Source organism: Onychostoma macrolepis, chromosome 14, assembly GCF_012432095.1.
Source record: "Onychostoma macrolepis isolate SWU-2019 chromosome 14, ASM1243209v1, whole genome shotgun sequence".
In the NCBI taxonomy this organism is placed as follows: domain Eukaryota; kingdom Metazoa; phylum Chordata; class Actinopteri; order Cypriniformes; family Cyprinidae; genus Onychostoma; species Onychostoma macrolepis.
The window spans coordinates 15,493,677-15,609,357 of record NC_081168.1 but is presented as its reverse complement, the minus strand read 5'-3'; the positions used below and the strand labels follow the sequence as shown (position 1 = coordinate 15,609,357).

The window sequence follows — 115,681 nt, the reverse complement described above, 5'->3', positions numbered from 1 at the left end:
GTAAGTTCATTCAACTCAGAGTATGTTCCTGGTTAAGACTCAAGACATTCTCAACAGAGCGACGAATCGACGAGTCACTATGGAAACGGACGCTAAGAATAAGCGCGCCATACTGCTTCTTTCTTCTTCTTCTGTTCAAAGGTCATGTTGGCCTTATGCTTAGTGCATATCGCCACCTAATTGATGGTTTTGCAATCATTTTAATTTTTTTCCCGTTTAATCTTTAATCCTTGAGAATAAGAATTATATTGTTTGATGCTAATTATATATTAAGTCATATCAGATATGTATTTTTATTATAGAAATACATTATAGAAAATGCCGATCCATGTATGAGATGATAATATAAAATGTAATATATACATATATATATATATAGGCTAATATAATAAATTAAGCATTACCTTGCCATAATAGTGTTTTATAATTTATACAGATAACTGTTATATATGCCAATAAAATATAATAACCATATTAGAGCAATATATAGGCAAACCTTATTTATTACTTATATTAGCGCTTTATCATTAAAATAGCATATATATATATATATATATATATATATATATATATATATAGTAGGCTATATACATAACTGTATTGTAATAATATATAATATTGTGTGCTATCTGTCATGCTCTGATAGCGCTGAAGTGAACTAACCCTGGAACATAACCTGCTCCGGAGCAGGTTATCTTCAGAGAGCAAGTTGCTATGGTTACTTACATACCCTGAAAGTAACTGCCGATTTTGGAACTGAAAGCTGAGGTTATCCGCTCACTTATTCTCAAACATACCCAGGTATGTCACATAACCTGCTTTCTGGAATACACCCCTGGACAGTAAGATTAATTTATTTCAATCTCATTTCCTTATCTTTGGCCAGTGCTATATTTGTAAAGTGGTGGTGGCAAGTCCAACAGCCAAAGATGATGTCACAGATTATAATTGCACAGTATGATAACTGTTATCTTTCGTTAATGTCTACCTTCATTATGTAGTTGACTCTTGTCTTAATGGATGTGAGTGCGGTGTCAATTTAGTTTGATCCCATTCACATTCAAGCGCCTCACCATTATTTTGATTCTTTAGGGATTATTGTTCCCTAAAGAGAATAATCCAAATTATATTTTGTGGTGATCAGCATGCCTTAACCATTAATGAGCAATTCATTTGATCCATTAGAGATATTTAACACAATGTCTCTGATGTTGTTGTTCAATTGCTATGCTTCCCACGGCTTTGCTGTCACAAGACTTTAGTCCAGCAAATGGTAACAAAGGTCCCACTGAGCTGATGTAAGCTCAGCTATGCAGAAACCTTTCGATTGTCTTGTGTAAATGGTAATCTTGCACCATGGAACAACAGAATGAATTTAACAAGTAACATCTTAAGATATGCTGGTGTAGTATAATCACGTTAAGAAATACACAAACACCTAGTATATGATGTCAAATATTTAATGGCACAAAAATAGCAACATGGCCGTTTATTTTCAGATTAATTTGATCAAATATTCAGCTTGCTCTTTTTTATCATATGTTATTAAAGTGCTTGAAGTGTTAATAGGAAACCAGCAGAAAGAGAAATGTGTGATATCAAAATTATTCAAATGAAATCCTTTGTGCAGAGATTTGTCAGTAGCAAAATGCACCACTGTTATCAAACAACAGAACAGATGGGATTTTGTTTGGTTGCTGACAATCTCTTATGTTCTGTTTAGGAATATTTCCATTTGTGCTCATAAAACTAAGCCTGTCTAATCAATACATTAAATGTTTTAGTTATTTCCATTAAATGCAATAAACGTTTTACAGACTTTAAATATCAAAGGTCTTCACAACTGTGCTTTCACTTTTTCATATCCCAGTCTTTACTGGTTCTGGTCCTGTTTCTGTTTGTCTTTCGGGCCAAATATAGCTGTGGCAGCAGCAAGAACTCCAAAGGTTACTGCTGCAAAAAGACCAACTCCAACACCGATCTCCACCGCTTTCCGCACCTATGACAATGGACAGAAAGCATTATATTAATTCACTGTATTTCTATCCTATCACTGTTTCCCAAATCAATATTAAATAGTTTACCAAAAAAAAAACAGCGCCGTAATACTGTGATTTTCACAGTTTTGGAAAAATGACAAAGCACTATTCACTACTTCATGCTATTTTATCTGTGATGTTCAAACTGTACCTGGCGGGACTGTGGTGTTCCGTATCTCAGCTCTGTAACAAAGTGCTCACAGTTCCCTCTAAAGACACAATATGGAAGTTCTTGTCCCAAAAGACTGTGTGCTTCCCATAGAATCTCGCTAACAGGGCGTGGCTCATATTTCTCATCTAGAAGATTGTTGATACAGTATTTATCATTGCCAACTACTTCATAAAGTTCTTCTTTCTTCACTGTGGCTTTATCACATAATACAGACATCATACTGTAGGCCCCAGCTTGAGCATGTTCAGCTGTAGAGAAAGAAAAGGAAAACCAAAGTCTGTAAAGCACTTGACCTTTACATGTCATATGAGATTTGAATGGAATGTTTCGGGTTGAATGCAAGTTAAGCTCAATAGACATAATTTGAGGCATGTGAAATACTCACAGGGAGGGGCCAGGTGAATCACATAACCTTCACCAACATACATAGCCCAGTGCTGATATGAGCCTCGGAAGATTTCAATAAGGTCTCCAGGCTCCGGCTTTTGATCATGCTAGGGCACAATATCAGATGTCATATTTTCTTAAAGATTTATTTAGATTGACAATAATATATCATACTGTTTGACTCAAATAACAGATGCTATTGCACTTGTGAATAGAAAAGAAAAAGAAAGCGAAAGTGTGCTTGCTAGAGGTTTTGTTACTTTGCCTAAACGTAAATGTGCAAATATGCTCTTGACATCTAGCTCTTTCTGTTAGCTATGAAAACAAAATCCTGTCTTATACACTATTAAACACTCTCTGTAGCTTGTAATAAAATTCCTCCATAGCAGGCCTTGAGCAATAAGCATACATAATTACCTAACTGTGCAACAGTATCAAACACAGCGATTTCATCAATAACAACAACACTAAAACGATCTATTCGCCATTTACTGTTACATTTCAGTTCGTTTCAGATTATTAAAATGCATTTACCTTTGTCGGTGCCATGGCAACCTCAAAACACCGTTCCTCTTGTTTTTACTCTTATCCTACGAGAGACACATAAACGACATTGTGATCAGGACACAAATTAATCTTTACCGTCACATTATGCATGTCATTTATTTAACTACACAATTACTTTTACATGGCAACAAATATGCGGCATATTCTGAAGATTACATTAATCATATGTCTATGTAAGTGAATATAATAGGTTGTCGCATCGAGGGAAAAACATCAGGAAGAGTCGACAAGTAGACGTCATGCAAAACAAACAAGTACTTATCGTAAGCGAGATAAGTAAGTAACCCTGAGGTATAACGAAAGAATCATACTTACAAATAACGATGTTTGTCTCGGTGAGCTACAGTCCGTGTATGTTATTAGTGCCTGAAGCAAAAATAACATCATAGACCAAACCAGCTGATGCGACTGTTGATGTCGACCAATCAGCGTGCAGTTATTCGGCGCCGTTAGAGATCATTGGTGAACGCCCTTAAAGCGATCTTGCTGTTCTAATTCATATAAACAATTTCACTTTTGTTTTATCAGTGCCATCAGGAAAAATTCCTTTGTGCTTTTCAGGAGACTTATAAGAGTCGGAGTACATTTAGGTGTACACTTTTCCATTGTTGGACAAACAGTTACAGCAGGCCAGTGTCACTGACTTTATAAACTTTAACTTAGGATTTAGAAATATGCAGTGGGTAATTTTGGGACTCACTCCATTTATTTTATGCAGTGTTGTCAAGGACGATGCTGAGCACCGATATTATGATAATAATAACTCTCCTACACTTCAGAGGGCGGTAAGTGTATTGTAAAGTTCCCAGTAGCTATGTGTAGGTGTCTATGTAGTGAGGTGTCTCACTTCACATTTCTACATTTGCAGTATTTATTCTGTATGTAAATACAATATTATGCATGGAATATATAGGCCTACACACAAACGATGTGGTGAGCAATCATACAGGTTACCAACAGCTATGAAACTGCTTCAGTTTAAAGTCCTGAGGGAAGTCCTGTTTGTTATCTGTCTTGTTAAACTGTTTTCTGTAAAAAGGAACTCGTGGTGCTCTTTTTATTGTCATTATGGTGGTTTGTTCATTCTGATTCTCGGCTTATGTATTTATAGGCATGATACAGTCTGCAGATGTAGACCACAAGTTCAGTCCAAATTAATAAAGGTTTAAAAATAATTTGGTCAAGTTTTGATTGTATTAGACAAGTTATAAAAGTTTTTGAAAGGTCATTAGAAATGTATTATTTCAAAAATAAAAATAAAAAAATCTGCAGACTACAGACTCATTGCTCTGTTGTTGTTGAGTTACCAAATGCACCAGCAAATATTACTGACTGAAATAATCAAAGGCCTCCACAATTGTACTTTTAGTTCTTCGTTTCCCACTGTTCACTGCTTCTCGTCTTTGAACCGAAAATGGCTACAGCAGCACCAAGAACTGCAACGCCAACCACTATTAAGACCAACTGCTGTTTCCACATTTCGCACCCATGTGAATAAACATAAAGTATCTATATATTAACTGACTGTGTGTAAAGGTGATGATTTTGTGACCTTAATCCTAATAATAAATTAATGTAAAATATTTCACCATAATACAGCCCTGTAATGCTGTGATTTTAAAATTTAAGACATTTATGAGTACATTATAATTTATTAACATTCAGTTACAGTACTTGAGTGAATTGTCTCAATATGCCAAACAGCTTTAGCTGCATGGTGGGACTGTAGTTTTCTGTCTATATAACAAAGTGCTCACAGTTCCTTGTAAGCTTATATTTTTCATCCATGAGGTGGATTACATGGCAATCAATCATTGCCAACTACTTCATAAAGTTCTTCTTTCTTCATTGTGGCTTTTTTCGTGTATTACTGACATCATACTGTTGGCCCTAGCTTGAGCATGTTCAGCTGTAGAGAATGAGTCACTTAAAAACCAATACATTTGATGTGGTCTGAAAAAGAAAGAAGAGCATATGACATTTGAACAACACCAGGGTGAGTAAATTATGACTTAATTGTCATTTTAGGTTAACTATCAGTAGACATCATTTGAGGCATATAAATAACTCACAAGGTTGTGCCAGGTGTATTACATAACCTTCACCACCATAAATAGTCCAGTGTTGATAACAGCCTGTGAAGATTTCATTGAGGTCTTCTCCTACATATTACACAATACCAGGCCAATATTTTGTAACATTTTTAAAGAGCCATATTAAAATTAACTGTGGTCTGATTACAAGTATTTTAAAATGTAATATATCCCTCCGTCCCCCCCCCCAGTTCTTCATTCGGCAAGCTAGCCTGTGTGTGGATACTTATACATCACGTGCCCCACTCTCCCCCTACTAAGAACGGATAAAAGAAAGAGAAAGTGAAAGTATGCTTACTTGTGGTTTTGTAACACACTAAGACATGCCCTTCTTGTAAAGAGGTATCTAGCTCTTTCTGTTGGCTTAGAAAACACAATTTTGTCTTATACAGCAATAAATGGCTTATTAAATCACTGCACTTAAAATAACAAAGTAGAAATCTTATTGTGGTTATTTGGTGGTATGCTGCTACAAATGTTTAGTCAAATTTTGTTCATGCATCAACATAAAACAGACTAAAAGAACGATCAATCAATAATAATTTTATTCTGGTGCTCACAAACAACTTTTCACAAAATAAAGAAAAATACATAGTTACCGAAAAAGGTGTAGGCCGAAGCCTTGCTTATTATGCCTACCCTTTATACATAGTTAACTGAATGGGCGACACTTTTCACTAAGTTAAATAATACAAAATAAACAATATTACAAAAACATTTCCCAAAATGTTCATACATAATTCAAAACAAACATAACAAAAATAGAGTTATATAATTATTTATCACCTTATCTTTATACATTTTCTTAAATTTGCAAAGTGAATTACATACCGTACTTTTAAATCCTTATCACATTTATTCCATAAATTTACCCCTTTGACAGACAAACACCTACTTTTTACATTAATTCTTGCCCTTACTTTTGTGCCAATTGCACGCTCCCTCAAAACTTGCGATATCTGTGGCTTTGTGCTGTGTGATAAAACTGCACATTTTAGAGTGGCCTTTTATTGTGGCCAGCCTAAGGCACACCTGTGCAATAATCATGCTGTCTAATCAGCATCTTTATATGCCACACCTGTGAGGTGGATGGAGTATCTCAGCAAAGGAGAAGTGCTCACTAACACAGATTTAGACAGATTTGTGAGCAATATTTCAGAGAAATAGGCCTTTTGTGTACATAGAAAAAGTCTTAGATCTTTGAGTTCAGCTCATGAAAAATGGGGGCAAAAATAAAAGTGTTGCGTTTATAATTTTGTTCAGTGTATGAGCGCACAATACAAAATATGTAAAGTTGTTTCATTCAAAATATGTTTTATTCTTTTTAATATTGCAATGGATTTGGACATCTTTGTTTTTACATGATTTATATGTGATTTACAACATAATTTATGATCAGTTATAACACCCCAAAATTTATTTTGCGTACACTCTTTCTATTTCCTCATTATTAATCATTAATTTCACTTTATTGTTACTTTGTCGATTACTAAATATTATAAACTTTGTTTTACTTAAATTCAGTGAAAGTCTGTTATCATCAAATCATTTTTTGAAAACCATCAGTTTGATTTCCACTGTATTCAGAAGCTGTTCCAAATTTTTTCCGGAACAATATAAATTTGTATCATCAGTGAACAAAACCATTTTTAATACTTTAGACACTTTACAAATATAATTTATATACAGTACAAACAACTTGCGGAACACCACAAGTAACTTTCATAAAATCTGATTTAACATTATGTATTTGTACAAATTGATATCATCGAGGTAACTTTTTATCCAAGCGAAAGCTTTTCCTCTTATACCATGTCTCTCCAGTTTCATCATTAATAATCCATAATCAATAGTGTCAAAAGCTTTTTTTAAATCTAGGAACACCCCCACAGTATATTCATTATTATCCATTGAAGAAGAAAGCTCTTCTACCAGTTCCATCACAGCCATTGAGGTTGACCTGTTTGTTCTAAAACCATACTGATGATCACTCAATAATTTGTGTTTATCTATAAAATGATCAAGTCTGCGATAATTACAAGCCTGTAGACTTTGGGTTAAAGTATCATCCTATGTTAAGTGTGAACAGTCAACATGGGCTTGGTCAATAGGGGGCCAGTGGGGTGGGCATTTTTTCAAGTCCACTGGACACCTGGACTGAAGCAACATAAAATTCCTCATATTTTTATCTTTAACCATATGCCCTGTCCAAAATACCCACACTTGACCTCTTTACAACTTTTACAACGTATTTCCTGTATTTTGTTCAAGTGAGCATGAAGACCACATGTAGAACTTTTTATTACCTGTTGCTGGGACACACTTATAATGTTGTAAAAATGCAAGAGTTTACAGAGCTTTATTTTATTTTCAATACTTTCCATTGTGAAATAAACTTCTAAATGTCTGTTCAGTAGTCCCTATTACAGATGAGATGACACAATTTAATTTGTGGTGCTTCTGAGTGATAAAAAGCCATTGCAAATGTTGTACAAAATAAAAAACACTTTGTTTTACTACCAAATTATATATCAAATTATTATTAATATTTAACTTACATTGGAAAGGTTTCCATGACCTCTCACAATTTATTTCCAGAACATGATGCATGAGGGGATACACTAAGCCTCGAATACCCCTCTGGAATTAGTGTGCGTTAAGGACACTGCACTTTGGTGTGTTTAAGACCTGGGACAGTCTTGCACACTTACTTCCTGCCACGTGCACGCGCTCTCAAGTGGCCAAGACCACAAGTGTGGGTAATTGGACAGAGCAATAGCCATTTTCAGCTTCAGATTAGGGGGATTGAAATACGTGAAGGATACACCTGATGCAAAACACACTACTATAGATCCTTCAAATTAAGATGTTCTTCGAAGGAGCTTGATGACAGTCTAGATATGCAGCCTTAGGATGCGTCCTTCCAGTGCTGGTTCATGATGCCACTATATTCAGCTTTCTATATTTTGCTTATAATACAGAGTTATAAATACTCATTGCTTTATTGTTGAGTTACCTTACACCACAATAGATTTTACATTCTATAATCTCTCCATTTGTACTCATAAAACTATAAGGCTGACAATTTTTACATTTAAATGAAATGGTTTGTTTTAATGATTTAAAGTTAATAAAGAGCACCAAACAATTTACTGGCTTTAAATAATCCAGTACTTTTAGTTCTTTATTTTTCACTGTTCATTGTGTCTGCTTCTCTTTGTCTTTTGAACCAAAAAATTTTGAAATAGCATAAACAACGAATCCAAAGCCAATCCCTGCACCAGCAGTTGCAGCCAAAGTCTTTACTGCGTCTCGTACCTATTAGAATAAACAGAAATTATCTATATTAATTCACTGTGTGAAAAATTGTTGCTTTTGCGACATTAGTCTATAATAAATCAATATAAAATATCTGACCATAAAACATACAAATCCAATGATTTGCAAATTTGAGACATTTAGGAGTAATTCAGTTACAGTACTTGTGTGAATAATCTCAATATTCCAGGTCATGCCAAACAGCTGTACCTGTCGAGACTGTGGTTTTCCGTATCTCAGCTCTGTAACAAAGTGCTCACAGTTCCCTGTAAGCACACTATATGGAAGTTCTTTTCCCAAAAATCTATGTGCATCCTGTAGAATCTCTCGAACAGGATGTGGCTCATATTCCTCATCTAGAAGGTTGTTGATACGATAATCATTATTGCCAACTACTTCATAAAGTTCTTCTTTCTTCACTGTGGCTTTATCATGTAGTACTGACATCATACTGTAGGCCCCAGCTTGAGCATGTTCAGCTGTAGAGAAAGAAAAGAAAAAGCAAAAGCAATCATGAGACTTGAATGGAATGTTTCGGGTTGAATGCAAGTTAAGCTCAATAGACATAATTTGAGGCATGTGAAATACTCACAGGGAGGGGCCAGGTGAATCACATAACCTTCACCAACATACATAGCCCAGTGCTGATATGAGCCTCGGAAGATTTAAATAAGGTCTCCAGGCTCCGGCTTTTTCTCGTACTATGAGACAATATCAGGCGTAATATTTTAAATGAATAAATAAGAAATACAGAGTCATAATCTGTCAAAAGTGTAGGCTAATATTAGCCTATATTGTTTAACTGAAAGCCTATAACGGGACATAAAACGCTTAACGTGAAAAACGCTTACCCAGATAGCAAAATTTGTCTGGCCCACCTCTGGGCCACAACCTTGCTTCACTTCTGGCCCAGTTCTGGCTGGGTCCCCGGCCCAAAACTGGCACACACACTGAAAACCGACTCAAACAATTTCCTCTGGCCCAGATGTGGCCCACAACCTGTAAAATGACTCTTATTTATTGACGTGGCCCAGATCTGGCCCGCATACTGTAGAGTGACTTCTATTATTTTATGTGGCCCAGGTCTGGCCCAGACACTTTAAGCCAGATCTGGCTGAGATTCGGTTGGTCCCCGGGCCGAATGTGGCCCAGAAACTGCTAAATGTAATTCAGCAGTGAAACACAAATACAACCATTTAAAAACATTAAAAAGGCTTTAATTATAAAATTACCAAATACTTTAAATATACATGAACAAATGCACTACAGTATAAACATTCACACTTTTTAAACCACAAAGTAACAAGTAAATTATATTTACTGCATATATATATATATATATATATATATAAAAATGAAGAGTTCATTTGCAGAAACAGATAACTTCGTTTTAACAATTTTAAAAATCATGTTTTTCATTGTGCATTCCAATTAATCTCAATCAAACTGCATTCAGGTTATTTTGATTAGGTAAAGAATAACTAATAAATACTAGCTAACTAACAATAAAACAAAAACATGATAACAAAAACAAAATTTTATCCGTTATCCGTTTTGCAAATAAACTTCATATATAAAACATTGTGTGTCATAATTCAGTTCAGTTCTTATCAAATGGTGTCAGTGCAGTCAAGTCAATAATATTGCTGAATATTAGGTGTCTTCAACCAAGCAAGACAAAAGGCAACAGTGACAAGGAACCCAAACCCAAACAAGACCCGGCTCAGTCAGGAAACAGTCTCGTCTGGCCAAACGAATGAACGTGGTGTGATTATTCCAGGCTGCATCACAAGTCAGATTGTGGATTGATATCATTCAGAATATTTCGTCCAACTTCTTCTGCATGAGGAAACATCACGCCAGCAGGTGAAGCTGGTAAAAGGGTCTGTGCAGAGGGCTTGTCTGGTTCTCGTAGTCTTTGCTGAGGATCTGTGCTGGGGCCATCAGTGAGGTCTTCACAGGGATCTGTCATCTAGCTGACATGGTCTCCGCTGACAGTCAGGGATGTGTTGTGGTCGTTCCTGGTGCAGGTCCACCGTCTGGTCTGGATACCGACTGGATCAGCTGATTATTGTAACCTAGGGATAAGGGTGAGACAGTATATAAGCAACTAATATAAGCAATGATGTCATTCTTCTTACAAATTAACATGTACATTAGATATTATAGGAAGTGTTGCTGCTTACCCTAATTGGTGCAGCATAAAAATCCTTTAAGAGATTTGAATTATAGAAATGTGATAGTGTGTCATGTGTATGGAAGGTTAAAGAGATGGTCTTTTAAACTCACAGAGTGTGTCTGCCTCCTGAAGTCCTCACTTTTGATCAGCTGGAAGCCACCTCTTCATAGTCCCCTTGACCTCCATTTCAGCAGCATTAGCTTGAAAGTTTTTTCCAAATTGCAGCCTTGAAATATGTACAAATATATATTGTAAGGTAATTATTTAATCTTAAGCATTACAGCTTTTACAATCATTAGGACCAGAGCCAGAATTCGCACCTTATATGTTTGATGAATGTTCATGCAGCAGCTCAGAATTTCTGTAAAAATAAAATAAATAAATGTCAGATTACATATATATAGTGTTCAGATTAAACTTTTAAATTTGTTTGCTCATAATAATCCCCACCACAGTAAAATAAGTATGATTTTAATCACATCACACGGCATATCTATGCTTCAAAAGTTTTCATTCACTCTAAAACTGAACCTGCTGAAGTGCAGCAGACAGATTAGGCCTCCATTCAAGAACAAAAGATGATGCACTTACATTTTACGGCTTTCTCTTACGTATCTATAGTGTTTTCTCTGTCAGAGCTGCCCACACGGCAGTGTTACCACAAAATAAATATTATTATTAAATTCAGATTGCACATATTGAATTATCTTAGCAGGTGTAATGCTACTATAGCGTGCTCAGTTTGACTTACAAACAAATGACTCATTTGAATGGTTCAGTGAATCGAATCAGACAGAGTCACTCGTATAGATGTTTATGGCTCCAGCAGCGCGGTCCGACTCCTTTGATTCAATAGCAATCACTCGTTGAAAAAGATGAATCGAATGAATTCTAGCAAACAAAATAGAATTTAACTCATTAAAATTTAATTACCTTACATTATCGTGCACTGGATACAGCTCATCGGTTTTCATATTAAAAATTACATATTGTTTTCCTAAAGAGACCGCGCCTGACAGTTAGGCCTAACGTTACTCATCAACACTCAATATATCCGGACCGAATGATTTTTCTGACGCTATTATCATCGCAAACCTAACAGAAACCATCTAAAAACTATACTCCTCCTGGCATTTAAACATCAAACAACACTAGATTGATCATTAAATAACTTAATTTACCTTTTTGCAGCTGAAGTATTCCTCTTGAGACCTGTGCCCGCCGAAATCTCCTCAGGATTAACCGCCAAATCTCTCTCTCAGGCGGATCTTCATTCTAGCAGCGGCCGCCGGAGACAAAACCAGCTCGGGCCGAAGGTAGAGACACACAACTACACCGAGTGTGGACCTGCCGCACGATACAACAGCTTTCAGCCGAGATCGCCCAGAGATGTCAGCCAGAAGTGTTTTGTAGAGTCGGCGCTCTGGCCCATTATCTTCTCACCGACGTCGTGACTGAGCCGACAGTGCCGCATTTCAGCCAGAATCGCCCTTGTCAAACCTCACTTGTAATAAACACTAACTACTGTCAAAAGAACGAGCCCTTATCCCACAGATAAAGTGAATAAATTCACGTTAAGCGCTTTCTCCCCATAGAAGTCCATTGAGAACGGGTTGACGTACCTTAACAACGACCGGGGGAAACCAAATTTCTGTCAAATTTTACTTATAATAAACACTTTCTGCTGTCAAAAGAACGAGCTCTTATTCAGCGTCTAAATGGAATAATTTAATGTTAAGCGTTCTCCACCATAGAAGTCCATTATAAGGAAACAGCTTGATATTATTCACTTTATACGATGAATAAGAGTTCTTTTTTGACAGCAGAAAGTGTTTATTATAAGTAAAATTTGCCAGAAATGTGGTTTTCCCCGGTCATTGTTAAGGTACGTTAAACAGTTTCCTTATAATGGACTTCTATGGGGAGAAAACGCTTAACGTGAAATTATTAACTTTATCTGTGGAATAAGGGCTCGTTCTTATGACAGTAGTTAGTGTTTATTACAAGTAAGGTTTGACAGAAATTTGGGTTTCCCTGGTCGATGTTTAGGTACGTTAAACCACGTTAAGCGTTTTTCACGTTAAGCACGTTAAGCGTTTTAGAATGTCCCCCTATAACGCAATACCATTGAAGGCTGTAAAAATCCCTCTTTTACCGTAATAAAACTGCTTTGCGACAGACCTCGAGCAATAAACGTACAGTGCAATAGTACCAATCAGTCAGTTTAGCCTATCAACAGCACAAGAACTCTTTGTAACATGAGCTTTCCCTTACGAAAATTAACCATGGTTTTATTGTAGTAAAAGTGAAGTAGCCTAATCGTTTTTTTTTTTTTTTTTTTGTAGTAAAACCATGGTTAATTTTCTTCCCGTTTGTTTGAGGTAATTAAAATATTTACCTTAGCCATGGCGACCTCAAACTTTCACTTTAATCCTGTTAGAAACACAAAACAAAGCATTTTTGTAGGACAATTTAAATCTCTACGTCAAAGGAACACATTTTCTAAATTACATAGGCTAAATCATATTTTATGTAGCCTACATTAATGTAAAGGCTATCGTAAATATTCATTTTTGAAACATCGGAAATAGCAAATCGAAACTTCGGTCTTCCTAAAACAAACTAACAAAGTTTGCGCTCTACGATCCATGCTTTGAACAAAGTATTCACAAATTACGAAACTTACACTGTAGTTTTTAACTAATTAAGGTATTACTTACAAGTACGTAGCCTATGTGAAAGTGATGCTATGTTTCTGAAGGGAAATCATAAATAGTGCTACTCGACCAATCAGATACATTCAGTGCGGAGAGAGACGCCCTTAAAAGTGGTGTTGGTGTTCTTTTGAAACGATTTAAAATATATGTACACTTTTATTGACGTTCTATTTATATTATTTTCATCCAGAAGACTGCTTTTTGTACATTCAGGACAACCAGAGTGGACTTATGTGGCAACTTTTCCCATTCTGGACAAGCAGTTCTTATAAAAAGTTCACGCACGTGCTGGGAGCTGTGTCAGCGGGCCCTTCAATGTTATTGGCCTCATAAATAAGCAAATAAGAACTTCAACTTTTGAATTTAGAAATATCAGTGTGTGTGATCTAAAATTAACCAAGCATACAATATGAACAGCGCACGTGGAATAAATTAACCCGAGATTACATTTCCCAGAGTTTATTCCTGCGTTAACAATTTTAACTGTGAAAAGCACAAACGGGAGAAATAGTTTTCTTTCATCATAACATCGTCAAACACTCAGCCCATTTTGCACGGTTTTTTCCAAGGAAGATGTTGAGAGTGCGCTGACAATTTCTCCTAAACTACAGAGGGCGATAAGTGGAGCAAACTCGTAATTTTCCCTCTGACGAAGGAACACATGAGCGCTTCCGCTGTCTAGTGCACCGTTCGATTAAACGGTGTTGAAATTGGCAAAAGTTGCAAATACTGTACCTTTTCCCCTCACATTTTACCATTGTAGTAGTTGTTTTTTATGTAGATAAAATATTGTGCATGGAGTATTTGGCATAAGCACATAAACGATGTCTGCGATGTTCGAGGGGAATGCCTTGTCAGCCATGCAGACGTCTCACTGCCACACTCCTCTAAACAATTACAGGTGAGCAGTATTAGAATAACCATATATGTTACCAATAACTTCTAAAACATTGTATAAGTTTATTGAAGGAATTCCAGTTTGCATTAAACTGCGTTATTTGTATGAATGAATAAAATATTGTTCTCTATTTACTGCCATGAACGAAGGTGGTTTATTTAGTATGATTTATAAGAATGATACAGAGAGCAGGTGTTTGCCTAGTTTAGTCCAGGATGTTAGTAAAGGTATAAAAAAAATACACTACTGGAAGCAATCCCCATTGTAACCCATTGTATGTTCATTTTTGCATACAATATCATGAGTTGCCTTCTCTGTCAATGCATTTCTGTGTTATTTCAGGTTCAGTCAAATTTCCTCGTATAGTAAACGGCTTTACATTGCCAAAGCATTAATAGAAATGCAGGTTTTTTTAATATTTATAAATAAACCTTTTTACAGGTATTTCCCAGAATACAGTGTATGAACCACATTGACATTTTGTGACAGCATTCCTAAATTGTGGCATGGTGTCACACTGTATATGGGTTAGTTGGAATGGAAGCTAATATTAAATAGCCTATTAAAGATTTTTTCAGCAAAACTTAAAATTAATATGAGACAGTTATTTAATCAGCACAGTTCTAAAAGTTGTCAAGCCAATATTTTGGCTACAATTTATTAAAATGTTTCTTTCATAAATTATATGCACTTATAACATAAAAACTTGACTGTATAACTGTAACATATTTGTGACAGCTTATTTTGAAGTTATAAATAATCCACGTTGTTTCTCAATTAATGCACAGTCATAAAATTGCATGTTTTTAAAGTAGTACTAAATGAAGGATAGCATGTTATTCTGCTGTGACTGCTAGACATGTTATTTCTGAATATACTCAATATAGAAAAATCTTGTTTTATAGCAAAATGTATGCTACATTTCATTTCTATGCATTCCAACTGTCCTTTTTCTTTTTCATCAGTCCTCAAGAGCTGGCTTTAGAAATCAAGGCTTTCATCAGTGGCGTTGACCAGACGCAGGGACGTAAACTCAGCATTCGGGATCATGCCCGTTGCGCAGTGCGCCTCCTTCGAACTGTCCCAGCCTGCCGTGGAGCCGTCTTGGAGCACTTAAGGGGAGTGTATGATGAATATGTTGCAGCCTTTCTGCAAGACCTGGAGGCAGAGGGTGAAAATGGTGGTAACAGTACAAGTGGAGGAGGCAGCACCAGTGTATCCAATTTGGAGGATGTTATTAAAGAAGTCCATGCAGTCCTCTCTGAATTTATCAAGCTTAGTCCTAAAGCTTGGGCTCCTCTTGTGTCCACATGGGCCGTTGACCTTCTTGGTCAGCTTAGCAGCAAGCATGCAGGACGAAGAGCGGCTCCTCATTCGTCCAGCCTAAATGAGCTGCTGCAGCTTTGGATGTCGTGTGCAGCCACTCGCTCACTTATGGAGTGCTACTCTCAGTGTCTAGCGGCCATGTTGGCCTGGTGCCCCGATGCCTGTGTGGATGCCTTGCTGGACACCTCTGTCCAGCACTCACCTCATTTTGACTGGGTCGTCGCCCACATTGGTTCAGCTTTTCCTGGCACCATCATCAGCAGGGTGCTGGCTTGTGGCCTCAAAGACTTTTATGCGCACGGATATTCCTCTGCCGAGAAGATCAACCAACAGCAGCCAATAGACAAGAGCAGCAGAGTCCCCAAAATAGGCTCAGTGGTTGGTATCCTTGGGCACTTGGCCTCCAGACATTCTGATAGCATCAAGAAAGAGCTTCTCAGGATGTTTCAGGATAGTCTGTCTCCACCCCCTCAAAATGTACCTCCGCATTCATCCGGGGCAGGCGGGTGGGAGAACTCCCCTCATCTCCGTAGGGCCACTGTACCTTTTTTGCTTCAACTGGCTGCTCTTTCCCCCACTCTCCTGGGTGCCGTTTCTGCAGAACTGGTGGAGTTCCTCAGACCGCCTGTGCTAATTCAACTCCAGGCTCAGTTTCAGGCCTTGCCCCGGGAGGAGCTCGAGAATATGTTGGGTCTAGCGGTGCATCTCATAAGCCAAAGCCCTTCAGGTGGAGCAAGGGTGCTGAAGTTCCTTGCAGACACTGCCACACCATCTTCAGTGATCATATCAGGCCCTACACCCTCTCCCCATGATAGTATTCGAGAGGCCTGTGACCGCTTACTGCAAATGCTTCTGCTACATCTTCACAAGCTTGTGCACAACAGACCAGAGGGTGATGAACCCTTCCCACAGTCCTCTGCTGCCCCAGCAATGCCGCAAGTGATCCCATTTCTAGAGGAGCTCCAGGGACACATAGGTGATCTGTGCGCTGAAACCCTCCGGCTTGAGCGGAAGAGGCACCTCTGGTTGCATCAGCTCCTGTGTCTGCTATCCGTGTATGGTGGCCCGAGCGTGGCCACTGAAGCTTTGTGTCAGCTCTTCACCCAAGCCCGTAACCCAGAGGAGCTTGCTCTGGCCTCGCAATTGTACACCCCACTTTCCACTTCACTTTCCGGGTTGCTTCCATCAACAATAGCCCGCTGTGTTGCCCAGATCCACACTCAAACCCTTGACAACAAACAGTTGACTCAGCTCCTGAACAACCTGGCTACTGCGGTACAGAGTCAAGATGAGGATCGGAAAAATGGAGGGGCTGCAACGGGGAGTTCAGCTCAGTCATCGATGGCCGCGCAAGTTAGAGTTGCCATCTCCAACCACCTTCAGGATTTCTGCCCTTTGCTGCTTCATGGCGACACCATGGTTTCCAAGGCGGCTGTCCGTCTGCTTTCGTGTAGCCAGCTTCCCAGAGCTTGCTCTCCAGCTCATCTGTTGCTGATATGTAGAGCGGCGGTGTCACACTTCTTTGTGTGTTTACGACAGCAAGGGGAAAGCCTTAGGGTAGGGGAAGAGGAAGTGGGCTACTCCATGCGACTGTTGTCACGTCTTGCAGCCTACTCTCCCTTGACACTTAAAGCTGTGCTGCAACAACTGGTGGAGGGAGCCCTGCATAGAGGCAACCGAGATTTAATTGGAGGTCTGCAGGAGAACCCAGGTGATGACACCACACAGTCATCCAGCCTTGTTCCAGACCTAGGCGTCTCCCTCTTGGACAACAACTGCAAATTTGGCACCTCTGTTAACTTCTCAGGTAACGTGTGGTCCGTGTTTCATGCTGGAGTGATCGGAAAGGGTTTGAAACCTCCATACACCCCTTCACAACCTGACCCAGATAGAGTCAATCAGAATATGCAGACCTTGTTTGCGGTCATGGTTCAGTGCTGTAGTTCAGGTGGAGGAAGCCCTACTGGCAATGCAAGGAATGGTTCTGCTGGAGGTACCGCTAATGGCCGCTTCCCTGGAAGTGAACCTCTCATTTCTGATGAACTTCCCCCAATTAATGCTGAGGCTGCAAAGGTAATTGCTGTAACTCTGGTGGAGAATATTTGTCCAGATGTAGCAAATGGAGAACTGTCCTGGCCTCCAGAAGAACATGCGAAAACCACAGTTGAGCGAGATATACACATTCGTCGTTGCTTCGAAGGAAATCCTGTGCTGTTCCATCTTCTCCGTGTAGTTGCAGCTGGACGTCCAGCTCTGTGCTACTGCTCCGTCATTTTAAGGGGTCTGCTTTCCACCTTACTGGCTCACTGGGAAGCATCAAGGGAGCCATTAGTGTTGGACTCCCCCTGGCACCTTCAGACTTCCTGTTTGCTTGTATCATGTATGGGTGAAGGTCAGCTACTACCACCAGTGTTGAGTAACATCCATGAGGTTTTCCCTCACCTCTCACCCTTTGAAGTTAGGCTACTGTTGTTGGGTGTATGGGAGTACATGCGGGGGAACAGCCCAATGCCACAAAAGTTCACCTTCTGTGCTGACCAAGGACTTTTCTTTCGGGACTTTTCACGGGACGGTGATGTTGCACGCTATATTGCACCCATTCACAGTGTTCTGCATAAGAACATCGACCGCCTGGGACACCTTTGTTGGAGGTTTCAAATTTGACAACTGTCAAATTATGAGAAGTGGTGTTCTGAGGTCACCGACTTCTTGCATTCAGATATTTTTCTACATATTGTTAACTTGGGTGTGAAGTTGATATTTCTACATTTTAAGAGTTGTCAATTTCAAGAATAGTAACAGAAAACCAATTTAAAGCCTAATTGTGACAGTGTTAGGAACTGCTTTTCTGTTAATCATCACATCTGTTTTTGTATCTAACATTTATATTGTCAAGCTTTCTGTAGATTTTTTTAAGCACTGAAAACCAGGCAGTTTTAATGCCTACAGCAGAATGTAAGATATTTCAAAAAATTCTGTTTTTGCAATTCTGCACGAAATTGTCTCTGTTTTTGTTGGGTGGGAAACTGTAAAAATAAATATGCATTAAAATGCCTCTTATTCTGTTGTTTATTTTGCAGAAATAGCACAATAGTTCTCAAATTAAAAGGTAAAAGTTACATAAAACTGCATGGGATTAACCAATGGCATACAGATTTTATGCTGTTAGTGTAGGTCATGTCTAATTTTTATCATCAAATCAACATGAAACGAACCACAGCTGTGCTGAATGATCCCTGCCTATCTGTAATATAATGTAGTTTCATCACACAATTATCTCTTGTACACAAGCATACATGTCAGATGGGTTGGTTTCCATGGTAAGTGCGGTCTATAGGGATTTGGTTGTTACCCAATAGTGTTGCTGCAAACACACTAACCAACCACCCTCCGGGAGGCTGGGCTTAATGCTGTGTGTCCAAGATGGCGGTTATCTCCATTGAAAGGTAAAACAAAGACTTTAAGCTATCGTATAAGTTCGTCGTTTTGGCTTTTATAAAATGTCGTCTGTCTTTATTGAAAGATAACCGACGGGCAGCTCGTGTGAGAGTGGGGTTGTAAGTCTGCGGCAGGTGTTGACCGAGGAAGCAAATAACGTTAGTAAGGTTAGATGTGCGTGTCTGAGCCATCGCTGGCCTTCTGACGAGTCATCTTTAAATTCACAAGACATTGATGTCTTTATACAGCTTTATGTTTGATGTAAAATAGTACACACGGAGATCTTTTATATCGCATTGATTATTTGCGCATGCATTGTAGCCTTTTTCCATATCATGATTTTTCTTCTTTTTTTTTTTTTTTTTTTTGAAAAATGCAATCCGGTTGTCGAGATTGTAGTTGATCGATCGGTGTGCAATGCTAGATAAAATCTGAAGAGTTTACAGATTACTTTATCCAGCATACAGTTGAGACCAAAATTAACCGGTATTTTTTAATTAAGGGAAAGCTAAGCTTTATGAAGTGAACGAGTTTATACAATAATACATTCATTGAGAAAATACAGCTTTTTGAACTATACCTTTGTTTTTACATGCATCTAATGCCATCTCAGCTGCTTTTTGAATGGATGACACCAGATTGTGTCACGTTGCAAGGTGTTAAACTTTTTTTTTAAATATAAAAATAGCTCACTATGTAAATATAAAAAGCTGTTAAATCATGGAAGCTCTTATCCCCCTTTTTCTTAACATTTAAGTTCTCTTTAAAAAAAAAACTGACAAAAAGTGAACATGGTAAGAACCTAGTTCACTTTGCATACACAATCTGCCAGGTCATGTTAATGGACTTCGATCTCCTTTGGATTGTGGGTAATAGCTTTACTGTCCTATCTGTGTTTTTTTTTGTCTGTGGGTGTTCATTTCCCCGATCACACATCTAATTAGAGAGAAGAAGAAAATGATCCTCAAGGATGGCAAATAAGGAAGTGAACATAGCACTGACTCTATTATTACTCACACCCTGTATCACTCCACCAAGCCTATTTTAATTCAAATTTAATTTAATTCTTTTCCTCTTGTAATTTTTTTTTTTAGGATGGGGCTGCTGTCTGTGGTCTGTTTGTCTCTGTTTTTCAGCAGCGCCATTGCTGTGGACCGGGGAAACTTTAAAACCTGCGATCAGAGTGCTTTCTGCAAGTATGTCAGTTATGCTGTTAATCATTACATTATAGATGAACTCTGCAGTGTGCAGCTAGGATTGCATGTTAAGAATCCTGTGAGAGATGACAAAGTTATCCACCATATACAAAGTTAAACACCATATACTGTTTTGGTAGTTGAGAGAGATCTGCAAATGTGCCAGAGACTCAATGGTTTTTGTCTCTGTTTGTCCGTAGGCGTCAACGGGCGCTCAAGCCGAGTCAGTCCCCATACCGAGCTCTTCTGGAAACTTTGGAGCTCAGTGACTCCAGGCTGACCCTACAGCTCATCAATGACAACAACAAGGTCTGTTTCATGCTCTCCTTTTAGTGATCCCTCTGAAAAGAATATTTTTTTGAATCTCCTTGCTAAAAGATCTGTAGAATTTCTTGGTTTCAGTGGTTTATCTGGGCCAAATCAAAGAGGAAGTAGTTAGTCTGTCCTTGTCCTGGGATTATGTCCCTTCTCAAAGGCCAGGATTTTGGATGATCGCTCTACTACTGTTTGCAGGTGCACTTGCTGTTGGAGCTGTACAGACTGCAGGGGAATATGACGCGGGTGAAAATAAATGAGTTGAAACCTCTGAAGCCGCGCTTTGAGGTGCCAGACGTGCTCATAGCAGAGCCTCCTACTGAGCCGTGAGTGTCTCTCTGATCTGAGAGTGCACAATGACTTTCAGAGAACAGTCGAACACATGCATGATTTATTGTGTTCCTCCGAGTAACCTCGGCTCGATTCTGCTTCTTTTTTTTTACATCTGATTCCCCTGTCTCTCTTTGTTTCTCTCTCTGTATCTCTCTTTCTCCAGTCTCTCAGTGTTGTCCAAGGATGATAATGGCGTTGTGTTGTCTCTGGGAGCAGAGAGCCAGAGGTTGATTGTTAGTGCCCGTCCATTTAGGCTGGACATCATGGAGGGGCCAGAGGTGCTGCTATCCCTCAACTCTCGTGGCCTGCTGGCCTTTGAGCACCTGCGTCTTCGCAAGGACACGTGAGTACTGAGTTTTTCTCTCCTAAAATGGGCTTTATTTAGAAGCCGAGAAGAATACCTATACACTACTGATCAAAAGTTTGGGTCGGTAAGGTTTTTAATGTTTTTGCTCTTTTGTTTTTATGCTCACCAAGGCTGCATTTATTTAATTAAAAATAAAGAAAAATCAGTAATATTGTTAAATATTATTACAAGTTTTCTATTTTAATATAATTTAAAATGCAATTTAATCCTGTGATGGTTTCAGCAGCCATTCCTCCAGTCTTCAGTGTCACATGATCCTCAGAAACAAGTATTAATTTCTTATTGACCCAAAACATTTGAACGGTAGTGTTGTTGATAAAAATGCTATTACTACAAGGATGTGGTCTTCAACATGTGCTTGGGTTGAAATAATTCCCTGTCCTCTCCCATAAGCAGGACAAAGTATAGGATAGTTTGCTGCAGAGTAGAGGAGATTTTGTAAATGTCAGTGATGAATGCAAACCAGTTACTACTTAAACCTTACTATTGTTATTCTCTCTTTTGTGTATATGTTGGGTGTGTTATCAAAGGCAAGCACAACCAGATGGTGCTGAGGTTAAAGAGAGTGTAGATGGAGATCAACAGCAAGATGAAGGCGAGAAGGTCAGTAGCTGTTTTCGTGCATTTGTGGGTGTGCTCAGGTAAATAATACTACAACCTGATTCGGTGTCATTTTGCCACGTCTTCAGTTAAAACCAACATATCCGGTTGCTGTACCTGATCTGGTTTTGCAGCTTTATGTAGCAGTTATGTAACACTGATTTGTGTGAAAGTACTAACTGGAACTGAAACCAAGAATAAAACTAATTCTTTTCCCCACACAATAGGATGAGGATGGAGAAAGTGATAAAGAGGAAGATGGGTTGTGGGAAGAGACGTTTAAATCTCACACGGATACCAAACCGAATGGTATGTTTCTACGTCAGTTAAATTTCCATGAAATCACTTGACGAGTGCAGTTTTTAAATTGGTGTTCATGTGATTTCGATTGAAACAGAAAACATCTTGAAGGGTTTTTCTTTTTTTTAGTAGCCAATAAGCTTTAGTTTGAATTGCATCACAGTCATAAATAATGAGCATTTGATTGGACAAAAACCTGTGTAGTGCTATACGAGTTTTCAATATTTTTTGCTCTGATTTTCCAAAAGAGAAAGACTGCAAATTTCAAATGTGTACACTACTTTTATTGCTTTTAAAAGAATTATCTACACTAAAGAAGTATTCTACACTATTTGATCAAAAATACAGTAAAACAGTGTTGTGAACACAATTTAAAATAATTGTAATCTATTTTTAAATGTAATTTCTTATGATGGCAAAGCTGAATTTTCAGCTGCTATAATATTTTTGTGGAATCTGGGATAGGACTCTTTGATGAATAAAATATTAAAAAGAACAGTATTTATTTGTAATATAAATCTGTTCCAACATTATAAATGGCTTTGTCTCATTTGATCAATTTGATGCATCCTTTCAGCATAAGAGTATTGATTTCTTTAAAAAAACAAAAACAGTCCTACTGTCCCCAAACTTTCGAACAGTAGTGTATACACTTAATGTAGTTAACATTTTAGAGTACACTGTTGCATATTATAGCATATTGATGGCCTCAAGGCTGTCAGAGACGGACTTAAATTTGTATTACACAATATCACACAATAATGAAATGTTAATATTTCAATATTTTCATTAGGCCCCACATCAATAAGTTTAGACTTCTCCTTGCCTGGTGTAGAACATGTGTACGGTATTCCAGAGCATGCTGATGACCTAAAACTCAAAACTACAGAGTAAGTATACATTTTAATACACAGAAATCTAAATACACCTCCTATAAAACTGGTAAGCAAGGATTTTTTTTTTTTTTCTAGCGGTGGTGAACCATACAGGCTGTATAACCTAGATGTGTTTCAGTATGAGCTCTATAACCCTATGGCTTTATATGGATCCATACCTGTCATGCTGGCTCATAACACACAGAGGACCATGGGTATTTTCTGGCTTAATGCGGCTGAGACCTGGGTAGACATCAGTTCTAATACAGCGGGAAAGGTAAGAGGTCACTAGGGTTCTCTATGCTATAATCTCTTGTGTATTTTAAAACTCTAACTCATAACTTCATTGTTACTATTGTCTTTCCTTCAGACTGTCTTTGGTAAGATGCTAGACTTTGTTCAAGGCTCAAGTGAGAAGCCACAGACAGACGTCCGTTGGATCTCTGAGAGCGGTATCATTGATGTCTTCATCATGCTTGGGCCCAAACCATCAGATGTCTTCTCGCAATACGCCTCTCTCACAGGTAAATGCCACCTATGAGCTCTAAACTACACCAAACCATCTTCAGATTTGAGTCAGAAAATATTGAGGGGCTTTTTTTCACTTTCTAGGCACCCAGTCTTTCCCTCCTCTCGCCAGTCTGGGCTATCACCAGTGCCGCTGGAATTATAATGACCAGGATGATGTCAAGTCAGTGGACCAAGGCTTTGACCAACATGACATCCCTTATGATTTCATATGGCTTGATATTGAGCATGCAGATGGCAAGCGCTACTTCACCTGGGATCCCCACAAGTTCCCTCAGCCTAAAGAGATGCTTCAGGGCCTAATGGACAAGAGACGCAAGGTCAGCCACAGTTGTTGTAAAACTACAGTATAGTGTGATTTTTCTTCTAAACATTCCATAAACATTCTTTTGTGATGATCTTGTTTTGAGTAGATGGTGGCTATAGTAGACCCCCACATCAAGGTTGATAGTGACTACAAGATCCACAACGAGATTACTTCTAAAGACTTCTATGTTAAGAACAAAGATGGCAGGAATTATGAAGGCTGGTGCTGGCCAGGTGGGAAGTTTGTTTTTAAATGTAGTTGTGCTGCTTAATATTTTTGTGACATTCTTTGATGAATAGAAAGTATAAAAGAACAGCGTTTATTTGAAATAGAATTCTTCTTTACTCTCACTTTGGATCAATTTAATGCATCCTTGTTGAGTAAAAGTATTAATTTCTTTAAAAAAAAAAAAAACTGACCCAAAACTTTTGAACCATAGATTAAATAATTTCACTTAATAAAAAATAAAAATTTGATTGTGTTAAAATGCCAAATGTTACATGTATTGTAGTTTAAATGCATCTCTGGTCTTATCACAGGAAACTCTGGTTACCCAGATTTTACAAAACCAGAAATGCGGGCCTGGTGGGCCAGCATGTTCTCCTATGACCAGTATGAGGTAAGAACTTTGTTTCAGTTGTGTCATAGTGAGAGACTTAAACTAGGAGAAGGATCTGAAACTGTTATATCATAATGCTCTTGACCAAAAAGAGTGTTAACTTGACTGATTTCCTCCTTCTGTTATTCCAGTAATTGCAAATAAGTTATTGAAGCAGATGTTGTAGCTGTACCTCTGTTTTTCCCCACTTCTAGCCCAGGCAGGATGTGGTGATGCTTTTATGTCTTGTGCTGCATTTCCCTTCTACATATGACTGTTTCAAAAGAGTGTAAAGTGCTTGTACTCACAAAATCAGATTTCAAAAACAGGTTCAAAGTAAAATATGCACAAATGAAGTTACTCATCTTTACACTGGACTTTAGAAGGACATTGTGTTAATCATTGGTTTCCATTCCACTGTGAAATCTTAATGGTCCAGTGCCCTGCTCCGGATTTGCCGTGCGGCAGTTTTGCGTTCAGTGTGAACAGAATTTCTTTGTATTTGGAAACCTGGACACATCACATGTGGTTAGGACACAGTGAAAATGGCCAAACGAATCCTATTGTCATGTTGCTTTTCAGGGTTCGATGGAGAATCTCTTTACTTGGAATGACATGAACGAGCCGTCTGTGTTCAATGGGCCTGAGGTCACCATGCACAAAGATGCACTGCATGGAAAGTGGGAGCACAGAGACATCCACAATATCTATGGACTTTATGTGGTGAGGAACTGATGTATGGTAAAACGTGGAATATTTTATAACCAAGAGAAGGGACAAACATCAATAACATTGTTACTATTATTTTATGCTCTACCACCTTCATTAAATATTTTTTCCGAATTAAATATTATTCTCTTACTTTCCATGATTTCCTCTTTGTATTATTTTGCAGCAAATGGCCACTGCCGAAGGTCAGACTCAGCGATCTGGTGGAGTTGAAAGGCCTTTTGTTCTGACTAGAGCCGTTTTTGCTGGTTCTCAAAGATATGGTGAATTCATGTGGTTGTTTTTGCATATGGAAATTAAAGTTCAAGACTTTGTGATCATTTCATTATACATGTTGTGTGAAAGAAACATTTGGTTTTGTATGTTTTCATCAGGTGCTGTTTGGACTGGTGATAATGCTGCTGAGTGGGACCATCTCAAGATTTCTATTCCCATGTGTCTCAGTCTTGGGCTTGTGGGCGTCTCGTTTTGTGGAGGTCCGTAATTATCTGTGTGCTCGGGGGTAAAAACTATGCCCAAACAAACTTTTATTTCTTTGCTGATTTTGGGGGGAGATGTTTTTTAACATTTTAAAATAAGCGTTGTGGTTTTATTTGTAGCTGAATACACAATTTAATTAGAAAAAAATATGTAATAACAAACACACAAAGGACAGAGGTCTACTATATGAATGACATAGGAGTGCATTATCTGCCTATATTTTGTAATCATTTCTCTCTTTTCTTGCATACAGCTGATGTTGGTGGCTTTTTTAAGAATCCCAGCACTGAGCTTCTGGTCCGCTGGTATCAGACAGGTGCATATCAGCCATTCTTCCGCGCTCATGCTCATCTAGACACCACGCGCAGGGAACCCTGGCTCTTTGGCCCAGAGAACACGGCGCTCATCCGGGAGGTAATCCGCCAGCGTTATGCTCTTCTGCCATACTGGTACCAGCTGTTCTTCCAAGCACATAAGACCGGAATGCCTGTCATGAGGTGAGCGAGACCCTGTGAATGCTTGCTTATGATATTGTTCATTATTTCACGCAGACTAAATTGTTTGTATAGTCATAAGTACTGCTTCATTTTACATGAGTGCACTCTTTCTTTTCTGTTGTGTCTCAGGCCTCTTTGGGTTGATTATCCCAAGGACACAGCAACTTTCACCATTGATGATGAATTCCTAATTGGTGAGAGATTTAAAAAAAAAAACAATTTTCTAATATCAGTCAGTCTGTAATTTATAATGTATACTGTTTTTTTTGTTGTTGTTTAGGCAGCGATTTGTTGGTTCACCCAGTCACAGAGGAAGGGTCTCGTGGAGTCACAGCCTATCTGCCTGGAGCCGGAGAGGTGATACTGTTACTTAAATACTTTATGAAATCAAAATCTCTCTCTTTCAGGAAATGCTAGCTAGAATGAGTATATTTATCCCATTAATATTTTCTGCCACCAGCTTCGTCGTTCTATGACATAAACTAAAGCTTGAAAATGTTTTGTTTTCGTCCATGTCAAAAATGCACTTAATGTGAAAATGAACGCAAATGTTTTTAACATGTTGAATGTTTTATTAGATTAACTCATGCTTCATACTGTTTTCCTTTTTCCATATCCAGGTTTGGTATGATGTCCACACCTTTCAAAAACACAATGGTGCACAGAATCTCTACATCCCAGTCACTCTAAGCTCTGTAAGAGTCGCTCCTTGTTCAAGAAAATGGTTTTATATTTTGAGTTTTATTTATTTTAATTGTTATTTTTTTGAAGATCCCGGTGTTCCAGCGTGGTGGCTCTATCATCCCTCGGAAGGACAGAGTTCGAAGGTCTTCTGCCTGCATGGAAAATGACCCATACACCTTGTATGTGGCCCTTAGCCCTAAGGTAAAGAGCTAGTTCTTTCTGGTGACTAATAAAACAAATGGTTTAATTTAATTGAAAGAAAAAAAATACATTTATGAGAGTAATTTAACCTTTCTTCTCTCTCTCTCTTTCACACTTTTTAGAAATTTGCTGCAGGCGAGCTCTACATTGATGATGGCCATAGTTTTAACTATGATACAAAGAGAGAATTTATTCATCGGAGCCTCACTTTTGCCAACAATGCTCTCACCTCCAGGTATTTCTATTAATCTGTCCTTTACTTATCTGCTTCATTGTCCAGATGTTTTTGATTCAATTCTGAGCAAGCAGTTTTGACTCACTTCATACTTTCCTTCATCTCAGCAACCTGTGCCCAGACTGTAATTTCGTAACCTCATCATGGATTGAAAAAGTTCTCATTTTGGGCGCCAGCAAGCCAAGCAAGGTTCTTCTTAAAATGGATGGTAAGAAATTTATTCAGTTCTGCTGAACATTGTAATATCGGAAAATAATGTCTTGTATTACAATGGAAATGGCCTCAATGTCTGAGATTGTATGGCATGCTAATCTTCTCGTGATCTCTCAAACAGGCAAAGAAACCCCTGTGGACTTTGAGTTTGAAACTTCCATGTCAGTGCTAACCCTCCGTAAACCTGGGATGAATGCTGGGGCCGACTGGACCCTGTTGCTGCAGTAGCTCACTGGATCTCTATAGGGGCCCGGGGCCAGATGACACGAGACCTAAAAAATCACTTGAAAATTTCACTCTTAATTCATAAATACATCGAGCACTTACAAATTCAACAATTCAAAAGTAAACAAGTGGTGCAGTGGGTCAGAGATATTTCTCAGTGCCAAAAATAACTGGATCCGACTGGCAGGGTCAGACAGTAAATGCTTTCCATTTTAAATGTAGTAATGTCATTGAAAAGTCAAGCTTTTTTAATTTTGTGTAGTGAAAAGTAGTATTAAAGTCAGATTAACTGAATCATGCAGTGGATTTAAATCATTTCAGGGCAGCAGATAAAATTGTTCATTGTATTTGAACCCTAAGAACACAGTGAAAACCGTCACTACTGAAGTGAATTGGTCTTTAACAAATAGATTGGTTCCTTTTCAAAAACACAAGTTCACAAATCAATTCTGTTTGTCTTCCAAGTTTAAAAATGTTAAAGCAACAAAAATGTTAAAAAAATAATAAACAAAAAAATGGTTTAACTATGAGCACATCAGGGGTTTTAGAGTTCAGTTTTTAAAGTTCTTCACTGGAGACTACTAATAAGCTCTATTTGCTTATGGCCTAGTTAGTTGATTTGATGTGGGATCTTTGGTTTTGATTTTTTTTTACAGGGGAATAACCCACTAAATCTGTGAGTTTATTTTGTCTTATTGCTTCCATTTTTTTTCTAGAGCACTTGAATATGCTGTTTTTGGGATGGGTAGGGGGATTTATGTTTTGAGCCAGCAAAGCAGTCAGGCACTTATAGTAATTCCAGTCTGATCTACTGTGGTGGGGAAGATGATTTGTGAAGTTAATTTTGTTATCCACTATAAAATTGTTGATATCTTGACTGAAGTGAATGTCTCATGAAGGAGAGCTTTGTGTATATTCCCGTTTGACCATCTTACAGTACTGCTCTGATTTTCCACTTTGTTTCATTCCATTTTTGAGGGTGACCCTGAAATCTCTGAAAACGTGAGGCAAAGCGTAATGTCTACACTTCTGATTAATGAGTGTTTAAACGAGATGGAAATAAAATATTACTGTACATTCCCAACTGCATTTGTTTGTTTTGCCTCATCTCTATGGCAGCACATTCATGGAAAATATAAAAAGAACATTTTGATTTAAGCCATAACTACACAATTTTCTGATAGTTGCTTATTCCATTTAAAAGTACCAGCTTGAGATTAAAGGGTATTAAGCAATAGTACTGAAATAGTTTTTGAAATGTTTTACGTCAAAAGTGGCTCCAGACTGTTATTTTTTTTTAAATTATTATTATTAATACATATTTACAATGTGTCACTTCCGCTCATTTTGTAACTCTATTTAATTTTCTCTTCGAGATTTTATGGATCATACAGCAGCGGTATGATGATAACTTGCTGTCGACAATCTACTGCGACAGTAAAATTAAAAAGCAGGGGTCGCACTTTAAGTGCGTCATTTGTTGTGTGGTCAATAATGGCGGAGGAAGGCACTGAGGACCTGGGCAACAAGGGGGAACTCACAAACCCTTCAGGTTTCCCTTTAAAAGTTACCTAATAAAATACCGAGTTTTTAAGCTTGTGTGAATAATTTGTCGCATTCAGTTCTTAAACGCTTTATTCATAAGTTATTACACCAGCGCGTCTTCATAGCTAACGTAGCGATCTAAATAATTATTGATTCATTGATTCAAACTTGAGCATTTTTATCCCGTAAGAGTTGTTTGACACATTTATGTTAAATTTAATTAATAAATCACCTTTCGTCATCAGAATATGTAACACTTTTGTCCAGTAAGTAGCGAGACCAAAGCGAGATTCAGTTTTACTAACTTTAATATCATAAGTTGACACGGATAAACTATTCTTACTCCCTATATTCTACATCATAACATAATTCAGTACAGTGAATTAAACTGCAGTCTGTTTAATCAATACATCGCTTTCAGTGACAGAGCTTTATGACCCTGAGGTTGCAGACCTTCCCAAGACAGATGTTGAGGAGTCAGCAGAGAGTGGTGCTGATGGAGGAGACACTGGCGCCCCAACAGCGTCCTACACAGCGGAAGGAGAAGAGGAAGAAGAGGGAGAGGTGCCTGCAGACTTCCAGAGACTTTGGAAACTTACTAGCGATAATCCTCAAGATTTCAACAGCTGGACTGACCTCCTGCAGTATTGTGAACAAGAGGTGAATGTGTTGTAAACAGATTGCAGTGTTTCATTATTGGGAACATTAAAATGTTAGTTGGTTTTAAATTTTTCATTATTTATTGTAGGGCCACGTGAGGGCTTGCCGTCAAGCCCTAAATGCGTTTCTGCTGAGGTATCCTCTGTGTTACGGTTACTGGAAAAAGTTTGCGGATCTTGAGAGACGGGCCGGTCACGTCGATAAGGCTGAAGAGGTGAGAACATGCATAGATGAACATTTCAGTCAAATACAAAAAAAACCCAGGAACAATCCCAAGCCGTAAAATTACTTGGCATACTATGTTTCTGTAATTTTGTAATATTTAAAAATGATTTGTACATAATACGGCAGCAGAGATGTAAAGCTGTATTTGGTTTCTTTGACAGGTGTGTGAACAAGGTTTGAAGGCAATCCCTCTCAGTGTTGATCTCTGGATCCACTACATCAACCTGCTGCTGGGAACGCTCAACATGAACCTGCCTGAGTCAACACAGCGCATCCGCAGGTACCACTGACAAACAATGCAGCCTTTTTTTCCCCACTTGGCACTGATGCCAAGTTAACTTTGCAAGGGAACAGCAAGAATTTGATCAGTATGGTAATGGTTCGTTACACACACACACACACACACACACTATGAAGTCATCATCTTAGAGAGTGGAAGTACAGAATAAAGCAGGATTCTTTAATATCTCTTAAGCACACATAAGGTTACACATTTCACTCTTGCCATAACTTGATTAATAGTCAAACAAGAAATAATGTAATAATATAATTAATATCAATATGAAGGATCTGGCAGCTGAGCATCCACTCCTTCAGAATGAAGGTCTTGCGGGTTTGGAGCAACATTATCCCCTTTAAAGGGATAGTTCACCCAAACAGAAATTCTGTCATCATTTACTCACCCTCAAGTAGTTTCAAACCTTTATGAATTTCTTTGTTCTGCTGAACACAAAGGAAGATATTCTGAAGAATGTGGGAAACAGAGCAGTTCTGGGGCACCATTGACTTGCATAGTATTTTTTTTCCTAAACAACCTGGTTACAAACTTTCTTCAAAATATCTTCCTTTGTGTTCGGCAGAACAAAGACATTCATACAGGTTTGAAACTACTTGAGGGTGAGTAAATGATGACAGAATTTTCATTTTTGGGTGAACTATCCCTTTAACAATACAGTTATTCTCCTAAACAGTTCAAGCAAATAGGCCTATGCACAATTAAGTCTGCAATACACTGCACAGTTTTTATTTAGATTATTGCACCGATTAACAGGCTGTTCAAGTTGACACTAGTTGCGAAACTAGTTAGTAGTGCATTTGTCATGCATCTCCTGGAAATGAGGTGCATGTTTCTGCATTAGTTTGTTGTGTTCAGAACAACCTGAAAGTGTGGTAGTCTGTTATCCTCAGTCATTTAGTGTAAGATGTCCAGTTTTTCTCTGTAATCATTTACAAGTTGGCAAGTATATGATGCCTAGAGTTTTAAAATCTGTTCAGATTTGAAAAGTTGTGAGTGTATTCCAGACTTTCATTAAGACTTATCTAAAGGAAACTGCGATAATTTTTTTTATCCCTGTTGTGATATACAGTATCTCACAAAAGTGAGTACACCCCTCACATTTCAGCAACAATTTTAGTATATCTTCTCAAGGGACAATACTACTCAAATGAAACTTTGATATATTTTATAGTAGTCAGTGTGCAGCTTGTATAGAAGTACAAATTTACTGTCCTCTAAATATAACTCAACAAAATAACTGGCAACAAAAATGAGTACACCCTAAGTGAACGCCAAAACTGTGTCCTGCAGTTGTCATCTTGGCGGTGTGTTTGGGGTCGTTATTATGTTGGAAAACTGCCGTTCGGCCCAGTTTCTGAAGGGAGGGCATCATCTTCTGCTTCCGAATGTCTCGGTACATGTTGTAATCCATGTTTCCCTCAATGAACCGCAGCTCCCCACTGACAAGCTGACCTTCCGCTTCTGCAACCTCTAAAGCAATGCTGGCCGCACTCATGCGTCTGTTTTTTTGAAGCCAGCTTCTGCACCTGACGCACAGCACAAGGACTCAACTTCTTTGATCAACCCTTGTGAGGCCTGTTCCGAGTGGAACCAGTCTTGTAAAACCTCTATATGACCACTGTACTGTAACTCAGTTTCAGGGTGTTACCGAACTTCTTATAGCCTCTGCCATCTTTGTGGAGAGCAACAGTTCTAACTCTCAAATCCTCAGAGAGTTCTTTGCCATGAGGTGCCATCCAGTGGTCAGTATGAGAGAATTGTACTCAAAACACCAAATTTTAACTGCTGTAATACAAGATACACAAATTTGTATAGTCCTTTCAATCAGACAAAAACATGAACATGAGGAATAGGACATGTGGCTTTGCATGGTTAAACAACGTATAGCTGTTATCACTTAGGGTGTACTCACTTTTGTTGCTAGCTTTTTTGACAATAAAGGCTGTATGTTGAGTTATTTTCAGAGGACAGTAAATCTGTACTGCTAAACAAGTTGCACGTTGACTACTCTAAAATATATCCAAGTTTCATTTCTATAGTATTGACCCTTGAGAAGATATACTAAAATGGTAGGGTGGGGCTTTTGTCCATCTGGAATTGATCGGACAGGTAACAGGTAACATTCTGTAAAAAATAAGAGTGGTCAATTTTGATTTCATGGTAACTTTAAACATTATTCTTTACAGTAATAAGACATGTCAAGAAACAATGTAACTTGAAAAGTAAATGTCCTGTTCTCTCCTCAGTGTGTTTGAGGAGGCAGTTGCAGCCGCTGGCTGGGACTTCCATTCAGACAGGCTGTGGGATCTGTACGCCGAGTGGGAGAAGGAGCAGGGCAACCTGAATTTCATGACTGGCGTCTATGACCGAGTACTGAGGGTCCCCACACAGCTCTACAACACACATTATGAAAAGTACGCTATGCTCATAGATCATGTTATATGTGTTAACATAATTTGTTTCCTCACACAACTCCTCAGATTTGAGGCACATAATCCACATACCACACACACACGCATGGATTTGTGAGAATTTGTTATCATTTCTTCTCACGCTCATATTCTGTGATCTCTTTCCCCCTTTATATTTAGATGCAGCTGAATGCATCAACAAAAGCCTAATTGGTAAACTGTCAAACACCTGCAGTTAAACACTTCAAATTCAGATCACCAAAATATCACAAAAATTCTTTTGCTTTCAGAGTCCATAAAAATCATGATGACCCTTACATTGAACAAGGCTGATGTTCTCTGAATTTCTGTCTCTTCTCTCAGGCTGAAAACTCACCTAACCTCCCACCCGCCTCAGGACGTCCTGTCCCTTGAGGAGTACAGTAAGGTGAGGAATGAGTACAAACAGAGCCAGATTCAAGCCAAAAAAGAGAGACCTGATATCAGTGCTGAAGAAGAAGAGAGACCGCCTGGGGAGGAAGAGCCTGCAGACAATGGCAAGGACTCGGTAACTCACTTTTTCATCTGGAATAGAAGGTTTTCTTCAACTGATGTGATACTCTAGAGATTATCGTTTTAAGCTTTAACATGTTTTTATGCAGGAAGAAGCAGTGCAGAAGATGCAGGAGCTCCTAATGGTCAGCAGAGAGGAACTGTACCAACAAAATGAAGCAGAAGTCAGAAAGAGATGGAACTTTGAAGATGCTGTAAGTTTCTCAGAAAGATGCTTCATAGAGGTTGAGGAAACTGATGTTATCTATAAAAATAAATCGTGGATACATTTTATGGGAAAGAAATTAATACTTGTATTCGGCAACGATGTGTTAAATTGATCAAAAATGACAGTAAAGGCATTTACATTGTTACAAAAAATCTATTTTAAAAAATGTGGTTCTTTTGACCTTTCTATCAAATAGATGAATAGAATCCTGTAAAACAAACAAAAAAAAAATTCACTAAAATATTATCTACTCAAAATAAAACTGTTATTTTAAATTGTAATATTTTTAATCAAATAAAGAGACTTTCAAAAATATCTAAAAATATTGCTGACCCAAACTTGAACTGTTTATGGGTTGTGTATGAAGTTTTTCTGTCAATTTACCTTCCCAGATTAAAAGGCCTTATTTCCATGTGAAGCCTCTGGATAGAGCCCAGCTGAAAGCCTGGCAGAGCTATCTGGACTGGGAGATTGCAGAAGCTGAAACAGCAGCAGTGGATGCTGAAGGGACGGCTGTGGAAGGCCTTGAAGTCTCAAAACAAGAGTGTGTAGCTGGGCTCAAGAGAGTACTAATTCTGTTTGAACGCTGTCTCATTGCTTGTGCACTCTATGAGGAATTCTGGAATAAAGTAAGTAGAAAGGAGATCCAACAAGATCATGATGATCTGTTTTATAATATTGCTAACTTTTTTGTTGCATTTTGTAAGCTATTTATGTGTGTTGCAGTATGTGCATTACCTGGCACCACACGGGCTGGAGGAGGTGCGTAAAGTGTACCGCAGAGCTTGTGAAATCCATCTTCCATACAAACACAGCATCCACCTTCAATGGGCCTCGTTTGAGGAAAAACATGGTGAGACAGTAAGTTTAGCATAGAAAAAATAGGCTAACCTAAAATCTTAAACATATTGCATTGAAATGTGGGTTTGTTTCAGCTACTGTGTATATTTCATTCTCTCACTTGATTTCTTTTCACTCCCATAGGTAATATTACAGAGGCACAGCGTATTCTAGAATCACTTGAGATGACAGTGCCCGGTTTGGCCGCGGTGCGTCTGAGAAGAGTGGGTCTGGAGCGGAGAGCAGGACGTTTGAATGCGGCGGAGGCACTGCTGAAGGAGACTGTGGAGAAGAGTAAAGACAACCCCCAACTCCATGCCTTCTACTCCATCAAACTGGCTCGCTTTCTTCACAAGCTGTGCAAGAACCCTTCCAGGGCCCGCACTGTTCTACAGGAAGCCATAGAGCTGAGTCCGGTAAATGATGCACATTTTAGGTTACCTGAGAAAACATTTTTTACAGTGCTGTGTTACTTACCAAGAAATTCTATTAAAAATCATTCAGAACAATCATGCAGAACAGGTAAATTCTATAATATAGCTAATATGAAAAAATGAAACAGTTGTTGCTCATGAATTCCCTTTCTGAGGTCAATTATTTATTAGGTTTATAATATATAATATAATATAAAAACAAATATTTTCAATAAATATTTTCAAACAACGTGAACGTGAATTCTTTTACAGTTACCTAAAACATCCCCATGTAGTAGAGTTTGCACACTACTACAACACATGTTTGCCTCTGTCCTGTGCGCGGCATGTTAATTCTTCTGCACACGTGCAGCTTAGAGGGAACATTGAGCATAACTGTTTTATTAATAATAAAGAGAATAAATGATTTCTGAAGGATAATGTCACTGAAGACTGGAGTAATTGCTGCTGAAAATTCAGCTCTGCCATCACAGAATATAAAAAATATAAAGAAAACAGTTCTTTTATATTTTACTATATTATTGTTTTTACTGTATTTTTGATCAAATAAATGCAGTCTTGGTGCACATAAAATAAAAAATCATAACGACCTTAAACTTTTGAGTGGTATTACATAAAATTATCACAGTATGATGCACCACAATACCAATATTTGATGACTCTTGGATTCGGATCCTCAGGATAACGGTAGATTGTATCAGAACCTTCTGGAGCTGGAGATGTCAGGTGACCTGCTGGCTAATGGAGGAGTTGTTCTGCAGTGTGTGGCCAAAGCCCTTGCTGCTCCTCTCTCCCCAAAGACCAAAATCCTTTTCTCCCAACGTGGCCTGCAATTTGCTGAGGACTTTGGGACCACAGTACAGAGGTCAGAATTAATTCAAACCATTCCGGGTAGCTTCAGCACAAGTGATAAAACATGTATATTATGTTAATTTACAAATGGATTATTACTACTAAGTTTACCTAAATGTTTCCTAATATTTTTCTTTTATATTATCAGTGTGTTGAGCATGTATGAGGAGCACCAGAAGCTGCTGAAAGAACATGATGCAAAGAGACAAGCAGAGAATGGGTGAGCTAAACAAAAACAAACCCAGCGACATTTCGACATTTCGTTTTGTGAAAGCCTTTTAAATGTGTGTTTGTTTTTCCTAAAGCGATAATGATGATCCAGAAAAGATGAGCAAAATGGATGATGCATCTGCCTTGACGGTGCCACAGACAGCTCCACCCACAATGCCTCCCAATGTTCCCATGACAACACCACCTCCCTCTATGATGGGCGGAGACATGAGTGGATCATATGGGAGTTATGGCAGCTGGTACCAGGTAAAGGATTGAATGGCACATTGTTAAAGCACTGCATTTACCCAGCAGGAGGCAATTAAAGCTTTAAAAGATTGCATCTTGATTTAAAATGTGTATTGTTTACAAATATTGTCCCTGTGTCTCAGCAGCAACAGTATGGAGGGTATGGCAGCTACCAGAACCCGTGGAACCAGTATAATCAATACTACCCTCCCAGCTAAGTCCCTTCAAAGACTGAGGTCTGGGGTGCTGCTTCATGTGATCCACTCACACATCCTCAATCCTCCAAAAGCCGCAGCAGTGCGTAACTTGAGCCAGTGTCAGAAGTGAGGGATAAAATGTACAAACATATTATTATGTTTTTAAAGGATGTTACCCTCTCTTTCCCTGAATTTTTTGTACTAAGTGCCACCTTACATCCTAAAATGCATTTGTAGATATATATATATATATATATATCTGTTCATGCTTTTTATGTAATTTATCTGTGAATTAAGTCAATTTATTGACTCCTTGAATTGTATTGTGAACATTTTTCTGTTGACCATTTTGTATGAAGTAATTTTAAAATGTTTAAAATTGAGTTTATTGTGCAGTCACCATCTTATAATTTTAATAAAATATAATACACACAAAACATTTTTTAAAATTCAAATATGTTGTAAAGTTTTTACTTAATTGACTTTGCACAGATGTTGAAGAGACTTTCGTTTAATCTTTTTCTTTTCATTTTTACAAGTGTTTTTAATGCTTTACATCTAGGGTTCTCAGACAGGGGCCTCAATTTTTAAATTAAACTATTATTATTAATATCATTAATATTAAATGTACTATTAATGTATATAAACAATCTATGTGCATTAATCAGAAGGTGAGGAACCGCTGCATCACATAGTAAAAGGTAATTTGCTATGATTGTGCAATTCTGATACAAGCTACTATAATCACTCATATGTTAAAGGTTTTTAAACCCTTTTTCAAACAATTTGGTATAGCACAATTCTCGAGATTGAATATTTTAAGAACCAATAGTAACTCTATATGCAATGTTCAGAAGCTTCTGCTTGTTTACAGATTTTGCCTTTACTTCCAACGCCAATATAACATTCAAATCATAAAACTAAGATGAGTAATATTTTATTGGTGAAAATGTCTTTTTTCCATGTGGCAAAACAGAAAGCTAACACCACTTTCTCAAAGTTCATCATTGTGAAAACTCACTCGACCCTTTATTAATCAGTATCAACAGATTTACGTTTAATGGAATTATTGATCAATTCATTGCATGTTTGGTGCTTTAAGTGAAATCATTGCAGTAGCAGTCCACCGATTCATAGTCTCCATAGAGAATCTGTGTAATCTTGCACTGACGTCTGGAAGAACAGCTTGTTTCTATAATTGCTTTGCTTCATTTCTTGGTAACCACAAGGACGGCAGAAGGCACCAAACCTGTCAAGTAAAACAAAAGATCCATAAGTGCCAGATAAAAAAGCTAAGGTTAATTCCTCAGAGACAAAGAACTGATCATTTTAGTACTATATCACTAGTCAACATCAACCTTATATAAATTCTTACCCAGCTCACAAAGGGGTTTTTCCATGTCTAGATCTGTGTACACACGTCTGGGATACGGGGTGATGAGGTTGAAATCCTGTCCATTTTCCCCGTTCATCTGAATATAGACTCTAACAGCAGCCAGAGGTTCCTGAGCCTTGAAGACAGTGCTCAAGGTGGTTCCATCTAGAAGACGCACCTTATGAACAAAGGAGGGTAAGAGAGGAGTTTGAATGATTTGTGGAATCATTCATCATTAAAGTACCTAAAAAATCCCATTTTAAATCTTTTCTATTTAATTCAACATCATCCTGGACTCTCAGGACTACTTGGACACTGACTAATTCATTATGAGTGAAAGGTGGCTTCATTTTGTGGCAGTACCTGTATCCGACAGTCATCGTAGTCTTTCTTAGCAGGAGGAGCCCCTTGGTTCTCAGGTGGAGACTGCAGAGGGGCTTCAAAGGGGGGAGATGACAAACCCGTGCTTGATGAACCACCTCCAAACTGCAGAGGTTTTTGTTATTATTTATATACTTGATATACTAGTAGGCACACAAGATAATAGTAGTAATGTGAAGCGGGCAAAGTAAAAGCATAAATTAATACCTTTCGTGCCCTCTCCTCTCTGTCTCGTGCAATCTTTTCTTTGACTCGCTGCCTAAGAAAGGATCGCAGGTTATTACTAGTGGTTCTCAACTAGGGGCCCCCCAAGATTACTTAAAATGAGCATTTAAATGATAAAAAAAAAAAAAAAGTCACTACATTTCTTGTTTAATGTTTTTCTATAAAGAACTAATTATTTTCAAAAATTGTAACTTTTTAGACCTGGAAAAGTAATGTAAATTAATAAAAATCTTATAACTGCATTGGCATTTTTATAATGAATATATATTTTTATAGTTATGCCTTGATTATCAGGTAGAGAATGGGAGAATCTTCTCTGCATTCCTCCTCTTCTCTAACTTGCTTCCTAATCTAGTTGCCTAATAAACCTGGTAAACCTGACAAATTGCATGGTTCCTCTTTTTTCAAGTCACTTTGAATAAAAGCATTGGCTAAATGCTGTAACGTAATTCTTATTCAGTAAATCACAACACACTGGAAAGGTAATGTTGTGGACCATGGGAAGCCTTGAAGTAAAAAAAAGAATTAGAACCACTGAATACAAGTGAAAACTTTACTGAAAGTGCCTGATCAAAGTTAAACAGGCATTGCATCCCTGTTCGTCTTACTTGGCAAGCTTGTCCTCCATCTTCTCTTTCATGCGCTGGTCAGCTAGCTTCTTCATTTCGTCGTCTTGAAGCTTCTGTTTAACCTGCAGCAGCTCTTGGCCCTGTTTCCTCCTCTGCTTTTCCCTTTCTATTTCCTCCTTTCGCTCTCTCTCTCTCCTCTCCTCCTGTCTCGCCTTCATCAACTCCTCCAGTCTGTGAGGGGAAAGTGATACTTTTCATCAGCTTTTAAATGTGTGTTTTTTACAGTAATGCATTTTAAGGTCAGCTGTACAAAGCACAAACCGTTTTACTTGTTCCAACCTTTCTTCTTCTGTCATAGATTGTTTGGCATCTCCCATTTCTTCAGTAACTTCAGTTGCTGTTTTTTGTTTTGGTTACAGACAAAAATGAAAGAGAAAGTAACTGTGTTGGGTGACGAAATAATGACAACGTTTCCATGAAATTGAGAGTGAGGAGCATCAGAAGAACATACATTCAGAAGTTTCTGTAGGAGACTGGCTCTGTTCTTCTGTGGTGCCGAGAGCATTTCCAGCAGGCGGAACGTAAGGTTCATCTATATCTGGATCATTCTCATGCTCCATTAACCTGTACAGTTATAGAATTGTAAATGCAACTTCCATGCAACTTTTTTTTTTTTTTAATTGATTAAATATATTTAATTGGAACAATTATTGCTCTTTTCCATACAATGAAAATGCATAATGATCACTGGCTATCAGATTGAGTTGCAATTTACTAAAAAACAAAGCATTAAAAAAATATGATGACTCACCAGTCCATTGCTCTCTCAATGCCCTGGTTTCCAGTATGTCCTACTGCCTTCTCCCTACAAAACAATCACTGGGTGAGTGAAAGCACTGGATGAGTGTGTAAACATCAGTGTCACTGTAGAAAAATCTTCACTTACGCTCTGTTTCTGTCGAAGCCCATTTCCAGCAGACTGTCTAACGTAGTGCACTCAGCCATTGTGCTGAAAATGAGTTTATTAAAGCATTATAACAACACAGTCACATTAAGATTACAGATAAACAGAAAATAAAATATAAAACAGAAAGCTTCCTTGGAGTTAAAGAGTTTAAGTTTATTTTCAGAAAAGCTTTTTTTTTTATGTTTTATCATTTAATATACAAAATAGTCATACCGATGGGTAGACACTAAAATCATTGCAGCTCGAAACAGTAAGATTAATTGACTCTACTCTTCTGGCTGACATGATCATATCATCACTACATAATCAAATCTGACTGATAAAGCAATTCAAATAAGTGAGGCAGCAGCCAATATTTATACTGATACATGATCAAATTCAGTTAGCTGGCAGGCTAACACTGAACAGCCTCCAGCAACAGCTAATTATTCTTTTGCATAACTAGTATCTCCTAGCGAGCGCTTAAGAATTTTCTTTATAAAGTAATAGCGCTTTTGTATATCAGGAACGATATTTTTTACTTAATTTCATCGTTAATTAGCCCTGCACGTCGTTGTACAGCTACTTACATTTGTTGTCAGCACTGGGTTGCTTCCACACACATCTACGGAAAGCCGCAAGGACCAATTCGCTTTCTCTGCTCCTGAGCGACTAGACCTGTGCTGTGCGGTCTACCACATGATTAGCTACTATAGAGGGGTGAAAGGACAATAAAATGTAAACACAATAACACCAGCAACTATTATCTGTATCGTAGTTATATATAACCGTATCATAAGGCTAAATTCAAAACTGGGACACTTTCTTTCGTTGAAATGGCTGGGGGAAAATGTCCCGATCAACCTGAATCCACTATATTTGACATCAAAGAAAACGAAGACACAAGTAAGAAGTAAAAAGACGTATATATTTGCAATTAACTATATCTTTTGAAATGGCATGTCATGAAATTGCATAACTTTATGCAACGGTCAGGTATCATTTTAAGGACAATGCATGACAAATAATAAATAAAATAAAAAAACTTCAGAAGTGTCCATTTTAACATTTAACAACTAAAAGTTTTTAAGGTTAAGACATGATTTTACCCAGGTGGCTGTGCAAACCAGTGTTTGGAGAAGTTACTTTTAAAAGTAATGCATTACAATATTGCGTCACTCCCTAAAAAAGTAACCAATTACTTAGTTACTTTTTTTGGAAAGTAATGCGTTACATTTAAAAAAATGAGCAGGGCTTGATTGTTTTTAATATAAGAAGTTCTATTTATAGCAAATGTAAAAAAAAAAAGCCCTTTCACACCAAAAAGTGTAATGAATAAACCTCAGGCTGAAGGAAAAGTAAATTCACATCTGTACAGTAGAACGCAGGAGAAGAAGGTTCACTCTTCAGCAATAAAAAAACAAAACAATGAAGCACAATTGTTAGTTTATCTAAAGTTATTTTTGCTTATTATGGTTGAAATGGATCATCAAAGGTCAGCAGAAAAGATATTGGTTAATAAAATGGGATTAGATACATCTGTGTTATTTAACATTTAATTATTGCAGGTTTGCGTCATATTCTGAGTTTGCATTTCACTGTTTTAATTCATTTTGATGCATACTAAATCTGTTTTTTGCAAGTGGGATGAATTAATGCACGTTCACACATGTTCACACAGCAAACACTTCCGATTTCTCCCAACATGGGGACAGGAGACTTGTCAGTCAATAAATGGGAAAACAAAGTAACTGGCGTGGCGTTATTGTTTTGAAAAAGTAACAGATATTTTCTTGTAAATTAAAAAGTAATGCGTTACTTTACTAGTTACTTGAAAAAAGTAATCTGATTACGTAACTCGTGTTACTTGAGTTGTAATGCGTTACCCCCAACACTGGTGCAAACAGTGCAGTATGGGATGGGCTTCATAGCTTGTTACTTATTGGATGAATGTATAATAATTAATCTGGCAACACTTACTCAGTCTGGGGCATTCTTCTGAATGGCAAGAGATCACACATGCTACTCTTTGTAGTGCTACTCTTACTCTACTCTCTTTTCTCTTTCACCCTTTTTCCAGTCATTGTGTGTGCTTTAATAGATTATCATGCTGCTTCAACCTGAGTTTCTGCATTTTGATACAGGAGAACACGGGTGAGTTATTTGTAACAGTTATCATTAGTACTTTATTTAGTATTTATGCAACTTTGTAAAGTTTACATAGTATGTACTTTGTGCAGTTTTGTTTTTGGGAAGAATTTGTAACCAAATAGCTCTGAGTGAACATCTCTAAATACTTCAGAATAGTAAGCTAGTCAACAAAGAATATGCTTTAATGTTACTAAGTAAGAACACACACAGGGAAGATTGATTCAAACAAATTTGCTTAATTTGTATTTGACTTTATAACTTTCACAAGTCAAGATGTAAAGTGGGTAAAGTTCAATATGTCAAAGTCCTTGACATTTTATAAGAAAGAGGTCAGCGAATGAAGGGATAAACAGTTTACAGTTTAAATAAATAGCATTACTAACATCTTATTCAAAACCTGCATATTTTCTCTGTCCCTCAAATCATATGACTAGGCCTATATGTAGACAAGCAGGGTGTTTTATTGGTAATGTTTTTTTTTTCTTCTAACCATGGATCTCTTATCTTTAACAGAATAAAATGTGTTGGACATTGGACAAGCATAGGAAGTGTTAAGAGCTGCCCCTGGTGCTCACTGGGTGTAACAGCTACTCCATGTGGAAATTTATTTCAGTGCCAGTGGAGGAGCTGTTACCTGCAGAGAGTCACATGTGACGGAAGCCGGAAGTGCTGTGTCTATGGGATGCACGTAGAACTATTATAATGTATAATGCATCTGTATACATTTACAAATATGTAACTTTTACGCCATCATCACTGGTCATACAAAAACATGGTTTGTAAAAATGAAAAATTGATGCATTTAGAAATAATTAGATAAATGTGTTATTTAACAATAAATTAATGTGAGTGCTGTCGCGGCAAATCGTTCCTTTAGTTGAAGTAAAGCAACGATTCCTTTACATCCGTTTGTTACAGAAATGTCTGTTTACCATGTAATTAGCACTGGTGTCCAGAAGGGTACGCTGTTGTCTAATCAGTGTTCTACACATTTAGATTTTCATTTTTTTCTTTTACAATCGTTTTAAATTTTTGATTTCGTTCTTTTTTTTTTTTTTTTTTTTTTACAGTATTTTAAAGATTTTTTTTTCATTTTTATATTAAAATTTGTTAAAGTCTTAGATGCTGAAATGGAACATGCACATTTTATTCAAGTCAAATAGTAACCCTAAGAAAGACATCGAGATACGTGGTGAATGTACATAATGTATGTAATATGTGTATTATGTCTGACCTCAGTGTGTTTCCCTACCACAGTGACCCTCAGCCTTGTGTGTTTATATGTTAAACACTGTGGTATGAAATGTTCACAATAAGTTCTTAATTGTTACACTGTTTATTTATTGTTCTAATGTTTTTATTCTATTATTTTGATCTCATTGTTATTATATTTCTCCACATATATTTCAAGCTTTGGCGATATTGTATTTTTTTTTTTTTTTTTTTTTTTTACAGTCATGCCATTAAAGCAATATTGAATTGAATTGAATTGACATCTTGATATTCCTGAAAGTATAAATATAAATATATTTTCGGGGGGGAAAAATGATTAGGTGGGCTGTTACGTTTATTTAAAATGTTTTATTATTATTATTATTATTTAAAATGTATTTGTTTTGTAATGTTTTACAAAATAACAATGAAAAAAATACTGACCAATAGAAAAATAGAAAACATGCGTATTAACTACATTCAGTAGTCATTCATACGAGCCACGTAGCCACGTAGTGTTTTGGTGTTTAATGGCTCCATATCTGGCGATTTCACTTCAAACATATATTTATTATGCATGCTCCAATGCTACCTCCCTCATATTAGTACTTTTGGTAATCCAACATGAATAAATGACTATGTTTGTGTTTGTAAAACCGAGGCTTTTATTATGAAGTATTTAATTTTCCGCATGCAAACCGCAGTCGGTTTAGACACTAGTAGAAAGTTGAGATCCGATTAGACAAGAATTACTGCAACTTTAAACGACGTACATTCATAGAGGAGTGTTGAAACAATCTCTGATTTTCCCGTTTGGGTTACAGTTCAGGGGTTTGCCAGAGGGAAGTGCTGCATCAAGTCGTAACGTAGCCTACGTACTTAGAGGTGACTGCACAGGGGTGGGACAGTCAAACTTTCGACAGAGCGTTGCTTGGGTTTGTGGCCAACATTTGAAAGCAGAAGTCTTTTCCTTTCGAGTTAGAATCGTCGTATAACGACCATCATGTTCAGCTGGTCTAAACGAGAAGGAAAGAAAGACCCAGAACTTTTCCAAAACGTGTCGGAGGGACTGAAGCGCCTCTACCGCACCAAACTCTTCCCTTTGGAGGACACCTATCATTTCCACGACTTCCATTCACCGGCTTTAGAAGATGCTGACTTTGACAACAAGCCCATGGTGCTGCTGGTGGGACAGTACTCGACCGGGAAGACCACCTTCATTAGGCATTTGATGGAGCAGGATTTCCCCGGGATGAGGATAGGCCCCGAGCCGACGACGGATTCCTTCATAGCGGTGATGTACGGCGAACAGGAAGGCGTGATACCTGGCAACGCGCTGGTTGTGGATCCAAAAAAGCCTTTCCGAAAACTCAACGCCTTTGGAAACGCTTTCCTCAATAGGTAATACACCCATTTATCATGTAACACTAAGGGTCCATTGATAAAAAGCTCAATTGTGACTGTATATGGAGCGTCAGGTGTGGTGTGGGTTAAACGAAGGCTTGCCTTGTGTTTGTGAATCAGGAAATTGCGCTCAAGTACATGTTACTTCAGTGACTTTTAGAAAAACTGCAGTTGCTGACTCGAGCATCTCAGTTATTTTTTTTACCTCGGGCCAATGTTTGACACAGGAACCAATGATAAATTGAGATGATCTAGTTTAATACATTTTCTTGTCGTTTTTGTATTTGTTGAATACAAACAAAACAAACTTTCATAGATTTTCTACAAATATCTTGAATCTAAAATGTCAAATAGTGTAACCTTTAAGTACAAAGGCATATTTATTTATTACAAATATAAATAATTTCTTAGGGTTACTCTATTTTAGCTGAACAAAACATGCCTTTTAAATTAGGCTACTTGCGTTTTACATTTTCAGAAACACATTTTTTTTTTTACATAATACTGTATAATAATAATAATAATAATATACATTTATTTTATTTTAATAAACCTTGAAACAGTCATGAGGGTCTAAATGGGTCCTCTGTTTTATGGTTTTCCTCTCACATGGCAACAGATGTTTTTGCATGTTGGTTATGCCAAGCTTACTTTTGTAAACAGAATAGTTTTCAATAAAGTAACAATTATAATCTAGATTATTCTGAAACTTAATTGGTAACACTTTACAATAAGGTTCATTAGTTAACATTAGTTAACAACTTTAGTAAACATGAACTAAGAATGAATAATACTTCTACAACATTTATTAATATTAGTTAATGTTCATTTCAGCATTTACTAATGCATTATTAAAATCACAAGTTGTGTTTGTTAACATTAGTTAATGCACTGTGAACTAACATGAATAAACAATGAATAACTGTATTTTCATTAACAAAGATTAATAAATAGTGTAATAAATGCATTGCTCATTGTTTGTGCATGTTAGTTAATACATTAACTAATGTTAACAAATGACACCTTATTGTAAAGTGTTACCACTTAATTTATTCCCTTTTTTAAGAAAAAAGAAATATATAATAATGTACATCATAGGTGTAAATCCTTTTGATATTAATTGCATTTTAATGTATATTTTTGTAACTTAGACAGACAAAAGGAGCTTTACAGTATCCATTTGTTTTTAATTATGACCTCATAGTAATTCCGTCATTATTCAGTTTCTAGAAAGCTGTGTGTCATAGTTTCCAAGTGTGTTGGATTGAGTCATGGCATATGCTGAGAACAGGTGTCACACAGGCCATGTTCGTCAACTTGAGTTTGTCTTGAGCTGTTAGCCTATTTGTCTTAAGTAACTTACCTTCTATCACACAGTTACAGTAGACGAGGCAACACCTAACCAGGACATTTAACCCACGTGCAGTACATATGTGATGCCAGTCTGAACAGCTTCCACATTCCCTGTAAAATAACTGTAGCAGATTCCTGGGTGGTGTCAGATGTTGAGTCTACTCAAGCGGATTGAAGCAGGCTGGGATTACTAGTGCTCTGCCATATGCTTGTTTAAAAAAAGTTCAAGGCTGATGCAGCAGAATTAAATATTTGGTCCCAAATAGAGAACCATAAAACCAACAATATAATAATAATGCTGTTTCATTCTGAAGATATTTCCCTTTTTTCCACTCTTAGTGTTGGTCACGTGATTATTTGTGGTCATTGTGAAATTATGGATTATAAAAGCAGTGTAAACTGGTTCCATTTTCAGACCTCTGAATATTTCAAAATGTGAAACTCACGTGCATATTCAAATTTGAGAAATTACTCTGTTTCGCATAACAGGGAATTTGTCTGAATAGTGCAGACTGTTCAGCACATTGTCTTTTAGTTATTTTTCAGTAACTTAAGTATTCAATATTTTATGAAACCTTACACTGCAGTGACATTGCGTCTTCCAGTAACTCCTTTGGCCTGGTGGAAAAGGGTGGGTGATCTTTTTTTAGTGTTGCATGTTCTGTTCTCTTCCAAATTTCCAAATCATCCAAATTTCCAAATCATCCAAATTTCCAAATCATCCAAATTTCTTAAAGTTCGTTATCAGATGACACAGAATAGCATTGTTAAACAGTAAGTACAATGAAATGTAATCATAAAGCTTCCTTGGGTTTTTGTCAGTTTTCTTTAACATCCAGTTTTGCAGTCCCTTGTGGCCTACGTCAAAGTTTTGCCTTTAAACAAGCTTCAAAAATGACAAAACCGTTGGAGAGAAATTGCTATTGGCATATTTTGAGTAAATAGTGCTTTTTGGTTTTCTTTTTTTTTTTTTTAGAGAGAGAAACCTATGTCCTAATCCTATATGTGTCTTGTTTTTGATGTCTGTGGGAAACAGCTTCACTCTAGTGGTTTCTGTGCTTCATTAAGAAAGTTCTAGCTGTAAGCTTCAGTCTTGTGACAGAGATTCGCATATGTGTATTAGCACGCAGGCGGTTGGGCAGTGCTGTAGGCTGACAGGGAGAAAGACTGTTAGTCAACGTAAACAAATCCACATCTTTGTACAAGCAAAGGTCATTTCATGTTGTTTCAGATTGAGACCGATGTTCTTGAGATTTCAACTTCAGTCCGGATCTCATGCTGACTGAAACATTTATGTAGTTGCACAAGGAAGTAAAATTTTCCTGTGGTTTTAATAAAATTGAGCAATCGTTCTACAAATGTGATTAAATAATAATATGTTCATAAAATCTGTTTGTCAAACATTTTTACTTTTGCTCTCCACAGTATTTTCAGACTATGAGAAAAAGAGGGGAAAGAGAGTGGTGTAATATTTTGGCTTCAAATCTCACCAAACCTGTTACGGTCTCTTCTACTTCCCTTGAATGACATGATATTCTCTCTTTCTCCATGCAGGTTTATGTGTGCTCAGTTAAACAACCCCGTCTTGGAGAGCATCAGTATCATCGATACTCCAGGCATCCTGTCAGGGGAAAAACAAAGGATCAGCAGAGGTCAGCAGCCTTGGGTGCTTTCTGGCTTATCTTGTTTTTACATTTAATAAATTAACAACAACCAAAATCAACAATAAAAATATTCTATGTTTTATCAAATTTGTATTACTTTAAAATGTTAATTTAAATAATTAAGTAGAATATGTCAAATATATAACATTTTATAATAATTTAATACGTTGATAACATTTCTATTTTCTGTTATTTTTTTGGTTTTGTTTCATTTTGTTTTATACACCCACACATCTATAATTTTGAGATTTACTTTGTTTATAGCCTGACATTTTTTTGATTGATCATTTCTTTCTTCAAGGAATACTTTGCCTTTTATCAATTAATATATTTTAGTGCTCTTTCTTCTTTGTCACTTCTCTTTCCTTTCACATATATAGTTATAGTACATTATATGCACTTTCCTTTAGTTTATTTTGTGTGATGTCTGTAGAAAACTTGGCCGATGTGTTTTAGAATAATACATAAGTTCATTCCGTGCAAATCTTTGGAGTCTGACTTTGTATTGTGAACTTATGTAAATTTAAGTTTGTTTTTTTTTGCTATGAAAAGCAAGTAAAACAAGTCTGACTTCCTTTCTTGCTCACTCTTTTGTTTAAAATCTTAAGTGGATTTTCTGTAATACAGGAAATATTTATATATCTCTTTCTCCACTAATAATAGTTGTTTATGCTGTTCTTTATTAAATGAAGATGTAACAAAAACAGGATGTCAGAGCTGCTCAGGCAAGTTTGTTCACTGTACAACAACTGTACAACTTGACTTCAACCTACACATAAAAAAAAAAAAAATGTATTCCTTCCCTTGCTAGCTTGTACTTATTTAAACAATGCCTGAGACTTGGTGTTACAAGCACTTCGTTTGTCGGATTGCCTCTTCAAGATGAATCGCTTCATGTGTTCCCCAAATTGTAAGTCGCTTTGGATAAAAGCGTCTGCAAAATGACTAAATGTAAATGTGTACATAAATCCCCAATCTAAAAGCAACCTCTGGCCTAATGTTAATGTTGGTAGGGATACAACTATTGTGCCAAAATAATCCTGACCACATTGTTCCCAGTTCCCTCTTTTAATACCACTGAAAAGATTTTGTGGGTGGGGATGCGTCATCATATGACTGGTAGCTTGTACTTGCATTTTGTTGAGTTGTCCAATATTTCACACAGTCACTATCTGATAGTTTGCTTGAACTCCATTCTCATTCATCTGTGAACAGGAAGAATCAGAAGGAAATGCTGAGTTGGCCTGTATGTCAACTCACTGCGGACTACAACTGTAGATACAGATAGCAATATCACAAAGAGACAGCTGTTAAGAAACAGAAATGTGGCATTGTTACAGGATATGTCTCAAGAAGTCATGTGACCCTTTTGTCCCTTCTGGGGCCCGTTGAGCCAGTAACCAGATACTGAGATCAAGGTGCCCCGCATACCATGGACACATAGCAGTCATGCCACAGACCCTGAGGCTTCCTCACCACTAGTCCCAGCAGAGACACAGCAGACTGTGCCGCAGTTGTGTCTGTGTGGGATTAAGCATGAAAGCCCATTTGAGCATTTCTGTCTGACTGCAGCTCAAAGGCCTTTGTGCTCCATGTGTTGCTGTGGGTTGCTATTGTGATGTCATTGGGCCGCTTGCATCTACTATTGCAACTGGAGCTTGTCCATGTGGGAAGGTGTGTTTACGGCAAATGGCTGGAAATAGGTTCATGAGCTGGCATCCAGTTTAAAATGTGGAACTAAAAGTTTCTGTGTGGTAGGGTCATGTGAGATTTTGCTCAGAAGCACCTCTGAAGCACATGTTTTCCCAGAAGCACCTCTCACTGACCACTGCGGTTTATTTTTTTAAATTTTTATTATAATTGTAATTATTTTATTTTTTATTTGATTGTGATCATTTTTGATTTTTTTTCTCTCTGAATTTCATAAATGTTTTCCTGGGTCAGTAGTCAAGTCACTATTATTTGTATAGCGCTTTTAACAATGCAAATTCTGTCCAAGCAGCTTTACATCAGCTTGATATAAAGCTGGGTGGCTTTATATCAACTTTATAGTATTTAGACGGGAAAATAGTGTGTCGAAATAGTGTCATTCTCCTTTGGCCAGACAAAATCAGCAGTTTAAATCTAGGCTAAAGCAGAGTCAGATTGTGCAAAGGACTCATCTGGTTCCTGTGGTTTTGTCCCGATGGGATCAGTCTCTGGGGCTCATCTAGGTGTCCTGGTCTCTGCTGAAGTTCAGGGCTGTAGAGGTCATCTCTAGGTGCTGATCCATCATCTGATCTGGATACAATCTGGATCTGGTGGCTACGGTGACCTCGGAATAAGGAAGAAACAGACTAATATTAGCGTAGATGCCATTCTTCTGACGATGTAACAAGTACATCGTGTGTTATGGGGAGTGTTCCCGGTTCCAGTTGACCTAATTAATGCAGCTTAACAATCCTTTAACGGATTTGAATTATAGAAATGCGATAGTGTGTTTTGTGTAAGCCAGGTTAAAGAGATGGTTCTTTAATCTAGATTTAAACTGACAGAGTGTGTCTGCTTCCCGAACAGTGTAAGGTAGATTGTTCCAGAGTTTGGGTGCTAAATAGGAAAACGATCTCCTGCCCGCAGATTGATTTTGATTTTCTAGGTATTATCAAATGGCCAGAGTTTTGAGATTGCAGCAGACGTGGAGGACTTTAATGCGATAAAAGCTCACTCAAATACTGAGGTGCCAAACCATTCAGGGCCTTATAGGTAATTAGCAAGATCTTAAAATGTATATGATGTTTAATAGGGAGCCAGTGCAGTGTTGACAGAACCGGGCTAATGTGGTTATACTTCCTGGTTCTAGTAAGAACTATAGCTGCTGCATTTTGAACCAGCTGGAGTGCGTTTATTAAACGTGCAGAGCAACCACCCAATAAAGCATTACAATAATCTAGCCTCGAGGTCATGAACGCATGGATTAATGTTTCTGCATTTGACATTGAGAGCATAGGTCATAATTTAGATATATTTTTAAGATGCAAAAATGCAGTTTTACAAATGCTAGAAACATGTTTTTCGAAGGAAAGATTGCTATCAAAAAGTACGCCTAGGTTCCTAGCTGATGACAAAGAATTTACAGAGCAGCCATCAAGTATTAGACGGTGATCATCTAGGTAATTACATGCAAAAGTTTTTGGTCCAATAATTAACACCTCTGTTTTTTCAGAATTTAGCAGTAAGAAATTGCTAGTCATCCAGTTTTTGATATCAACTATACATTACGTATAAAAAAATAAAAATTCCCTCATTGTGCTAAGTAAAGATTTTGTACTGGATTATTTTTTTAAATTTTTTTTATAAGCCTCATATCCATACCATATTTTCTTTCCTTATAGTTCTTACAGCCTTGTAACAGGTTACACTTTACTGTAACCTCATGGGGTTTTTTTTTCTGCATGTAGTTTTCCCATAAATGTCTTCAAGTAATTTTGTTTTAAATGCAGCTTTCAAAAATGACAGTTTGTTACAATCATTGTTAAAATAGTGTTTCTATTTTTCTTTGGCACATTTTTATTAATTTTAAGTGTTAGAATTAAATATAGCAGTTTAAAATAAATATAATAAAAATAATTGTTTTTCATTTTCTTCATTTAAATTTATATTAACCTCATATTCGTATTTTTTTTTTTTTAATAGTTCTGACAGTCTTATTGCTGATTTTGGTTAATGGTTCCTTTGATGCAAATCTTTGGCATTTACACTTCACTTTAAACTTAAGTTGTTGTTTGTTTTCATTTTTCCCTTCTGCTTGTGGTTTTTCATAAATGTCCAAAAACCACAATTTATATCATGATTTTTGTGGGTTAAGGAATCACCCTTTTTTTTTTTTTTTTTTTTTCCTAGCCAGTACCGCCACAGGTTCTCTACTGAAAATAAATAGGTGCACAATGATGATAAATGCCTTTCAATTCCTATACACCGGGGATTTCACAGGCAGCAGATCTCTTTCTCTCTGAATACATGGCTTTATAGTTGCTGTCTACTGTTTTCTGAATTTGCTGAGATCAGATGACGCTTTCTCTAATCAAATCCATTATCCCTGACCTCCTTTTCTAAAATAAAGCATGTTGCATGCAGCCCTGCTGACTTCCTCTTTCCAGAGATTTGATTTAGGGCCCAATCTAATGCACGTCTTTCTAACTTCTCTCAATTGCAGGCTATGACTTTGCAGCAGTTCTTGAGTGGTTTGCAGAACGAGTGGACAGAATCATCTTGCTCTTCGACGCCCACAAGCTGGACATTTCTGATGAGTTCTCAGAGGTGATCAAGGCCCTGAAAAACCATGAGGACAAGATGCGTGTGGTTCTGAACAAAGCTGACCAGATCAGCACCCAGCAGCTGATGAGGGTGTATGGTGCCCTCATGTGGTCACTGGGGAAGATCATCAACACCCCTGAGGTGGTCCGAGTGTATATCGGCTCATTTTGGGCTCAGCCACTTCTGATCGCAGATAACAGGAAGCTGTTTGAAGCAGAGGAGCAGGACCTCTTCCACGATATTCAAAGTCTTCCCCGGAATGCGGCTCTGCGGAAACTCAACGATCTGATCAAAAGAGCACGTCTCGCTAAGGTGAAAATATGACATTTTTGCACATTTACACTAGCATTCAAAATCTTAGGATTAGTAACATTAAAAAATAAATTAATGTTTTTTATTCAGCAAGGATACATTCAATTGATCGAAAATGATAGAAAAGGCATTTAAAATTATATTTATAATTTATAAACCACCAAAAGAGTATACTAGAATGATTTCTAAAGGATCATGTGACACTGAAGACTGGAGTAACTTAAAATATAATTCAAATATAAATAGGAAACAGTTATTTAAAGCCTTAATTGTGAGAGTTGAAGTTCAATATGTTGATCCATGAAAATGCCTTTTATCTGGATATTTTTATGAACTTTAAACCCCAATACGTGTGTACCAGATTTTGGTTTCACAGAGTTTCACTTCTTATTTTCACTTTATGAAATAACTTAATACTTGTGAGAAGTGTAGTTCTGACACACTAAACTGCACAAATGCTATTTGTATTTAATCCGAGTCCATTTAATCCTTTCCTTTTAGGTACATGCTTACATTATCAGTGCTCTGAAGAAAGAGATGCCAAGTGTATTTGGCAAAGACTCAAAGAAGAAAGAGCTTATTAACAACTTGGGCGCTATATATGAAAAGATTCAGAAAGAGCACAACATTTCACCAGGAGACTTTCCTAATTTAAAGAAAATGCAGGTATGACACTATCTAATAAATTAAAGTTTTATAAAGATCTTTTCTTTAAAAATAAAAACACAACACAACATTTTTTTGCAGGAGTTGCTAGCTGTTCAGGACTTCACCAGATTTCCCGTCTTTAAACCAAAATTGCTGGAGTTAGTGGAAGACATGCTAGGTAGCGACATCGCTAAGCTCATGACGCTGGTCCGTAAAGAAGAGGCCGCCATGCCCAGCCAGTCAGTGAAGGGTGGTGCGTTTGAGGGAACCATGAACGGGCCATTTGGTCACGGATATGGAGAAGGCGCAGGTGAAGGCATTGATGAGCTGGAATGGATTGTGGGCCGTGATAAGCCATCCTATGATGAAATATTCTACACGCTCTCGCCAATTAATGGGAAGATATCTGGTGCCACGGCTAAGAAGGAGATGGTGAAGTCCAAGCTGCCAAACACAGTGCTTGGAAAGGTTTGGAATCTGGCAGATGTTGACAAAGACGGCTATCTGGATGATGAAGAGTTTGCACTTGCGAATCACCTGATCAAGGTAAAGCTCGAGGGGCACGAGCTTCCGGCCAAACTGCCTGTTCACCTTGTGCCACCTTCCAAACGGCAGGAGCAGAATTGAAGAGTTGGTTTGAGTTGGTTGGATCTCAGTGGCTCTCAGCTACATTCCAAAATGACAAGCCATCTTCTAGCTTGTTTTGACCATTCATTTGACTAACCAGTCTTCAGGAACTCGATTTCTGTCTTAATCAAAAATGCTTGGCTAAGAATGATAGGACTGAGAAGACAAACCAAGAACTTATGTGCCAGTGAGAGACTTTTTCTTTTTTTCTTAATTTTGTAATATGACTTAGAAATGGAGAAACCACTATGAGCACAGAAATAATTGAAATTGATTGCAAAGTTCTATGGTACTGTTTAATGAGCATTTGATTGAGATTGTAAAGCAGCAGGCAAAAATTTAGTTGAATTTAAACAAAAATGTGAAAATATTCAATATACGGTATGTAACTCCAAAATGTTGATTGCTGTTTTTCATCTTTAACTTATTCTTTTCCTTTACAGCAATTTTATCTGTTTTTTGAATACTGTTTTCTTTTGATTTAATATCTCTAAACTATATCAATATCAGTACATGTATTTTGTTATTTTTGAGGGTGTATCTTTACTTTCCTTTGGGATGTTGTGATCTGAAATGCTCACCTTCATTTGAATGCAGCAATTGCATAGACCAATAAAAGAGTTTATTTGTAAACTGTCCTTCAAAGACTGCTTGTTTTCTGCATTCAGAAACATTTTCCAAATTGCAGTGTGTAGTGAAACAAAGAATGCGAGGTCTTATTTGGAATGGTAGTAAATGCAATGACAGCATCATATTTCTCTCTGCTTATCAAGTTATATTGAGGTACTTTACTGTACAGAGTCTTGTTTCCTTTGGCAGTTATTGGGAGTTGATCACTGATTATCATTTATTTAATTTTTTTTACTTATGCAGCTGGCTTAGTTACTATCTTAGTTTGGTGTAATGTGAACCCTCTTGCAACACTGTTTTTGGCTGAAAAGAAAAAGACAGCCTATTGGTTCCACATTGGCATTATTTAAGGAAATTCATTCTTTTAAACAAGGAAGCATCAAATTGATCAAAAGTGACAGTAAATACTTGCATTGTCACTACAAATACACTGGAGGAGTAATAGCTGCTGAAAATTCAGCTTTGCCATCACTGGAATAAATGAAATTTGACAAACTTTTGAACAGTACTACACAACTTAATATATATACTACTTTGTTTTGGCAGTGTTATGTGCATTTCATTATCACCTTATACTATCAGCATACGTTCTGTCCGATAAAAACCTCTGTTTACCTCCGTTTGAACTTTCTCATTGCCATTTCTCAGTTAATGCATTCTGCTTTCACAACACACTTTGCAGGAAGGTGCTAAAGTTCCCAGTAACGTCCTAAGTAACAGTAAGAATGCAGATGTGAAGGGTTTAAAATTACCACCATCAACCCACCCTATATTTGTGCTTAATCTTAAATTAAAACAGCCTTGCGGATACAGATGAAGTATGGAGGTCTAGTTACATTGTGAGGGACATTAACATGCAATCCAAAGCCTTTTAAATTGTTTATATCCATATAATTAGTTAGACCTGATCCATTTGGCACATCCTGCTTACTGACACAGTAACCTAAACCCTTTTATTAGAGATGCTGGTTAATAACAGCCATGTGTTAAGGGGTGATGCATCTTTAGAAGAGGTGTGAGACTACAAAGCAATGACTCAGATTTCTAGTAGAGAATTGCTTCACTGATCTGTGCATGTTTATGAGTATGTAAACCATCACTTACTGGCCATATTGTTTATTTTAAGCTGCCCATTAGAAATAACCAAATGAAAAATAAGCAAATTATGTCCCTACCCCGTGGTGTATGTCACCATGTTAATCGTAGTTCCCTGTTGAACAGAATAAACCACATTAACAGAATAGATGGAATCAAATAAAACCAGGCATTCAGTTAAAAGAACTAAACTGATTTATTGAGGATTTTCCAACCGCATTTGAAGCTGAGTACATAATGACTGTGTTGTTTGCACTCATTTTCATTCCAGTAGGTGCTTAAATAGTTTTTTGTTTGTCCGTTTCCTCTGTGTTTGTTTTAGAAACACAAATGCACAGTCACAGAAAGAACAAGGAAAGGAAACCAGCATCGAACAAAGCTGGTCTCGTTGTGACAGGACATTCCAGGTCCTTTGAGGGACAGGACGTCCGTTTTTGTGTTGGAGCCTCATGACCGAGCGGCTTGAGAAGTAGTGCCAGCGGCATCAGTTTTCTGTTCTTCATATTAGACAGCTCAGTTGTGACCTCTTTCAAAACTACTGATTATGCTTCAACATTAGCCTCAAAGAAATCTCAACTACTAAGAAATGAGGTCAGAAGAGTCCTCTCGGCCAAGTGTAGTTGGTGGTCTGTGGTTTTAGGTTTGATGTACAGTGAGTCTTCATTTAGCAGCAATACAGAGATTTATGATCTCAGAGAGGCATCTGGAGGTATGTGAGGTGATCTGTGTGTCATGCTCATTTCTCAGAGTTTTTTCATCCGAACATGTCCTGGGATGCATAGGTTATGTAGAGGAAGCCATCGGGATCTCTGAACTGTGAGTAAACTTCTCCCATGCTGGCTGACAAACAGGACATGTTCTTTCCTGAGATCAGTAGGTACAGAGCTTGAGATGCCTCTAGCGCTATCTTACTTCTGAAAGAGAAAGAGCGAGACGGGAAACTGGCATTACTGAAATTAATTGCTTGAAAGAGCCTGAAACTTCAGGTGGTGCCTCATACAGCGATCCAGTGATTGAAGCAATGTGGCACAGCAGCACTGGCCTGGTTCACTGTTCATACAACACACATTCACACTGACTCAAGAAAACAAGCCATGACTCATCTTCTTTTGAGCTGCAAAATCTGACTCATGCAGCTAAAACTGTATCATAGGATTGAGAGAGAGAGTCTACACACCTGAGCAGACTGAGGAACTGCCCTAATGCCAGCTCATGTGGGACAAGAAATTTGGTTTTGTCCAGTAGGGGAAGCCTTTTCTCCCGAAGGTATCGCTCCACAATTACCTAAAATACAAAACAAAATTTCTTAAATATATAAAAAAGCTGTTGTTTCATTTTTCTTTAAACGCTTTATATTAAAAATAATATCTTACTGGTAATTTGTTGGGGAACTTAGACCGAATAGTGCAGACTTCATCTTTTCTTGTTGCTGCATTAGAGGAACAAATATTCATTTTTCTGAGAATGGAACATTGTTTTACATAAAATAGTGCAGACATCATTTTTGTCACACTGTCACATCATTTCTGCTTGTTGCATTGATTTTTGAGGAGTTTTGTTGCTTTTTTCTGAGAATTGAAAAACATTTTCCTTACAATTAATGTATAAGATGAGCTACAAAAAAAAAAAAAAAAAAGTACATAAGAGGCACAAGAGAGATTTTTTTTTCTTTAACTAGGCTACATAAAACATCTCTGAAAAAGATGAGCATGTATTTTAAAAACATAAAATGTATCTTTATTTAGCCTTTGTTTAAAAATATAAATATAGGCCTATGAAATGTTTACATAAAAATTTAATCCAGCATTTATTTTATTTTAAAGTAGTTTTCCCAACAATCCAAAACAAGAGACATAGAGGAGTTTGTAAAATGCAAGAGTTGAATACTGATGTCATGACCTACCGAGGCACTTCCTTTGCTTGAAAGGCGTGATCTCCATGGACTTCTCGTAGGGAGGCATTCTGGCTGGAGTTTGTCGAGGCTGGCTGCGGAGCTGAACGATGGTGAGGTCGGAGGAGGCTGTGCCCGAGCTGACGAGGTGCCCACGGGTGGAGGTTGTCTCAAACGCCTGCTCTCAGCTCGCGGGGCTCGGCCTTTATACTGGTGTGTGTGTGTTTAGGGGGAGGACAGTCTGAGGTGTGAAAAGTGCTTGCGCGTAATTAAAGGCCTTGAGGTGATATTAGGATATGAACCGTTACATAAGCTCTTCAAAACCTCTTCAGAGCCTCTCTCGTCTTCGCGCTCGATTAATAATGAACCGTCGCTGTAAATGAGCAAAACATTCACAGACGCCGGCTATTTGAAGATCAGCTCCGTTTTTTCTAAAGTGAGTGTCATGACAGCTTAATTGCGAATCACGGCATCCGTTTGTGTAACACCTCGGCGAACAACAGCCGTGACAGACGTGAGAAACGGAGTTCCCTGAACTCAGCTAACGGGACAAACACAGGCCTATATAGCTTACTCAAGCAGACCGTTTATGCTGCAGGGTTTGACACGTTTTGAATACATTATTTGTATTAAAAAATAAATGAAATCACAGAATTTTTGTCAAAAATGTATGAATCATTGAATGTATGGCATCCAACATACATATTATATATAGCCTATATAACTCAAGAGTTCAGATGCAAAAGCCCTAAGTGCCATATGAAATTTTCTTCTAAAATTAGTTTTATTTTTATTTCCCTCAGGCTCCTGTTTTTCAGTTATTTCACTTTAATGGCAATGAAAAGAACCTATTCTTTTCTAGAAAGAAGATAGAACCTATTTTTTTCTTCTTCTAATTTTCTAAAAATATTTTATTTTCCAAAGAAGAAAGTAAGTCACGTGGTTAGTTTTGGAAGGACACATGGGTGAGTAAATGATGACAGAATTTTCATTTTTGAGTGAACTGTCCTTTGTGTTTTTGTGATGGATGACCCCAAACACAATGAGGTTAGTATGTTATGGACTGCATAACCATAGTGAAACAGTGCCCAAGCGCCTGAGAGTTTGGAACAAAAGCCAGTTTTTCAGTTACCCTAAGGCCCATCCTCACCATGCTCCCATTCTCAATGAGGTCAAGCAGATACGAAATAAACAGTGTATGCCTGATGGGCATTAGGGTGTATGAAACAATAACAAGGCCAAGATAGCAATAGGGTTTGGCACATTAGTTTAAACAACACTTTTTAAATATACATTTACAATACATTTACATTTACAATATATTTGCTGAACCACTACGGAGTAAAACTTTAAAGCATTTAAACTTAACTATACCATGAAATTTCAAAGCAGATTGAAAGGTTATGAATTTTGATAGATCTGACTTAAAGGTGCTCGCATCAGTGTAATGTGTGCAAAATAGATTATGTGTAAATTATTAGGATTGTAAACAGAAATTATGTTTGTGGGAAAAGAGGATAAAAAAATAAAAAATAAAAAAACAGAAGTGGAAGAGAACTGCCAGAGTTTGAGGTTTCACATTTAGTTTGATGGTTTTAGCAGGAAGTTTGCCTACGAATAATCAAGTTAATTATATTTTAGAGAGTGCTAAAACAAGTAAGAAAGAGCTGATATGCAGAAAATAGGCCTATAGGCCTGCTTCATATATTTTGTTTAAACTTAAGATAAGAATACTCTTTCAGAGGCAAATGAATCACAATTTTATATATTAAATTAATTTTACATGCATCATGCTGAAACAAGTCTTATATTATCTGTTTATTTTCATCTGATGTTTCCATTTGTTATTTGGTTTCAGTTTAACTCTATATCCAACATGGATAGACTTGAATATCCAACCTATATTTGACTATATTTGTCTGATCTTCCTACCCTTGTGTCAGAGTGATGGTGATTAAACGATTACTGATGGAAATCTTGTTTGGTGTGTGTTAGACAGGCAGATACTGTCGCCTGCTGGTTAGAAACAGTCTTGGTCGTTTGTGTCAACAGTGAATGTTCTCGTCGCATAGCAGCCGATGCAGGAACCTGCTATTTGAAACCAACAAAACCAAGCGGATATTTGATCATTTGGAAAAGTACACAAAGTAGGGTATATGTCATAAAAGTAACAGCATACTCAATTTTTTTTACTTTAATTGCTCATAGTTGAAAAACGTGATCCAGTATTCGTCTTGTAGTAGTTCATGATTGATTTAAGTGAACGAATCCTTCCAGGAACCGACTCTTTTTTGCCTCTTTAAGTGCCCAAAATAGATTTGAGTCACTGGGTTGAATCAGAAAATCTGTTCCACTAATTGTAAGTCTTTAAATTTTATAAATGAGCACAATTCAAGTTTGTATCAAATATTAGGCAACGCTACAGTCTCAACACATCGTACTAACCAGCAGATTCACATTCCTCGGCTTAAAAAAAGCTAGTCGATTCTGTTCGAAAACTTCCCCGGCCAATCAGCAGCGAGCTTTCGCGTCTAACTCCTCCCCATTCATACTCTTTTCTTCACAGCGGCGAGCTGTGTGCAAGACTGTCGCATATGATTCAATCCTCATCATCTTCATCATCATCATCATGAACAGAATGATAGCTGACGTGATGGTTGTGGCGGCTCAAAATGGTTAGGTGGGAAAAGATTTTTCGGGGGTGTAATTTAAGACCTTAAAAGTATGCCTTTGTTACATGTGCCTCAGTGCGAAAGTTGAGTTGCGACCGTAGGCTACTGCAGTTTCGTGATACATTGTTACGGACTCTGAATTTTAAGCGTCGACTCCGGTGTTGCTCATGTCGCACAGCGCTCATGCTGCATTGACAGTCGGTGCTCAGGCTAGAGGCGAGCAGTGAGCCCTCCCGTTCACCGGCGACCACCGCGTCTGCCTCCAAACCGATTTTGCGCGCACAATGGCCGGTCGCCGCGGTTGTGTGAATTCTCTATGGTCAGGGAGCGATCGGGTTCGTATCGGAGAGCGGCTGAAAGCCACTCTGGCCGGCATATTGGAGCTGGACCTTCTCAGAGGACGACAGCTGGAGATGGTGGATGCGGTGCTGGACATGAATGGAGCGCCCGCTCACCAGGGGGAAGGACTGGAGAGCGCCGCCGAGGATTGCGCCGCAGCCTCCCGCAGGCAACAGGTCAGTGGGGACGTGGGAAATTCCGAAGGAACATAATGTTCCTCGTAATTCTAACTTTGATCTCCTGTTCGAGGTGGAACCCTGCTGGTGGCACCTGCTAAACGTTTCGGTGACAGTGGCATCCAGTGGCGCTCAGGTTGCATGACCTATACCGGACGCTGCTGTGTTTACATTTCAGAATTGTACACACCTTTTTCTTCAACGTTACGTGTCAAGGTTGAGTTGGAGTGCACAGCTATTTTAGGCCCCTGCATACAGTGCATGTTGATTGCGCCAATACAAAATACCTTCTAGTGGAAATTATATGGGGGGAATGGGGCAAGCTGTGTCATTTTTAAGTTTGCCTCTGGGAAAGGAAAAATTAGATCTAATATGTCCAATTATATATCAGGATGCTTGTTATCAAGTGAAATGAGAAAACATCTATTAGAAGTTTGAAATATGACTTCTTAGAAAAGATAGTTGCTTCATGTTGGGGTAAGCTGAATCACTGCAACATGTGAACATTTTACATTAAAAATATACTCAACCAGTTTACTAATATATTAGTCTCATTCCAATGTCTTAATTATGTATATACCAGCCTGGACATTTTTTATTTTGAATATTTGATTGTGCAAAAAAATGTAACATTTTGCAGTTGTATTTTTTAGTAATAGTTCCATATTTTTTTCACAATTCAACATTATGGGGAAAATGCTTTATTTAATAATGAAATATTTTGCACAGATTTTACATGGTTTTGTACGCAGACAATTCACAGACTGAATAAAGGTTTCACCTGCTATTTAGAAAAAATTACTTTGGCATGCAAAAGAGAAAACAATAATAATAATAATAATAATTTTTTCATTTGCATTGCTCAAGAAGTTGGCAACTGTAAATGAAAGGCTCTTTCTAAACGTGACAAATAACACTGTTTTGTGAGTGGCACAGTTTATCCACTGGCACATCTTACCCCACTAGCAATCCCTTTTTAATCCACACATACTGTCTGTATGTTGTACAGACTGTTCAGTAACAAAATGGTGATTTTGTCATGGTGATGTGGCAGGGCTCTTGACCAGGTATGGAGGACTGATAACAGGTGCAGTTCAGGTGTGTGCTTGTGTAATGAGAGAAGGAGGGAAGTGCATGTGAGAGTTGACAATAGAAGCACCATTGTGTGTTTTTATATAATGGACAATGTGCAAGTGAACTCAAGTGAAGCCACAAATGTGAAATGCATTTAATAGTGGCAAGTAGCTCATAAATTATTTCTCATATCCTTCATTTATTATAGGGCATTTATATAATTATCCGGGATCTCCTAGATCAAAGTGATGTGATTATGTGCGTTTCTTTCATGGCATTTAAAATTGTTTTCACAATTTCAAAAGGCTTTTGAAGGACACTTACAAGTAGCCATTCAGTCCAGCAAAATGCACGCATGATAAACAGCAATATGTATCATGAGACAAAAGTATTAGTCATCATCGGGGCAATGTTGTTGCCTCTCCACCTACACGACTTCCATTTGCATAAACACCACATGGAGAAATGTTTCTGTTGTCGGCGTCACAGATATCACCTCTCCTTTGCTACCCGCTGAGGGAGAGAGAGGATGGAGGGAAATGGACAGAAAGATGGAGAACGGGGGTGTGCCATGCAGAGCAACTGATATGTTAATCCCTCGCTAAAATGGACTTCTGTGCAATGGCTGAATGCAGCATCAGATTTCATAGCTAATATGCATATTCCATTTTACTGACGTTGAGTTATTAGACGGTTCCAATATATAATATGTTTTTCAGACAAAGAGTGGATTGCTCTGATTCAGTGGCTGAAAAGCTGTCTTCCTGCTGCCTCCCACAAGACTCACCTTGTTATTAAAATATGACGTTAAGCCGTTTCCTGTGTCAGTGAGGGAATTGAATGAGTAATTCCTCTGTCAATGGAACTGATGGCCAGACTGGATATTCATCTCATTATTTCCATTATTTTATGTACATTTGCATCATTAGCCTCATATAATGTAGTTTCCATGTGCCAGAGCACTCCTTCATGAATTGATCGGTAGCTGGAAAATGGCCAGGGCACCCTGTGTGAGACCCGTATCAGGTTTCCCCCATTGAGCAAATGCTTCTTCCAATTCCCCTCCTGGTGAAATGAAATAAATTGCAACTGTATACCGGGATAATGCAGTATAGATTTTGTCTAGATGTGCACATTGGTGTATATAAACAAATTGTCTTTACGCATTTCATTCAGTGGTGGCAAGGAAAGATGAAACTGAAGTAACTAACAGGGTCGTCTTTTTCCTCGACATGTCCTGGCTGGAATTGTCTAAAATTCTTTTTATATTTGCTGAAGGTAATGACTGAAAAGTAGTTTGACCAGTAGCATGCAGGCATTACACATAATCGAACCAATTGTGGTGTGCGAGAAGGTGGGATCTACAGAGAATGGTCAAACCGATGCAAATGTACATGTAATGTATGAGGACTGTAGAGAGAATGTAAAGAGGAAAACAAAGCCAAAACGCAGGCATTTTAAGCAATTTAGAAATCCTGAGCCAGATATGTCTGGTAAATAGTGGTTGTACGGTCACCCTAGATGTGTTTTCTGTCAAATGCATGTGAAAGTGTTAATGCACATGTTAGTTCATATTCAACCAGCAAAGAGAGAGTTAAAGTATTGCTGCTAAATCGGATGTGTGGGCGAGGAGAGGAGAAGGAGAGCGAGAAAGAGAAGGAGAGAGAGGGCAGGAAGAGAGGAGAGGCCTGACAGTTCTCTGAAGTGAAGTGGGGGAGGCAGTTATATCCAGGAGTGGTGGTGGTGGTTGGGAGGGGGTCTCACATTAGAGATGCCTCCTTCATGCTGTTCCTCTCACTAGGCAACCCATCCCCCGTGCTCTCTACTTTTCTTCAAAACTCTTTTTTGTTGCTATCTAGTCTGTTTATGCCCCCCCCCCTCATGATGTTTTCCACCTTCATCTTTTTCCATCCCTGAATGTTCTGCTCACTCTTTACTCTGTATGTTTTTCCTTCCATATATATTTTTAGAGTCCAAGACAGGAATTGTGGGTAAACTGCTGGAGCAGAGATAAGCCTGGTCAAAGTCTGTCTTTCAATACCCATTATCCCCCGTCTTTTCTCCCTCTCTCTCCTTTGTTTCATCATCTGTCTTTCTCCGCTCTCTGCTTATTAACAGCCCTCCCCCGACCTTTTTCATTTCGCCAATGCATCACCTGCATTGTCTGTGTAAAAGTCTGACAGAAGGTTGATCGGACTTAACAGGATATGCACAATAGTCACTTGGTTTGATGGGATTCCTCAGAAGTGCTGCAAAGGGAGATTCCTTGCAATGGGGGGAGGTTGGGGATCACAAACAACTAACCCCATAAACACTTCTTGTAGATAAGTGATTCAAAACTTCTGAACTTTAACCAAAGCTTTCCCTTGATGGACCTCAGTTTATCAGTCCTTTAAAATCCTCTCAGAAAGCAGGCTTATACATCATAAAGTCACAGGCTAATGATGTGGTTTCTCCTTTCATGTGTACTGTTTTGTAAATATATACATCACGGATACATAATTCTATCCTGGTATTAACATCTGTGTCTGGTGATCTGATCACAAGTGGTCAGCTGAGACAAATTGCTGTTTACATTAGGTATATTGACATGCGTCTCAAATGCACCTTCAGCTGTGATCGTATTTTGAGGAGAGGATCTCTGATTTCAGGGCTACGTGCATCACTCATTATGTAAATGTGTTATTGCATGTTGATGAAGCACAAAACACAAAAAAATTTCACAGCACAAAGTTCACAGCATAAAATTTTAATTCTGGACATTATGTCTTGATGGGAATGCTGTTATTTTAGTTGAGCATATCAAAGGGATAGTTCACACAAAAATGAAAATTCTGTCATAAATTACTCACCCTAATGTCATTCCATACCCATAAGACTTTCAATCATCTTCAGGAACACAAAATGAGATATTTTTGATGAAATCTGAGTGCTCTCTCACCCTGTATAGACAGCAGCACAACTGACATGTTCAGGGCCAAGAAAGGTAGTAAGGACTTTGTTAAAATAGTTCATGCGACATCAGTGGCTCAAGCTTAATTTTGTAAAGCTACAAGAACACTTTTTGTGTGTAAAGAAAACAAATAATGATTCATTCAACAATTTCTTCTCTTCCGTGTCAGTCTCCACTGCGCATTCAGTGGTAGTTACGTTACTGTCTATGGAGGGTCAGAAAGCTCTTAAATTTCATAAAAAATATTAATTTAATTATTTTTATTAAAATATTAATGTTTGTTCTGAAGATGAACGAAGGTCTTAGGGTTTGGAACGACATGAGGGGGGGGTAATTAATGATGGAATTTAAATTTTTGGTTGAACCTAACCCTTTAAATGAAATGGAATCCCAAAAATAAAAATTCTCTAATTTACTCCCCTTTCATGCCACCCCTAAAGTATATGACACTCTTTTTTAAATTAGCACAAATAAAGATTTTTATAAAAAATAGGGATGCTCTGATCGATCGGCCGGAGATCGGTATCGGCCGATAATCACGTTTTATGACTCGATCGGTACCTAAGTCCATTTTAAGGAAGTCCGTTCCCTCGGCCGCCATATTTGCAATGCCACCGGGCAGCTCAGACAAGACCAAGTCCTATCTAAATGAATGGGGGAATCCTGAAATCTCAAAAACGTCTCGCTGAACTTGCGATTAAATTACATATTTCAAATGAGCAATAAAATTCATTTCATTTCATTCATTGAAATGAACTGCCCCATGAATGTTGTTTCTTATGCGCAAATAGCGTTTAAAAAGCTTATTTTTCCGGCTCGACCAGCTAATGCGAATGCATAGGTCCAATCGCACCTATGACTGTGCATGTGCATCTGCTGGTCCAGCCCCAGGTTTCTATGGGAATCCAGAGAGATGGCTCTGTGGGAACCATAGACTGTAAAAAACAGGTGGGAACCGAAGCTTCTAACGGCCGTTTCTCAAACTAAAGGCTGCATCCTCTGGAGGTCACATTTGTAGGCTGCATACGTCATAAAGAAAAAAAGAATTTTTGTGATTATTTATATAATATTATTACATATGTTATATAAGGCTTGAAGCATCAGAATCGGCATCGGTATCTGCCGATCACCATGACAAGAAATCGGTACTCTGTATCGGCTGCAAAAATCCTGATCGGAGCATCCCTAATAAAAAAATAATCCATCTATGTGAGTTCATAATGCAAGTGGATGTTTCCCTCAAAGTTAACACCTCAAAAAACAAACAAAATGTGTGGATTCATTGATTCATCAGTGTGAACCCAATTGATAAACCAGTATGTTCTGAAGCAAAGCGATCGGTGTGTGTGAGAAAAATACTAATATTTTAAATGTTTTAAACTATAAACCATCTGATGTAGCACTTCACAACACTTATGAAACCACTTTATGAGAATTTTCCTTTTTGGGTGGAGTACCCCTTTAACTTAACGGTTGTTTGTGTGGCACAGTATCTGTTTGTCACTGGCATTGATGTTTATTGATGTTTTGTGCATGTTCATGTCTGCGTAGTCCAGATTTTTCAATGAGTTATTTTCTTCTAAAACCATTTTTAAAAAAAGTTAAAACCTTTTGTTTTGGTGAAATAATTGATTGACAGGTGGGTAGGCGGTCCTTCGCTGCTGTCATGATGGATTAGTGTTTAGCTACAAATGCAATGCGATTACATGCATCATGATCGTTTGTTAATACCAGGTGTAAACGGGGTCTTTGTGTCATCACCTTATCTTGTAGTAACATGACTCCTCCATCTGTTTCAGAGTCTGTCGCCTGCAAACCCTGATCTGTCTTGCCTCGGCACGACAGGAGAGGGGATAAGCTCACGCTGGTCCACGCTGTCCTGGGACATCCCGTCTGATCTGCTGTCCTCTCCCACTCCAGACTTTCCTGGCACAACACCGCTTGACTGCGACTCTAGACCCAGCTCAGGTGCTTGTACTCCACATTCCACAATAATAAACCTTTGGTGTTTTTTAAAGAACAGTTCAGAATGTCTTTGTGTGGATGCTTGAACCTGTAGCAAAGACTGCTTGAAATCTCACGTCAACATGCTTCTCTAAAGCTCTTTTTTTTCACAAAGAGGAATTGTGTGATTAATCATTGTTCCACAGTATTGTTTCCCTTTTTAGTATTTGGCATTTGAAGCATTATATAATTATTTAGTCACAGTTGGTTATTCTTGGTATTGTATTTTATTCAGCAGTGTTAGTCAAAACCTGGTATGAAAAGATGACTAATATGAAACCTAAATATGAAAATAAATATCATAAAATGTAAATACTAAGATTTATAGTCAGAAAATCCATGAACACTGACTGGTAACTAGGGGAATTAAAGACACCCAAAGAATAAAATTTAATATGAGGTATTTACATACAGTCAGATTTGTTGTCTCTCTGCATCCAATACAAAGTCAAGACATGCTACAGCTTAAAATGTCTTTTTTTTGTATGTATGTAAAATAAAATGGAATATCCTATTGAGACAATAAATCATATATTCAGAAATAATATATCTCAGACCAAATTAGCAATGTTTTGATAGTGGCACAAAACCACAAATGGCTCTCTTGGCTGGGATAGGAGAACATCGAAAAGATGATCCACTTTGGCACTTTGTGATAAGATTAACTGTACACAACAAGATGGAACCATTTTCGATAAACTATGTAGAGATTCCTCAATATGTGAAATATCTAAATCAAAAGCAGTTATCCTTTAAGCCCTCCCTGAGGAATGAGCCCTGCATGAAATAGTAATACATTTCACACAAGTGCATGACTCATAGCTTGGATAGCTTGGGGCTCTGTTTGAAACAAATGATTCAGTGTTGACCTTTCAACTTCAACATGACACATAGTTTCTTGTGTTTTTGGCAGTTCTCTTTTTACTTTGGCAAACATTAACCCTGGCTTTTTATGGCAAACCCATCATTTATATCATGTGTCACCCCTGAAGCACTGCTCCCCCTAATGCTCTTAACTTCATCTATCATTCTCTTGTCCGCAGGTTTTTACTCGGTCAGTGGGAGTTCTCTGTCAGACTCTTGTTACTCTGTATCCAGCGAGGTGGCTCCTGGAGGGTCAGTGAAAGTCAGCTGTAGGCCTCGCTCACTGGATCATAGTGCCACTCATTGGAGGGAGGCTGAGTCTCACAGTACAGAGTGTCCTGAGGGCACAGTGGAGAAACAAGAAAGAAGGCCCTTTTCTACTGGTATGACTTGTGATCTTTAAAAAAACCATGTCTGAATCCTATTTCATTCAAATGCAAAAGAAATAAGAACTTAAAAACCCATTTGCCCATTTATATAAGCAAAAATTGTTAGAAATACTTATACATGATGGTAGGATTTGTTGTACATTTGCTTTTTTTTCAAGATAATTTAAATACTTAATTAAATCATAAATCATACTATAATAAGCTTGTAAATAGTAATGAGCATTTAATGAGAATCAATATTTGCTAGTAATAGGAATTAAAAACTAAAAGTACAACAAAAATGTAAAATGTCCATATGCGTAATTATTATTTACAGTAATAAATTTGTTGGGAATGTAAAAAAAAAAAAAAAAAAATGATGTTAATGGAAAAAATGGTACCCTAATTTTAAAAAATATTTTATTTTTTACTAATTTGGTGTTTATGATTTGCTAAAAAAAATCTTTACATAATTTATTGTATATTAAGAAGAATGTAATAGTTATATATATATATATATATATATATATATATATATATAAAATAACTTTACAATCTTTTTTGTTCTTTATGAACAGGGGATCTTGAGCTCAATAGCCTCATGTTCCTGACAGACCTTTGTTCCAGTTTGGGAGGCATTCATCCTGGCTCTCTTTTACCCTCTTCCAACTCCATTCCACAGCTTCAGCTGGACCCTAAATTTTGCTCTGACCTAGTTTCTCGGAAGACAAAAGAGGTGTACCCTTACCCTAGTCCACTTCATGCTGTGGCCCTCCAGAGCCCCCTGTTCACCACCTGCCAAGAACCTTCCCCCACCCGCCTCTCCCCCAGTCCAGAGAGCGAGCAGCCTGTGGAGCCAGGGCTTGAGCAACCTCCTGAGAAAGGCCAACCCCCAGCCTCTCCTTCCTTTACTCAGCTGGAGCAATACATCAACAGATTAGTCCATCAGCATCACTGCAGGGTGGCCGCTGAAACTTCCAGTCGTGGACCCCAAATAAACATTGCAGGTGCTTGTTATGAGGGGATTCACCCAAGAAGTGCTTCCTCCTCCAGTCTGTCCGGAGGGAGTGTTACTCCTTGTAAGTCTATCCTGGGCAATTCAGCGAGAGTCAGCCTCAGCAGTATTGGTAAACGCGCAAGTCGCAATTCCATCAACCTAGGAAACTTACCCTCCGTGACAGGGGAGGATTTCAACATCAGCTTCCACTTAAATCTGAATTTGAACCTGAATCCAAACCTTAACAAGACTTTGAGTGTTGATGCTAAAAATGTGAAAGAAGAGGTCTCAGGATCGTGTGGGCATCTCTCCGCAAGTATAGTCACTCCAACTGCTTCCCCTTCCTCTTCGACGTCCACCATCACCAGCACTCCAAACTGGAGCAGGAGACCAAGGATCTCCACCTGCCCTTCCTCTGTGAACAATCGAGGGTCTCTGGAGATAACTGGAAAGAGCTTTGGGCAAATGGGATTCTCCAAGTCCCTAGACTGGAGTGGAGCCTCAAGGGAAGAGGCAGAGGGTTGTCCTCCATCCAAAGCTTCAGACAGCCCTCCCAAACTTGATGAGGACTCTGCAGTTGTATGTGAAATCTCTCGTGTATCTGGCCTGCCGAGATCTGTAGTTCTTGGCTTGATGGAGGAGGGGGTGGAGTTGGATGCCGAGTGTTTTAGGAGTGAACGAGAAAGAGGTGTAGGGTCTGCATCTCCAAGTAACATTCCTACACTGCACTCCTCCCGCTCATCATTTCAGCACCCGTATGGATTAGATCGAACTAATCTGACACCAGCATCAAACGCCTGGGCAGGTGCAGGCACTGGACAGGATTACATATCTCAACAGCATCGCCTACAGGTTTCACACTCGGATTGCCATTCTGCACTGACGTCACAGTCAGGTAGCCCTCATTCGGACAATTCTGGTCCCACTCCTACTCGTTCTTCTCCCATTCTGCCTTTCCCACATAATCAATCAGACTCTGCCTCCTCTCCAGGCTCCTCCCACACCAGAGTCCACTCCCCTCCTCGGCTACTTTCAAATTCACCCTTCACTCCGGCCCAGCTTTCAGTATTTCGGCGTGACTCCCCATCTCAATGCTCTCTTCCACGCTTTCACCCATGTAGTTCCCCACTGGAGGGTCCCATTCGGCCTCGTGGAGGTTCCCTCAGGCAGAACGCAGGGGCTGGGTGGAGGCCTCAAGATAGAGGGTGGAGGAGGAGTGGGGATGGAGAGCGGCTCTATCAGGGCAAACATGCCTCAAGAGAACTTATTCGAGCATCCACGGTTAGTAGCTATTCGGGCAGGGACTATGGCACCGGATGGGAGGATGAAATGAGCACTGAAACACCTAAAAAGGGTGGAAAGTTTTGGAAGGGGTTCGAAACAAGATTTTGGGGACGAGAGGAGGAGGAGGATGAGCGAGATGAGAGAGCTGGAGGATTTGGTTGGAGGCACACCTCGTTGAAAGAAACATCGTCCAGTAGGCAAGAGCAAAGGGGGAACAACTCGAAAAAGAAAGGTACAAGTTGGGACAGTCGCAGTTCCAGCCTCCGGTTGTCCAGGCGAGCGTTGTTTCGAAGCGAGTCTCAGGGAATTCTCGAGCCACATTCTCAGAAACGGGAAAGCAATCAGTGGCGCTCCTCGTTTGAGATCAGCCGTGCAGGACGGGGCTCTGAACGTGCTCGCAATCTTGTGAGGAAGGAGGAGAAACATCATTCTTCAACTGCCAGTCTTTTCCATCTCTCTCGCTCCCAGAGCCTGGAGGGAAGCAGTCACTCGCTTTCTCCTCTTTCGTCCCCGTCGCTCTCGCCCTCGCCACCCCCATCAGCTCCTCTCACCCGTTCCAGATCGTTCCGCGACCTTGGAAGGAAAGTGTTTGGCTCTATGAGGTCCCTCAGTTTCAACAAAAACCACAAGTCGAAAAAGAAAGATTAGTATGAACGTTTCAAAATGGTAGAAGCCAAGCTGCCAACTTTTCCAAACTTACGATTTTCTCTTTCTGCTTGTTTAGGTGCTTCTGCATGCCATGCTGTGCTGTGTCTATGTGCACTCTTATGGTCATAGTGGTGCTGGTGTTGTTTTTACTATGAACATATGCTTAAAAAAAGCACTCTAAAGTATATGCTGACCAAATACAAAAAAAATGTTGTTTGAACTTATGCTCAGGACTTTGAAAAAAATATAGAATTTGAAATGATTGTTCAAGTGTTGAAACTGATGAAATGATGAAAAATCAATAAAAGTATTTCCAATTTAAAAGGACCCTTACTGATTTGCTTGGCAATTAATGCATGTTTCCACTGCTGAGTGAAGTGTTTTATGGTACAATAGGATTACATGAGCTCTCACTTACAAAAATCTGCTGTCATAGACCTGCATTAAATGTCTTATGACAGCATTTCCATAATCATATTAGCATAATCCATTAACAATTGAACAACAGCTTTTGAGCATTCTGTTTCAAATGGAAAATAAATTATGCAGAGTGTTCTTTCAAAAATATTTATTAGGATGACTAAACAAAAGATGAGAACTTTCATCTGAAAAAAAAAAAAAATACAGATACATAACTGGAAGAAACTGAATGCAAAACAGAAGCAGCTAGACAGTGTATTAGCCATACAAGACCAGAGTACAATGCATTTAAAGTGCATTAAACTTCTCGTTCAAGCTGCCACGTTGCACCAGATTTCAGCCACGCATCCAGTCCTGCTACTGGACCTTCAGCACCAGTAAATGCCATATGTAGCAAATTATCCATGCCCTGAAGCAAAACATCCCACTTTCTTCCTGGTGACGTCAGCTCAAGCTTCATTTAACTTGATGTATGTTCCTGCTGAGTCGTGTATTTGTCCATTTAGACCAAATTCTGGGTCTTCTCCTCTGCTAACTGCTCCTCACCCTGTTTCTGCTTGCTGAACATGCCTTTGTACAGTGCCTTCTCTTTCTGATAGTCTTGGCTGAGTCTCTCCTCCACTCGCTGCAGCTGTCTCTTTACATCAGGATCTGAGAAATGGAGAACAGGACAATATGAATGCCTCGTTATTAAGCACTGACATCAACTTTGAATGCAATGTGAAACAGCAGTTCAACCGAAGGCTGCAGAGCAGAGGTGTTTGATCTTACTAACTCTTAAGAAAATGGATGCATCCACAAAATGTAATAACACAATACTGCATTACGTAACAGGCTCCCACACTTTATTCCCTTGTGAAAACTGTAGCTGAAAATCCCTGGCAGCATATTAATTAGACCAGTATTTTCCAATCTTTAACTCGGGGGATTTTTTTCATGTCATGCTTTCTGACATGAACATTTAAACGTATGCACACACACTTTTTTATTTTAGGACATGCAAACTTGTGAAGATAGGCAACAGATACACCAAAATAAGCCTGTGGAATACTGTGGAAAATTTGTTTATTAACTTATCAAATGAAAAGCCCAGTTATATTTAATGGGAACCATGTGTCTGGCTTTTTTTCAGCAAGCAGTGTTATATCAAATCATATGATTATCATCATTGCACACTTTCAATCTGCAATCATGCTGGGAATTTTCACTTATTCTGTGTGGCATTTAACCATACTTAGATGCCTGTTCACACAGGACACATTCTTGCATTTAAATATAGCCGAAGGAACAGAAGAGAATGCAGGGGTCTTGTGACATGTTTTTGAACTATTTTTAACTTGAAAAATCATGGCACGAGACACTGAAAAAAAAAATAGCTGTACAAAAGCAAATATCTGACACCCACATGGACAGAAATAATTAAAATATTACATAGAACGCAGTAAGTGAACGACCCACTGCTCTTTTGATTTTTTCTCAGCTAGACATCTGTGTTTATATCATAATAATTTGACAAACTGAATCCAGCAAAATCATTTAGTTCCCCAGGCTCAATTTGGTAACACTTAGGAGAGCTCTGACGACCCCTAGTGCAGGTTGACGAATGATCAAACAGACAAGAAAGGTGGGATGTGGTTGGTTTTTACCGTTTGGTTTCCCCCTGCTGGCCTGTGTGAGGTAATGTCGAGCAGTCTGAGCATCACCCAGCTCTAATGAGGCTACTCCAGCTCTGTAGAGGGCCTTAGTGTCACCTGACCTCCAACGGAGCACTTTCAGACTGTACTCTAACACACGGCCATAGTCCACCAGCTCTCGCTGCAGCAAACATGCTGTGAAACACACAAACAGGTAAAGAGGAGAAAGCTTTACAAACACTACCATTCAAAACTTTGTCATCAGTAAGATTTTTAGAAGAAGTCTCTTATGCTCACAAAGGCTGAATTTATTTGATCACAGTAAAACCAGTAATATTGTGAAATACTATTAAAATATCAAATAGATTTTAAAATATGATTTATTCCTGTGAAGGCAAGCTACATGTGTGATACATTTTTCTGATGAACAGACACAAAGTTAAAAAGAACAGTATTTATTAGAAATGGAAATCTTTGTAAGATCATAAATCCCTTTACTGTCACTTGAGTTTAGTGTGTCCTTGCTGAATACAAGTATACATTTCTTTAACATAAAAAAAAAACAATAAAAAAAAATGACTACAAAATTTTTAATGGTAGTGTTTAATAAAGCAAAGATCTCTTCTGCTATGGGTTATCATGAGATCAAGGACAAAGGACAAAGTTCACACAATTTTGTTTCCTATTTCTCATATGATTAACTGCTATGGTTAGAGGCTCTAATGTGGTCAATATGATGAGATGCCAGCAAAGAGTGAGAGCAAATAACAGGATCCTAGTCATGGGGGTAAGATAATGGTGAAATATATGGAAACTGTTTTGCTGAGACAGAAATGGAGGGATTTGGTTCTGAGGTTTCAAACCAATAGGAAATGGTTAAACCAAATGGTATGATAATGCATGACCAATGATGATACCTAGCCTAGCCTAACCAGTAAGAAACTACTCCTATAAACAGGCTTAAAAATGCACAGAAATTAGCTTTGGAAAAAAGTGCCTGCAAAATTATTACACTTTAGTGTTGGTTAATTCAGTACTGAAGCATTACCACCTCACACCACCACAGTTTCTTTTTTGGAAGAAATACAAACCTGCTAAATTGTTATAGCAATCTACTTGAGTGCTCCTCAGCAGGTCCTCCTGCTCCTGGCTCAGTTTAGGCACCTGAGCCCCAAAGCCTTGCAGGGCAGAGGTCACCTCAGAGTCCAGGCCACGGAGAACGAGCAAAGCACGATGATAACGTCCAATGGCAGTGCGCACATTTTTCTCCCGGTAGAATGCATTCCCCTCCGTCTTTAACCGAATTGCCTCCCGGATCTGCGACTCCAGACGGGAACCAGATGATCCTCTAGTGGCCCCCAAACATGACGATGCACCGGCCTCTGCCCCTTCGTCCCCTGCAGTAGGATCTAAAACCTGCCACAGATAACCAAAATAAGAGTTGACAACACAAAACTACTGCATTATTAGCCCTAAATATAGCCACAGCCTCTGCATGAGGAGACCAGTCTGTCCATTCATTATATGCTGGTTTTAGAAAATTAAGAAAGGTCTCCCATCCTGGCCAAGCCAAACCAGTGTATATCTGGTCTTCCAGTATGACCAGGTGAAAAGTGAAAGCAGTTTAACCAGGCTGGGAGACAAACTAACACAAGCAAACCACCTAAGGCTGTTTATCCCAACAGAACACTCACTTTCTTGTTCATTCATTAGGTGTGGAGTTGACACTTTTAAACGCTTACCAATAAATAAATAACATCAAACAAATCTAAATCTAAGTACACATAACAGAGTTCAAATCATTAAAAAAGTCTTAACTTTTTGAAACTAAAACACAACGTTAATTTCATTGAATTTGAACTGCGCTCAGCACAGCATGCAGCCTCGCTTAGCTTTTATCACATAGAAAAGCAAACAACACGTCAAGTATCTTTTTTTTTTACCTTTTCGTCCATAGCGTTTAAAGCTTTAAAAGGGTTGCAGTCTGCTTAGAAGACAGTTTAATTTATAAAATATTGTTGGGACGCTCAAGAAACAAATCTTTGACACTCTTCTTCGTGGTTGTTATGGTTGCAGCATTGCATTTGGCAATACTACCTCCTACCGGTAGAATATTAATAGCGCAAACTCATAGGAGCGATTTACATAATATACAACATCTTAGATCTACATCTCTAAAAATGAACGAACTAATGATTTAAAAAAAAAAAGACTTCACATGTAACAAAAACACACAGGAAACACACACCTACATATAAAAATAATTTAAAGAAGTATTAAAGAATTAAATTAAAATGATATAACTGTCTAAAATTATATATGTACATAATTTAAAATGTATTTTTATAATATAAACATACGAAATTAATGAAGAAACAAAAAAAAAAAAGGAAAGCACTGACATGTTTTATTGTGTTTTGGAAATGTGTCACATTTTTATTATTATTTAAATAGAGAATTGAGTCTGTTTTAACGAGAAAAAAAAAGTTAGAGAGTAGAATTTTAAAACTTCTCTTGGTGAAAAAAAAAAAAAAACTGGTGGGTGTAAAATATCTAGCACTTTTTTTTATTATTATTATAAAATGGGTCTGATTATAAATAAATAAAAAAACAGTTTCCAGTGGTAACAACAACCAGGATGACGTTTGATTTAGAGACAGTCTTTGCATGACGCATGACCCAGTTTCATCATAAAGCTGATCCACTGACCGAATTAAGCTGTAAATGGGGGTGTGGCGCTGCCTCTGTCATGGAAAAAAACAACACCCACTTTTAATGACATTTTTAATGAAATATCAATGAAATATTTAAATCAAATGAAATCAATTACAGGCATATTTGATACGAAAGACGCAGTTTATGGTGCAGCTCGAGTCGTACGTGCGCGTGACAGTCGGAGCAGCGTTGTGTAACGAGCAGCGTCCCGCCGCCGGAGGGAGGAGTCCGAGTCTCAAACACACTGTGTTGAGCTGCTGGAAAATTCCACTTAGTGTTAGTGGTTGTGGTCTACGTTTGCAGGTAAACAAACGTCGAGATTCCAGCAGGTAGGTAGGCTACACTCCTCTAGCGCCGACTGAGACTAATCTTCGGGAACATGGAGCTGGATCGGCGGCTGCTGCTGGCTCACTGCGCCGCGCACGCCCTGTCCGTTATAGCGGGGCTCCTGGTGGTCGTGCCGCTCGCTCTAAACGGATCCGCTTTCAAGGGGAGGTGCGCGCTGTTTAGTCAGGGCTTCTGGAGGACGGAGAACCTGACGCTGGGCGAGGGAGAGTCCGTGGAGGTCACTCATCTGGTGTTGCAACAATGGGGACCGTTAGCGGCGTGCCAGTTCGCCACATTTGTCGGTGTTTTCACCGTGCTGTACGGGGCTGTTCAGGGCTGGAGGAGCCTGTTCTACCTCCATCGGCGGCATGACGAGTGAGTCATGAGTTTACATCACACATGAGTTTACATTAATGCGCATTTTGAAGTATCGCATGAGAAACGAGTGATGGAAACGCCGAATTTCAAATAAAAATCCCTTTATTCGCAAAAAAGTTAATTACGGTCGCTTGAGGTGGTTTTTGACTTAAAAGGGTTAATGCGAATAATGGGAGATGGAAATGCATTTTGCGAATAAATTCCTCCAAGCGCATCAAAAAAGTCATGTGACTTTGCGCTATGAGACGGAATAACTTGACTAGCAGCGGGCTGGTCTCGTTCACAGCATAGATATGTTGTTATTGTCGTTCTGAGATGCCTGAGCAAAGTCTGTCATCAAAGTATTTCTGTATAACGTTAATTGTCTTACACGACTGTGTTCCCAAACAGCAGCATTAATCTCCGAAAGCAATAACAGCATTAATTGCGTTTTGTCTGCTCGCTCTGAGGCGCAACTAATTTTTCGTATATGAAAATTATTATATTCAGTAGCTTATTAGTGCCAGTTTACCAGGAAGTGACGATTTTGTTCTCTTTGACTCGTTGGATGGAAACGGTGCTCGTTCGCAAATGTTTTATGCGATATTCAAGATTTGCGCATAAGTTAAATTCGCAACTTTGGATGGAAACCCAGCTAATGTGACATTAAACGTAAATACCATTAAAAAATTAGAATGCTACATTCGTTTATGGTACTAATACATGCCTATGTTACTAGTATAGGCATATTTTATCAACATTAAATTAATATACATGTAAAAATGAATATGATATGAATAATCAAATGATATGAATGATATAATAATCAAATTATTGTATGTCAGCTTAACGTTTTTATAATATTTGTGCATATTAAAAATATGTAGTTTTATATTAGTACAATATAAAATATTTTATGTAATTACAGTATATAAATAGTTGATAATGTTTTAATAAACGAATATATATAGTTCAGTTTAATTTTATTTAATATTCTGTATATTAAACATTTGCATATATAAATGCAATATATTGGAATATACATATTTTTAATTGATAATTAAATATATTAAACGAATCACACATATATATGCTTTTGTTTATATTAAGGAAAAATGAATTCACATATTAATATAAATATATTTTAAACAAAATAATATACATATAAACAACACTTTAAATAGGAATTATTATATGGTTATTGGAGAGACCAACCTGCGTGATCCACTGGTATTCATTTTCCCTTCTTTTCCTGCAGCACGCTGTTCTCTGCCTTCCTCACGCTGCTGCTGAGTCTGTGTGTGCTCTTCCTCTCCGGAGGGGCCAGTGTTACTCTCACCCTGGGCCTGGTGTCCTGGTGCAACACTGTTACGGACCACAACACCAGACCCTACAGGTACACAAACCTTTAAATCTATAAGCTGATGGGGAAGATTAAGATTGTTTGTTTGTGTAGCACTTTACACAATACTTTACAGCTTTAGAGACTTGATTATGGTCCAAAAACATGCTGAATTCATATTTTTTTTCCATTACGTTTCATTGATGAATGAAATGCCTACATAGTGATGCATTTAATGATTCTCTCTGTGTCTGCAGTTGTGCTGAGTCACAGTCAGTTCCTCTATATCTGGACGTTGAGACATCCTCGTTCTACTCTGAGCTCAATTGTGCGCAGGTAAAGGAGCAATTGAAGTAGCTTGTATTTTGTTCTCAGTTTAAAAAACATGCATATTTCACATGGAAACACATTATTGTAAGTGTGTCTCTCTTTGCAGATCTCTCTGTGGTGTGTGACGGCTCTGTGGTTGGCTCACTCTATTTTGTCCTTCCTGAGGCTCTATCATTCCCACAGTCAGCAGATCAGCCGACCGTGTTTATCCAGGGAGAAGGAACTCCTCCTGGGCCAAACTCAAGTGGAGTGTCCCATTCATCATCCACATCAACACTCGCACACTCCCAGCGTTTTTTAGTAATACAGTGTTCATAGAAGTTGCACTTTGAGGTTGATCTAATGGCAGTTTTATTGATTGGAAAGACTGGTCCAAGATTAGCATAAAAGGGAATTAACTTCTAATCTAAACAGACAATCCTCACAATTCTCATGCATGTTACACCTCAGTAATCGGAATTAGCCTTGGTTTTATCTATTTGTTACTTTTTATGGATTTAAGAAGTTTTTGTCATGTAGCTTAGAGCTTAAATTGAGGTAAAATGTTTTGTGTGCACCCATTTATAACTTTGCCATAAATGTCAAAGGATTCTCAAATATATATAATGTATTGCACCATTAATACATTGCTCTTGCATATGCAAGATATCGTCTAACTTTATATGTTCAGCCATATAATGTGAACTTTAAGTGAATGGAAAGGAAAGACTAGCCTGTTGCATGTGCTCAAGTCTGACCCTTGCTTGTTTTGTACTGTGAATGTTATATGTGTACAGCGTGACCTTTTGCATAGCCAGTGGTACTGTCACTCAAACCAGACGTTCTCTTTCTAATCCGGTGAAGGTTTCGTATATGAAGCTGTTTGCGTTGATGCATGCTCCTGGTTCAAAATCCACTTTTGCTGGATATTGCATTATGTAATTTATGTGATGGAAATTCAAAATCAAGGAGAAGCTGGAAAAACATGATGGAATGTCAAGAATATTGCTCATCCTTTTTGAATCCTGAACCTTTGACCTGGAGGATTGTTGTGAAACACAACCAGTTGAACAAGAAACAGGAGGGAGATGAGAGAGAAATGTTCATTTATGGTTTGGAAATGTGATGATGCTTGTGTTCTTTACTGCTGTTTGTATCCATTATGTCCTATTTATAAGCTCTTTTTACTTGAGTAAAGGTAATAGAACATGGTGTCTTGATCTTAAGTTGGTCAACTTTGTTGTATTTTTTTTTTTACAACTTTGTTGTAAAAAACAAAATAAATATTCAAACTAAAATGGTAAAAGCAAACAGACCAAAAAGAAAAATATTTATCAAAATTATGTTATTAAACAAATTAATTAAATGTTAATAACAGACTATAAAAAAATATTAATTGTTTAAATAAACCACAATCTCAAAAACAGTACAATTTTCAAACATATATTTGTGTCAATATTGCAATATAAATAGTTTTAAAATGTTAATACTTAAGAACTAAAACTCTGTACAAGTACACATAAAAACAAGAAATAAACTTTTTTCAGGGATTTTGAAAATATTAAGTGTGACATGCAAATAAACAGTTAATTGCAATTACATTTTCATTAAAGTGCATTCACTGACCATATAATAGAACAATTTAAAATTTAAAGCTGCACCTAACTACTCTTATTATTTATAATTTGTTTGATCAACGTTAATATATAAAATTATATAATATAAGGCCTTGTTTCCCTGTCATAGTTGTCAGTAAAATGGTAAATACTGTAATTATTACTTTATCAACAGTTTCTATAAAACTGATAAATGGCTCAGCAGTTAAGGAAAGAGTTAGCTGGTTACTATTGCTCAGAATGCATTTTCCTCAATACTATTTGCACCTGTTATGCTACACGTCCTTGGCAATCTTAGACGGCTGATTAAACTTCTCTGTCTTTCATCACAGTCCCTTGTTGTAAGTCAGCACCTTGCAATCTGTTGCCATGGCAATTTCCGGCTCAAGGTGAGATGCCTCGATCTGTGAGGAGCAAAGAATGATTAGCAAGCATTCCCTGCTAAAATATTTATTATTCAGAACACACACACACACACACACACACACGAAAAGATTAATGGCAAGAGGTCGACAGACAAAATTAAACCTGCTGTGCAATTGTTTGCTGTAGAGGAATAGGGGAAGTGATGCAGGTGTTGCTGCAGTACCTCTGACATCTGTGGGAAGAGACTGATAGCCAGCGGCAAGGACAGACCAAAGACTGCCAGACATACTAAACTGTGCACAGGCAGCATCATCCTGCGATGGGCCTGCATCAGTGGAAGCCTGGCGGAGGACAGTAACAACAGACTCTCATGACTGTTTTTGTATCTATTAAACAATGTAATTATCATTTAGAGAATTAATTATAAGTAATATTATAATTTTTAATATATTACTAATGTTATATAATAATATATATATATATATATATATATATATATATATATATATATATATATATATATATATATAAACCTTATGCACCTGTATGTGTATGTATGTATGCATGTGTGTATATTGTATATATATATATATATATGTGTGTGTGTGTGTGTGTATATACACATATATATACAGTGGGTACTGAAAGTATTCAGACCCCTTAAATTTTTCACTCTGTTATATTGCAGCCATTTGCTAAAATCATTTAAGTTCATTTTTCCCTCATTAATGTACACACAGCACCCCATATTGACAGAAAAACACAGAATTGTTGACATTTTGCAGATTTATTAAAAAGAAAAACTGAAATATCACATGGTCATAAGTATTCAGACCCTTTGCTCAGTATTTAGTAGAAGCACCCTTTTGATCTAATACAGCCATGAGTCTTTTTGGGGAAGATGCAACAAGTTTTTCACACCTGGATTTGGGGATCCTCTGCCATTCCTCCTTGCAGATCCTCTCCAGTTCTGTCAGGTTGGATGGTAGCGTTGGTGGACAGCCATTTTAGGTCTCTCCAGAGATGCTCAATTGGGTTTAAGTCAGGGCTCTGGCTGGGCCATTCAAGAACAGTCACGGAGTTGTTGTGAAGCCACTCCTTCGTTATTTTAGCGGTGTGCTTAGGGTCATTGTCTTGTTGGAAGGTAAACCTTCGGCCCAGTCTGAGGTCCTGAGCACTCTGGAGAAGGTTTTCGTCCAGGATATCCCTGTACTTGACCGCATTCATCTTTCCCTCGATTGCAACCAGTCGTCCTGTCCCTGCAGCTGAAAAACACCCCCACAGCATGATGCTGCCACCACCATGCTTCACTGTTGGGACTGTATTGGACAGGTGATGAGCAGTGCCTGGTTTTCTCCACACATACCGCTTAGAATTAAGGCCTTGGTCTCATCTTGGTCTCATCAGACCAGAGAATCTTATTCAGGTGTTTTTTAGCAAACTCCATGCGGGCTTTCGTGTGTCTTGCACTGAGGAGAGGCTTCCGTCGGACCACTCTGCCATAAAGCCCCGACTAGTGGAGGGCTGCAGTGATGGTTGACTTTCTACAACTTTCTCCCATCTCCCGACTGCATCTCTGGAGCTCAGCCACAGTGATCTTTCGGTTCTTCTTTACCTCTCTCACCAAGGCACTTCTCCCCCGATAGCTCAGTTTGGCCGGATGGCCAGCTCTAGGAAGGGTTCTGGTCGTCCCAAACGTCTTCCATTTAAGGATTATGGAGGCCACTGTGCTCTTAAGAACCTTAAGTGCAGCAGACATTTTTTTGTAACCTTGGCCAGATCTGTGTAGAACCATCTCAAGGATGATCAGAAGAAATGGACAGCACCTGAGTTAAATATATGAGTGTCACAGCAAAGGGTCTGAATACTTAGGACCATGTGATATTTCAGTTTTTCTTTTTTAATAAATCTGCAAAAATGTCAACAATTCTGTGTTTTTCTGTCAATATGGGGTGCTGTGTGTACATGAATGAGGAAAAAAAAATGAACTTAAATGATTTTAGCAAATGGATGCAATATAACAAAGAGTGAAAAATTTAAGGGGGTCTGAATACTTTCCGTACCCACTGTATATACAATACAGGTGCTGGTCATATAATTAGAATATCATCAAAAAGTTGATTTATTTCACTAATTCCATTCAAAAAGTGAAACTTGTATATTATATTCATTCATTACACACAGACTGATATATTTCAAATGTTGATTTCTTTTAATTTTGATGATTAGAGCTTACAGCTCATGAAAGTCAAAAATCAGTATCTCAAAATATTAGAATATTTACATTTGAGTTTGAATAAATTATCATCCCTACAGTATAAATTCAGAGTCTCTCTTGTTCTTTGAAGTCACAATAATGGGGAAGACTGCTGACTTGGCAATGATCCAGAAGATGAACATTGACGCCCTCCACAAAGAGGGTAAGTCACAGAGGGTCATTACTGAAAGGGGTGACTGTTCACAGAGTGCTATATCAAAGCATAATAAATGCAAAGTTGACTGGAAGGAAGAAATTGGGTAGGAAAAGGTGCACAAGCAACAGGGATGACTGCAAGCTTGAGAATACAGTCAAGCAAAGCTGATTCAAACACTTGGGAGAGCTTCACAAGGAGTGAACTGAAGCTGGAGTCAGTGCATCAAGAGTCACCACGCTCAGACGTCTTCAGGAAAAGGGCTACCAAGCCACTTCTGAACCAGAAACAACGTCAGAAGCGTCTTACCTGGGCTGTGGAGAAAAAGAACTGGACTGTTGCTCAGTGGTCCAAAGTCCTCTTTTCAGATAAAAGTAAATTTTGCATTTCTTTTGGAAATCAAGGTCCCAGAGTCTGGAGGAAGCGTGAAGAGGCACAGAATCCAAGCTGCTTGAAGTCCAGTGTGAAGTTTCTGCAGTCAGTGATGATTTGGGGTGCCGTGACATTTGCTGGTGTTGGTCCATTGTGTTTTATCAAGTCCAAAGTCAACGCAGCTGTCTACCAGGAGATTTTGGAGCACTTAATGCTTCCATCTGCTGACAAGCTTTATGGAGATGCTGATTTCCTTTTCCAGCGGGACTTTAGCACCTGCCCACACTGCCAAAACCACTTCCAAGTGGTTTGCTGACCATGATATTACTGTGCTTGATTGGCCAGCCAACATGCCTGACCTGAACCACATATAGAATCTATGGGATATTTTCAAGAGAAAGATGAGAAACAGTCGATTTAACAATACAGACGAGTTGAAGGCTCAATAGTGCCTCAGCAGTGCCACAGGCTGATCGCTTCCATGCCACACCTCACTGATGCTGGAGTTTTTGCTAAACGAGCCCCCGACCAAGTATTGAGTGCATAAATCAACATACTTTAAAGAACTTGAACTTTTCTGTTTTGTAAATCCTTTTTTTGATTGATCTTAGGAAATGTTCTAATATTTTGAGATACTGGATTTTTGACTTTCATGAGCTGTAAGCTGTAATCATCAAAATTAAAACAAAAAACTTTTGAAATGTTTCACTTTACATGCAATGAATCTAAAATATATGAAAGTTTCACTTTTGGAAACAAGTAAAAAAAACAAAAAACTGTTTCAAGATATTATAATTTTTGAGATAATTTTTCTGTGTGTATATATATATATATATATATATATATATATATATATATATATATATATATATATATATATATATTAAATAACATAACTAAATATTCCCATTCAGAAATGAGTATAAATGCAAGTGAAGAAAAAGTAACTCCATACTTTTCCAAGAAAGCCATTATGATTGGTGGAAGGACAAAGATTGGCAGTGGTAGGGCTACTCGCGTTAGTGCTGTTTCTATCAGGGCCTGAAAGAGAAAAAACAAATTACTTTTGAAAATTCATATAACAGTGCAACATGGCTAGTAAGAATACAATTTTGCATTGATTTAAAAATAACACACCATTAACAAAAAACATTTAACAAATTGGCGTGGGGAGTCCCAACTGTATAACTAACATACGCACATGTTTGGCAGCTATCCGTGAGGATCCCACTACATTCCCGTTGCTGTCTAACACATCTATTCCCTCAGACAGCTCATTGTGTCTCATCAGAGCCACGTTACAGATGTTCGCACTGGCTGAGAAGTAAAACATAAACATATCTTAATGATGACCATCCATGCATATCTTAAAACATGACATCCAGTTTCTGTGAAAGGTCATTTGTTCATCAATATAAATTGCACCACATGGATAGCTGAAAAAAATAGCCTGATACAATATTCATTTGATACGTGTCTATTATTTAAAGAATTCCCAGTTGAATCTGCAATTTACTTGATTAAAGTATAGCTGTTCTAGTTGTTTTTCATAAATTTTTAAATCACAGTAATAGACCCCAACCCTTTGACAGCTTTATTTGGGGTTTTTCCAGAAAATGTTAAACTGACAGCTTTAGAAATGGATAATGTCACTTTGCACATCTCCTCCAACATATCGTCAATGGGTTTTTGCCCTCAAACTTGAAAAGATTAAATTCAAAGTCAGAATGAAACCCAATCTTTTTATAAAATCTTGAAGCCCCTTTTTAAATTACTTTAAGGAGTCAGGGTCTGGATGATTTTTCCCCTCCCTTTGTTTATTGTGATGTTTAAATATATGTATACGCAAATATTGCCGTGATTATATATTTATATGTACATGGCAATTTACTACGCTTGCACATTTTTAATTCTATTTTCTTTTCACTTTTTGTAACAATTCAATGCTTGTATTGTACCTTGGAATGTTTATTTGTTTTTTAATAATAAAAAATTTAATAACACACAGCTGTTCTAATAATCCTGGATAAATGCATCATGGTTTTTACTAAAATATCAAGCAGCACAACTGTATTTAACATCGCCTATAATAAGAAATCAGCATATAAGAATGATATCTGTTGGACCACGTGACACTAAAATACTTACATTTTTTAAAGAAACATTAAAAAGAAAACTGTTAATTAAATTGTAATGATATTTCACATATTACTATTTTGCTGTATGACTGATCAAATCAATCAATTGTGATTAAAACAAAATCTTACTGACTCCAAACGTTTGAACAGCATTTTATGTGTTATGCTTTCATACTGACAGCAGAGGGAGCTTCATGTAATGCAGCGTGTAGGACTGCTGCTGCTGAGTGCATGTGTGTAAGGACATACCTACAGCAGGGAAAGGGATAAACCTCTGTATGAACAGTCTGGTGGCAGGGTTAAATTTGCTGGATTTCTCGATAAGTACATTCAGTCCCACCTACAGTATTACAGGAGAATTTAAATGACATTTACAAGTAAAATATTACTTAAGATGTTATGGTAGTAGTATATAAGAACAATGAGGGGTATTATATTTTTCATATCAAACAATAAACATCTGGGCAAACATTTATACACAGCTCATTTACATTATAAATCACACATAAAATGAATCTCAAACAAAACTTGCTCATCACTGACTTACTGCAATAGAAACAGCGCTGGTGACGGCTCCCACATATCCCTGAATAAACTTTGAGGTTGGTGTTGGCTAAAGATAAATTGGGGGAAAAAAACAAAACAATCAACAACATCCAGGTGTAGCAAATCTACCACAGACTGCTGTGCAACGAAAAAACACTCTTGAGGTTGTGAACCACAGTCAGATGCAGAACAGACATCTGGCCCTCAGGACACATCAATGATCATTCAAATGGAATCGAGAAGAGGAAACGCTTCACTGAATGACCATCTGCAGCCGCACTGCAATAGTTAAACCTCAAAAACTCCACCTGAATTAAAAGAGCATTTCAGACTGTACCTTTGTGGCATTGCGGTTGGCGTAGTTCACACAAGCGTTGTGACTCTGGTTGAGCCACTGTAGAAGAGAAATTCTCAATCAGCCTGACAGTCACTTGAATTATTGGTTGATTATTGTTGAATTACTCTGTCAAATTATGATTTGATTTTCTATGAAGTCAGCTTCTAGTAAAAGTCAAATATATAGGAAATTGAATTAATTAGGACTACTTTAGGACTACAGTGGCTGTTGGGATACTGACGAAGCAGCGTTTAAGCTTCCTAGCACTGAGGCACTCAAATGATGGGAACAAGCCACTTTACCTGCCAGAACACAGTAGAGGCCAAAGTCTGGTTTGGAAGGAGAAGACCAACAACCTGCAAGAAAATCAACTTCTGATAACAATTTACCTAGTAAACTGGGCATACAGCAATACGCTGGTTAATAATTTACACCCATCTACAGAAACAAAGGTATATTACAATGCAGATTTCAACAGCTCTCATGCTTAGAAGATTTGGATGTGTCAACACTGGATGCATAATGATTGGCAAGGCTTCTTTCTCTCATATTTGCTCTGTCTGTGCGGTCTTTGTTTCGCACTTTGATCTTTTTTTTTTTCAAGAAAACCGACTTACGATTGGCGTTCCAAACGGCACATAGCCTGTGAAATGCATCCAGATAAAAGAAAGAGCAACAACAAATTAGAACTCAGAAATCAGAACAGAGTAAAAATAAGCACTATGGCTCTCCACGCCTCATTTGCATTTGTTTGAATATTTATTACTTTAATTTTAAACAGTGTTAGTGTGGTGCAATTCTATTATTAATTTCATGGCATGACCAAACTGCTGCACACATGCATAACTAATCACCGTTTAGGGGTGTACACATCCAGAATATTCATTTTGCTGAAGTCTTAATTCCATTTAAACAAACAAATAACAACAGAAAAGAAAATAGACTTTCTATATAATTACAATGTTTTTAAAAGAAGCCTTTTTAAAAGAAACAGCCCTTTTCTATTTGAATTTATTTAAAATATATTGTAAGATTTTTAAAATATTTTAAAATGTAATTTATTCTTATGACGGCAAAGCTGAATTTTCAGCAGGCATTACTCTAGTCTTCAGTGTCACGTGATCCTTCAGAAATCATTCTAATATGCTCATTCGTTGCTAACAAAAGAAACATTGTGATACATTTTTTTCAGGATTCTTTGATGAATCAAAACAGTTCAAAAGAACTGCATTCATTTACAATATTTTTTGTAACAATGTAAGTCTTTACTGACACATGATCAGTTGAATGTATCATTATATATATATATATATATATATATATATATATATATATATATATATATATATATATACGAAAGAATCCTGAATAATATGTATGCATTTCTGTTTGTGTGTACAGTGATCATTTTATATTATTTAAATGCTTCTAACCCTCTCTATGCTCTTACCTGACATGCGGAAAGGCATGAAGATTTTTTCACCGGTATCGGGGTGAATGATGGCCTGAAAGGATACGAGTCAGTGACTGTAATTCCAACCATCATTTAAAAGTGACAGCAAACAGTGACCAGAAGACTGACCTGCTTCACCTTCTGAGCCTCCCAGAGCTGAACACAGAACACAAGTTGTTATAAAGCACTGCACCACATATACTACACAAGCATCCATCGAAATCTCCAAGATTCACCTGGTGATCTGTAATTCCTGGAGGAAGATTCCCTTGCTTGAAATCATCCAGGAGTTTGATACATTCTTTTAAACGACTCTATAAAAATAAAACAGAAATCCAAAAGCATAATATAAAACACAACTCATCCAGAATTTTTAATTAGTTGATAAGAATAAGCATTCATTTTTTATAGATGTGACATAATTACAATATATAAAAGAAAGGAAAGATCAGAAGCAATGCAACTCACTGATTAATTTACCATAACACAGACAAGATTTCCATACCTCCGTCACAAACAAAGTGGAGGGGTCGATGATATCAGTGAAATGTCTCAACCTGCCAAGAAATGTGCTCTGAGGAAGAAAAACATTCCTTACATTATCAGCCAGAACCTAAGAAAAAACAAAGATGCAAACAGAACAACCTACTCGCAGCATGATTAAAACTTGCTGTCTTGTACCTTAAATTGTCAAGGAGCTGTTCTAATTTTAGTTTAGAGTTAGACTGAAATATTTTAGGGCTGCAATGACAGGTTGTGCAGAATGTGCTCAAAGGAGCGACGACTGCCTGCATCAACATTCCCACTGTCTCTAAAGCCCAGGCAGCAATGCAAGCGGTTTTCTGAGAGCCAACTGTTTCAGAGGCCCGATGGTTGAGCATGCCAAGGGTTTATTTGGCAAAGAACACAGTGTAAAAAAGCAGCTTCCATCAACTGCATCTAAATGATTTAATCAGGGGCAAGGCATAAAAAAAAAGCTGAAATCCATTTTACCTTACAATATATGGTGAAGAGAGCAAGAAAATCTGACTTTGCTCGTCTAATAATCCTATTTCTAGGCTACAGACACTTGCTTCAAAGCTGTTGCAGAGAGCCATGTGAGCGCATGTCTGCCGGAGAAGACTTGTTAATTATGCATGTGTTTCTGCTCCCCAGAGAATATGCAACACAGTTAGCAGAGATGGAGCAGGAAGAAAACATACACCCATACCCTTCAGATGCATCGATTTCACCTAAAAACAGCAGCAATAAAAAAACAGAACTGTATGCATTTGTCAGCTGCACTTGTGCTGGATTTTGCCATAAAACCAATTCGATTTTGATTCAGTCTTAACAGAGAATGATGATAGGCCACAGGCACAAGACTGTATATTAGCATATATATTTTGAGAAATATCTTGGACCAGCTTGTCAGCGGGGCAGTGATCTTTTGTTTGCTTGTATTCCCTGTGGACCCAAAGCAGACTCATTTGGGCAGCATATGGCATAATAATCAGATGAAACTCATGACTGCATCAAAAAGAACACTGAGCGAAGTATTTCATTTGGATGCATTCAGAGACAATATACAGTATATATGAGCAGACTAACAAAGGGAAGGCAGATTATACCTCGCCATTCTGCCCTCCAAGACAATGGTAATGTAAGGTTATTTTCAAATGAAGCACAGCAGTTATATCATCATGCTTAAGTATGCATCAATATAAGCAAAAGAGGTGTACGGAATACGACTGCAAAACTGACACAATTTTAGTAACAATCAACTACAAATGTTTACAACATTTCACAACATTAAAAAGAAATAAAATATATATTTTTAGAACATTTAGGTTTTCAGAAATAAATTTAAAATTATTACTGAATTCAAGTTATCATTAATGTAGCTACATATTAATGTACATACTGTAATTCTGTATTCACATTTTTTATTTTTTTTATTTTAAGTGTTCTTTACATTTTAAATCAGATCAAGCATGATTGTCCAGTGTTGTTTAGATCCAATATGGACATCAGAACTATCTATTGAAACATTACCATAAACAATTTTTTGACTGATTATCATTTATGAATGAACTCACGGTATAAATAAACTGGTCATATTTTTGACTCCATGGAACATAATTCGGGTCTGAACGGGTTAATTAGGATGACCGCGGTGTTTCCATGGAGGCAACAGGACTTAAATAGATGGTCATTCATTTGACCGAGACGAGCGCGAGAGATCTCACAGATAACACAATTGATGAGACAATTATTTGCATTGGTTCACCAAAAGCGGCTCTATTTCAAAATGCAAAACTTGATTAGCTGAGTTCATCCGGTGTATAAACAAATGTATTTTAGAAAGAAAAACAAATGATACAACAGGGAGAACAGACAGTTTTTCTAGCTTTTTAGAAAAAAAATTATGAACTTTGATAATGTCCCGAGAAATCACTCCGACGTAATGCAAAAATAAAAGTGACCAGTAAAATTGTATTCAACAGCTTTTAAAAATAATAATAATAAAAAAAAAATCCTGCCCCACGCATTTCCTGCTATTTGCATATAAAAAGAAAAGCTGTTGTGCATGCACCTAATGTTTTAGGGATTTCTAATATAACGGTGCTACCAAAACCTGTTTCGCTCATCACAATTGCATCGGCCAGTTATATGGCAATGAAGCAACGAGCAAAAGACACAACGCAAAAAAAAAAAATAAAATAAAAATAAAGCGTGAGAAATGGGTGACTTTCGCTGTACAGTGCTGGAGCAAAGCAAAGGTATCTACACATATGTTGTTTATCAACGCCCATCAAAGATGCCCAGACAAAGATACACTTTAACATCGCGGCAAACTCTTTACCTGCTCGTAACGCGGTTTTCCCAGCTGAAACACCGGACAAGACGCAGATTCCGCCATCTCAGCAGCGCTGGAGTGATGTTAAATAATAAAAAGGTCCATGAGACGGAATTTGTAAGAAGAGTCAACTCGGGTACGAAACTAGTGAAGCAATAGCTCGCAGGGGTTCATGGGAAGTGTAGTTTCCTGTTGAACTCAAGACAAAGCAGACAGCGCGCATTCCACAGCCATTACAATTACAGAAGTCTGAAAGATTTACATCACAATGTTTTTTCAAACTATTATTATTTTTTTTAACCCGTTAACTTCTGACAACTTTGAAGTTGAGCAAAATAATTTGCATCTAAAGGATTACCACGGTTTGCACCAAATAGACCTTGCTTTTAACCATAAAAATACACATCCAGAAAAATTAAATGAGTGACCATTATACAAATCTTGAATGGTTCAAATTAATTCTAAGAGTAATATCTCAAATAATTTTAATCATTCATGGAGACAGCATTTAAGATAAGAGCATGGTTGGTTGGCACACTGCATGTAATACAACAATAATCAATCATTCAGATCTGATGAATTAACTCCAAATATCATCCAACTGCATATATATATATATATATATATATATATATAGGAGCTGTAACCACATAGATATTGCGATGGGTATTCAGATGGATCTTTCAATGGATGATTCTTAAAATATTAAATGTGTTCCACCCCCAGTCCTAAATATGAGGATTATGTAATAAAAAAAGGTCACTGAAGGAGCAGAAAACATCTTCCCGGCAGTTAAAAATAATATCTCTTGAATCATTTAAAAATAGTCAATCTTAAATAATCACATTTAGGGGATGTGATTGTTTTTATGATTCACAATCAATTGTATCATATATGAATCATAAAAATAACCATATCAGACAAATAAATGTTGTTGAGTGATGTAAATTTTCCCTTTGTTGCTTTTAAAATAGTATAGGCTTTTAACACTGTGCCAATCAAGCCTATAGTCAGGATATAACTGCAAGTTTCAGGGAGTATTTTGGGACAATATGTTTGTTCCACCGGAGATAATTAACTAAGAATGAAAATGAGTTTCCTCTATCCCCATAGGAATTGTTAAAGAGCAAATCTGCATTACTGTGGCATATTCATGTTAAAAATGTCATCGCCATTCAACACTGAGCCCAAACAATGCAAGCAGAGACATTGTCAGTTTGAGCCTTGATTCCCACAACATTAATATTTCATGAAACCCATCTGCACAATTTGCTGCTGTTATGAATCAGCTGACTGTAACATTTTATATGTACAATTCATTATGTACTTTTTACCAATAGACTGTTTTTATGCAATATACAACATTTTGTTACCATTACAATTTAGTCTAACGTTCACAAAGTGGGCCAAGCACAACTGAAGTACAATAAATCATCTTATTAGTTCCTGTAAGTGCGGTAGTGCCACCCAGTGGTAATGCAATATATAACTACTGTGATTGTTAATGTTGGTGTGAGAACCAGCATGCTGTTCAGCACAAATCTCATAAACCCATACAGGCCTGTCTACAAGTCATTCATGTAAAGAACTCGAACAAAAACACTGCAAATGATTTGAAAACTTTATTTTCAAATAACTTTGAAAATGAAGCTGTTTGAAATAATTAGCAATAAATAAAACAAAATAAAAAATACAAATGTGAATGTTGTAAATAAATCCACAGAGGCACATTGCAAAATAGAGATTAAAAGGCAAAATGAATCAGCAACAATCTAGAATCACAGTGATACATGGTTCTTTCCTGTAACACATGCTGAAACTCAAACTAAAAAAACGTTTTATATATATATATTTTTTTTTTTCCCAGGATGTATTGTTGGTGATACACAAAACAATTGATGCCTTGAGTCAACAAAATTAACAGGAACCCTGTACTTTCTTTACGTCCAATCCTGAGACAAAGAACTGATGTTCTTGTGTGACAGAATGTCATTTTCATCAGCCTAATAAATCAGGAAACATCAACCAAGAAAACACTGAATACTGTATAATGAACAAAAGTCACACGTAACTTTATCTTTGAAAACAGAACAAATCAATGGTATAAAACACAGAATGAATATCAGAGAAAATCATAAAGCCACTCGAACACGATGAAGTTATAATGCAGTAAAACAAACAACAGATCTTCCATCGTTTTTGTGGTTTAGAAAGCTTAGGCATTTGCATATCACTAAATTTGCTACTTTAGCAGTGATCTAAGTATGCTGCAGTGCTAAGGCTTCATGGATATATTTTGTGTAGCATATATGAATTCAAGCTACAGTTTAGCAGGTTGTATTGCATAGCTTACATGTTTGCAGAGACACTCTCTGCTTTTGTGCGAGTGCTTGATGGAAGGGAGCATGCACTAATATCAGCGGTTTCTATGAGGCAAAGCTGACTGGCTCAAGCACAACGGTTTTGCATAATGCGCATTAAGGTGCTTTTAAAGCTATCAAGAATTTCTTTTTTATTATTTACATAATACTATTTAAAGCAGTATTTTACATCAACTTAGACAAGGTGTATTAGACTACATATTATGTATTAAATATTAATGTTTTTAAATCTCTGGATTCATCTTGAACAGTGTTACATATTAGTTTTAATACCATGTCAATAAATCTGAAACAATATTTTCTTGAAATATGGACAGGACTGAGATATGGAAGTTTGACGCATTAGTTGAGAAGTTTCCGGGGAAGTTTTGTTTTTAGTGTTATTTTATAATTTTGTTCCAAATACGTCCAATTATGAGGAAAGATGAGTGTTAAAGTTTAAAGTCGTCAATTAATAAAGGCAGTGCTTTTTTACTTGCATTTGTGGATTTGTATAACTTTAGAGACATTCTGAATGCATCAAGATCCCAGAACTTATTTCCTATTATGGAAATTAGCATATTTATAAAGAAGACATAGATTCTATGAACATTTACATCTACATGTGATCGACAAAATCTAATTATACATACTTTTTTAAAACTTTTAACCACTGCCTTGTGCTCATAGCATGACTAGGAGTATGCTAAACCTCAATGATTGTGGATTTGGAAATCCAGTAAGAAGCATGCAAAGCTAAGTTTATCGTGTCTACGTGAATCTGGCAGTTTTGAAACTTAATAGAGCATCACAAATGGCTTTAGATCAATATGAGGTGTTCTCTGGACGGAGCAGGTCACTCACTGTAGTCATTTTGGTCTGGCGCGTACCTGCAGCAAGGTCGGGGTCTGTTCCATGATGCGCACCAGCAGCTTGTCAATGTAGTCCTCCAGGTCTCTGACCTGAACCTTCATCTTCTTCAGTTCAGCCTCACGTTTCTCCAATAACGCCACCTGCACCTCAGTTTCAGCCCGCTGTTTCTTGACGTCCATTTCCTGCTGAAGCAGCAGGGCTATCAGCTCCATGTTCGTCATGTTCTGGTACTGAGCCCGAGCCTCCATCAGAGCCAGCTGCACAGGAAACAGGTACACAGTCATGAGAAGAACAGTAATGAGGTACTGTGTCATGTAGAGAATAATGAACCAAAGCTACTTCATTAAACACTTCAGCTGATCTTTGATCACTTGTGCGTTCTTTCAATATTTTTATTAGTGCAATCAGCACAAGTCTCATATCAATATGCTTGTTTCAGTGTCTGCTTGTAATCTGTTTGCTGATTCCACTTTTCCAGAACCTGGGTCAAAGCGTGTCTTCCAGCTCCTTATAGGTGCTGTGAAATGTTAGCAGTTTTACTAATCAGCCTAAATTAGACCTATGTTTAAAGGGATAGTTCACCCTAAAATGAAAATTTCTCAACCTAATGTCGTTTCAAACCCCTAAGACCTTTGTTCATCTTCGGAACACAAATTAAGATAGTTTTCTGACCCTCCATAGACAGCAAGGATACTACCACGATCAAAGTCCAGAAATAATCCATGTGACATCAGTGGTTTAACCACAATTTTAAAAAGCTACAAGAATATTTTTGTTCTCTTTGCACACAAAAAGTAACGACATATTAAGCAATTTGTCTCTTTTGGACAGGATCCACTGAAAGTAAACAACGTATGCTGTGTCGGGAGCACCACGCAGATACATTGTTTATGCTTTGATCTGAACGAAAACAACGTTTCCGCGTGGTGCTGCCGACATAGAACAGCATACGTTGTTTACGTTCAGTGGATGCTCTCTAAAATGGTGCTATAGGGTGACGCGGAGCAGACGAATTATTGAATAGTGTCGTTATTTTTGTTTTCTTTGTGCACAAAAAGCATTCTCGTAGCTTCGTAAAATTACGGTTGAACCACTGATGTCACATGGATTATTTTAACGATCTCTTTGCTAAGTTTCTGTAGAGAGCTCTCGGAATTCATCAAAAATATCTTAATTTGTGTTATGAAGATGAACGAAGGTCTTACAGGTTTGGAACGACATGAGGGTGAGTAATTCATGACAGAATTTTCATTTTTGGGTGAACTATCCCTTTAAAATGACTGACAAGCAGAAAAATCTGGATTCCACGGACCACTACATTGTAGAATGGCTATCATTTACTTTTCTATATAAAGACCAATTTTACTGTGTGGGAAAATATATATATATATTTTTTTAAATATTTCAATATTTTAAAGTAACATTAAAATGCTATTTGTAAGGAAATTATTAATATAAATAAAATACTATTTTAGTAGGGAGTGCTATAAGGTAAAAACTTTGCTTACAGCACCTTTAAACTTCCAGTACCTGGTTTTTCTCATCCTCAGCAGTGGTGGATGGTGCAGCTCGTCCTGGGTTGATGGTGGACTTGAGTTTCTCCAGCACTGAGCGGCTTTCAGGTTTCTTCTCTCCCTGTAGAGTCGTGTTGGTCAAGGGCTTCACTGGGTGAGGGCTGTACAGCGGTGCAAAAAGAAGATAAATTAAGTATTTACATTGACCTAGGCCTTTCATCATGGTTTAATTGGTACTTTGTAAGCATCTTTTACTTTTTCTTTAAGTCATTTTTTAGATATAATGTTTATTAACTTCCTGATGAGTTAGTATAGCAAAAGCAATAGTGCACAGTTGAGGAAGCAATGGTTAAAAAGTAATGAAAAAAACTATTTTATCACTCTGAGTTGCTTTTTCATATCTCAAGAGACTCAGTCCTTAGTTATCTTTCATTTAAGCAAAAACTTGTTTGGAGATCTTCTCTTAGCAGTGTTGTCAATATTAACTAAAAGTTAAAGTTAAAAATAATAATTCATTAATTGAAATAAGGTGAAATAACTGTAAATATTAAATGGAAAATATAACATAAAAAAGAAAAAGCTGAAGTACTGAAATCACTAAAACAAAAGTGAAATATATTAAACCGAAGTCCTTCAGATAAATAAAAATTTAATTGAAGACGCTGTCACTTCAAAAAGTTTTTTTTTTCTCAAGTCTCAAGCAATTCAATATCAATACTGTCTAGAAGCACTTTGAGAAGCATCTTCTTTATGATTTTTGTCTCTTTAGGTACTAACAGTCAGTCAGCCCTCATGATGATACAGTCGACATCTCGCATCAAACCTCTCATGAACACTAGGATGCATACAGTACAACTGTCATCTAACTTTAGTTACCTCTACAAAGGAATGTGTTGCTGCTAAAACAGAATGAAGGCTGAAAGAAGCAACAGAAAAGCAAAGATGAAAAATGAAAGAACTAAAAGTAATGCAGCATGAGCAAACCAAGAGGAAACATAAGAGAGATGGTGCCGGAAAAATGCATTTACACATTTGTCAAAGACCGAATTATAGCAAGCTGTGAGTGCAAAAACAAAGTTTGTTCTAGGCCAAGATATGTGAGAGCATTTATGAGCCTGTCTTAGTGCACCTGTGAGAGAGAATGAGGTCATTTCTCAGGTGAGAGCAGAGGTGAGTGCGCTTTTAAAGGCAGTGAGGTCTCACCTGCTCTCCTCATGGGGCAGGAGGACGTTAGCTGGCTGTGTCTCCTCAGGTGAGAGGGAGAGCGGTGCGTCAACGTGGGGCTGGGTGGTGGAGGAGCATGTGGAACCCATGCTGGGTAGCTTGATTGGGGGGTTCACAGGAAGGGCAGGGTCAGGGTGGAGACAGGAATTAGTAGCAGCTAATGGGGTGGGTGAAGGGGAAGGACCATGCAAAATGAGATCTGACGTAGGATGAGGAGAGCCTGGGAGCGAATCGCCACCCGAGACGGTTTTGGGTGAGCGCGGTCTGATGCGGGCTGATCTGACTTCCGTTTTATAAGGGCTTCTGGAGTTTCTTGGAGCTACTCTAGCATGCAAGTCCTCGAAGCTTATTTGTTCCTCCAGCGTCAAACAAGATTCCTCGACCTCGTTGTTCTTTGAGAAGCAGACTTCAGAGTTCAGGTTACCTTCTGTTAAATGATTATGCTCCTTATCATCATGCGTAGTGAGCAAGTCATTGTCTTTTGCTACCTCTTGTTTGATTTGCATTGTCACAGTGTTGTCTTTGTTGAGGAGAACATCAGCCATGTTGTGAGACTCACAGTTAAGGTCTGAAGCAGTGTTTTGGTGTTCACAAGCGTCAACTTTCTGTCCTCCCAGTTCTTCACAAGATTTCTCAAAAGGTGACGAGCAATGATTATGGTTTTGTGAGTCAGACAAATTTGATGTGATATTACTACGGGTGATTTTTGGTGAAAACATCTCCAACTCTGATGCCATTCTGCACAATATATCCTCTGGTAATCCTGGGGAGCATCTGGGAGGCGAGGAACCATTCGAGTGCAAACCTGAACAATCTTTGGATGATTTAACACCATCTTTACAAATTTCAAAAGGTGGTTGCAACTCAGACGGTGAACTTCCAGAATCAATAAAAGCAAACTCTGAAGTACTTTCTGTATTGTTGTTCGAATCTCTAGGTGAGAGGGTCAACAAACCCACGCCATCAGTTTTAGTCTTGCATTGTTGTTCATTGGAGACCTTTATTTCACAGGACAATTCTGAATCGTGTTTCAGTTGGGTCTGAAGTGAACTGCAAAGTGATTCGGTCACTGTGGTTTCCCAGTCAGATGGGAAACACAGAGTTTCAGGAACCGAGTACTCACATTCAGAACTTCCGAGTGTATCTTCACCGAAACCATTCGGTGAGCCGTTAGCATTGTTGTTTGTGGCAAAATCATGACCCCTTGCTTCCCCACCCATGAATTCGTTCAGTCTGATACCGCTGTGCAACTCTGCATCCATCTGGTTACACCCTACTGAAGAAATATGGTGCAACTCTTTATCTGAACATAAAATCTGAGAGTTCCTCTTCACGTCTCCATCTCTCACACGCTGAAGGGAGGCAAAGTCAGTCTGGGAAAGGAAGCAGGCCTCTTTCTGCACAGCAAGCTCCTGGGCTCTTTCCAACCAGCTGTCCGTGGTGATCCCTTGGGTCCTCATGGGTCTACGTGGTGGTAGAGGAGGAAGATCCCATGGCCTTGAAACACCCATGTCAACTTCATCGACCCTTAAACCAATGTTCGCTTTGCTGTTTACACACTGGTTTGTATTTGGTACGTGTGAGAGAAACGGTGCCGATGGAGGTCTGGTTGGAGTCCCACTTGGTGATTTGAGCCGGCTGGTGGCAAATGCTTCAAAATCATCCCATTCCCCAACCCTCTCAGACAGAGAGTGGGTTGGATTAGTGTTTGAGTTTCGATATGGTGTCTCAGGCATAATAGCCGGAAGAGATCTCTGTCTGGACATACTTCTGGGTCTTTCCCGTTTTATTGCATACATTTTGTTCTGTGCTCCATTATGGAGGGGACTGCATCCGACTGGATAATGATAAAGACTGGAATTAAGAGAACAGTAGCCAGCAGTCGGAGACTTTAGGGCTTCCTCGGCTATAAGATCCTCAAAAAAGGGGTTTTGCTGTAGTCGAGTGAGGAAAGGGTTGGAGGGAGAGATGGAAGGGGGTGTTGGAGAAGGGTGGGTGAATGGGTTGGTGTGATTGCCACTAGGGGGAGACACCGAGCTAGTAGTGCAACCGAGGGGAAGAGAGCACGGGGGCTGACTGGGGGAGCAAGGGATCTGACAGGGGGTGTCTGAGCTGCTCTCTACCTTAGGAGAGACTCCCAGCCTGTGGAGGGAAGGCACAAGTAGTCCTCTTAGTCATAGTGTGCAATGGGCCATAAAATCTAACTATGAGTGGGGAGGGGAGAGAGACAGTTCTTTGCTATTACAGAGACACCTCTTAATAGAAGAGAAACTGTCTTTGGATTCAAATTTGTTCATGTTTTGATCGGACGTGTCTGGCATGTTTTGACCAGCTTGCACACTGTTCTTATATAAATAGCTTAGCAGGAACAAAAGGGGAGAAAATACATTTCCTGTCAGCCTATAAACTCTAACTAGGGGTGGGTGATATACCTGTAAACATGATAAACAGGTACAAATTTAACAAACGGTATAAATCTCGGATCATCATCTCTAGTGTGATTATGCTAAAGTGATGTTTTGATGTTGTGTTGCCTTTAAAAAGTTTACTATTTGCATGCATTTTAAGCCTTGCCAGTTTAAACTTAAGCAATTTTAAAACATTCAAGCACAATAAGACATAAGACATGAAAGAATTCAGTTTTGTTTCCCCATTTCACACAGCATGAGTACTGAATTACAATCTTTTTCATGGTTTATTTTGCTTAAATTGTCAAATGTTCAGTAATAGTTATGAGTATAAGTTATGAGACAATACCAGTCTTGGCAATACTGGTTTATTCACATCAACGCAGTTGGTTATGTTTTTAGTGAATATAGACAGTTGGGAGAAAATGGGATGTGTATCAATATGTTGTATGATGTATGCGTTTTAGGTCCTAAAGTGACAGCAGCATAATACCTGTATACCTGCTGTCTGTGTCATTTAATGTCTTTTAATCAAACAATGGGAAAAAAACGAAACAAGAGAAAGCACTCACTGATCTTGAATGAACTACTTTTGTAGCTTTAATAATAATCCCTGTATATTTAATTGATACAGTGAAGATTGTGCAGTGTTTTATTGTACATTTGACTGATTTATTGACAAAGATACTTAAAAAGGTGCTATTTCATTTTTTTCTTTGTTTTATTGTAGTTAGTTGTTTACTTGTTTCCACTAAGCTTGAGAACTTATCTTTATTAGTTAAGATAGTATTGTGCATAATGTGTAATTCTAAATTTTCAATGTCATCTAAAATTTTATTAAAGCAAACTTATTTCAAGCAAAAAAATAACTACATCAATTTTTGACATATATTGTTATCATGACATAAAAGTACTAATTAAGATGTCATATCGCCCACTCCTAAGTCTAACAAAAATAAAACGGGTGTAAACTATAAGAAATAGCTGAATGTGTCAAAAAAAATAAATCATGCTGATGAATAAAAAAAAAATTAAATGAATTACTGAAATGTGAACTAATAAAAAAGTACATAAATCAATCAATTTATTGTAAGTGGACATTTCTTATAAAAATAGCTGATGTTTTTGAATGCTTCAACAAATTCGTTGAAAGAGATTACCAAACATCTCTTGACCTATGTTCTGCATACCAAGAGCAATATAAAGGACTGAGACGTAAAAAGCTGCTGCAGTAACTGTTGCATCAGCAAACTCAAACACTCCTTTTTCTAAGAATATTCTCTGAGGACCAAAATGCAGGCTGACATTCAAAGCCATTCACTTAAAAACAAAGTATCTCTTTAGAAGAACATCTGACAATAAACATACAGATCCTGGGGAACTGCTATTGATGATACTGATACATAAGCAAAGTCAGACATCTGTTGTACTGTAACATAAAACCTAGTAGCCTTGCTTGGCCTTCACTCACCTTGGCTTGTTCTGGGAGTCACCGGAGCCAAACCATCCTCTGCGTCTGCCCTCAAGAGGAGCAGAAACCTGGCTCTGCTCTGGCTTGGCTGGGAGAGAGTCACTCCGCCCGCTAGAAAACAGAGTTTTCCTCAGCTTTTTTCCTTTATCCACCACTTCCACAGGTCCAGCGGCCTGCACTGGCTTTCCCTCTGAGGTGGCGGCTCCTTGGGTCTGACTCTGAGCTCCATCTGCCTCACTGTCATCCTTCTTGCTCTTTTCAATGGACCAACGCCTCCCATCGCTCTTCTGCGAGTCTTCACCACGTCGGGTCAGATTCTGGAGAGAGCGAGAAAGGGGTGCACATTTCTCCAGCAGGGAGCGCTTGGCCGGGATGGTGCTTGGACTCTTGGGGCTGACAGGCTCGGATGAGTAGATATGGCTACCGTTGATGCAGAGTGTTGATTTGGAGAGCGGCATATTTTGGCCTTTTAGGTTTTCCACAGCAGGGCTGGGATGAGGAACACCTGTGATCTTACTGGCTTCATCACTGTGTGCACGCTTGTGAGTCATCACTTTAAAGACAAAGGTCACAGAGAGAAGAGAAAGAAAGAAAGGATACAGACAAAGATCAGTATGGCCCAAACCATCCATTTGAGGAGAGGTTTTAAAGATTCCAAACATGTTTGACTTTCTTTCATTTGTGAAACACAAGAGAAGATATTTTGAAAAATGTCTCAAGGTTGTTTTTGTGCACACAGTGAAAGTCAGTGGGTCCGATGCTGTTTTGGACCCCAATGACTTCGATTGTATGCACAAAAACTGTTGAAACATTTTTAAAAATATCTTTAAATATGATGCACAGAATAAAGAAACTCATACGAGTTTAGAACAACACTAGGGTTGACATAAACTATCAAATGGAGCCCACAACTGACCTTTTATCCCACTTTCAGTGTCCATTCGGAAGGGCTCCATCACTCTGCTGCTGTAGATGGGTGTCCTGCACAGCTCTACCGAGACGAATGGATCCCCGGCGGAGGATGCCATGCTACTGTCTGACGCCAATGACGAACACGACCGTGTGTCTGAATTCTTGCGAAGTTTCCCCTTAAGGAAGAAGTCTTTCACCTTGCTCCGGTGTACATCGACCCCCTCTTCCTCGCCCGGCTCATCTGGTCCACCGTCTCCTGCAAAGGGAGGACCTACAGCCCCTGATAGGGCGGCGTAGCGGCCAGGTAAAATGGCAGAGGAGGACTCCACGTCTGCTCTCTTTCTTCCTGTGACGCGGTCCTTCAGCTTTCCAAATGCAGAACGGGGCTTGTCCTTTATGGTCAGATCGTACATGCTAGCGGTCATGTTGTTGCGGGTGAACTGGACGGTGACCTGCAGCTCGCCCCGCTCTTTCTCCTTCCGACCAGCCTTGGAGTTCAGCTTGAGCCACCTTAAACATAGAAAGAAAAAAGTCAGCTGAAAGCAAATTTATATTAATCATGCAAAGTTATTTTTTAAAAACCTAATGTAACCTTTAGCAAATATCTAATGACAATTTTTCACTGTACAATATAATGCTGTAATAAATAAATTCACTTGTAGTATTTAAAATGACTGATTTCAGTCTTTAGTGTTTTCATTTAGACAAAATATTATAGAATTGTAATAATTAAACATTAAGCATAAAATACACCCCGTCTGTGCGTACATGAAAATGGTGCATCCTTACTCTCAGAATATCTTTTAATAGTTATCATAACATAAATTATGAATTATCTTAATGATCCTAGTTTTCTTTAAAAAGTATACAGTAGCAGTACCCTTCAAAAGACATTTTTACTTTTATTCAGGATGCATTCAATTGATCAAAAGTGACTTTAAAAGACTTACAATATTACAAAAGATGTTCTTTTTAACTTTCTATTCATCAAAGTATCCTGAAAAAAATAAATAATTAAAAATCACCGTTTACACAAAACTTTTAAACGGCACAACTGTTTTGAACATTGACAAGAAAAGTTTCTTGAGCACTATGACATAGCTGTGCCTACACATGAATAAATTACATTTGTCATATTACAACAGAAACAGTTATTTAAATTGTAATAATATTTCACAACATTACTGTCTTCACTGCATAAAATAAATGCAGCCTTGATGAGCATGAGAGACTTCCTTCAACTGTAATTATTATGCTTATTTTTTTTCTTTTGATTTTAGGATGAAATTTTCACACTTATAAAATTAAGCTCTCACTGTCGGCCTCATCTTTTATAACGCTGGCTTACAATTTCCTGCTCCACACTGAAGCAAGCGGCTATGACCTATACTGCAGCGGGGGCCTCTTGAACGAATGTTACTGCCTTAGCATGGTGCCGTCCCTTTGTCTCACACAGAACCAGTGGTGAAACTATTTCCTCCATTTCCGGTAGAACAGAGAGCACCTCATGTGCGCACACGTGCAGAGAGCCAAGACAAACGCCTTAAACTGGGAGACGCAGAAGAGAGAAAAAGAGAAGGCGAGAGAGGTGCAACTCTGAGCTCAATTAAAGCCAGATGTGCAGAACAGCCTCACGCCTAAAACGACATGTGATGACTCAGAATAGTGTGTGCAGAGACGGACATTTCTCCATACGTCTCTCCACATGACCTGAAACGCTGAGGCGCGTACATGGCAGTGCAGACTTTAACTAGAAAATGAAATTTTGTCAAGATAAACACTGAATGTTGACTCAACAAAGTCATCTGTTATGCAGTTACTAGACCGATTATCCCATCACACTCCTGCATTATGGTGTTCAAGATGGTTGCTAGGCTGTTGCTAAGGCGCATTGTAGTTTAGTGGTTCTCAACCTTTTAACTCAAAGATTCCTCATTGTCCGACACAACATTTGAAGGACCCCTTATATAAGATATTTTCAGTATTTCTACCCCTAATTATGACAAAGCTGCTTGCTTTAAAGCTTAAATTAACAAATTGATTAATATATTGATATATTAACATAAGTAACCACGATAAATTTTGTAATTCCAGACATTTCAAGAATGTTCTTCCAAAAAAGAACATCTTGTATTTGTGTGTTTTTTGGCATTTGGATTCAGATTACAATTATATTGTTTTTATAGAATCAATAATAATAATTAATATTAATTTAAACAAAAATAGTGATCCTGGGGCTCCCTTGGAAGTTGAAAAATCTAAATTATTCTTTAGATTTTCTTGAAACACTTTGGCAAATTTGGGATTTTTAAAACCAGTAACATGCTTACACCAATAAGAAATAAATTTACTAATTAATATATAAATGAAGTTTTTAATCATAAACTTTCACATTAGGCATTTGATACTTATTAACATCTTAACGGTCTTTAATTAAATCAATTTTGTTAGTTGAACATTATGCAAATTTAAGAGTTGAATTGTGGACGTGAGAATAAAGGAAGGCATATGAAATATGAAAATAACAATGTTATTGTTGCTCAGCATGGCTCACTGACTCCCTCCCTCACTTGTTTATAGAGGTTTCAGCCAAGAGGCCCCCACCTACCTCATCTCTTCCTCCCCTCCCATGACAAAAGATTTACTCCCCCTAATGACAGCGCCGCTAGATGTGTAGTTCATCAGTTAGAAGCGCAAGCTTTTAAACAAGAGTGATATTCAAATAAAAATAAACAGTGAAAAAAAACCCTGACAAGATTCCAGGAAGGTTACGTCTGCTGGAGTGTAGTGAAATGCGTGTTTGTTGAGTTCAGTGCAGACTCTGTGACCATTCTGACACATGCTGGTACTGCTCTGTGTGGAGGCATGACTCTGCGCCAGCGCTACGCAAGCACACTGATGAGGACTAGATGCAGCATGCCCCTCCAAGTATGTTGCTGTTGTTGTGTCTACGAAAACATATCCCATTACTCTGGTATTCAAAACAGTGTTGGTTTTGCACGTCCCTTAGATTGCTTGTGTGCCTTCGACCAACATGCATTTGTTTAATATTGCATGTGACATCAGTAATTTAGGTTAAGTTTTGGTGGCTGGCCAAAGAATCTTCCTGCAGTTCTGTTATGTTGCGAATGTGAATGTCTGTCCAACTGTGAAATGGGTGCACAGAAATTCTTCCACCCAAAATCACAGGCTCAAGGTTTTGGCATGCCTGTGTCAAATATCCCAGCACTATATCAACTGAAAAACAAGGAAAGCTGTTCTTTAAAAATACATGAACATAAGGCTATAAAAAACAGAACGACAGATCCTGTATCTTAAGGCTATACTTTTTTTTTTTTTACACACTCTTGGGGATGAAGAAAAGTGGTGAAACAAGACTAAAAAATGCCATGGATTTGTTTTTCTTTTACATGTACCCTATAATCAGTGTTTTTAGTATCATTGAGATACTACTATAGTTTTTAATATTTTTTATTTACATTTTTTTACTTGTTTCATATTCGTTTTTTTTTAAGTCTATACGGTTTCCATTTATTTTTGTTTCAGTTTTATGTTTAGTTCTTTCAGTACAAATTTAAATATTTTATTTGAGTTAACACTTATTTATTTCAAGTGAAAACATGCCTATGGTATTTCTACTTATACCTTGTTTTACGTATAGCTGCTGAAACAAACCTGAGCAGCTTCCCTTATGAAAATTAACCATGGTTACTATAGTTAAACCATGGTAACCACAAATTAACCATGTTTTTGCTACACTAACCATAGTATTTGTAGTAAAACAGTGGTTATACAAATGGTAATCACATGGTCACTACACTTTTACTACAATAAAAGCATGGTTAATTCTTGTAAGGGTTGTCTTCTAGCTACTAGCCTGATGATTTAAGAATGGTTCTAAGCACTTTTTCTTTTTTTAAATGTACACATGAATATGGTAATCTTTCAGTATCTAATGCCATCACTGTGCCATGACACTGCCACAGTACAAACGTCTCAAGGAGGCTCGAACAAGAGGCCTATTAATTGATCCTATTATTAGCTTCAATACTCACTCATTTCTGGGACACATTCCATCCTGAAAAACTTTGTCGAGGGGAATAACAGCTTGACCGAGAAACACGTCGAGCCCGATCAGCACGCGATGCATGACAGTGAGCACCAGGTTGCTGCTCATCCCACCCGCCTCCAGCAGCCCAGGCAGCAGCTCAAAGGAGCACTCCTCGCCCCACTGCGGCTCCTCAGCCTTCTCCACCAGGCCGGTGGTGTACTTCTCCTTTCCGACCTGGATGATGGTGTAAATGTAGCGGCTGCCTTGCTTGCCCTTCGTCCGCAGACCCCTCGCGCGAAGGACAGTCACGTTGACGTGCGTCGGGACCCATCTCTGCTCGTCGTCGTCCAGGCTGATCAGAGGCATCCCGCTGCGGTCGGAGACGCAGTTGTTTGGGATAATACAGTAGGATGACACTTGCGCACTGGATAACTATGCACTGCCCGCGCCCTTGCGCCTGTCCGCCGCCCGAAGTTGCAGTGAGACAAAGCGCTGCATTATCGTCCAGCTCGATTCAAAAGGACAATCACAATCGTAACGTTTATAACAACAGTCCCTGGCGAGTCAAACTTCGCATCAATTTACCCTAGTGGGCGTTCTGGACCCTCGGCGTCACCACCACAACAGATTTTTGACAACTCACTGCGCTGCTGCTGCTGCGCGGCCCGCCCTCCAACATTTTGTGGGGGCTCTGCAATAAAGTATCCAGATGAATTAAAGAGAAAGGCAACTCAAATCCGTGCTGCCTGCGATAGTTCACCTCAGATCATAGCGAACAATCCAGCAGAGATCACTAGTTAGAGCTCTACTTCGACAGGGATCAGGGAGCACGCTGTGAGGAGTGGGAAACTTATCCACGCTGAAGAAGCTCATTGCAGTAAGCGGCGTTTGTGAACGAATCCTTTAAGTGAACGAATCGGTTGGTTTGAACAAATCTTTCTCGTTCTTTTTATGCACCGAAGCCTTCAAATATCATTCGAGTGGGATCTCTGAAGGAGCACATTGTGGCCGTTTTGAGGAGCATGCTCAGGTGTCTCTTTAAAACCAAAATGTTTCGCAAATCAGTGAGCGTTTAAGACGTTTTTCAACAGCTTTAAGTTACCCAATTTGATAAAAAAACAAAAAAAAACAACAACATGTAGGCTCATCCAAAACCCCACCTCTAAACCTACCTAACCCACAGTGGGCTACAGCAAATCGGGTAAAGCCGTTGAAAAGTTCTTGGCCTGCGTCCCAATGTGCATACTATCCATCCTAAATTCTACATTACTGATTTTCAATACTATCCCTGCTGAAAAAAACAATAGAACCCTGCCCAAAACACAACAGAAAATGTAATGGTTTTAATGGTTATATAGGCCCGGTTCAAGGATTGCGTGACTGGGGGGGCATTTCGAAAACTTGATGGGGCAGCATTATTTTACAGTTGGGGGAGGGGGTTGTAGTTGTATCTGACAAACAAATACAACACATTATATACATTATAAATACTTTAAAAGACACAGACATGTAGATGTTTGTGGAAGATGTTTTCTCTGTTTTGGAGGGATGCTCGTTTTTAAATCATACCCTATTGCATCAAAATTTGTTAATAGGCCTACTGTAGCTACTATAGTTTGGGGTGGATAATTTTATCAGTTGTTTATTATTCATGCAACAATGTATTACTGTTATAGTTTTTATTAATAACCATTGCTATATAGCTGATAACTTTGTCTAGTGCTCTTATGAATGTTTATAACATGATTTGTGAACATTTAACTACTATACTGAACGACATAGCATAGACTTCTTCATGGCGCTAGTGTTTGCGTATTTCATTATGTAACCTGTTGTACAGATCTGTGTAGTGTTAAATACTGTTTTTGACAGATAATATCATGATATTCCCTTACCGAATGTCGTATCCTGTCAGCAATAACCTGCCCATAGGCTTTGAACATTTCACATGAAATTCTGTCAGTGTGGGGGAGCTGTAGAATGCTGCAAGAAAAATACAGCTGCGCTATATCTCTGGTCATTTTAATATGTAACTAATTTAATGTTTAGATTTTTTTTTTTAAAGTATCCAGTGGATGATCGAGGGGCACAAGAAGAATCTGGAGGGGCAGAAAGAGAATCTGGGGGGGCATTGCCCCCTCCCCTCCCCCTTAGACCCGGCCCTGGGTTATAATGGGAATTGTATTGGTTTTAATGGAAACTATAATGGTGTCTACTGGTATGTGATGGATTCTATTGGTGGGATGTTAAATCCTATTGGAAAAATGCCCAAAACGCACTACAAAAAGGAATTTTGTAATGGTTTTACTAGAAAAAGCTAATGGTTTATAATGGTATTTTAATGGAAACCATTGGAATTTCTGTGATGGTTTCTATTGTTTTTTTAGCAGGGTATTTAGGGCAGATAGGGCGGATAGTACGCACATTGGGATGCAGGGCTTGGTCATGGTGAGAAAGCCCAGAGATAAGATCTGAGTCCGAGATTGTTCAAGAGCAGAGCTTCTCAACTCTGGCCCTCAAGATCCATTTTCCTGCAGAGTTTAGATCCAACCTTGATCAAACTCACCTGCCTGTAATGTTCTCGCAATTCTGAAGAACTTGATTAGCTTGTTCAGGTGTGTTTGATTGGGGTTGGAGCTAAACTCTGCAGGAATTGTACCTCGAGGGCTAGAGTTGAGAACCCCTGGTCAAGAAAAATGAAGACAGGAGTCTGAACTGAACAGGGATACCGATCGCCAAAACCTGGAGAGAGATAAAGGCGCATTTAACCAAGCGGGTGTGATTTAATGACTCGGTCCCACTGTTACTGCAAAAAGATTCAGTGAGTGAATCAGAATCGTAATTATTCCGTCAGTAAACCTATTCAAAAGATTCTAATCAATGAATCAAAATCCCCATCGCTTCTGCAGTAGTGAAGACAGTTCTCCGAGTACACGGGGTGGAGCTCGATGCTATCTCTGCTCAACTGTCCCATGATGAAGATTACTTTTTTTCCCGGCTGAACTAAATCTCAGTTTGAGTCACATAATATTGCGCAATGCCTGCGCGTTACATAACATACTAAGTTAAAGATATAACTTAACTTATTTACAATGGATGGTGATTAAACTGTTGAAGAACAAGAGTTTAAACTAAAACTGTTTGTTGGCCTTGGTCTCTCAGGTCTGCTGGCTGATTTTAAAAGCCCAATTTTGCACTCTTGTTTATCGTAAATAGGCTAATACGCTGCATCCGAATGATTTCATAGTACTCACATTCACTCCACAGACATCTGCATTCACAATGGAGTGAATTTGCCAGCCTTTGAAATTGGTATCACAAAGAAACGTTGCAGTGGCTTTATTGTTCTCTACTGCCATCTATTGTTCAACGTCTGGAATTAATAGAGTAGCTACTATTGAAACACAACACAGATGGCATTGTCTGGATCACTTATTTTGCTTCATTGTCTTTTCTCATTTTTGTCCACTTTACATAAATGCATCTTCTGTTTGAAAAGAAAATATCGTTAATAAGTAAGAGGAAAAACAGTCTCATCACTTTTGGGTTTGGGTTCACAGTGTTGACACGTTCTTTGAATAGACTAGAGGACTAACAATTTCCAATTACCATGGATTTGTACAATCACAACAGGCTACATATCACAACAACAGAGGCTTTTGTATGTCTGGTAGTCAAAGGCAACAGCAACTTGCTAACTTACTTTGAAGTCTTTATACCACTCTGACACAACTTCATCAGCCGTTTAATGTTTGGGAATAGCTGACCTTTAACCCTGAACATGAACTTGGGCGATACAGAAGCCATTAGTAGCAGAGTAATGAGGCCCCAGAACTTCAGATATGAAACGGCCTTAACGATCACAAGTTTTTATGCTTTGTGAGCAGGTTTAAATGTTAGGGATTCCCCACCATCAGACATCTGATGAAGCGCCGTGGAGAATGAATTCAAAATGAGTAGTTAAATGACATTTGACTGAATTCTACCAGACATTACACAACGACCTGCATGTATAAACATTTCACAGACAGAGACTTTGTCTAAGGCATTAAAGAAAGATGGTCCGTTTTCAAACACATTTTTCTTTTGTTTGAAAACCCAAACAGCGAGAGGCCACTAATGTAACAGGAACACCAAGAGATAAACAACAGTCTGAAATTGGCAGTATTTGTAGTTCTTAGTGGTAGATGGTGTCTCTTTTTAAGGCATTTGATTTAGTCTCTTATGCAGTCACACAGAATATTATAATGTGGTAGAATAAATGAAGTCGGGTTGATCATTTAAACATGATCTTTGTGGTGCTTGACGAACTAGAACCAAGAAGCAGCAACACAAATTACGAACAACATCGCTTCCTTATTGGATCAGAGGAAAGATTAGGAAGCCACCCAACACACTATATTACAGACTTACTGTATCTCCACAGTCACAGACACGGACGAATCGTAGAGCTCAGTAATTTCATCCTGCAGCCACTTTGAAAATGATATTGCAACATCACAGTTTTTTTTTTTTATAAACATCACAGATTATTCAACATCATATGATAAAATAGAGGGCAGCACTTTAAATTTAACCATATCAGAGAGAATAACAGAAAATCGTATTAGCACCTCATTTGCAGGCTGCCTGTATGAACATCTGACCAATCTGACACAAGAAAGGAAGCTCTCCTTATTATTTACAATGGAGTCAAATGGATACATTCATGTTGCTATAGTAGATCACATTCAATGGAACAAATTAGGAAATGGAGCACATAAACCTGATTTTGTGTAGAATTCAACCAACTCTGCTGCCTAGTGACTACTAACCATTTAAACAATATAGCATGGAAGAATCCCACATAATTTAATGGGTAGGTGTGAACGCCCTGGAATGTTTTGACAGGAAGGAATAAGGATTATTTTCATACACAAACCACGTTAAGATCATGTAAGTGCTGCAACTTCTATCCATGAGGGCTTTATCCATGATTTGGACGTATTTTTCTTCTTTAGTCTCCCAAACCATTCTGTGAGCCCTTCAGATAGAGCTCATCCTGAGAGAGCTGCCCGTCGTAGCTCTCCATGTATAAACTACCACTGCTGCTGCTACCGCTGCCTCCATTCCCCAGGAAAGTGCCTACAGCCCGGCCCTGCCGCGCATGCCCTACTGCATCGCTGAAGACTTTGTTTATCTGCTCCTCAGAGGGCATCCACCAGTCAGGATTAGAAGCACAGTGCATCCGGATAAACTCTGTGAGAGGGAACGCCGCGGGACAGAGATGGATGAGGGAGATAGAACGTGTGAGATGCTAAATTAAGTTTGCATAATTATCGCACTGATAATCTGATTAAAATTTGATGCTAAAATCAAAAAAAGTGTAAGAACGTTTTAGCTCACTACCTCTGAGACAAGTGACCTTGACTGGGTTGAGAGGTCTTCTCTCCGGCCCCGGATCCCCTGTGTGTACCGAACGTTTCCTCTTCCCCAGACCGCATGAGTATTTCAGCTCATCTGTGGTGAACACGAACCGGATAAGGTAACGCAGGAGCCGCCGGCCATCTTTTTTTGAGGAGTTGACTGCCTCGTCCCACTGTTTATTGGTGATGAAGAGAGGATAGTTCCCCAGCAGCTGTTTACTGCCCTATTTAGAAAAGACAGAGATTATGAGATTATAGTTTGTAGTGGGGAGAAATCTTTAATGCTGTCTTTAATCTTTAATGCATCAACATTTAAACAGACGCTGCACTAAATACTGTACCAGAAAACAAGCAAATTCAATATAAAGAACTGAAACTTTACTGGGATGCTAAAAGACTCTGTTGCTTTTAGTTTTACGTAACAGTTCTTTAAAGTGAAATTTTCATAACCTCAGATTAGACTTTCATTTGACTGACAGTTTCAGTTCTTTTCCCACTGGGAATCGTTTCTTGTGTAAACCTGTGTCTCTGTGGTTTTCATGACTATTTTAACAGCACTGAAAGGTCTTTTGGCAGGCTCACCTCAGTAAGCTGCTCTTCAGGCTGGGGCTGCACAAACTGGTTGTAGTGCTGAAGAACAGTCTTAAAAAAGTCCAGAACATTCTGGCAAGGAGCTGTTAAAGGCAAAACCAGCAAACATGTTGGCTGATGAACTTTTTGTTTTTAAAAAAAAAAACCAAACAAGCTGAAATGTTGTACATAAGCAAAATACAATGTACTGTGTACAATGTACTGTTAAGAGTTCACAGTTACCCCCCTCCCCCCTCTTTACTATTGTTTCCCCATTCGGTGGCAAACCAGATGTCTCTAACCCATTTTTGGACCCTTTCAGTTGTGGAATAAATAAATCATAGCTCACAAATACACTGTGAAAAGGGCTTTTTAAACTTTTTGAAACTTTTTAATAATTTCCACTGCAAAATCCGACATGTGTTCAGCAGTTTTCCCCCTTTCTATATGACTATACAATTATAATATCAAAATAAAAATGAACAAATTTAAAAAGATAAATATTACTATTGCAACACTATTGTTATACTGAATAATTAAAAAGTAATAATTAAAATTACAATACTAATATTTGTCTGAATTTCTCTGATTTCAAACAGCTGGGAGACTTTAGAACTTCTCTTTTGTTGACAACAAATTTGTGTAATGAGAATCTACTGCGTCTTCAGAAAGTTTGATAAACATTTAGTGAACAGCCTGAACCCCTTTTAAGTACACTACACTGTGCACCTTTAAAAGCTTAGGATAGTAATAATGATTTTGTGTATACAATGATTACAGTGGATTATGTGTGTCTAATATCAAGACCAAATCATCAAAGTTTAATACCTGGTATATTGTCCAGTTTGTGTCTCAATTCCTCGTTTTCCTGCTGTAGACTAAGAACTTCCTGTTCCAGCTCCATACAGCGTGGACAACAACCTTCCTCCTCATCTTCCTCAGGTAGTGTGGACGAGGGGTGTCCGTATGACTCAGACGGTGCTGGAGAAGCCCAGCCGCCTAAGTTCTGCCTCGGGGACCCTGAAGCTGCCGGCTCAGCCTCTACCGGGTGACACCGTTCACTGTCTGATGACTGGGGTCCGGAGAGCAGGTAGTTCTGAAGCGACTCTGTGAAAATCCGGAGGAAAGCGGAAGTCTGCTGCTGGTTCCAGTGGTTGCCCCGTTGGGTCTCCTCACCTGTGTTCTCCAGGGATGAGTCCTCTGACCTGGTCTTAGAACTGAGCCTCTCTCCTGGAGACAGGCAGCTGTCCTCCTGTTTTATGAGACTGGAAATGGAAGAGGATGGAGGGACGAGGGAAGGCTGGGGCTCAAGGAGCCGTCCGTTGCTGTTGAGGAGGCTGAGCACTCGACTGCACTGCTGGGCAAAAGCATCCAATATAAGACGGTTTTCTGATAGGAGAACAAAATCACACATAAGTACACATTATTGTATTGCATCACAGATTTCTTCATTCTTCATTTATTGTATACAAAGAAACAGTTCAACCATAAATGAAATTTAAAATGAAACTCATTTTACTCACTATCATGCATTTTAAAACCTGCATGACATCTGTTGTCAAAAAGGGTTATTTACAGTAGAACGTTTCTATACTACCACATGTATCAAGCGATTTTCAAGGCAAAATTTTCCATTTTCATTTTTACTATGCTTTTTCGGTGCTATTTTGTACTTGGATATTCTGCTAAATGTCTCATTTGGTGCTCTAGAGAAGAAAGAAAAGAACATTAATATAATATTTTTTTTACTATTCAGTTTACACAAAAATCTATTAATTCACTACACAACATTTAATTTATTATTTTAGTTTAGCCTAATTTCACAATACCATTGCTTTCAATCTTTATGAGCTCCATTTTTGCTTTTTCGTTACATCCTTCATGTCCTCTGTTTGCACTTTCCATCATTTTTATCTTTAAATCTGCAACTTGGTCCTGCATGTCTACAGATTTAGGAGATAAGGACGCTATGAATCTGTCCGCTCACACACACACACACACACACACACACACACACACAACTCATTTACATGGTGTCACTGTTCTAATAAACACTATTCATATCTTCCAAATCCTCTATAAATATGATGAGAAGCAGAGAGATTAATAAAAAGGAAAATGCTGACCAACCAACCGCATACAATTACTCTGTCTCCCCACAGCCTTCTGGCCGCGCCCAGATGCAGAATCTTAAGAGGATGATTATGAATTTGCCACCCTCACACAAAGACACAGGGCAGACAATTATCAGCTCAGGCAGTCGCTGTGGCACCCGTATGAGTGACGGGAGCGCGCCTCCGCCGTCGCCTGGATGTGTCTATCAGGCTTAAGCAGATGTGGCCATTTATTAACATGCGCAGCATCTCTGTTTACCCCCAGCAAGATGGATTTGATATCATTCTCCTCTATCTTACTCTCTCCCTCCTCCTTTGCTGCTGTCGTTCCCTCTCTTTCCTTTCACTTCCCCTCTCTCCTTCTCTCCCTCCCTCTTTTTCTCCCTCCGTTATGCCACGCAGAGTGAGCCTCATGAAATTTCATTAAACACAACATGTGCCGCAGAGCCAAATTTATGAGCCACATTTGTTTTAATCACAATCCCTTTGGAGGAGCTTTTAAATGCAATTTGGATTATTGCACTGATCTCAGAGCTGTGTCCTTGGGTGTCTACGGCTCCTTTCCCCAGGGCTAGAAAGATGAAACCATTAGCATTGTCTGATTGGCCAAAAAAATCCCCCATGTATTCTTTTGCAGTGGATATTCCATAACAATAAACCAAAAGGGCTCGGTATGAAATTAGAATGCACTGTTTACAAGCAGGCGCTGTGAACTCTGATCTTCATTAGAAACATCTACTGCGTCTCCAACAAGTGCAATTAATATTTTGTGAACAGCCTGAAGCCCTTTTAATGATGCCCAGGTGAATTTCAAAATGGACTCTGCATGTTAAACATTACATCAAAAAATAAAAAGGTTGATCTTAAAACTTCCATATCCAATCCAATAATTCTGTGGAGAAAAATAGATCAGCTGAATGTTTGTACAGACACTGAGGCACCCTGTTGTATGATAATGACACAACTTCTCAATTTGTGAAGGCCTGAGGCTCTGCTAATTGAAAACAAACTCTTGCAACAAGCACATGAAAAACAATTACTGAAGTTGACAAGTTTAGGTAAATCAGAGAGAGCGAGAGAGCTGGTGAGAAAAACAAGATGCTGTCCACAAATTCATGCAGGGAGCATCTTAATGCAGCGTGTAAAGGAATCTGACAGTACTTGATGAGACTTTTATTTTTATGACAGTTACTCTCTGTGATCATGGACCAGTGTTCACATTTCATTGTGAACTCTACACTACCTTCATACTGATACTCGTTATACATTTCTCTTTTTAGGCAATATGAGGGATTTGAGAGCATTTTAGAAATTCCCTAAGCATGTATGTAGACTAATAAAAAGATGTCAAAATTTTTTTTGGTAAATATACCACAAATAGACTTCCAATGTCATCCTAATATAACACATACAAAACATTTTATTGCAGGGGTGTTATTAATTTATCAAGCCATTGTTGTTATTTCCCCCCCACCCTCCCCAGCATTACTTTCAGGTAAAAACTGATGTGAAATTAAACATGTCGACAATGCTTGAATGAGTCGCATCATTTGGGCGTGGATCCCAAATTGTGGATGTATTCGAGTCTAAATATAATTGCAATGTTCGTAAGAAAGCACACTCCAAAGTTAGACACTTCAAGTCCTCAGCTTCGTGTTGGATAAAAGTTTCCGAGGCAAACTCGTTCACTTACCTGAGCTTATTCCATAGGTGCAGTCTGGAGACTGGTGGCGACCCGCCGGGTATCTGCCGGGTATCTCCTGGCCGGCGACCCTCCTCTGGCTGCCAAACGATGCCGCTGCTGCCGCCGCGGCGCTCCCCGCTGATGCCGCGCTGGGTGTCGCGACTCTGCTGCTGGGCCTGATTTCGCAGGGGAGACGGTGCTGCTGACTGCTGCTGATGGAGAGGGACGCTTGCGGAAGCGGTACGCGCTGTGAATACTGCTGCTGCTGATGACTGAGAGAATGAGGATGGTCTCCGAGCTGCGGGATGTCCACCATTGTGGGTCTGTCATATCTCGCCTTGCCCGCCGCGCGTTTGCTCGGGAAGGTCTTGAGGGAGCTGTACGGACTCCGCTGTTGCTGCTGCCTGCAGATTTTGGACGCAGAGAGACCTTCGTCTGCCGGTAGCATCTCCTCCTCCATCTCCCTCGCACTTGAGTGTCGTTCTGTCCCGGTCTGGTTAAATCAGTTATGCCAGTGTCTCGCCGCCTTGCTCTGTGTCTCAAACACTTCTAACTCTGTCTGAGATACTCAGAGGGTGGGTGACTTTACTGACAAGTCATTGCTCCAATCCCCTGGCGGTAACAGCACTCGCTGGCTTTTATTCTACCAACAGGGGAATACCGGCGGCATCCGCACGCGCCTCCGCAGCTCGGTGTGTATATGTGGCTCGTGCTCCCATCAGTGGGAGTGTCAGATGAGAGAGGTGCAAGATGATATAAAGAGGTGTGCGCGATGCCTCCATGTTTTCTCGCATAGCCATGTTGTCAGTGATGGGGGTTATTTGTTTGTTTGTTGTTTTTAGTTTGAACTAACTGAAAAAAGAACTTTAGGAGTTGTCAGAGCCGACTGGAAATACAAATGTAGCCTACACGCAAATATAGGCTAGATACTTAAAGGGATATTTCACCCAAAATGAAAATTCTGTCATCATTTTAGGCTACTCGTCCCAAATCCGTAAAACTCTCTTCTGTGGAACAGAAAATAGTATATTTTAAAGAATATAGGTAAGAAAAAAAACTGGATGGACAAAAACAAACAAATACACTGAGACATTTCTCAGAATATTGTTTCGCAGAAGAAAGTCAAACAGTTTTAGAACGACATGTAAATGATGACAGTATTTATTTTTTCGAAGGACTATCCATTTAATATTTAATATCACATTCAATTTAGAAAAAAAAAAGACATCAACCACAAATATTAAATTAGGCTGTGTAAAT

At 38.3% G+C, this 115,681-nt stretch overlaps 14 protein-coding genes across 24 annotated transcripts; 6 read left to right on the top strand and 8 right to left on the bottom strand.

The window, feature by feature from the left end:
• Nucleotides 1-1,444: 1,444 nt before the first annotated feature.
• LOC131553442 (phospholipase A and acyltransferase 3-like) lies at nt 1,445-3,620 on the bottom strand. Its single transcript, XM_058798120.1, has 5 exons — nt 3,481-3,620; nt 3,133-3,188; nt 2,597-2,705; nt 2,191-2,459; nt 1,445-1,999 (listed from the first exon to the last, which is right to left on the bottom strand). Exons 2-5 carry the CDS (start codon nt 3,145-3,147, stop codon nt 1,874-1,876), a joined length of 519 nt encoding a protein of 172 aa, XP_058654103.1. The 5' UTR covers nt 3,148-3,188; nt 3,481-3,620; the 3' UTR covers nt 1,445-1,873.
• A 2,196-nt stretch (nt 3,621-5,816) lies between these two features.
• Nucleotides 5,817-14,334, bottom strand: LOC131553184 (phospholipase A and acyltransferase 3-like). Of its 2 annotated transcripts, none has more exons than XM_058797632.1 (5): nt 14,208-14,334; nt 13,154-13,188; nt 9,169-9,277; nt 8,787-9,055; nt 5,817-8,576 (listed from the first exon to the last, which is right to left on the bottom strand). In XM_058797632.1, exons 3-5 carry the CDS (start codon nt 9,209-9,211, stop codon nt 8,457-8,459), a joined length of 432 nt encoding a protein of 143 aa, XP_058653615.1. In that variant the 5' UTR covers nt 9,212-9,277; nt 13,154-13,188; nt 14,208-14,334; the 3' UTR covers nt 5,817-8,456. The 2 variants fall into 2 exon arrangements, with proteins under 2 accessions (XP_058653615.1, XP_058653617.1); XM_058797634.1 differs by lacking the exon at nt 14,208-14,334 and adding an exon at nt 13,476-13,551.
• Nucleotides 14,233-18,749, top strand: ints5 (integrator complex subunit 5). The gene is made up of 2 exons (XM_058797627.1): nt 14,233-14,373; nt 15,336-18,749. Exons 1-2 carry the CDS (start codon nt 14,297-14,299, stop codon nt 18,358-18,360), a joined length of 3,102 nt encoding a protein of 1,033 aa, XP_058653610.1. The 5' UTR covers nt 14,233-14,296; the 3' UTR covers nt 18,361-18,749.
• A 253-nt stretch (nt 18,750-19,002) lies between these two features.
• ganabb (glucosidase II alpha subunit b) lies at nt 19,003-28,906 on the top strand. 4 transcript variants are annotated; one of them, XM_058797628.1, is made up of 24 exons: nt 19,003-19,142; nt 20,229-20,330; nt 20,531-20,639; nt 20,844-20,971; nt 21,142-21,321; nt 21,876-21,948; nt 22,173-22,254; nt 23,039-23,135; nt 23,217-23,397; nt 23,491-23,644; nt 23,733-23,968; nt 24,062-24,188; nt 24,495-24,574; nt 25,136-25,276; nt 25,449-25,545; nt 25,657-25,758; nt 26,016-26,259; nt 26,389-26,453; nt 26,540-26,616; nt 26,880-26,954; nt 27,031-27,144; nt 27,267-27,379; nt 27,487-27,587; nt 27,714-28,906. In XM_058797628.1, exons 1-24 carry the CDS (start codon nt 19,120-19,122, stop codon nt 27,818-27,820), a joined length of 2,808 nt encoding a protein of 935 aa, XP_058653611.1. In that variant the 5' UTR covers nt 19,003-19,119; the 3' UTR covers nt 27,821-28,906. The 4 variants fall into 4 exon arrangements, with proteins under 4 accessions (XP_058653611.1, XP_058653614.1, XP_058653613.1 ...); XM_058797631.1 differs by lacking the exon at nt 19,003-19,142 and adding an exon at nt 19,161-19,292; XM_058797630.1 differs by lacking the exon at nt 19,003-19,142 and adding an exon at nt 19,171-19,301.
• A 399-nt stretch (nt 28,907-29,305) lies between these two features.
• Nucleotides 29,306-36,959, top strand: si:ch211-114c17.1 (pre-mRNA-processing factor 39). 3 transcript variants are annotated; one of them, XM_058798648.1, is made up of 14 exons: nt 29,306-29,369; nt 29,814-30,022; nt 30,111-30,236; nt 30,409-30,527; nt 32,792-32,959; nt 33,320-33,503; nt 33,598-33,702; nt 34,109-34,345; nt 34,443-34,569; nt 34,701-34,972; nt 35,671-35,855; nt 35,991-36,062; nt 36,148-36,319; nt 36,445-36,959. In XM_058798648.1, exons 1-14 carry the CDS (start codon nt 29,312-29,314, stop codon nt 36,517-36,519), a joined length of 2,109 nt encoding a protein of 702 aa, XP_058654631.1. In that variant the 5' UTR covers nt 29,306-29,311; the 3' UTR covers nt 36,520-36,959. The 3 variants fall into 3 exon arrangements, with proteins under 3 accessions (XP_058654631.1, XP_058654630.1, XP_058654629.1); XM_058798647.1 differs by having other exon boundaries at nt 29,308-29,369; nt 29,784-30,022; nt 36,448-36,959; XM_058798646.1 differs by having other exon boundaries at nt 29,308-29,369; nt 29,784-30,022.
• A 460-nt stretch (nt 36,960-37,419) lies between these two features.
• Nucleotides 37,420-40,738, bottom strand: ubxn1 (UBX domain protein 1). The gene is made up of 10 exons (XM_058798649.1): nt 40,585-40,738; nt 39,995-40,057; nt 39,860-39,913; nt 39,560-39,672; nt 39,370-39,445; nt 39,088-39,279; nt 38,462-38,513; nt 38,237-38,359; nt 37,874-38,051; nt 37,420-37,747 (listed from the first exon to the last, which is right to left on the bottom strand). The coding sequence occupies exons 2-10, from the start codon at nt 40,051-40,053 to the stop codon at nt 37,707-37,709; spliced, it is 888 nt and encodes a 295-aa protein (XP_058654632.1). The 5' UTR covers nt 40,054-40,057; nt 40,585-40,738; the 3' UTR covers nt 37,420-37,706.
• A 3,238-nt stretch (nt 40,739-43,976) lies between these two features.
• On the top strand, nt 43,977-54,296 carry ehd1a (EH-domain containing 1a). The gene is made up of 5 exons (XM_058798688.1): nt 43,977-44,758; nt 47,669-47,766; nt 51,971-52,383; nt 52,885-53,049; nt 53,131-54,296. The coding sequence occupies exons 1-5, from the start codon at nt 44,361-44,363 to the stop codon at nt 53,656-53,658; spliced, it is 1,602 nt and encodes a 533-aa protein (XP_058654671.1). The 5' UTR covers nt 43,977-44,360; the 3' UTR covers nt 53,659-54,296.
• A 1,293-nt stretch (nt 54,297-55,589) lies between these two features.
• Nucleotides 55,590-57,776, bottom strand: map1lc3cl (microtubule-associated protein 1 light chain 3 gamma, like). 2 transcript variants are annotated; one of them, XM_058798274.1, is made up of 4 exons: nt 57,287-57,776; nt 56,757-56,812; nt 56,561-56,667; nt 55,590-56,294 (listed from the first exon to the last, which is right to left on the bottom strand). In XM_058798274.1, exons 1-4 carry the CDS (start codon nt 57,342-57,344, stop codon nt 56,138-56,140), a joined length of 378 nt encoding a protein of 125 aa, XP_058654257.1. In that variant the 5' UTR covers nt 57,345-57,776; the 3' UTR covers nt 55,590-56,137. The 2 variants fall into 2 exon arrangements, with proteins under 2 accessions (XP_058654257.1, XP_058654256.1); XM_058798273.1 differs by having other exon boundaries at nt 55,590-56,297; nt 57,287-57,774.
• A 2,051-nt stretch (nt 57,777-59,827) lies between these two features.
• On the top strand, nt 59,828-70,969 carry si:ch211-168f7.5 (dapper homolog 2). 2 transcript variants are annotated; one of them, XM_058798825.1, is made up of 5 exons: nt 59,828-60,461; nt 60,535-60,597; nt 66,288-66,456; nt 67,536-67,739; nt 68,303-70,969. In XM_058798825.1, exons 1-5 carry the CDS (start codon nt 60,231-60,233, stop codon nt 70,651-70,653), a joined length of 3,018 nt encoding a protein of 1,005 aa, XP_058654808.1. In that variant the 5' UTR covers nt 59,828-60,230; the 3' UTR covers nt 70,654-70,969. The 2 variants fall into 2 exon arrangements, with proteins under 2 accessions (XP_058654808.1, XP_058654809.1); XM_058798826.1 differs by lacking the exon at nt 60,535-60,597 and having other exon boundaries at nt 59,829-60,461.
• A 271-nt stretch (nt 70,970-71,240) lies between these two features.
• ttc9c (tetratricopeptide repeat domain 9C) lies at nt 71,241-74,796 on the bottom strand. Its single transcript, XM_058798827.1, has 4 exons — nt 74,651-74,796; nt 73,799-74,123; nt 72,720-72,902; nt 71,241-71,724 (listed from the first exon to the last, which is right to left on the bottom strand). The coding sequence occupies exons 1-4, from the start codon at nt 74,660-74,662 to the stop codon at nt 71,576-71,578; spliced, it is 669 nt and encodes a 222-aa protein (XP_058654810.1). The 5' UTR covers nt 74,663-74,796; the 3' UTR covers nt 71,241-71,575.
• A 738-nt stretch (nt 74,797-75,534) lies between these two features.
• zgc:153018 (Transmembrane protein 179-like) lies at nt 75,535-78,969 on the top strand. Its single transcript, XM_058798631.1, has 4 exons — nt 75,535-76,124; nt 77,365-77,502; nt 77,706-77,784; nt 77,885-78,969. Exons 1-4 carry the CDS (start codon nt 75,802-75,804, stop codon nt 78,077-78,079), a joined length of 735 nt encoding a protein of 244 aa, XP_058654614.1. The 5' UTR covers nt 75,535-75,801; the 3' UTR covers nt 78,080-78,969.
• Nucleotides 78,970-79,186: 217 nt separating this feature from the next.
• sfxn5b (sideroflexin 5b) lies at nt 79,187-90,055 on the bottom strand. Its single transcript, XM_058798630.1, has 14 exons — nt 89,842-90,055; nt 87,502-87,570; nt 87,233-87,310; nt 87,126-87,152; nt 86,994-87,048; nt 86,161-86,186; nt 85,846-85,899; nt 85,544-85,600; nt 85,208-85,273; nt 84,910-85,000; nt 83,724-83,839; nt 83,478-83,563; nt 79,963-80,080; nt 79,187-79,777 (listed from the first exon to the last, which is right to left on the bottom strand). Exons 1-14 carry the CDS (start codon nt 89,896-89,898, stop codon nt 79,700-79,702), a joined length of 978 nt encoding a protein of 325 aa, XP_058654613.1. The 5' UTR covers nt 89,899-90,055; the 3' UTR covers nt 79,187-79,699.
• A 1,389-nt stretch (nt 90,056-91,444) lies between these two features.
• rab11fip5b (RAB11 family interacting protein 5b (class I)) lies at nt 91,445-105,491 on the bottom strand. Of its 3 annotated transcripts, none has more exons than XM_058797878.1 (7): nt 104,653-105,491; nt 100,602-101,107; nt 99,686-100,238; nt 95,786-97,948; nt 94,599-94,743; nt 93,086-93,325; nt 91,445-91,838 (listed from the first exon to the last, which is right to left on the bottom strand). In XM_058797878.1, the coding sequence occupies exons 1-7, from the start codon at nt 105,012-105,014 to the stop codon at nt 91,776-91,778; spliced, it is 4,032 nt and encodes a 1,343-aa protein (XP_058653861.1). In that variant the 5' UTR covers nt 105,015-105,491; the 3' UTR covers nt 91,445-91,775. The 3 variants fall into 3 exon arrangements, with proteins under 3 accessions (XP_058653861.1, XP_058653863.1, XP_058653862.1); XM_058797880.1 differs by lacking the exon at nt 104,653-105,491 and adding an exon at nt 101,548-101,600; XM_058797879.1 differs by having other exon boundaries at nt 91,445-93,325; nt 104,653-105,488.
• A 2,427-nt stretch (nt 105,492-107,918) lies between these two features.
• LOC131553315 (BEN domain-containing protein 4) lies at nt 107,919-115,413 on the bottom strand. The gene is made up of 5 exons (XM_058797881.1): nt 114,431-115,413; nt 111,452-112,012; nt 110,636-110,727; nt 110,037-110,277; nt 107,919-109,886 (listed from the first exon to the last, which is right to left on the bottom strand). Exons 1-5 carry the CDS (start codon nt 114,879-114,881, stop codon nt 109,645-109,647), a joined length of 1,587 nt encoding a protein of 528 aa, XP_058653864.1. The 5' UTR covers nt 114,882-115,413; the 3' UTR covers nt 107,919-109,644.
• Between the last annotated feature and the right edge of the window lie 268 nt (nt 115,414-115,681).

What these genes read in the sequence shown, in the direction of transcription:
- LOC131553442 (XM_058798120.1), bottom strand. An exon ending in GATTCACCTGGCCCCTCCCT is followed by an intron (nt 2,460 to 2,596) that starts GTGAGTATTTCA and finishes CTTTCTCTACAG; the next exon opens with CTGAACATGCTCAAGCTGGG. An exon ending in GAACACCACAGTCCCGCCAG is followed by an intron (nt 2,000 to 2,190) that starts GTACAGTTTGAA and finishes CCATTGTCATAG; the next exon opens with GTGCGGAAAGCGGTGGAGAT.
- LOC131553184 (XM_058797632.1), bottom strand. Translation starts at nt 9,211, where the DNA reads ATGTATGTTGGTGAAGGTTATGTGATTCACCTGGCCCCTCCCT. An exon ending in GATTCACCTGGCCCCTCCCT is followed by an intron (nt 9,056 to 9,168) that starts GTGAGTATTTCA and finishes CTTTCTCTACAG; the next exon opens with CTGAACATGCTCAAGCTGGG. An exon ending in GAAAACCACAGTCTCGACAG is followed by an intron (nt 8,577 to 8,786) that starts GTACAGCTGTTT and finishes TTATTCTAATAG; the next exon opens with GTACGAGACGCAGTAAAGAC.
- ints5 (XM_058797627.1), top strand. Translation starts at nt 14,297, where the DNA reads ATGTCTGCGATGTTCGAGGGGAATGCCTTGTCAGCCATGCAGACGTCT. An exon ending in ACTCCTCTAAACAATTACAG is followed by an intron (nt 14,374 to 15,335) that starts GTGAGCAGTATT and finishes CTTTTTCATCAG; the next exon opens with TCCTCAAGAGCTGGCTTTAG.
- ganabb (XM_058797628.1), top strand. Translation starts at nt 19,120, where the DNA reads ATGGCGGTTATCTCCATTGAAAG. An exon ending in ATATCTATGGACTTTATGTG is followed by an intron (nt 25,277 to 25,448) that starts GTGAGGAACTGA and finishes ATTATTTTGCAG; the next exon opens with CAAATGGCCACTGCCGAAGG. An exon ending in ATCTGCCTGGAGCCGGAGAG is followed by an intron (nt 26,617 to 26,879) that starts GTGATACTGTTA and finishes TTCCATATCCAG; the next exon opens with GTTTGGTATGATGTCCACAC.
- si:ch211-114c17.1 (XM_058798646.1), top strand. Translation starts at nt 29,312, where the DNA reads ATGGCGGAGGAAGGCACTGAGGACCTGGGCAACAAGGGGGAACTCACA. An exon ending in CAGACAATGGCAAGGACTCG is followed by an intron (nt 33,504 to 33,597) that starts GTAACTCACTTT and finishes GTTTTTATGCAG; the next exon opens with GAAGAAGCAGTGCAGAAGAT. An exon ending in CTCGTTTGAGGAAAAACATG is followed by an intron (nt 34,570 to 34,700) that starts GTGAGACAGTAA and finishes TCACTCCCATAG; the next exon opens with GTAATATTACAGAGGCACAG.
- ubxn1 (XM_058798649.1), bottom strand. Translation starts at nt 40,053, where the DNA reads ATGGCTGAGTGCACTACGTTAGACAGTCTGCTGGAAATGGGCTTCGAC. An exon ending in GGCTTCGACAGAAACAGAGC is followed by an intron (nt 39,914 to 39,994) that starts GTAAGTGAAGAT and finishes ATTGTTTTGTAG; the next exon opens with GGAGAAGGCAGTAGGACATA. An exon ending in TCCTACAGAAACTTCTGAAT is followed by an intron (nt 39,446 to 39,559) that starts GTATGTTCTTCT and finishes AACAAAAAACAG; the next exon opens with CAACTGAAGTTACTGAAGAA.
- ehd1a (XM_058798688.1), top strand. Translation starts at nt 44,361, where the DNA reads ATGTTCAGCTGGTCTAAACGAGAAGGAAAGAAAGACCCAGAACTTTTC. An exon ending in GGAAACGCTTTCCTCAATAG is followed by an intron (nt 44,759 to 47,668) that starts GTAATACACCCA and finishes TTCTCCATGCAG; the next exon opens with GTTTATGTGTGCTCAGTTAA. An exon ending in AAAACAAAGGATCAGCAGAG is followed by an intron (nt 47,767 to 51,970) that starts GTCAGCAGCCTT and finishes TCTCAATTGCAG; the next exon opens with GCTATGACTTTGCAGCAGTT.
- map1lc3cl (XM_058798273.1), bottom strand. Translation starts at nt 57,344, where the DNA reads ATGCCTCCCTACGAGAAGTCCATGGAGATCACGCCTTTCAAGCAAAGG. An exon ending in AGTTCCCCAACAAATTACCA is followed by an intron (nt 56,668 to 56,756) that starts GTAAGATATTAT and finishes TTTGTATTTTAG; the next exon opens with GTAATTGTGGAGCGATACCT. An exon ending in CAGTTCCTCAGTCTGCTCAG is followed by an intron (nt 56,298 to 56,560) that starts GTGTGTAGACTC and finishes TTTCTCTTTCAG; the next exon opens with AAGTAAGATAGCGCTAGAGG.
- si:ch211-168f7.5 (XM_058798825.1), top strand. Translation starts at nt 60,231, where the DNA reads ATGGCCGGTCGCCGCGGTTGTGTGAATTCTCTATGGTCAGGGAGCGAT. An exon ending in CAGCCTCCCGCAGGCAACAG is followed by an intron (nt 60,462 to 60,534) that starts GTCAGTGGGGAC and finishes CTCCTGTTCGAG; the next exon opens with GTGGAACCCTGCTGGTGGCA. An exon ending in AAGAAGGCCCTTTTCTACTG is followed by an intron (nt 67,740 to 68,302) that starts GTATGACTTGTG and finishes CTTTATGAACAG; the next exon opens with GGGATCTTGAGCTCAATAGC.
- ttc9c (XM_058798827.1), bottom strand. An exon ending in TTGCTATAACAATTTAGCAG is followed by an intron (nt 72,903 to 73,798) that starts GTTTGTATTTCT and finishes TGTGTTTCACAG; the next exon opens with CATGTTTGCTGCAGCGAGAG. An exon ending in CAGCAGGGGGAAACCAAACG is followed by an intron (nt 71,725 to 72,719) that starts GTAAAAACCAAC and finishes TCCATTTCTCAG; the next exon opens with ATCCTGATGTAAAGAGACAG.
- zgc:153018 (XM_058798631.1), top strand. Translation starts at nt 75,802, where the DNA reads ATGGAGCTGGATCGGCGGCTGCTGCTGGCTCACTGCGCCGCGCACGCC. An exon ending in CTCCATCGGCGGCATGACGA is followed by an intron (nt 76,125 to 77,364) that starts GTGAGTCATGAG and finishes CTTTTCCTGCAG; the next exon opens with CACGCTGTTCTCTGCCTTCC. An exon ending in CTGAGCTCAATTGTGCGCAG is followed by an intron (nt 77,785 to 77,884) that starts GTAAAGGAGCAA and finishes CTCTCTTTGCAG; the next exon opens with ATCTCTCTGTGGTGTGTGAC.
- sfxn5b (XM_058798630.1), bottom strand. Translation starts at nt 89,898, where the DNA reads ATGGCGGAATCTGCGTCTTGTCCGGTGTTTCAGCTGGGAAAACCGCGT. An exon ending in AGGCTCAGAAGGTGAAGCAG is followed by an intron (nt 87,049 to 87,125) that starts GTCAGTCTTCTG and finishes GTATCCTTTCAG; the next exon opens with GCCATCATTCACCCCGATAC. An exon ending in TCTTCCCACAGATGTCAGAG is followed by an intron (nt 79,778 to 79,962) that starts GTACTGCAGCAA and finishes TGCTCCTCACAG; the next exon opens with ATCGAGGCATCTCACCTTGA.
- rab11fip5b (XM_058797878.1), bottom strand. Translation starts at nt 105,014, where the DNA reads ATGCCTCTGATCAGCCTGGACGACGACGAGCAGAGATGGGTCCCGACG. An exon ending in CACTGAAAGTGGGATAAAAG is followed by an intron (nt 100,239 to 100,601) that starts GTCAGTTGTGGG and finishes TTGTCTTTAAAG; the next exon opens with TGATGACTCACAAGCGTGCA. An exon ending in CTGAGGATGAGAAAAACCAG is followed by an intron (nt 93,326 to 94,598) that starts GTACTGGAAGTT and finishes TTTCCTGTGCAG; the next exon opens with CTGGCTCTGATGGAGGCTCG.
- LOC131553315 (XM_058797881.1), bottom strand. Translation starts at nt 114,881, where the DNA reads ATGGAGGAGGAGATGCTACCGGCAGACGAAGGTCTCTCTGCGTCCAAA. An exon ending in CACCTATGGAATAAGCTCAG is followed by an intron (nt 112,013 to 114,430) that starts GTAAGTGAACGA and finishes TTCTCCTATCAG; the next exon opens with AAAACCGTCTTATATTGGAT. An exon ending in CAAGGTCACTTGTCTCAGAG is followed by an intron (nt 109,887 to 110,036) that starts GTAGTGAGCTAA and finishes TCCCTCTCACAG; the next exon opens with AGTTTATCCGGATGCACTGT.